Consider the following 137816-nt stretch of genomic DNA (forward strand, 5'->3'; position numbering starts at 1 on the left):
GCCAAGGGGCATGGCATTTCTGGCCCTTGGGCCCAGTATAATAATAATAATAATAATAATAAATAATAATAATAATAATAATAATAATAATAATAATTTATTATCTATACCCCACCCATCTGGCTGGGCTTCCCCAGCCACTCTGGGTGGCTTCCAACAGAATATTAAAATACCATAATGCATCATACATGAAAAACTTCCCTAAACAGGGCTGCCTTCAGATGCCTTCTAAAAGTCTGGTAGTTGTTGTTCTCTTTGACATCTGGTTGGAGGGCGTTCCACAGGGAGGGCGCCACTACCGAGAAGGCCCTCTGCCTGGTTCCCTGTAACTTGGCTTCTCACAGTGAGGGAACCGCCAGAAGGCCCTCGGTGCTGGACCTCAGCGTCCCGGTAGAATGATGAGGGTTGAGAAGCTCCTTCAGGTACACTGGACCAAGGCCATTTAGGGCTTTCAAGGTCAGCACCAACACTTTGACTTGTGCTCGGAAACGGACTGGGAGCCAATGTAGGTCTTTCAAGACCGGTGTTATGTGGTCTCGGCAGCCGCTCCCAGTTATCAGTCTAGCTGCCGCATTCTGGATTAGTTGTAGTTTCTGGGTCATCTTCAAAGGGAGCCCCACACAGAGTGCATTGCAGTAGTCCAAGCGGGAGATAACTAGAGCATGCACCACTCTGTCGAGACGGTCTGCGGGCAAGTAGGGTCTCATCCTGCATACCAGATAGAGCTGGTAGACAGTTGCCCTGGACACAGAATTGACCTGTGCCTCCATGGACAGCTGTGAGTCCAAAATGACTCCTAGGCTGCACATCTGGTTCTTCAGGGGCACAGTTACCCCATTCAGGACCAGGGAGTCCTCCACACCAGCCTGCCTCCTGTCCCCCCAAAACTGTCTATAGAGAAGAGAGAAGCCCCTGCTCTGGAAGAGAGGGCGAATGGCTTCAAGTGACAAGGAAGGCGATTCTGAATAAACTTCAGGAAGAACTTCCTGACAGCAAGAGCTGGAATAGTGGAATTGCAGGGGGTTGAACTTGGTGCTCCTTTGCGGTACCTTGCAACTCTATGATTCTATGAATATAGAAGCTGGCCTTCCCGTCACGTTTGAAAGCATGAGAGTTAAAAGCAAACCAGAGGAACCAGCAGAGTTTTTGCCAGGAACTGAAGCTACCAGCTCAAGCGAACATCTGTTTCCCCTTCAAATGCAGAGCCGCAACAGCGAGCCACGCATGAGTTTTATGAAACCCTGTTAATTTCCTGCTGGCCTGGGGATCTCTCTGTCAGTCTCTGTTTCTGTCTAATCAGATGAAAAGTATTTTCGCAAAATGCCGCAGGAGGGGGGAGGTGCTCAGGGTTTGGCAAACAGTGGGGTGGTGGTTTCATTTTCAGTAACAATTGTTATTCTTATTTTTAACGGCCAGTCTAGTTACGAAGTGTAGCAGTCTGCAGCAGTGTCAAGCAGCACAGCACTAGGCCTGTCTACTCAGACGTAAGCCCAATTGAGTGCGGTGGACCTTACTCCCAGGTAAGTGCGTATAGGATTGCGGCCTGAAGTGCTTTGTAAAGGTAAAGGGACACCTGACCATTAGGTCCAGTCGTGGCCGACTCTGGGGTTGCAGCACTCATCTCACTTTATTGGCCGAGGGAGCCGGCGCACAGTCTGGGCGGCTTCCAACAAAATATTAAAATACAGTAATGCATCAAACATTAAAAGCTTCTTGTTATGTACTGAGTTGAATAGGATCCAAAAGGCAGCAGTCTGACTGGTCCTAGAACAGTAGGATCCAGAATGCAGCAGTCTGATTGGTCCACAGGAACCACCCAATCCAGCTCCAGGTGGAAGTGAATCCGCAACCTGATTGGCCTATAGGTGAATTCAGGAATTAGCCAATCACATGGGGCCCATTGTGTAAATAATGTATATAAAGCAGACATTCTGGGGGAACTTCCATTCCTCCTCACCACTATGAGCTGAATAGAGAGCATGAAATCTACTCTTGACTCCAAGTATATTTCATTTCTCTAAGCAGGGCTGCCTTCAGATGTCTTCTAAAAGTCTGGACTGTGGCGCGTGAGAGGGCACCCTCCGTGCCCCCCTTGGGAGCATGCCAGGCCTGGGCAGTGCAGGCATAAGCTCAACCGCTGCTCCTACGCAGCTCACCCCCAAAATGCTGCCTCTACTTCAGCCTCTTGGCCAACAGGAGGCGCTGCTTGTCTCCTCCCACCCTTGTTCCTGATGTAGCTCTTTATCCTCCCCTAGATCCTGAGGTAGATCTTCCTTCACCTTCTTCCCTGGTGAGGGTGGGGGCACCATTTTGTGGCTTGCCTCAGGCGCCAAAACGTCTTGGGCTGGCCTCACCTCCCTGAGCGCAAAGAAAACAGTGACACCACACAGTGGCAGAAAAAGCTTGGGGGAAAATGCCTTGGAGGTGCACAAGGCAGCGAGGCAGCAAATGCAGACTGCTGGCTAGAGGTGCTCGTCCCATTTCTGCCCCGGCCCATTGGATTTCCCATTATTTAGAGCTTTTATTTATTTCCCCATGCCTCGGCGATCTCGTTGTTTACTTGTAACATTGTGCTGACAGCTTCCTGGTTCCCTAAGGCTTTCTATCTGCTGGCATAAAAGCGGGGGGACAATGCACGCTGCACCTGTGTTACAAGAGGGTCCCTCCTCTCCCCCTCCACGCCTGTCAAAAGGCAGGGATTAGATGCAGAATAATGCAGCCCCTCCACCCAGCGCCTCCCCCTTCCCAAAGCTGTAACTCAGCCTTTGGACGCTACCGGCACCATAAATTTGGACAGAAAGTGCAGCTCAAGCAGTTTGGGAACAAGAGCCGCTGAGTCTGATTGAATTACGGCGACGGAAGGCAGCTGGGATCCCCCCGCAACCAGGTTGTTAGGCGCTCTGGCGTAGGGAATGATTACTGGTGATTTTAATGAGATTGACTTTTAATTTATAACTTGGGGAGGGGGGAGGAGGAGAGACCTGAGAAAGATGGTGCGTGGCCAGAGCGGTTGGGCGAAGGGAAACGGAGCGAGCTCCAAGCGAAGGTCATCTCGAGGCCAGCTTCTGGTGGAGGAAGCGCACCTTTGTCGCTGCAGCAGTCATTCCAGCAGGTTGCTCCAGTGAGCATTGTATGTCCCCAAAAGTCGTACTGGAGGGGCTGGTCAGACCAGGGTGAGGGGTGGGAGCAGTTGGAAGAGTTACCCTGTGAGTTGGGACAGGCAGCTTCAGGATTCAGCTTTGAGATGGAGCGCATAACTGTCACAGTCCAGTTCACAGGCAATCGAAATCCCACCTGGGGATGTTGGGACCGGGGGCAAGATGGCGGGGTGGGAGCAGGAACGGGAGTCCAGAAGCCAGGAGTCGGGAAGCCAAGAGTCTGAGGGTCAAGAAGCAAGGAGTCACAAAGTCAGGGGTCCAAGGATCTAGAAGCAAGAAGTCACGAAGTCAGGGGTCCAAGGATCAAGAAGCAAGGAGTCAAGGAGCCAAACACAGCAAGGCAGGGAACATGTTGCTGTGGCAAAGAGCCGAAGGGAAATGCTGACCTTATATCCCTTCCCAGCTCTTGCCACCAGGTGCTGTGAGTTAGCAATAGACCTCACCTGTGCGGCCACGCCTTGCCTCTCCAGAACAAAGTTAGGAAGGCCCCAGTCCTGCAAAGTCCTATTGGTCACAGGGCCTGGCTCCTGCAGGCACTCCTGACAATAACTCAGGAGGGAGTTACAGATGAGGAGTCTGATCCCCGAAAGATCTCAGCTGCATGTCCCACGGGTGCTCTGCCCTGCCCCGTCTCATGTCACCCAGATGTTCTGCACCCACTCTTGTGCCAGCCTGGATCCCAATCCTGGCACCCCCTCTACAAACACTGGAGCCCACCCCAGCCCATCTTCTCAAGAGGAGACGGCTACTCAGTCTGGTTCAGAGCAGCCTCTGCCACTGCCAAGGTCGCAGAAATGCAAATGCAAGCAGTGTCCTTACAGCAAAGGCAGGGTTGCTCTTAGACTGAGGGACAAGCTCTGCAACTCAGGCTTTTTTTAACCTGTTCCGGCAGCTTGGTCCTTCAGCCTAAATGGCCCAGTTCAGTCTCTCCCATGGAAACAGTGCTGTTGGCAGGGAAGACACCCACCTGCTTTAAAATAATAGTGTAGGGGGCATGTTGCTCTTCAGGAACTATGATGGTGGCTCGATTTGCCACCCCCCCCGGGCTGCAGCTGCTTCTTTGTAACCTTAATGCTGGCAACATTGATGAGAAAAAAACGGGATCTGGAGAAATACATGGCACCGCAAAAGAAACAGAAAGGGTGGGAGAGGGAGAGGCACTCAAAGGATTCCAGTACTATCACACTCCATCATCCTGGCGTCCAATCAACTCAATTTTATGCACCAAAAATACTGACATATTATGATTAGATCATTGAATGCAGCCTCATATTTTATCACTGAGCTTTCAAGATTGGACGTGAAATAGATATTTACCAGCTAGAGGGAAAGCAGATGGAATGATTAAGGGGGGAGCTCAAGAAGTGTGAAGGGATGTTGCAGGCCGTATCCTCAAGTATCCGACAACGAGGACGTGAGAGAGCTTTGCTATCAGCAGGCCACAGCCTCCCAGCCTCCGTTCCTACGGAGAGAGGGGGTTCATTGACACTTGTCTCGCTGCTTTTCCCTGCTCTTTAGTGCTCAATCAGAGCAAACAGCAATTCAAGTTTTCACCGGACTAGCATTTGCTCTCATTTCATACCCTCCAACATTTTTCCAATGAAGATAGGGCTGATCGCCAAAGAATTGATGTTTTTGAATTATGGTGTTGGAGGAGACTCTTGAGAGTCCCATGGACTGCAAGAAGATCAAACCTCTCCATTCTGAAGGAAATCAGCCCTGAGTGGAAGGACAGATCCTGAAGCTGAGGCTCCAAGACTTTGGCCACCTCATGAGAAGAGAAGACTCCCTGGAAAAGACCCTGATGGTGGGAAAAATGGAGGGTACAAGGAGAAGGGGACGAGAGAGGACGAGATGGTTGGACAGTGTTCTCGAAGCTACCAACGTGAGTTTGACCAAACTGCAGGAGGCAGTAGAAGACAGAAGTGCCTGGCGTGTTCTGGTCCAGGGGGTCACGAAGAGTCGGACACGGCCAAACAACAACATCTAATAACAATAACAATAACAATAACAATAACAATAACAATAATTTTACTAGTTATACCCCACCCATCGGACTGAGTTGCCCCTGCCACTCTCGGCAGTTTCCTCCATATATTAAAAACATAACAAAACATTAAAAATTAAAAAAAAACTTCTCTATACAGGGCTGCCTTCAGATGGCTCAGGGGTCAAATAACTCCAAAATTTATCCAATGAAAATAAGGACGTCCTGAGGAGAAGTGGGACATTCTGGGATCAAATCAGAAACTGGGACGGCTGTAAGGTTCTGAGGGTATTTGCCTCAAATCGAGTCTCCCAGAAGTAATCCTTCTTCGTCACTAGAGATCTGTTTCCCACTGGAAGCCAGGCAGGTTGGCTTACATGCTTCAAGGGGGCTGTGCCACCAGCATTTCAGCAGCCGGCTGCAAGGGGCAATCCCAAACTACCCTATGCTCTATAAAGTCTCACCCTCGGAGTCTGCGCTGCAGTCAGAGCAACTTGTCACTAAAGTGGAGACCCCCAGCGGCTGGGTTCTCTCACCACCCCCATTGTCAAACGTATTGCAGTTCATTCCTTCCCACCAGAAGGCAACAGAGCTCAACCTGACGCACGAGACCCTGTGCCTTGCCATTTAGAGAAGAGGAGCATTGCATCATTTGAGCCACAGTACACACTAATAACAGCAAGAGCCATGTCTTCTGCTTTAAGCAGGGAGCAAGGATGCTGCTGAACTCAAGGTCCTTTAAATAGGGCTTATCAGCAGATGGGAGACAATAGGAATTGGGTTTTTAAGTATCAGACAATATTGAGGGGGTGGGATTGTTTGCATTCTGGTCTGCACAGGCATGGAGATTTTCAGAGAAATGGAGGCGGTATTGTGCTGCAAACATTTCTTTATATATTGTGTTTGGGGTTTTTTTTTTTGCTTTGTTTTTTGCATTTTGCCATTTTCTCTTCAGACTAGCTTTCGCAGGTTTCCCTAGGACTGATTTACACATTTATCACTGCCGCATCCATGGTGACTTGTGCAGCCAGATAGGCCGTCATGGAGCTAATAGCGCAGGTAGAATTTCCATATTGCCTCCCTAGAAAGGCTTTTCAATTGAGCTGGTTCATGCATTCAGGGGTGATCTACACATTATGCAGAGTGCAATGGCAAAATGAGATGTGTGTGTGGTGCAGAGAAATCTGGACTCTACCACTTCAGACTACAGATGAGGAGCCATGATTCTGACTGCTCCCTGCACATAGAAAAAAGTAAGGCTGAAATCCAAACCACACTTACCTAGGAGAGCGCTGGATTTAGGGTGCTGTGGGCAATTCCCCTGCACAGGGCGCAGAACCAAGGGGGTGCATAATAATAATAATAATAATAATAATAATACCCACCTATATTTCTACAGGTACCTACTGAGAAGATTCATTAAATAGCAACTGTACTGAAATGAATTATTGTAAAAATAAGAAATATTTAGGGGGGAGCACCAAATATTGCCCTCACTCTGGGCGCCTTACTATCAAGATCTGCCCCTGGCTAGGAGTAAGACCCATTGAATTCAATAGGATGTACCCCAGTAGACATGGTTAGGAGTCCACTGTATTGCACCATGGAGCATTGTTTGGCAAAACCCACTTCCTGGTGTGTTGTTTATTATTTATCCATGACATTCACATCCTATCTTTCCTCCACGAAATTCTAGACAGCCATGGATCTGCCCCATGGCTTCTGCTGTCAAGAACGAGGCAAATAATTCATTCAGCTTCTCTGCAATCTCCTTACCCTCCTTTTCCATCCAAGGGCCCAACTGCCTCCCTAAACTTCTCCTGCCATTAATGTCTTTAAACAAGGTCTGGATGGTCTTAATGCTTTTGGCAATGTGCTGCTCAGATTCTTTTTTAGGACCACTCATTAATGGCGTCACCTCCAGCCAGGAGCAGAATCTTCAGCTAATAGTTCCTATGGAACACTTTGCTCCCAGCTTAACATAACAAAGCTGATACCTAACAGACCTGGCTAGAGCCATTAACTTAGCAGAAGGACTAAATCCCGAGTAATGCCTGCTGCGGGCCAACAAGATGGCCACGACTGGGCGCACCAATGTCCCCTGAAGAACACGCCAAAGCCAAAGCGGCCAGAAGCATCAGAATGAACCTGGAACTCCGCCCCGGGGTTAAGGCACTTCTGCCAAAAAGAAACCCCATTATAATCCTGCAGGAATGCAAGCCAAACCCTCAGATCATCCTTTATCTGCTTTGTCACCCTGATGTGATGGTGGGGGGCTACCCCCCCCGTCCGTGAGCCATGCCAGACGGGCACAAAAGGCACGGCCTGGCGCTGTGCTACTCTACACGCAAAATTAAGATGATCCCAGATCCCAGAAGGAAGAACAGCAAAAGAGGCTTCAGCTCAGGGGTCAGCCTCTTTTCTTTTGGCCTTAGGCCCAACCCCGGCCAGCCGTCCATTGTCCTCCCTGGCCGAGGGCGGGTCAAAGGCCAGCTCAAGCAGGTGGGTGGCACCCGCCCAGATGAGCCTCGCTTGGTGCTGCAAACCCCGCCCACCTGTGGGGAAGGGAGGGCGGATATTCTGCAGAAGCCATTTTTACAATAATAAAAGCACAGTTTTAGAGGGGAGGACCCCCGGGCCCCAAGATGGCATCTAGACAAAATTCCTAAATTTTAAGCTATTCCAAGTTGCAGCAAACAGAGTCGAGTCTCCTCATTCTCCACAATGTGTCAGATGGCTCACAGCTACCAGTCATCAAGCAGACAGAATCAAATGATGCATAAGCATGAATGAAACCATCCAGAAATGTGCTCAGCACGAGGCAGTAAACATGCATGGAGGTTTTTAGCTGGAACACTGCAGACCCCTCTTGTAAGTGCTCTATGTCTGCAGGGGCGTAGGAAGGGGGTGGGGTGGGGTGGGCCGCCCCGGGTTCCATCATGGAGGGGGTGTGTGTGTCAAAAAGGAACCATTACTGCCCTACTAGGGCGGTTCATTAAAAACTTTTATTTTTAAAATGCCTGCTCCAAAGGTCTGATCTTACTACACTTGGGATTATATAGCTATATCTGAAATGTCATGCATATCAGTTAATATCTTGACCCTCCTCCACGAAAATAACTGTTTCCTTGGCCGTTTTCATATGTCGTGAAAGCTGAAATTTCAATTCAGTGGAGCCAAAACACAATCCATCCTGCAGATTCCAGTATCTATCCACAGTCGCCTCCTTGTTATCAGAGGCCCACAATCCACATTCCTTTGTAAGAAAATATGAAATAACGTAAAACTATTTTTGCAGGCAAAAAATGTGTGTGTGTGTGGGGGGGGGGGTGACAAGAAATTTTCTGCACCGGGTGCCATCTGACCTTCCTACACCTCTGCCTGCTAAAACTGTGCGAACAAAGGATGGCACCTACAGACTAAGCCACACAGAAGGATCCACCAACCCTTCTGGCTTTTTAACCTAAGCCCTCCATATGTGTTTCCTACATTTCCGTGACTCAGTATGGTCTGGGATGCAAGGCATGGGCTGCTTTCGGCAGTAGGGGGAGCTAGGATCCTTCCAAAGGAAACCGCATACACACTCCCAAGACCCAAGCCTCAACAAGTCTTTTTATTTTATTTTCCTGTTGCTATAAATGCAGAAAGAGAAAAGAGCACAGGACAAAAAATCTTGAGGAAGAGAGAGAGAGAGAGAGAGTGAACCAGTTGTCAGCGTTCCAAGCCAACTGCAATAAATTACGGGCCCTAGTAATAATAACAATAAAGTATGAATGAAACCAGTGCCAGATTAACAAAGATATTTAATGCTTCCAGTCTCTGATCGATACCGTTGAATTGTGTCTGCTCCAGCTTTTCAAACCTGGTTCTGGTCCCATCCATCACTGCTGGTATGTGTGTGTGTGTGTGTGTGTGTGTGTGTGTGTGTGTGTGTGTCTGCACCCCCCCCCTCCTTCTATTCTTTCCTCCCATCAGTCACAAAGCTTGCACTTGTAAAACACATTTACAACATGAAGGTCTCAGATGGTCTTTCCCAGCCTTCCTTCCAGCCCACGGTGACCCCAGAATTGGCTCTGCTGATGGGATCAACTTAGCTTTCAGTTAACCCCTTCTGGCCTGGTGCCCTATGGTACATTTGCTCAATTATCCATCCTGCTACTCCTGAAAACCAGCAAGAAAAACTATTATTGGGTATAGCCCAAGGACAAAAGTTATGGGAGTTGGAGGGGAAAAAAACAAACAAACCCCAAGGAATCTGGTTGGATTTGACTTCAGCTGGTTCAGAAAGAAAAGCGAGCCTTATTTGCTCAGGCCAGTGGTTTGCACAGCCCCTGTTAATGTTCCTGATGGTAGTTAGTTCCAGATGGAGTCACTTAATAGTCTGTTCCCTATTATTGACCGCCAGCGAGCCGCCAAATACTCATTATGGACGCACATTCCCAGACCACCTTGCTTAATAGCTATTGATATTCCTGCCTCTTCTGTGTGTTCTCAATCATCCTCTGAACTCGGCAATCCTGTTCGCCATCATCACCTCTTGAGATGGCGGCTTCACAGGTCATGTGGACAATGTTCCAGCATTTCTCTCTAGGTCCCTCTGCCTCTGGAGGCTCCCAGAGGTTGACTCTTCCTTGTTGTTTATCTACAGCAGGGGTCAGCACACCTTTTCAGCAGGGGCCGGTCCACTGTCCCTCGGACCTTGTGAGGGACCGGACTGTAATTTGGAAAAATAATAATGAATGAATTCCTATGCCCCACAAATAACCCAGAGATGCATTTTAAATAAAAGCACACATTCTACTCATGTGAAAACTGTTGGGATGCGTCCTGGGAGATGGGGGTTATTCGCAGGCCCCCAGCTGACTCCAGCCCACCGGCCGGCAGCTGGGCGAACTCTGGTCTCCCTTGGAACAGCATCAATCAGCGACTCATAGCTTCAGAAGCCTTCAGAAACTTGAGCACGCTCTAATCAGCAGAGTGAATAACTCTTCACAACGGAAGTGGCGGGCAGAGGCATATGTAAAGCGTATTTACAAGCATTTTATTCAGCATAGTTCATAGACAAAGAAAACATGTCTGCTCTCTTTCGTGTCTAAGCAAAAGGAGGAAGCACAAAGCAAAAGCTATACACAAACAGAAGTTCCCAGCAAGCTGTGCTGGAATGTAAACAGACATGTGACATACAACAGCTCCACACATCTGTTTAGGTGGAACGGAACATCATAATCCTAACAAAAACACGCTGATTCCTGGACTGTCCGTGGACCGGATTTAGAAGGTGATTGGGCCAGATCCAACCCCCGGGCTTTAGTTTGCCTACCCATGATCTCCAGCAGGGATGGGGAGATCCATACGCTGTTAGACTTGAACTCTCATAAGCTGTAGGCAGTGTCGCCCGTGTTCGGGGATGATGGTAGGGTTGCTAGACCTCCAGCTCTGACCTGAGTTAACCCCAATGGGGATGGCATGCTAAAGCACAGAATCTTAATGGGATCAAATTCACAAGGAATACAGGAAAAGCTACATAAGGAGAATAACCTTGTGGGATAACCAACATGCTTAAGTCTAATTAATGCACTAAGGGGTTAATGCCGAAGAGTAAACTGTCCTGCTAGGCTTAGCTAGGTCACTCCTCCCTGCCTGGGGTGGAAGATATTTAAGGTCTTTGTTCACCCTTCAGTTTTCCTGAGAAACTCAGTTCATGGGGATCTCAGAGCTGGTTGCTGAAGCTCAGACCACATGGCTCTAACCACCCTTTCTTGTGTTCCTCTACCAATAATTTAGGAACTTTCAACACTGTAACTAAGCCGAGTGTTACTGCCTGTGTTTTCTGACTGCTGTATGGAAAAGCACATGAACCTGACCTTTGGAGAGTTTGTAAGCAAACCATTTTGAGCTTTCCAAACATGTGATCTTTCTCTATGCTAAGGTAAGACAGGAACTTTGGAAGGAAATCAGTAGGACATATTTTAAAGGTTTCATGGCCTAAATTTCCATGCTTTACTTTGCTGCATGTTTTGTGATTTTAAATATCTGTTTTCTCTCTCCAAAAAGTACTTGGACCTTGGAACCCAGGAATTCTCCTTTTTTAAAACCTATTTTTCCTTGCCAACCAACAAACCTCACATTATAAAAAACCTTTAGGAGCAGCCAGGTTGTGTGAAAAGACTAAGCACAAATGTATTCATAAGTAATAAAATTATTTGGGAACAGGATCTTCTACTATGGATAAATGATTTGTCGAATGCTAGATGGAGTAAAATACCCATTTGAAATCTGTTTCTGCTAGAATAAGAGATAATGCTATAAACATAAAATACTGTTGGTGCCTCTCTCACAACATCCTCCATAGAATTAATCATACGATTTCACCATTGTGTTGGAGCAATTGTGGGGAATGAGATACCTTTTCCCACATGTGGTTGTTATGTCCAGATATTGCTGCATTTGGGGTAGGGTAGTTTTTCAAGAGATTCATAAAATTACTTCCTAATCTTCACTTTTTGATCCTTTGTTGGCATTGCTGCTTATCTTTGATGGACAAAAAATGTGTTATACAATAATCTTGTGGCTTCTCTTGTTGTCTTTTGATTGCTAATATCTAGCAATCTCTTTTAACTAATCTTTTCCAACAATGATGCCATGGAATATGTGTTTTTGGACTCCAACTCCCAGCTGTTTGGACTCCCAGCTGTTTGGACTCCAACTCCAGCTGTTTTTGGACTACAACTCCCATCACCCCTAGCTAACAGGACCAGTGGTCAGGGATGATGGGAATTGTGGTCCCCAAACAGCTGGAGGGCCAAGTTTGGCCATCACCAATGCTTAAACTAAGAGCACTGAGAAAGGGATCTGGCTGGGACAAATGTCAATATACAATTGTAGAATTGGAAGGGACATTGAGGGTCATCTAGCTTAAGCCCCTGGGATGCAGGAAACTTTTACCCGATGTGGGGCTCGAATTCACGGCCCTGAGGTTAAGAGCATCATGCGCTACAGATGGAGCCATCCCATGGCATACTTTTATGAAGAAAAAAATTTGCAATCCTATGACCAGACCCTGCCAAACATGGTTGACCAATCTGGGCTAATACCTGCAACAAGATCAGAGCTGTTTAATGAAATTTATACATAATATTGAACGGGATTGTAAGCAATGATCGTAATTCCTGCTGAAATGTTCTCTATTGTTATTCTTTCTAACCTTTGTATTTTTATATTCCGAAACCAATAAAAAAATTCTGAAGAAAAAGAAAGGAATAAAGCTTTATTTACCATTAACTTCCAGCATGCTCCTACAGAAACACAGAAGGCAAGACAGAAACGTATTTGCAAGTCCAAATGAATTGACTGAAACTCATATTATTGATCTACTAAGATGTCTTTAATTAAGAAACTGCCCTATCGGTTACCAAACACCTTGGAAACATAGCCAGGGGTGTGTGTATTCTGTGCAAAATGTTAAGGGAAATGATCCATAATTTTGAATAAATCATGTAAATCAAGCACATGTTCATGTTATCCATTTTGCATATTGCAGTAGTATCCACTATTTTGCATTATTCCGGTTTTGATAGTCATGAGCAGGAACAGCGAGCTATGCAGAACACTGAAGCATGTCCCCAGAGTCCTGAGGACTAGAAACTTGGTTTTTTAAAAAAATAAATTTGAGGTTTCTGGAGACCGTATTATGTGACTGATACCTCATCCAATGTCTTTTCTGCAGAATCAAGACACACAAAAGGCTTATTGATGCCGCTGCCAAGTTCTGCGTTATCAGCTCTGAGTGTTGTTGTTGTTGTTTAGTCGTTTACTCGTGTCCGCCTCTTCATGACCCCCTGGACCAGAGCACGCCAGGCACTTCTGTCTTCCACTGCCTCCCGCAGTTTGGTCAGACTCATGCTGGTAGCTTCGAGTACACTATCCAACCATCTCGTCCTCTGTCGTCCCCTTCTCCTTGTGCCCTCCATCTTTCCCAACATCAGGGTCTTCTCCAGGGAGTCTTTTCTTCTCATGAGGTGGCCAAAGTATTGGAGCCTCAGCTTCACAATTTGTCCTTCCAGTGAGCACTCAGGGCTGATTTCCTTCAGAATGGAGAGGTTGGATCTTCTTGCAGTCCATGGGACTCTCAAGAGTCTCCTCCAGCACCAAAATTCAAAAGCATTAATCCTTTGGCGATCAGCCTTCTTGATGGTCCAGCTTTCATTTCCATATCAGCTCTGAGTAACTGTTGCTTAATAGTAGCCCCCCCCTTTTTAACACAAAAACAGCAGGATGTTTTGCTTCATGCGCACAGAGCTCATGATCCCAGCCGGCTGCTCTTATCACTGTGGAAATAAGCCAGCGCTCAGGCCGTTTAGCAGAGGAATTCGGGGAACGTGCCCCATCATGCTGTGCGGCTTATTTTTGGAGGCTTGCAAAGTAAATACTGGTAATAAACAGTGATGGGAAAATCGATGGGAACAAACGAAGCACCAGCCGCGCCGCATTTCAGCTTCCTCTGTCTCGTCGTGGCTGCTTTGATTAATAACGAGCAATCTGATAATGAGCAGGACCTCCCAATGGCTCTGGGGGGCCATGGAAGCACGGCTGGCTTCTGCGTCCAAAAAGGAAGGAAGGAAGACAGGCTGGCGAAAAGCTGCCATTAGCTGGAGGGAGGCTGACTTTGAAACGATGGCTCAGTCTCCCAAGGTTATCAGAGATGGAACGACCATGAAGTCAGCTCTGGGGTCAGCGTGGAGCAAGTTAAAGAAATCAGTGTGGAAAAGCCGTACCAACTCCACTACCACAGAAATGGGTCCAAAAGGTTCTCCTTCATCAACCTAGGCTATAAATTCTTCCAGGTCAGGTGAGAGGCATTGCCTGGACGACGGTCCTAGACTGGCCTCACCTGGCTACTTCCTTGCACTCTCCCGTCATCTTGGCTGTGTCTCTTCCTGTTTCCTTTCCACTCATTTTGGTATCATGCTTCCCCTTTGATCCAGGCTAGCAACACATTAGTTTTCAGCCAGGATGGCACTTAGAATATTGAGTCAACAGCCTAGGATGGCCACAAATAAGAGTCCTCTGATTGACGATAAATAATCCTAAGGAGGGAGAGCCTTGGAACGACCCATTTGCAGTTTGCACCTGGGCAGTAGGTGCACTGATCTCCACCTTTTCCACCATGATGAATAGTGTTGGCAGAACTCCAGGGTTGACCTAAATAAATAAATAAATAAATAAATATTATAATTATTTATACCCCACCCATATGGATGGGTTTCCCCAGCCACTCTGGGCGGCTTCCAACAGAATATTAAAATAAAATAGTCTATTAAGCATTAAAAGCTCCCCTAAACAGGGCTGCCTTCAGATGTCTTCTAAAAGTCAGATAGTTGTTTATTTCCTTGACATCTGGTGGGAGGGTGTTCCACAGGGCGGGCGCCACCACCGAGAAGGCCCTCTGCCTGGTTCCCTGTAACTTGGCTTCTTGCAGGGAGGGAACTGCCAGAAGGCCCTCGGCGCTGGACCTCAGTGTCCAGGCAGAACGATGGGGGTTGGAGGCGCTCCTTCAGGTATACAGAACCAATGCCATTTGGGGCTTTAAAGGTCAGTACCAACACTTTGAATTGTGCTCGGAAACGTACTGGGAGCTGAAGTCTCCAGATATGCCTGGCTCCCTCTGGTGTCAGGGAAAGGCCTTGAATCCCCAGTTGGGCATGAGCGCCTTAATTTTTCTGTTTTGTTAAGAAAACCATATGCAGCTTGCAACCTTCAGCCTGGCAGGAGCCAGCTTCAAATTATTGCATAGAATCTTGAGGTGGGGGGAGGCTGCCTTCCTCCCCTCCTGCCTCCCCTCTCCCAATTAACCTCCGTCTCCAGGGCTTAGTGGTGAGAAGGAGTGCAGATGAAGGAAAAAGAACTGGGCTGGGCCATCTGAGATGCTCCTGACCTGAAAAACCTGATGATGAGATTTGTTCAGTGCTTTTTTCCTAAAAAAATGTTTAGGGGTACTCTCATTTTCCTACTCATTGAAATACTGCCCCTCAATGAGGCCAAACTTAGATTCACAAAATGTTTAGGGGCATGCCTACCCCCAGAAAAAAGCACTGGATGTATTGTTATTAAAACCATAATAATAATTCTTAATGTCCCTCTGGCTGCTCAGGTTTGGCTCTGACTTGGCTGAGGATGAGCCTGCTCTGATGGAGAGTGACTTCTTTCTCTCTCCTACCTGTGCACACCTTCCACTGTTTAGAATAATATCAATACAGCTGTTTGTTCGAAGTTGCCAGATGACTTCATGGAGCAGTCACTCTGGGACAGAGAGTTGCACTCAAATGGCTTTTCTATCACTCTGTAGCCTTATTAGAGTTCACTGATTGGGTCTGCGTTGCTCCGGGACAGGAGGAAGGAAGTCAAAATGACACCGAGGTTGGTTCAAAGAAAGAGTCCACAGCAAGTACAAAGAAATGACAGGTTTCATGCAGTTTATATATTCTCCAGGCACCCTCTCCTCCCCTAGGAGCCCAACCATGTCGGCGTACAAACACAGGTTGACATCACATATGTTCCTGCTCTTGTACTCTCAACCATAAAAGGATCTTCCTTCCTGTACTTCTGACCATAAAAGGATATTCCTGTTCCTACTCCTATCTTGGAGCAAGAGGTCACTACTTCCGAGAACATGCTCTGGCGTTAGTCCCAGACTTGGGTCTCTGCGTCATTTGTGGTCAGGACATATGTCTGTGTCTGTTCTACTGGTAAAGACAAGGCCAGTCTTGCCGTCAAACTGATAAGGGAGAGAGCTGTGTTCTTGTTTTGCATTTGCTCAACGGCTAAAGTTTATGCATTTTAGCTAAGGAGAAATGGGGATTTTGGTGCAGTTTAAAAACTGCCTGCACAGTCAGTTTTGGGGTTTGGGAAACCCATTCCTTCAACTCACCATATGGTTTTATAGGGAACTTTCGGTTGGTATTTAGTACTTGTAATTTTGATTAAAGAACAAAAGGAGAATTTCCTGGATGCCAAGATCCAGGTTTGGGGCAAGTACTCTTTGGTGCGAGAGCCCCAACAGAGATTTAAAACCACAAAATATGCATCAATGCATCAAGCAAAGTGTGGAAATGTAGGCTATTAAACCTTTAAAATATCCTCCTTTAAGTTTCTTCAAAGTTCCCATTCCCTCTTAGAATAGAAAGAGACCACACGTTTGGTAAGTTAAACGTGCTTTACTTACAAACTCTTCAAAGGTCAGATTCATGTGCTTTCCCATACAGCAGCAAGAAAAATCAGGCAGTACAATTTAGTTTCAAATGTTGTATAGAAACGCAAAGATGGTTTGCTAAAGCAACACGGTCTAAGCTTGGAGAATCCAGCTCAGACATCCTTACTGGTCAGTTCACATGGTGGAAAGAGAAAGAGCAAAAGGCTTTGGTAACCCTTCCTTCCTCCCAAGGTGAGTGGGTGTGACCTAGCTAAGACTGGTAGGTTAGCTTACTCTATGGTCTTAACCCCTCAATGCATCAATTAGAGTTAAGCATACTGGTTATACGAGGCTGAATCATCTCTCACTTTCATTTTTTAAACTTTTCTGTGTCAACTAATGGTGGATGTAAGCCACCCTGAAAAGGCCGTGTGTGTGATCTGAACATCAGAGGGTTTCTGCAGCAGGAAAAGAGAGATAACCATGACAGGCAAAGTGAACTTAGAAAAGAAGACTTGGCTGTGCCTGTATTCCTAGTTGTTACAAACTGAATTCAGAGTCAGGGTCTTAAAAAGCTCAATCCTGAAGCCAAACCAGGACGCCTCAGGGTTGCTGTGTTTATTCTCTGAAGCTGTTTTAAGAAGTGACATTAAAAGCACTTTTAAGCTCTGGAGTAATAATGTACGGCACTTATAAAATGCTTTCGAGCATTCAGTGCCCTGCACAAACATTGGCGCAGCAATCTTTAAAACAAGCTTGTAAATTAGGTTGGTATTATTGTTCCCGGACTGCAGATGTGGCACTAGGGGGCCGAAAAGCCACTGCCTGAATTCTTGTCCTTACTTGCCAGGGATCTCTCCTCCTTCCAGGGTCCTGCCTATGGTAAACCCCTCTCGCTTTTGTTGGTCAAGAAACTGATGCCAAATTGGAGACACTGGAAGTCGGCGCGAGAAAGCATAATGTAGAAATGGAATCTGTTATCACTGACTGGAATAAACTTGTAGAGTTTTGGAACAATAATTATACTACTAGATGGGTCCTGGGTTGTATTCCCCCCCCTAATGTTGTGAGTCAATAATATGCACATTATGATCATAATATGCATAGCATTACCATTTTTGGAGGGAAAAATAAACCCTCTTATCTCGTTTTCCCAATGACACATCTTGCCTACTGAGCCAGAATGGATGAAGAGTTAAACTATGGAACTCATGCCCACAGGAGACAGTAATAGCCACCAGCCTGGATGGCTTTAAAAGAGGACTTGACAAATTCATTGACGATAAGGCCATCAAGGTCTACTAGCCATGATGGTTCTGCTCTGCCTCCACAATCCGAGACAGCAATGCTTCTGAATACCAGTTGCTGGATGTGCTGGGCCCGGGGGTAACCCGGGTAATGTGATCCAGGTCCGGTCCTGAATCCAAGGGGTCTGTGAGGAGTCAGTCCAACAGGGCCAAGGCAGGACATGAGGCAGAAGACCAGGCAAGGTCAGGCACCAGATCTCTGGCAGGTTCTGGCAAACAGCAACCTGTGGTGTAGTGAGAGCCAGTGTGGTGTAGTGGTTAAGAGTGGTAGTCTTGTAATCTGGTGAACCAGGTTTGATTCCCTGCTCCTCCACATGCAGCTGCTGGGTAACCTGGGGCTAGTCACACTTCTTTGAAGTCTCTCAGCCTCACTCACCTCACAGAGTGCTTGTTGTGGGGGTGGAAGGGAAAGGAGTAGAGTTCTTCTGAATCAAGAGGTGTGGCGTTAATGCAGAAAGTAACCACAGAACATCTGAAGCTGCCTTGCACTGAACCAGCCCTTGGGTTCATCTAGTCCAGTATTGTGTCAGGGACTGGACATCGGAGGAGGAATGGTGGAGACCGCCTTCGCCTCCTCTGGAACTTTCCAGAGAAGAGGAAGACAGAGATAGATTGAGAAGAGTGGTATGCGGGAGGGCATAGCTCAGAGGCAGAGGAGGAGAGAAGCTGGGAAATATCAGGAGAGGAGCAGGAGGAAGAAGAAGAACCAGGGGGAGAGGCAGCTGACAGACTCAGTGTCTTTAGAAAGCGTGCCTGACCCCACTCTCTCCCAGAACCCGACGGGCATTGAAAGTAGGAGAGCAGAGAGCTCAGAGGCAGAAGGCAAAGATCAGCCACCGTAGGAATGATGAATAATGGGAAAAACAGAGGATGTGGGGTTTCACTCGGAGCAATGCCATTACTACAAGAGGCACATTTTCGAAGCCTCTCTCTGTGAATATTGAATAAAAAACTTGGTAAGAACTCTCCTTGTTTATCTAATACTTGACCGCCTACCGTGGGAGGGATCGGATTCCCTGAAGTCTGACATATTGTCCGCTTTGAAAGTCAGCAGTTTACCAAGTTCTGGAATCCAAGCCTTATAAGGAGCGGTTGAGGGAGCTGGATATGTTTAGCCTGGAGGAGACAGAGAGGAGATGATAGCCAGACAGTAAGAGCTGTTCAACAGTGGAGCGGTCTCCCTCAGGAGGTTGTGGAATCTCCTTCTTTAGAGGTTTTTAAGTGGAGGTGGAATGGCCTTCTGTTATGGATGCTTTAGCTGAGATTCCTGCATTGCAAGGGGTTGGATTAGATAACCCTCATTCTAACAACAACAATAACAGCTTATTATTTATACCCCACCCATCTGGCTGGGTTTCCCCAGCCACTCTGGGCAGCTCCCAATCAAATATTAAAAACAAGGCACAGCATTAAACATTAAAAACTTCCCTAAACAGGGCTGCTTTCAGATGTCTTCTAAAAGTCAGATAGTTGTTTATTTTCTTGACATCAGCGTTCCACAGGGCGGGCACCACTACCAAGAAGGCCCTCTGTCTGGTTCCCTGTAACCTCACTTCTTTCAGTGAGGGAACCGCTAGAAGGCCCTTGGTGCTGGACCTCGGTGTCCGGGCAGAATGATGGGGGTGGAGACGCTCCTTCAGGTATACTGTGCCGAGGCCGTTTAGGGCTTCAAAGGTCAGCACAAGGTCAGTAACATACTGGGAGCCAATGTAGGTCTTTCAAGAGAGGTGTTATATGGTCTTGGCAGCAGCAGAATCTACAATTCTGTGATTCTATTATTCTTAAGCAGGTCCTCGTTTTCCACAGCATCACCAGCCCTCTGATCCTTTAGCTGGAGCTATTAGGGACTGATCATGGGATCTTCTCCAAGCCAATCATGTGATCTGCCATGGATCTATCAGCCTTGATTGATGGAGCTACGTTCCTGGGGTACTCTGCAGGGGAAGGCAATTTAAGAAGAATGAAAAATCTGGAGCAACATACAAGCGCCCTAGTCCAGTTTATTAGTGAAGTTGGCCCTTATGAGAAGATGGAAAAGATTATTGTTAGGGGTTTATAGGAGGAAAGCCACATTTATTATCTGATCGTACCCTCATACTTCGTTGGTGCTGTTAAGGTGGGCAATAAAGAAACAGAAACTATAACCTTTTGCTTTGCAAAGCAGGGCTGGAAACGCCCCCATCAGTCCCAGCCCAGCATGATCAACAGTCAGGGATGATGGGAATTGTAGTACATCAGCATCTAAAAGGCACCAGGCTTCGCAACCCTGTTGTAAAAGCTGCATCAGGAACAGTTTTTTTTTTAATGGCGCAGCCTTAAGGCATAACTCATTCTTTGGTTTCAAAGAGCAGTGAGATCGATGTGACACCTACTTCAGAGTCAATAATCACTTAATAGAAGTTGAACGGGACTTGGGTTTTGAAGTAGCTGGCTTCCAAATCTGCAAATCTCCTGTGTTTAACATGTGGAGCATGGGGGGGGGGGGGACAGTGCAAAACCCACATCAATTTCACTCAGTTCTGAGCTATATGAATACCAAAAAGTCAAGATTTGAAACAAGCTTTAAAAAACTCTGTTGATACAAAAGCTGCTGAACATTTTCTCTCAGGATTGCCATCCAATTAAAGGATTTAGTGTCTTGATTAGTTTTTAAGTGTTTGGAGTTTAACAACTGATTGACTAAACTTTCATCCCACAATCAAGCCTATAAAAAGCTGCCTTTGGGTTGGCCTGAACCATAACTTATCTCTGTAGCGAGTCACTACAGCAGTGTCAAATGGATCCAGTAGAGTTTCTTTGTGGACGCTAGACTGTGCTGAGAAATTTCATATTTTTTAAAAAGGAACCAGTTCAAATTCAACTTTTCCAAAGGGGAACTATTTCCTGTCCAAAGCTGTCCTTTTACAGAACAAACCAGTTTAGTTAAAAGTCATTCAGGTGAACTTTTTAGTTCATAAAAAGTTCATCCTTGGCAAAATAATAATAATTCAGCATTCTGAATGTTACAAGCTGTTGTGCTGTGTAAAATGGGCCACACACAGGTAAAAAGATACCTGACAGACAGAATGTCAGAAAATGTATTTCCCTCCTAGAAAAGTATTTCCCTTCTACTTGCTCTCTTTCATTTGTGCCTGGCACACAGTTGCTGAAGGCACCAAGCATCATTTGCTTTGTACCTGTACTCCTCACTGCAAGCTGCTCCTGTTGGCAGACAGGAAATCTCTTCAGCAGGGATGATACAGGAAATGCCTCACATTCCTTCTTGCCAATTGCTTAGCAACTTAAGAGGCCTTAGCAATAGCAGCACCTCAGTCTCTGCCTAATAAGCCTTAAAATCACCCCACACTTTACTTTCTAACTTTCTTTATAGATGTTCAATTGGCTAACTTCCCCCCTCCCCTTTTTAAGAGAAACCCAAGAGTCCAGGGCTGGATCTAGACACATCAAAGAAGTGTTTCAGTTAAACACGTTGTAAACTTTGTGTGAGAAATCGGGTTGGCAAAAACCGAACTCCACAGTGCCACCTGGTGTCACAGTGTTACAACAACACATATGAAGTGCTTTTTCTTAGCCAAAGTAGCTGAGTCCCAGGTCTCCAGAATCCCATGAAAACTCTAGAACAGGCACGTCCAACAGGTAGATCGTGATCTACCAGTAGATCATTGGACGTCTGTGGTAGATCACTGGCTCCCCACAAAGAAGCTGAACAACTTTGGCTCCCCTAAAAAAAGCTCAACCCTGAACCCTGATTAGATCACAGTCTCTTGGGAGCTGGCCATCCCTGCTGTAGAAGATCCACTTAGCATGCAGGACCAGTCCTCTTCAGGCATGCATTATGAAAGTCACATTAAACATCTTGGGAGCAGAGCAGGGCTGAGCATGCTAGCTCAATCCCTTGTCCCCATTGCATTCCAACGCATGCAAGACGATCGTCAGGTTCAGTAAGTCTTCTGTACTTGTGATGAGTTCTAACATGCATAGAGCCCATGAGTGGAGAAGGCTCTCTATTGCCAATAGCTGACCTCCATGAATGGGGCAGAGCAAGCATGCTCATCCACATCACCCCTCCGCCGTATTTTATCTTGAATTTTTATGATTAAATGACTAGTTTATTGCTCTCTGGCCAATCAGGCCTAATGCACACACTCATACTAATGCATGCATCACTAAAGAAAATTAAGCATTAAAACAAGTGCATACAGAGTCCGTTATCGTAAAAAAATCTGTTTGTACACATTCCCTCACTAAAACGGGGCGATAAATTTATTGCAACCTGTGTGATCTTTAGGTGCAATCGATAGCTTTTGCTTCTCCTGTTTTAACAAATGTGGTGGTTCTGTACGTTGCGTCATAGTCTGCAGTCATAAAAAGAAACAAAGTTTTACTTGAAGAGGAGCCATTACCAAGTGCTATTGCTGGGGATCCAGATAACGAGTCCTCAGATCTGAGTATTGGGGACACTCTGTTAAGGCATGTACCATGTCCTCACCCTTAAGGGAGCCTAGATCCACCTCTAAGGCTACTTAATTTTGTATTGTAACCCTTGAAGAAGGCTACTAACAAAGGAATGTGTGGTTAAGGTGGACTGGGAGGTTGCATGGATATATCTACAGTGCTGTGGCATGATGAGATACCGGTATTCAGGTAGGGATCAGGAGGGGACTGAATGGTGGTGGCTCCAGATTTTAGAGGGTCCTTGGAAAAGCCCTGCTCCACAGTCTCCCATATCTCCACATCATTGCTGCCAGGTGTTGCTTCTTCTTCTCTTGGTTGCCACCACTTGTTTTCTTGACAGGCAATGATCAAGCAGGCAGTGGCATCTACTGATCCTTCTTCTGACCACGACTTTTTTTCTGGGCCAGAGTGAGAGGCAAGAGAACAAGCAGAGTTGCAGTGCTGAAGAGGAGCTAATCCAGGGTTCTCTTGGCAGTGGATCCCCTACTGGGGTTCAGGCTCATGGGAGTTGCCCATTCATGCCAATCAGTACCGGCCCTACCGTTGGGCAGAGGTGTAGGACAGAGCTATGCATGCTGTGTGACCTACCTTGCTGTCCTCAGGTTTGCTGCAGGACAATGCCCATCAACAGCATCCCGGTAAAATTCAGCTGCCGCTGTGGTTGGTTTCTGCCTGAAGAACGAGGGAGGCACCATTTTGTCCTTTGCCTCAGGCTGCAAAATATATTGGGCTGGCCTTGATGCTGACCTTGGAATTGGCTTAGGAATGACAGATCCTTTCAAGAGGCAAATTGGCAGGAGTTCTTTGCTTTCTCAGAACACACATGAGCTAGCTCATGAAGTTTTATTGCTTCTATTAAGAACATGAGAAGAGCTAGCTGGATCAGACCAGTGGCCCATTAAGTCCAGCATCTTGTTCTCACAGTCGCCATCCAAATGGGAAACCAGCAAGCATAATAAACTCCCCCCCCCCCCCGGTGTATTATTATTCAGGTTGGTGGTCATCACTGTCTCCTGTGGTTTAACTATGCGTTGCACCACAAAGTTGTCACTCCAAGGGGAATTTTGAGAATATTTGGGTAACTTCATCTCACTTAAAATTTGGTGCAGCCAAGCAAAATTACTCCTGCTTCGTGGGCTATAATAATAATAATAATAATTTATTATTTATACCCCGCCCATCTGGCTGGGCTTCCCTAGCCACTCTGGGCGGCTTCCAAAAAAACATTAAAATACTGTAATACATCAAACATTAAAAGCTTCCCTAGTCTGGTAGTTGTTCTTCTTTTTGACATCTGGTGGGAGGGCGTTCCACAGGGAGGGTGCCACTACCGAGAAGGCCCTCTGCCTGCTTCCCTGTAACTTGGCTTCTTGCAGGGAGGGAACCGCCAGAAGGCCCTCGGTGCTGGACCTCAGTGTCCGGGTAGAATGATGGGGGTGGAGAAGCTCCTTCACTGGACTATATACTGTACTGGGCTACCTTGTCCCAAATGATCTTTAGACCCCAGCAGCTGAAGTCAATGCTTCCACTCCCACAGTTAGCTTCATCTGCTCTCTCTTGAGCTTCCACGGAATGGAATAATAAATTGCGCTGCTTAAGAATCCTAATTTTCCAGCAGCAGCTTGGCCTGGTCTGCTGGGCCGCATGATACAAACATTCTGCATTCCTGCAGCTCCATGATTAGTCTACTCGATGTGTGTAAGGTAGATTGATCATGTGGCCCACGATGGCAACCCAAGGCCATGAATACAGATCAGCAGAATCTGCTCAGAGAAATATCTAAGTCGGCTGTTGATGCATTTACAATCGCTGGGGCTAATCTCCATTTTAACTTGGTAGGAGGGAGAAGAAACAGTCTCACTTTCCTCCTCCCCAAATTATGCTCTCTGCTAAAGCAAATAGAGGAAAGAGAGAGAGGAAAAGAAAGATTGAGGGGCTAGCCTCCAGCCAGCATGCTGGCACCACAGGAAAATCAAATACCGTGATATAAAGTTTGTGGGGAATTCTTACAAGAGACAAATCCCTTATGTGCTGAACTGCACAATCCTGGCTTTATATAATACAAAATCATTTGATTAGCTGGCCAAAGCAGATTGGTAAAGATAAGCTGTCTAATTTGTTTGTTTTTCTCACTGCAGATGCTGAATCCCACCTTGCCAGCACAAAGCATCATTTACTTTTCATATTTATTTTTTGGTGTGTGTGTGTGTGTAAAGGTAAAGGACCCCTGGACAGTAAAGCCCAGTCAAAGGCGACTATGGGATTGTGGCGCTCATCTCACTTTCAGGCCAAGGGAGCCGGCGTTTGTCCACAGAGAGCTTTCCGGGTCATGTGGCCAGCAGGACTTAACCGCTGCTGGCACAATGGGACACAGTGACGGAAACCAGAGCACACGGAAATGCCATTTACCTTCCCGCCACAGCAGTACCTATTTATCTACTTGCACTGAGCTGCGACAGAGCAACGGGAGCTCACCCCATTGTGCAGATTCGAACTGACGACCTTGTGACCATATCATCTATCATCTATCTATCTATCTATCTATCTATCTATCTATCTATCTATCTATCATCTATCTATCTATCTATCTATCTATCTATCTATCTATCTATCATCTATCTATCATCTATCATCTATCTATCTATCTATCATCTATCTATCTATCTATCATCTATCTATCTATCATCTATCTATCTATCATCATCCATCTATCTATCTGTCTGTTTGTCTGTCTGTCTATCTACAGTGGTACCTCTGGTTGTGAACAGGATCCGTGCCGAAGCCCCATTTGCAATATGAGCAGAATGCAACCCGTTTCTGTGGGTCGTGATTTGCCGTGTCTGCGCTTTTGTGTAACATCGTTTTGAGCGTCTGCGCATGCGCGAGCGGCGAAACCCAGAAATAACTCTTTCTGGTACTTCCAGGTTGCTGCGGGACGCAACCTGTAAAGATTTAACCTGAAGCAAACACAACAAGAAGTATGAATCTCTCTCTCTCTCACACACACACTCACACACAATCCTGAATTGTAGAGTTGGAAGGGATTTGAGGATCATCTAGTCCAGCCCCCCGCAATGCAGGAATATGCAGCTGTCCCATACGGGGCTCAAACCTGCAACCTTGGCGTTATCACGCTCTAACTAGCACTACGCTCTAATGAGTTATACATTTATAAATAACCTTCGAGGTTTCCTTCCTCTTCAGTGCAGGTACCAACTTTACCAAAACCACATATGAGTTATTTTGGAGTTCCTTGCATCCTTCCCTCTCAGCTCACAGCCTGTTGCAATCAGCGAAAGGACTAAAAACCGCAGCATTTCCAATGGTGCAATTTATTAAGAGAGAGAGAGAGAGACAGAAAGAACGAAAGAGCCTGTTATTTTTATGTGCTCATAAATGTTTATATAGAAGAAAATATGTCAAGTGACAAGGCAGCTTGCTATGGGCATGTGGAAAAACTCACTGCTTAATTTAAGATTTTTTAAAGTGGGGGAATTGTTCTAGCTGCCAGCTCCAAAGCCCGTGGCAATCTGTATTCTTCAAAGGACTGGACGGGGAGAGTGCACGGTGACTGAACGCGGAGGGCACAATCTGCCAGGCGCAGCTGTGCAACCTTAATTTATTTTAGCCCATTGAGGTGCACAGGCACATAGAAGCACATGGCTGGAGGGCCTGGCGGACCCTTCTGTTTATACTACAGACAGCCAAGGTTTCTAAGGCCAAAGCACTGTGATATCACTTTAAACATTCATGGCTCCCACCAAAGAATCTTGGGAGCTGTCATTTCTTTCGGGTGTTGAGAGTTAGTAGGAGACCCTCTTCTCCTCCCAGAACCACAATTCCCAGACTTTCCTGGGAAGTGGGATTGGCTGTTACACTGCTCTGAGAAATGTAGTTCTTTTAGGGCAGTAGGTGATCTCCCATCAACTCTCAGCATCCTTCACAAACTACAGCTCCCAGAATTCCTTGGGGCACGCCATGACAGTTTAAAGAGGAATCATAGCGCTTACTATGTCAGGTGTGAATGTGACCTAAGGCAAAAGGCATATCTCAGGCATAGGCAAACTCAGCCCGCCAGATGTTTTGGGACTACAACTCCCATCACCCCTAGGACCAGTGGTCAGGGATGATGGGAGTTGTAGTCCCAAAACACCTGGAGGGCCAAATCTGACTGTGCCTGGCATATCTGCACTATGGACTTCAGCTGGTTTAAACAGGAATGCTCCGGCTAAACCACTCGCCGTTTCTCGTCAACGTTTTTGGCAGTGCTGAGAAAGGCCTTTCCCTTTGCAGCAAGCCTGCGACGCTCCTTGGGGATACACCCATCTATTCATTTGCGTTGCCCTGCTCTCTGTGGACCTTGGCGATGTCATCGCACAGTCGCAGCTGATTGGCTATGCCGAGATGTAGCCATCTTGCACTTCGTGATCCCTCACTGGGTGGCACCATGGGGGTGGAATGCTCACGGGGTGGCATCACACATATTATTAATCTCTAGAGGAGGCGGCAGTCATCGTCGGAGCCAGGGGGTGGGCGGGAGAACTCTGCCAAAGCTGCAACAGCCCCTGCTGGGGGGGACCCATGATGCAGAACAGGGTTGGGGGGGAAAAATGTGAATGTTTGTAGAGATGAAGTATGTGAAATATTTCTGCTTTTCCAAGATTGATGACTCTTCTATCTGAAAAATGCAGAGTACCGTGGTACCTCGGGTTAAGAACTTAATTCGTTCTGGAGGTCCGTTCTTAACCTGAAACTGTTTTTAACCTGAGGTACCACTTTAGCTAAGGGGGCCTCCCGCTGCCGCCGCGTGATTTCTGTTCTCATCTTGAAGCAAAGTTCTTAACCAGAGGTACTATTTCTGGGTTAGCGGAGTCTGTAACCTGAAGCATCTGTAACCTGAGGTACCACTGTATTCCATGCAGTAGCAATAAAACAGCCTTTCCCAAACCTGGGCAAACTCTGGTTGTGATGTTGTGATGCCATGGGGGGCAGGAGGGAAGGAGTAGGACGTTAGGGATCTAAGAATTTTAAGTTCTTTGGTGGAAGTTGTGGCAACCTGGCATGAAACTGGTTATGCATTTTGTAGTGAAATATAAGCGCTGAGCAGCCCGAAACCTCTTCTGTGGAATACATTCATTTGTGGTCGGCATGTGGGGTCTCTCCAAAGAGACTATGTCAGTGCAGGGAGGTGGCAAGGGTTGCAGCCAGTTCTTCCTAGAAACTGCGGAAGTCCTCTTAGTGTGTCTCCCATTTTGAGAACTGCAGCAAGCAGCTTTGAACTTCTCTTTGAGATCTCCGTCCTTCAGTCACGGCTGCTCCGGAAGAGGCAAGTGTCAACCCCTCTGAGTGACACAAACCTGGTCAAAATCCTAAAGAGGCATCTGGGATGCCCGTTGCTGTGTGCTCAGAGCCTTTGATTCCTCTCTCATGCTCCACCTTCTGCCAGTTGTCGAGAGTCCCTGCCCCTGCTATGGATGGAACCAGGGCTCTACATCAGAGGTATCTCAGAGCCTCCAACGCAGCTCTTTGAAACGACCAGCTAGTTCCTTGTTGTCCGCACCCCCTGTTGGGCTTCACAACTGATCCTCGTCGATCCAGATGGTCTTCTGCTGTTCTTCCCAAACCTTCTCCTTGATGATCCGTAGGAGGTCCTCAATGCTGCTCCAGGCGTCGGCCTCCAAAGAGGAGTAAAGGCACGGCAAACCCTCCAGTTCTTTTTCATTCTGGCGGCATGTCCGTAATAATTCGTCCTCAACCAATGGGTTTGGGAGCAGCTTCCTGTTTCATGCAAGGAAACCAAAGGGGATATGCATTTAATACGTATGTATGCGCACACAGCCTCTTTTTCCTTCCGTTCAAACAAATCCCCCAACTTCTTTTCGCACTCCTGAGCCAACCCCCTCCCCCACAAAAAAGCAAAATACTAGGAAGCGTATAGGCCTGATTTTTTCATGAATGCACCTGTATGACACTTAAGAGTAGGAAAATATGTCAGTTTTGGTTCCTTTTAGCTTCTCATTTTCCCAAGTTTAAGTTCCGTTCCCCACAGTTTCAATTAAAATAAGAAATCCTCATGAAAATCGCCAGTACTTTCATGTGAATTTTGCACGACACAATTCTGCAATCCAACTTCCCCGAATGCAATGCGGTTTGTATCATGCATTTTTTTTTTTTTACAGTCGGTTTTGGGCACACTTCCCAGAGTTCTCTGTGAAGAAGGATTGACTGTTAAACCACTCTGAGACTTGTAGCTCTGGGAGGGAACTTGTGGGTTATCCAAACAGCTCTCGGCACTTTTATCAAAGTGCTCCCAGAAGCCTCTGGGGGAACCCACGACAGTTTCAAGTGGTAGGATATTGCTTTAAACAGGTGGCGTGAAAGTGGAGCTATGTGCGTTGTGAATGTGGTATTGAATTGCGCCATACCTGAACTTCTTGATATTTTTTTCCGAGACTTTAATAAAGAGAACAATAGGATATATCCTGGCTTTGATTAAATCCTTTGTGCAGCCGATCCCAGCTTCAAGCAGGCAATGTTTGTTCTGTAAACAGGAAGTCAGGAAAAGGACTTTGGTATGCACATCTTGGGGCTTGTAAGCACACAATCTCAAACAGGTCAGGCCAATTGTCCTTCTGATCAAATGGCTTTATGCATCAACCTTCCCTTTGATGTTGTCCAAGGACTTGCCCCTCTTGTCCTTTAGCCTGGATATTTCTGCCTACAACGTTCGCTCTTCCAGCTCTGCTCTCTTAAATGACCCTGTCCATCTTCCTTTGCGTCTCCTTAGGCCTGGTGCCCCCACTACCCTCACGCAGCCACATCTTGCCAAACTCATCTTTACCACAAGGCCGTTGTGGGGACCCAGGAGTGGGGAACCCCCCCAAAGCACAGCTGCTGGAAACCACAGAGGGGAGAGTTGCTCTTGTGCCCAAATCCTGTGTGTTGGTTTCTCACAATAGCTGACTGTTCAGCCACTTCGAGAACGAGATGGACCACTGGACTGATCTAGCAGGCTGTTCTGAAGTTCTCAATCTATGGCTGGTGCCAGTTCTGTGGCTCACCCCAACCCCTGGCCCCAACCCTCCATAAAGCACCATGTAACTTGGATGATGCTGCACCACTAAAGATTTGGGCAGTCCGTCGACAAAACCCATCCTTTCTCTCACCACGGGATAACTTGCTGCAAAGGCCCCCTTTCCAAAAGAGAATTAACTGATCTGAAGGCGGGGATTATGTCAAAATGAAGGTAGCATGTACCAAACGTACCGACATAATTGAACTTTGTTTGCTCAGTTGCAACATGTTCTGTAATTACTTCTCAAAAGAAAGAGAAAAACCCTCCACTACTCTCGTCTGGCTGTTTGTTCCCTGCTGCGTAACAAGCATCCGGCATTTCATGCCATCTGTTTGGGTTTGACATTATAATCTTTGTTCTACACATCATTGTCTCTTTCTGCAGCTCAGACCCTCCTTTTGTGTGTGTGTGTGTGTGTGTGTGTGTGTCTCTTTAACAGGTTCCCATCCTTTCCATATTGGTGCATGAAACATAAAAGTGAATTTGAGGAACTGAAGGGTGCTTGGCTGTGTCAAGGCGGATCACGCAACAAAGGACTGGAAAAAAAAAGTAGAGGGAGAGTGAAAGAGAGAAGGGAGAGCTGATAATGGAAAAAAAGACGAAGAATGGAAAGAGAAAAAATAAATTGTGAAGAAAGGTACATTTCATTATCAAACTAGGAAGAGAGTGACAGAAAGAATAAGAGAAGGATCCCACACCATTCTATGTATCTTCCTATATACATAAAAACGTAAGGCTGTCATCACACAGCCTCCATTGAAGGATTTGTATTGCTGCATCACAGTCCTAGATGTGCAAGAAGTCAGAGCGCAAACCCCACTGGAAGATTTCTAGAGCAACATCAGGGTGAGGTGGAAGAGCAAAAGAGAAGGCAGGTTGCACAACACCAGTGGTGATGGCATGGGGTGGGAGGGGGAGGGAGACCGACTGGCGAAAAGTGGTGGTTTAAAACAGCTGCAGAAGGTTGGGTAAAGCAGGGACGGAGGGAACTGACAGGGAACAACGGCAGAGTTTTGTGTCAAGTACCTTATACAATAGAATATTAAGCACTAGGAGGTTAATGTGGTGGGGTGAAGCTTCTAGTCTAGTATATGTATCTGCAAATAGTGAACTATGAGCATGTATTTATGTGCACAAAAGGGCACCACCAAGGCAAAAGAAAAGAGAAAGTTTGGAGGAAACTCAAGATTGGCAGAAGTACAACATTCTTCCCCTAAGGGGGAGGATCCAACAGGAACTGGGCATGCTTAGTGAGCATGCTCCCCAACTGGGGTGGGAGTGGAATGGAGTATTCTGGAAGGTGGTGTGACTAACTGGCTGGAACGTTGCACAGGAGTGCTATGCTGCAACATTCTGTTGCAGGCCCCAATTATTATTATTATTATTATTATTATTATTATTATTATTATTATTATTATTTCTTACCTGCCCTTCACTTTAAGGTGGGTTACGGCAATTAAAAAATAAAATATGAAAAACAGTTTTAAACAAGAATAGGGTTATCTAGTCTGTGAGATTCTGAAAAGAGAGAGTGCCCAAAATTCTGTGGGAGTTTGAGGTGGTTGGGAAGGGAGCGAGAGAGCACAGGGCCTGATAAATTGTTTCATGGTCTAAGAGTTTATCCTGATTTGTGATTAGCACTGCATGTGGTTTATTTAGTCATATGGCAATGTCTGCTGTCATGCATATTTTCAGTAATTATTCCTCTTTTATGTTTTTTTTTAAACCTGATGCTCTTCTTTGTCTCTGCAGAATAGTCACAACCTGTTCAGCAGCTGAAACTGAGGGATAAAATGATGACAGCTGACTTTTATACAAAAGGGGACAGCTGGTAAGCGTTCTTCCACTCTCACCCCAGTTGGGGAGCAGTCCCACTAAGCGTGCCCAGCATTGCCCTGGAAAAATACATGCCTAAAATTCTCAGTAGCCATTCCACCCAGCTTCCTCAGAGGGAGGATGGAGTAAGGCTTGGAGGAAACATGACCCCCTAACTGGTCTCCTCCCCCTACTTGTGACTCTCTCCCAGTCAACCATGGTTGCATCCTGGGGCAGAGGTGTTGGGGTGTCCAAATGAAAACTCAGAGTAGGCAGGGTACAAAATGCTTCTTCAGCAGCATGAGGACAAGTCTCTGGAGCCCTACACACAAGGGAGGTGCCTGATTCCTCAAGTTCTCTGTATCGTGGCCCCGAGGACAGGCCAGGAAGGGGTGAGATAGCATTCCCAACTATTATAAGCGGCTCCCTTGAAGTCTAAGCAGTGCTGAAGCAACACCTCTACTCTCTGTTGGACAGCTCCTCTGTTAACTCTCCCTCTCCCTCTCCCGGGACACCTATTACAGTGGGGGCTCGCCAATGTGGTGCCCGTGGGCACCATGGTGCCCTTGAGGTCTTTCGCTGGTGCCCCTGAAGTCTCTGAGCCCCCCTCCTTGGTTATGATGTGGTTAATCTCTCCCCTCCTTGAAAAGCATACAGCAGGGGTCAGCAACCTTTTTCTGCTGTGGGCTGGTCCCTTGTCCCTGAGACCATGTGGTGGGCCGGATTATATTTTTTGGGGAAAATGAACCAATTCCTATGTCCTACAAATAACCCAGAGATGCATTTTAAATAAAATGACACATTCTACTCATGTAAAAACATGCTGAATCCCGGACCATCCGTGGGCCGGATTCAGAAAGTGATTGGGCCAGATCCGGCCCACGGACCTTAGGTTGCCTACCCCTGGCATACAGTGTAAAGGAGGAGGTTGGAAGAGTGACTCTCTTTCCCACTTTCTCTTTCAGCTCTGTGTTCTTTCCAGTGCTCAGATGAATTCTATTGGACCTGACCTATGCACAGATCCCTTGGGAAAATGAACTGTGAGTGTGCGCACGCACTTTTTCTTCTTGGGCAGGGGTGATCTGGGGGAGTGAGACGGGATCAGAGTGGTTAGCGCCCATGCCATGCCCCATGTGCTCACAGGCCTAAACAGGTTGGTGACCCTTCTATTAGAGCGTTTGGGAAAGATGAAAACCTCTAGTTGGTGGGAGGGTGGAAAATGTGTGTGTGTGTGTGTGTGTGTGTGTGCAAAAGCCAGTTGGCAGATTCAGAAAACACAGAGAGAACTGGGGCACCTGCACATGTCTTTTTCTAATGTATTTTTTATTAAAGATTTTCTTGATTTACAAAGGCATGTCCAATGTCTCTCTCTCGTATTTTTTCCACATAACACATTTTTTTTAAAAAAACAACAAATTGGTTTCATTTGTTGAGACATTAGGAAGAATAGTGGGATAGAGGTGGAGGGGGGAAAGATGGGTGGGGGTGGGGTCAGGTGGTGATGTTTCTATTTTACTTACTATATGTGGGGTTTGGTGTCAGCGTTGCTTGTACAGCTTCTTTGCTGTTCACTTGTGTTCCTTTGGTGGTGAGAGAGGTTGGGGTTGGCCTAGGGTGTGGCTGTTCATTTGTGGTTGGCTGTGGTGGTCTTTGTTTTCATGTGTGAGTGGGGTGGGTGGGTGTTTTGGATTAGGTCAGCCATATTGATTTGCATGCTGTTGGTGGATTTTTGTCATTGTCTTGTTGGGCTGTGTATGTGATAAAGACCTGCACATTTGTAACCAGAGACGGGTGAAATTGGGGAGGAGGGTGAGGCTTCATGGAGAGAGAAGCTACTCAACTTTCTCCTACTTTGCAGGATTGCTTATATCCCACCCTTAATGCTACACACCCACACACCCACACAACCCTTACAAAGATACCTTAAGTGCTGGGCATGTTTAGCCTGGAGAAGAGGAGGTTAAGGGGTGATATGATAGCCATGTTCAAATATATAAAAGGATGTCACATAGAGGAGGGAGAAAGGTTGTTTTCTGCTGCTCCAGAGAAGCGGACACGGAGCAATGGATCCAAACTACAAGAAAGAAGATTCCACCTAAACATTAGGAAGAACCTCCTGACAGTAAGAGCTGTTTGACAGTGGAATTTGCTGCCAAGGAGTGTGGTGGAGTCTCCTTCTTTGGAGGTCTTTAAGCAGAGGCTTGACAACCATATGTCAGGAGTGCTCTGATGGTGTTTCCTGCTTGGCAGGGGGTTGGACTTGATGGTCCTTGTGGTCTCTTCCAACTCTATGATTCTATGATTCTATGATCCTGTCCTTCCTTTCCCAAAAGAAACAGAACCAATAGCACTGTGCTGGGAATGGCTCACGGTTTGGGAGAGCCCACCACAAGACCTTCAGCATTACAGAAAAGGCATATGCTCTGCATTGCGCAACAATCTAGGCCTGCCTTCTCCGGTGTAGAGTCCCTCCAGCTGTTTTGGATGGTAACTCCTATGCTGATGCTAATGGGAGTTAAAAAACAGCTGGGGAGAACAAAAGAAGAGCCTGCGAGATCAGCCCAGCATCTTGTTCTCACAGTGGCCAACCAGATGCCTATTTGCCCATTATGGGAAACACACAAGCAAGACCCGAACACAAGAGCAACACTCTCCCTTCCCATGGTTTGCAGCAACTGGTATTCAGAAACATCACTGCCTCTGACTATGGAAGCAGAGCAGAGCCGTCATTCCTAGCAGCCATCAATTGCTCTCTCTTCCATTAACCTGCCCAATCCTCTTTGAAAGCCATCCAGACTGGTGACCATCACTGCCTCCTGTGGAAGTGAGTTCCATAGTTCGACTATGCACTGCGTGTTTCCTTCCCTCCACCCATGTTTCATCCCTCCACCCGTCCCTGCTGCACAAGCCATGGGCTCCCCCTTCCATTCCTGGAGCTCTGGGGACCCAGTTCCAGCTCAATCACTTTGTCCATCGCCCCACCAACTCCGTCTTGAGCCAACAGGGTTAGTAGCCATTGACAGCCCTCTCCTCCACGAATTTGTCCAATCCTCTTTTAATGCCACCCAAGTTGGTGGCAGGGAGTTCCAAAGTTTAACTCTGTGCTGCATGGAAAAATACTTTTTAAAATCTCAGTTGAATCTTGCAACATTCAATTTCACAGGATGCCCCCCCCCCCCCCGCAAGGGACATGGACCTTGGCATTAAAAAAAAGGGTTCCTCGCTCCAGGGTCAGGCCAAAGTACATTGGGGAAGGGTGACCCAGCACTACCCCAATTACCTTGGCAGCGACCGCTTCAATATTTGCAGTAAAAATGCATTCATGGGTGTGAGGATTCTTCTCGCGGGAATAGATGATTGTTTCTGTCTTTTGCCTCCTACAGAATTCTTCTTTCGTTATGATATCTGGAAAAGAAGGCAGACGAAGACAAACTTTGTAGTAAGCATGGAAGATCTCCAGTCATGGTTTGGAGGATCCTTGCCATCATCAAACAACGGCGCCTAGCGGACAGACATCACCAAAACCAGGCCACTTTCAGATGCCACCTTGGCAAACAAAGAGCGTTTTGCTTTTGTAAGACCTCAAAACACTTCCCCTACTCCTTGATAAACTGGAGGGAACACTCAGAAGGGGCAGACCCTTGCCACACTTTTTCAGAACTCGTTTTAGTAGGAAAGAGAAGAGAATGATAACAAGGACAGGAATTGTGGTTTGTTTCCCCACAAGAGGAGCCCATTCATAGTAAATTCAGCTTCTTAAAAGCCCTTTCAGGTAGGTTAGGTTGAGTGGCTTTTAAAAGTCATCCAGTTGACTTCACAGCTGAGTCGGGGGGGATGTAGATCAAAGATCCCCACATCTAAGACCACCATTTCATCTGGTTCACCACACAAGCCCTTATGATGAGATGGAGGCTTTGGACATCTAACTTGCCTCATTCCTACGTCTGAAACTTGACTTTAATCCAAACTGAGCCACAGTCAATGCTTGAGAAACCCTAAAGTACTGAGATGAATAGGACACAGCATATAAAAGGTGCAGGATAATGATTTGCTCTTGTTATTATCCTCAGATTTACAACTCCAGGGCTTTAGCTGGCAGAGGACATAGTTGGCTGTGTGTTTATCCACCAGCTAGTTAAATCTGCTGAACCTGAGCATGATCTGTTTCAAGAAAATGCACAGGGACTGCCAGGACAGGAGAATAGCTGGCGTTTGTGTGATTGCCAGCCCACCTTGCAGTGTCAGACACCTTTGAAAGGCCGTATTTTGACAATGTGTGCAATATCTGCAACAGATATAACAAATGGATATGCATGGAAAGGGTCTGACAACCCAAGGATTGTGTTGCTTGTTGGAGCAGACCAAGGAGGTGAATCTAATCCAGAACTCAGCAGCAGCCAAATAAATTCTTCAGACAATGGCTGACTTCTACTATATATTCCCAGCTTCTGTGTGATATCTATGTATCGGACTACAACTCCCATCAGCCCCAGGCAGCACAGCCATGGAGCTGATGGGAGTTGAGGTCCAAAACTCTGGAGGGCACCAGTTGGGTGAAAACTGATCTAGAGGTGTCTTGCTTCTCAATGTGGGGCACCCTCTTTAGCTATAATGGCCGCCCACCGTGAATTTGTCCAATCTTTATTCAAGGCCACAGGTGCCAGTGTGCGTCCCTTAATCATGATTAGGGCATGATCTTATGCACATTTACTTGGAAAGAAATCCCTACTATGTTCAATGTGGAATATGTTGGATTTGTTTGGTTTGAAGCAAGGAAGTTGTGGATCTGTATTGACAGGTTAGGTCAGGCACAGGCAGACTTGGCCCTCCAGATGTTTTAGGACTACAGCTCCCATCACCCCTAGCTAACAGGACCAGTGATCAGGGATGATGGGAGTTGTAGTTCCAAAACATCTGGAGGGCGGAGTTTGCCTATTCTTGGGTTAGGTAGTACAAGGGACTGGGCAGAAGAGGAATGGTGGAGACCACTTCCCCAGCCTGACCCTTCCAGAGAAGAAGACGGTTCAGAATTACAACAGGGGTTTGAGGGAGGTCACAGCTCAGAGGCAGATGAGGGGGAAAGCTGGAAAATAATGGGAGAAGAGGAGGAGCAAGAGGAACCACCAGGAGGGCAACAGCTGATGGACACCATGTCTTTAGAAAGCCTTCCAGACCTCCCCTCTCCCAGAATCTGGAGAGCCTTGAAAGCAGTAGAGCAGAAGGCTCGGAAACAAAGGACCCTCAGCGCCATCCGTAGAAGAGATGACGAATGAGGAAGTGGGAGAGAAAAAGGGAGTGGAGAGTCACTCGGGACAATGTCATTATTCCAAGAGTCTGCATTCCAAGCCCCTCTCTGTAAATATTGAATAAAAAGCAGATGGTAAGGACTTTCCTTGTCTTATCCATTCCTGGCAACCTGCCGTGGGGGTTGTTTCCTCTGTCACCTGACAGGTAGGCATTTAACACACCCAGCAGATGCTCTCCCTGGTGAGATTACCTGGCTTGCATAGATTGAACTCCAGGGCCCCTCCTGAGTTGAGAAGCTTCTGGATGAAGGTCTTGGAGAGCATTGTGGGTGTGAAGAGGACAGGGCGCCGACGGTCACAATGGATGGGTCTCACCGAGCTGTATGGGATCAGGCTGAAGCTCTTGTTGATCTCGCTCACCGAGTCAAACTCTGGGGAGAGAGGGGAGCATTTAAACTCCAGAAACGCAGTCAGGGGACCACTATGAAAAGTCCTAGAGTGGGAAGGGTGGTGTCAGAACACAGAAAAATGCATCCACCAGACAAAAGGCTTGGTGGTGACGGGTGCAACGGAACCTACCAGTCTGGCTAGAAAACAAGTGTGTAATGTGCAAGATGTGCAACAGGGTGTCAGAAGAGGTCAAATAATAGATTTGCACAGTCCCTGCTTGTTAAATATGGTGCAAAAAATCAAAATCTTGCTCAAATTACAGTTTGTTACATTAAAGTGTGTTGGTTATTACCTATATTCTGCACAGTTTCTAAGCATTTAATGAAACCAAAGCAAGACCCCTAAGTTTCAACACCACAGATAAGTGCACCACAGAGCACTTATCACCTTGCTACTGAAAATCTTGAATGTGGGTTCAAGAATAAAACTTCTCCAATGCCCCTGTAGTTTTCTATGCTTTTAGATTTCACTGCCTTGGTATGCTGGAAGCTGGAGAGAAAGAGACATGTCTGCTCTGTGCTGGACCCAAAGTTTGGGCTTTGCTGGAATCCTAATAGGGGAGCAAGATTTGCTGGAGAGTTGATGCTGTGAGCCCCTCTATCCCAGGGTTTCCCAAACTTGAGTGTCCAGCTGTTTTAGGATTACAGTTCCCAGCATCCCTGACCGCTGGTCCTGCCAGCTAGGGATGATGGGAGTTGTACTCCAAAAACAGCTGGAGACCCAAGTTTAGGAAACCCTGCACTATCCTATACTCAGATGGTAAAAGGTAAAGGTAAAGGGACCCCTGACCATTAGGTCCAGCCTTGACCGACTCTGGGGTTGTGGCGCTCATCTCGCTTTATTGGCTGAGGGAGCCAGCATACAGCTTCCGGGTCATGTGGCCAGCATGACTAAGCTGCTTCTGGCGAACCAGAGCAGCACACGGAAACGCCGTTTTCCTTCCCGCCGGAGCGGTGCCTATTTATCTACTTGCACTTTGATGTGCTTTTGAACTGCTAGGTTGGCAGGAGCAGGGACCGAGCAACGGAAGCTCACCCCGTCACAGGGATTCGAACCGCTGACCTGATCGGCAAGTCCTAGGCTCTGTGGTTTAACCCACAGTGCCACCTGCTTCCCTCTTATTCATGTGCAAATAAAACCAAATATTCTAAAGGCTCCACAGTCTCCACTACCCATCATTCCAAGGAAACCAAACCCTGGATTAGCACAGGATCCCCTGGAAACTGGGGCGGGTGCAACACTGTGTTCACTAGCCAGCAGGGATGCAATAAGGATTTCCTGGTTGCCATTGTCCTGACCACCCCAAACCAACTTTGCTCTCCTTAGAGTTCTCTTCCTGCCAAGTTCCCAGGTGCATCATTGAATGCCAGCCCCTCTGCTGCATAACTTGGTACCTTCAAATCTGTCCAGCAGGGCCTTTGTCACCGGGTGCCCCTCTGTCCTGACCCGCGTGTCTTTCGAAGTGACGATGCGGACTCGCTCGTTGCTGTTCATGCGCTTATATTTGTTCTCCGACCTGCTGACAAACTGAGAGCAGAGGAGAGACCCTTGTCAAGGTAAGCTTTGTTGGCATTTCTGTCCCTGACACCAAGGCAGGCCACTTGTTGCTTGTCGAACAACCAGGATGGAAGCACGGAGTGGAAGCACAGAGTCATTGGTTTGGGAGCGCAGTACCCTCTGTTCCCATTTAAAAAGAGGCACCCCCCACCCATAACTCGGCCTCATGAATTTCTCTGGTAGGCAGCAGCGGGGAAACGGGACTTGCAGAAAATGAGCCATAAGCCAAGGGAACTGTGGTGAAAAAGGCAGGCTTTGGTCCTGAATGGGGTAACTGTGCCTCTAAAGGACCAGGTGTGCAGCCTGGGAGTCATTTTGGACTCACAGCTGTCCATGGAGGTGCAGGTCAATTCTGTGTCCAGGGCAGCTGTCTACCAGCTCCATCTGGCACACAGGATGAGACCCTACCTGCCCGTGGACTGTTTCACCAGAGTGGTGCATGCTCTGGTTATCTCCCACATGGACTACTGCAATGCGCTCCATGTGGGGCTACCTTTGAAGGTGACCCAGAAACTACAACTAATCCTGAATGTGGCAGCTAGACTGGTGACTGGGAGTGGCCTCTGGGACAATATAACACCGGTCCTGAGAGATCTGCATCGGCTCCCAGTATGTTTCTGAGCACAATTCAGAGTGTTGGTGCTGACCTTTAAAGCCCTAAACGGCCACGGTCCAGTATACCTCAAGGAGCGTCTCCACCCCCATCGTTCTGCCTGGACACTGAGGTCCAGTGCCGAGGGTCTTCTGGCAGTTCCCTCCCTGTGAGAAGCGAGGTTACAGGGAACCAGGCACAGGGCCTTTTCGGTAGTGGTGCCTGCCCTGTGGAACATCCTCCCACCAGATGTCAAATAAATAAGCAATTAAAAGGTAAAGGTAAAGGTACCCCTGCCCGTACGGGCCAGTCTTGCCAGACTCTGGGGTTGTGCGCCCATCTCACTCAAGAGGCCAGGGGCCAGCGCTGTCCGTAGACACTTCCGGGTCACGTGGCCAGCGTGACATCGCTGCTCTGGCGAGCCAGAGCCGCACACGGAAACGCCGTTTACCTTCCCGCTGGTAAGCGGTCCCTATTTATCTACTTGCACCCGGAGGTGCTTTCGAACTGCTAGGTTGGCAGGCGCTGGGACCGAGCAGCGGGAGCGCACCCCGCCACAGGGATTCGAACCGCCGACCTTTCGATCGGCAAGTCCTAGGCACTGAGGCTTTACTCTACTTTAAAAAGACATCTGAAGGCAGCCCTGTTTAGGGAAGTTTTTAATGTTTAATGCTGTATCGTGTTTTTAATATTCGATTGGGAGGCGCCCAGAGTGGCTGGGGAAACCCAGCCAGATGGGCGGGGTATAAATAATAAATTATTATTATTATTATTATTATTATTATTATTATTATTATTATTATTATTATTATTTTCATTTGCCAGCTAAAAACATATTTGGCACAAAAGGGATTTTTGGAGAGTTACTTTTCTACCTGTAAGATTTGACCCAAAAGGAAACTGGCCCGAGAGAGGCGAGGGCTGGCTTTGGGGTCACTTGGTGGCATAACCTCTTCTGGCTGCAGTGTATTCTGGTAGAAAAGAAAAACATTGGAGAAAGAATCATCAAGCCTGTTCAATGCACCTTTGTTGGCAGTTCTGGGCCCTAGAATCGTAGAACTGTAGAGTTGGAAGGGACCCTGAGGCTCATCTAGGCCAACCCCCTGCAGTGCAGGTCAAGTGTGGGGAACTTGTGGCCATCAGGGTATTGCTGGACCCCAAACCCCATCAGTCCAAGCCAGCATAGCTAAGGACCAGGAATTGTGAGAGGTGCAGTCGAGCAACAGATCTCCTCAGTTTTCGATACCATTGACCGTAGTACCCAGTGCTTTTTTATGGGGGGACATGGGGGTACGCATACCCCTAAACATTTTGTGAATCTAAGTTTGGCCTCATTGGGGGGCAGTATTTCTATATGAGTAGGAAAATGAGAGTACCCCTAAACATTTTTTCTTTGGGTGGGGAAAGCACTGATAGTACCGTTCTGAATTGAACGCTGCAGATTGGAGACCCTGTTCTAGAGTGGTCTTCCCCTCCCTCCCTCCCAGGGTTCAAAACTTCTGTCAACATGATGAGATCCCCTTGATCTGAAGAATTTCCAGGATGGCAACTGCTGACTGGCTGGATGTTCAGGAGTGGTGGGAGGCAGCAGCCGGGGAACCCCCCTAGGGAACCCCCCGAGGAAGAAGACTCTGAGCCAGGGGACTGGTGGTTGGGTGATGATGAGCGGTCAGGAGGAGAAGGAGCAGATTGTGAGGAGGACGTGTCAGCAGCAGGAGAGGGAACAGGGTTTAGTGAACCGGAAGAGGCTGTGGCAGAGGGCAGCTCAGACTCTAAAGCTGAAGTGGATGTGGAATCGGCTACTCACCCGAGGGGTTCGGAGTGTACCGTACGAACTGTCAATCTCATCCTTGTTACCTCTATTCATCAGGCGCTGAAGTTTCACTAGGAGGAGCTGCTGCGCTCTGCAAACCATTGAGATTATTGTCACTAACATATAGGGATTGAGGAGGGATTCGGCCGGTCTGCTTTTTGCAGTGGGCTTACCCAAATTGACAGTCTGGAACTCGTTGGCAGGTTGGAAAGCAACTCCTGATGGTATTACGTGCTTTCCCAGATTTCACAATGCCGTTTTGCTGAGCAGAAAGTGTGTGTGAAAACATGTTCTTTTACTGTTAAAATGTGTACAAAATGCGAATTTTGCAAAAAGGTGCATTGAAAATTATGCATGCATAAAATAACGCATGCAAGTTAAATGCAAACTTTTCATGCATTATTTCAAAAAATCCATGAAAAGGAGGATGGAATGGACAAAACAGGGCAAAAATGAAACAGGATGGTCAATTCTTACTAATAGATATATTTTTGTGTTCACTTTCACATAATATATAGACTGTACTCATTAACTGGCAGGATAACCGCATTGTAAAATTTAGAGAAGTGCATAAATTTTAAGGGGTAACTAAGTATCTGTTTGTGTATTGCTTTGGAAAGCATGAATTAGGTAGGTTTTGCATTAAAATGCGAACCAAGCCAAATGTTTATCCCATCCCTAGCTCCTTGTTTAGGGCATTTTCAAATGCAAACACACAGAGTTGCCTCATTCCAAGTCACATTCCATTGGCCACTCTGACTGGCAGCAGAGACTTGAGTGATCACAGGTTGCACAATGGACCTTGTGCAAGAAAACAATGCGATCTACGACTCCGGCCTCTCAGAAGATTTTTATTGCTCGCAGGCAAAGCCTTTTGCAAAACTCAAACGAGCTCGAAGATATATTAAGCAAACCGCAATTGCAAATACAAATACCGAAAACACCATGTCTATAAAACACAGTAAATAAAAGCCAGAATCGAGGATAAAAAGCAGGCAATGAAAGCAGAGGTATTTTTTTTAAAATGCGTGCACGCACAGAGGCAAAGGAATCAATAATAAAAATCACCCTTAAATCAGGGCATCACCATGACAATGCATAGCTGTCTCTGGAAGCAATTTTGCAGGAATCTTCGAAGCAGCTACTGCAAAAACAGCTCCCTTAACCCACTGCACCATCGGGGCAGCCAAGCCATTTTCACTGTGTTGCTTCCACTTGCTCTAGAGTTGACAGCCCTCTTATCAGCACCTGGCTTCCTATGACCCACCAGCTTTGGAACTTGCCCCAAGCCCTTCACTTCACTTCTCCCAGTGCCCCAGAGTGACACCATGTTGGGTGTTCCAGAGCATTGTGGGAAATCAAATTGCCCCATTCCCAGCCCCCTTTGGCATGCAGTGTGCACCGACAGGTAAGACAGGGTGGGGCCCATCAACATCAGACGGGGGCTGTCCCAGCAACCACTCAATGCAGAACTCAAAGTTGTAGCTTCTGTGGAAATGCTTGTTTAGAAAGAAGAAGAAGAGTAGCAGTAGTAGTAGTAGCAGGGGCGCCGACTTATAAAAAATATTGGGGGGGCGGGGGCCCATACCGACTTATAAAAAATATTGGGGGGGCCCAAGACCTCCAAACCGCTGCTGCTGGGGGAACGAAAGGGGCGAGCCCCGGGCTGCCCCGACCTTAAGTGAACCTGTGAGGGCCCACCCTTTGCAGCAGCCGATTGGCTGCCGCCGTGGGCGGCGAATATTAATGAGCTAGGGGGAATCCCCGCTTCTTGCGGGGCTGACGCCAGCCCCGCGAGATTGTTGATGGGTCGAGAGCCCGCAACCCCACCCCCTCTCTAGATCGGGAGTGGCTTTGTTTTAACTCATTACTGAATGTATTTTAAAAGGTAACTATCGTCAAACAAGGAAAATAAAAAATACCAACATAATTTTGTGATTTTACAAAGCATAATATAACTAATAATTTTCTTAAATTATTGGGGGGGCAGAGCCCCCCAAATGAATTTTTGAGGGGGCTCGGGCCCCCTCAGGCCCCATGGAGTCGGCGCCTATGAGTAGTAGTAGTAGTAGTTTGGATTTGATATCCCGCTTTATCACCACCCTAAGGAGTCTCAAAGTGGCTAACAATCTTCTTTCCCTTCCTCCCCCACAGCAAACACTCTGTGAGGTGAGTGGGGCTGAGAGACTTCAGAGAAGTGTGACTGGCCCAAGGTCTCCCAGCAGCTGTGGAGGAGCAGGGAAGTGAACCTAGTTCACCAGATTACAAGTCCACTGCTCCTAACCACTACACCACACTGGCTCACACAGCCAGAATGCAGTTAAAAGGCCCAGCAGATGCTACACAAGCAAATATATTGATCCAGCAACGACACGCCCCTTGCAACCCTTGCAACGAATGGGGTTGGCACAACTTGGCATGGCAAGCAGTTCTGGTCCTTAGACTGGCAAAGCCACCTGAGAGTTCTCCAGGAAGGCAGGATCTGCTCCGTCTGTGTTGGCATCTCTGCAAGCCAGATGGTGGAGAGGTTGTTACCATGGACAGACATAGCAGGGCAACAACATCCCCTGGATTGGTGGGACTGGATGTGGTTTTTGAAAACTCAAGGTGGAGTTGGTGGGGCAATGGACAAAGTGATTGAGCAGGAACCGGGCCCCTAGAGCTCCAGGAATGGGAGGGGAGCCCATGGCTTGTGCAGCAGGGAGGGATGAAACAGGGGTGGAGGGAAGAGAACACACAGTGCATAGTTGAACTATGGAACTCACTTCCACAGGAGGCAACGATGGTCACCAGCCTGGATGGCTTTCAAAGAGGATTGGGCAGATTTAATGGAGGAGAAAGCGATTGATGGCTGCTGGGAATGACAGCTCTGCTCTGCTTTCACGGCCAGTTGCTGGAAGCCACAGGAAGGGGGAGTGTTATTGTGTTTGAATCCTGCTTGTGTCAGGGCCGTGCTGAGGAGGGCTGCACTGAGGAGGAATGGTGGGAGCCTCCCCAACCCCTGCTCCTGAATCTTCCCAGGAGCAGGAGGACAGTATAGATTTGGAACAGCGGTTTGCAGAGGGACATAGTTCAGAAGGCAGAAGCTGGGAAATACTGGATGGGGGACAGCTAGGAGAAGAGACACTGGAAGGGAGAGGGCTAACAGATTCACAGTCTCTAGACAGCCTTCCTCCACCGCCCTCCCCAAAGTCGAGAAGGGCTCAGAAAGTGGTAGAACAGAAAGCACAGGGAGTACAAACTCAGATTACGAGACGCAGAAGTGACATAGATTGATAGGGACCAAAGGGGGTGGAATCCTTAATTGGGAGACCTCCATGACTATGAGATGTGTTCTTTGTTCTCTTGCCGTGATTATTAAAGTTTCTAACTGGTAAGATGACTCCTTTTCCTTTGTTCTGCTTATCTACTGCCACGGGGGAGGAAGCTGATTCCCCGAAGCCTGACACTTGTGGGTTTCCCACAGCATCTATCTAGTTGACCATGGTGAGAAGAGGATGCTGGATGAGCCCTTGGCCTGATCCAGCAGCCTATTCTTATTTTCTTATGAGAGGGAACCCTCTCCAGCATCCCTTTCCTCAGGCTCTCCCAGTCCAGGCAGATGCCTTTCCAGCCCACAAGATCCTGGGGTCATCTATCTGCCCCTCCTCTTCTCTGCCCCAGATCAACCAGCCCCCCACCAGAGGACACTTTGCCCACATCCCTACCTCAAACCCAGAGCTGGGCCCGAGTGCGAAAATCAGGATTTGTGCTCACCTGCTATAATTGGGGATGGTCCCCGATTCTAAATCCTTGTCCGTGAAGGGGTCAACTCTGGCACAAAGCCACTCGCACTTGCCATAATACATGGTGTCCAGGACGTGCAGGATCTCGTCACATTTCACAGACAGGGAGCAGCAGTCCAGCTGGCTGGTGATGCTCAGGTTGAGGCGGATGTAGAAGGAGTCTCCGGAAGTGACCAGGCCTTCCTCGATTTCGGACACCAGCTTCCGGTAACCTGCAGCAAGAAAGATCTGGGCTCAGCTGACCATGCGGGCCCAGCGGGGAGTTGCCAGTTGGGTTCAGCCTAGTCAAATGGCTCGGCTACACCTGATGCTGACTGTCTCGCTTGCAAGCAAGGCTGGCCCAAGACATTTTGCCGCCTGAAGCAAATCAGAAAATGGAGCAGTAAAGGCTACTTATGTTTGTGACCAAGGCTGCTGGGATTTTATTGGCCCAGAGATGGAAAGATGATAAAGTCCTGACCAGAGAAGAATGGCAGATTAAGTTGATGGATTATGCCGAAACGGCAAAAATGACCGGAAGAATAACACTTGTAGTTTAACGGTGAATTTTGGATTTAATGGAGCCGTAAAAGATTTGGATTATTAAAAAAGGTGCAGGAGGAAATGACTGACAATAGGACCCAGAAAGGGGAGGAGGGAAGTCCAGGAGATTCCTTGGAATCTTGTTTTTATGTTGTATGTTGGATATGTGATTGTAAAACTGTAATTTGAAAAACTATATGCAAATTAGAAAATGGCTCCCCCGAGAATCTCAGCCAGCAGCACATGGGCTCATTCCCATATGGGATGAACTCAAACTCTGTCCTGTAACTCCAAGCTTAAGCCTGCCTTCAGGGAACCAACTGTGAACTGAATGTGAGTAAACTTCTTATTATTTTTAAAGAAGGGGAAATTACCAGGAATAACCCAATCTGGACAAAGCCAGATTGGATTGCTTAAGTAAAGAGATTCAAACGAACCTACCAACTAGCTTCCTGCTATATACTGGGGAACGTACTCTGCTACTGACTCACAAGTGTGAGTCAGGAAGAATAATATTTAATCAATATATCCTCTCGTAGTATCCACAACATTCCCATAGAGATTAAACCTGCAACCTTGGCGTTATCAGCGCCATGTTCTAACCAACTGAGCTACTCTGGCCCTTCATTTGCCTGCCCTGCCTCTTCCTCCTCTTCTTTTTTGACCCCTCCTGTGCCCCCCTCCAGCTCTGAAGCTTCCTCTGCTTGCCTCCTGGCTGGCACAGTTCCTCACCACCCCCTGGCCCCTTCTTCCCAGTCAGACTCCAGCCCCGCTTCCCCCGGCGCACACTCGCAAGCATCCTGCTCGTCCCGGACAGTGGAGCAGCTCTCTAGTGTCTCAGGCAAACAAATATCTTAACCCCCCGCCACCTGACGCCCGGAGATGAGGGAACTGAACCCGAGACCTGCTGCATGCAAAACAGTCACTCCACAAATGAGCTCCGGGCTTGTTCATTAGGCGGCCCACTTTGAACCTAGCAGCTAGAAGGCACAGAGAAATCTTTCCAGCTGGCAGGCAGCATTTATATAAAGGGAACCTCTCATAAAGAACAGGTACTGTGACCCCGTTTTCTGGCAGCTATTCATGTGAGTGCTGTCAGTGGAAGGAAAAAATAAAACAAAACGGAAGGTTTACATCTTTGAAAGTGCGCTGTGATTTCTTCTTTGTGCGCACGTGCATGGTGTAAAGTGCAGCTCAATCATTTCATAATTAACTCTAATTGGCACCTCGCACAATCTGATTCTTGCTTTTTGCTCCTGCCAAGTCTAGCATTCATTTTTATGTTTGAAAACATGAAAGGAGAGGAGTGGGAGAGTTTGGGAGGGGAGGAGAGAGAAAGAGGGAGGATACTTTCCTGGGGAGAAATTCCACTTTTTGAATTCCCCTGACCCCCTGCACTGGCAGAGGCCAAGTACATCTTCCGCGGAGTTTAAAAAATTGATTTTCGAGCTATTTTAAAGCGTTTTCTGCAATATGCCCACTGCTGCGATGTTCCGATTCTTTGGGTGACAGCTGTGTGGTATTTCTGTAACTCTTCAAAATATCTTGTTTAAATGGCAGTGGGTCAAAAGGGGAAAAGAAGAAAAGAGGATGGTTGTGATCACACAAATTGTGGTGTCTGTGCGTATAAGCCACCCATTGAAGTCCCGGCCCAAATGATTGTTGGCTCAGTGGGGTCACAGCATAGAATCCAGACTCAGGTGCTTTTGCATATGAACATCAAGGAGCTCAAGACCCATGGATGTGGGATGTAATCCATTGGAGCAGTCAAATACAACATTCCTTGTTTCCCTAGAGTGGACACAGGCAGGGGGATGTTCCACTGGTCTGGAGCGTCCTCCCCCTGCATGTGACCAGAGAGATGGGCGTGGCCCTGGCTGACTCCATAGAAGAGCCAAGTCACGCAGCCATCTTTCTCTTGATGGCATTTTCTTCTCTTGATGCTGTTCGCTTAATGCATTTTGCTGTCTGCTGGCTCTTAGCCAGCAGCACACGGGCTCAATCCCCATAAGGGATGAACTCACATTATGTTCTGTAACTACAGTGGTACCTCTACTTATGGACGTGATCTGTTCCGGGGTGCCGTTTGCACCCCGACAAGTCCATAAGTAGAGTGCCGCTTCTGCATATGAGTGTGATGCAATAGAGTGCTCCTGCACATGTGAGAAGCGCACAGAACGCTTCTGCGTGTGCGTTATCTGCACCACGATCTAACCAATGAGTGTATCATGTGCTGCAGCAGCAAAAACAGCCCATGCTATTCTAGGCTGCATCAACAGAAGTATAATGCCCAGATCGAGGGAAGTCATAGCACCGCTCTATTCTATGTATTTATATCTCAAACAAAATGAAAAACAAAGCTTGACTCAATTGGGAGCAAAGTGAAGGAAGGATTGAGGGGGGTGAAATGAGCCCTGGAACAGCTGGAGAAGACGCCAGCCTCGCAAAGCCTGGTCTGTCACCCTGTCTGTTGTTTTAGCGATCACCAGCTTGGCCAAAGGCAGCCGGCAAAGCAAACCCTTCAAAAACCTTGAGCTCTCCAAAAACCAAATTTAGATTTTCACTGGCACCGTGAGAACAAAGAGACTCCTAATTTGGTTTCTCAAAACCCTCAGCCACAAATCCTTGCTCTCAGGGCAAAGACATAAAATATATTTGTCTCCATTAACACACCCGCTTTGCCAGCATTTACTGTCAATTGAGGGAACTGGCAGGGGTGGATGAAAGAACTGTAGACCATCCCAGTTGCTGGGGATTTTTCCTTGACTGCCTATTGTACTGGCCCTGTATGCTGTCTATAAATATACTCACTTGTCTGAAAGTTTGCATTGAGCAACATGACATCTCTTACCTTCGTGGTTTGATTTGCAGTGCAGCACAACTGGCCCACTACATCTCTGAATCGTCCAATGAACTTCTTCCTTTGTGCAGGTATCTAAGGGAGCGCTTGTGTTTTCCCCTTTGATGCACCCTTCCACCTGGAAAAATGTGAACAGCATTATTCGCTCCTCGGAGGCAATTATTTCACCTATTAAATTATGTAGCCAACATCAATTTGGAACACGCAGCCTGTCTTATTCAGCAGTTGCCATGATAATCATTTCTCTCTCTCTGCCTCCTCTGCTGCCTGCAACCCCATGATTATAAAATAGCAGCAATTGCTAGATGGATGGATAACTCCGTTTGGACATCCGTGACTCTTCTATAAATGCAGCTGGAGGGCTGTGAGGGACGCCCACCTTCAAGGAAATGAGACAAGTCCTATGCTCCCATTTTTGCTCCTGGCAAGGATTCCGGAGAGTTAAAATAAAGTACAGCACATAGTTAAACTATGGAACTCCTTCCCACAGGATACAGTGCTGGCAACCAACTTGGATGGCTTTAAAAGACTGGACAAATTCATGGAGAAGACGGCTATTGATGGCTATCCTCTGCCTCTTCTTCCAAGCGTGGATTGAATATTATGTAGCACCCATAACAATGCCAGTTCTAGAACGGGTAAGTGATGGACTATGCCGAATCAGCAAAGCTAACAGCTAAAATAAGAGAACCTAATGATGATTGATTTGTGGGAAAATTGAAGCTCTTTTTGGACTATCTAAAGAAATATTACAGTATGCTGAATTTGCAAGCAGGATTTGAACGATGAGCAACAGAAGGAAATAGAGATTATTGTACTACTGTCATGGTACAAGAGAGAGAAGATAGGATGCAGCAAGAGGAAAAAATAAAAAAGCACCGCGGAAAATGAGATGGGAAGATGACAAAACAAAAGAAAAATCTACGTGCAGTGGTACCTCAGTTTACGAACTTAATCCGTTCCTGAAGTCCGTTCTTAAACCAAATCTGTTCTTAAACCGAGGCTCGTTTTCCCTAATGAGGCCTCCCGCCACTAGTGCCCTTCCACAGTTCGGATTCCATTTGTAGACCGAGATAAAGTTCGCAAACCGGAACACTACTTCCGGTTTTGCGGAGTTCGTAAACCGAATAGCTCGTAAACAGGACTGTTCTTAAACTGAGGTACTACTGCGTTGGAATGTGTATGTGAAATTTTTGAAAATTTAATAAAATATAACTTTTTTTAACAACCACAATGCCAGTTCTGCAGATCAAAATGGTTGAGTGGGCATATATGGGGGGAAAGCCAAACTTGCGGGTATACTGGCCCCAAGTTATTAGGGGCTTTGGCAAGTCGGCAACCTGTGCAGGTGTTTGGGGACAGGTGTGATGTGCTGATGGGGTCTCAGTCCTGTTCAGCAATTCACGCTGCAGGAATCTGCACTCTCAGCAGGTAAAAGCCCACAGAGAGCGCACAGAGCACATTGCAGTAACCCAGTGCGCTATGGACATCTAATGATTTCAAGCAATTAGTACAGCATAATTAGTAATTAGGGACACGGGTGGCGCTGTGGTCTAAACCACTGAACCTAGGGCTTGCTGATCAGAAGGTTGCGGTTTGAATCCCCGCGACGGGGTGAGCTCCTGTTACTCGGTCCCTGCTCCTGCCCACCTAGCGGGAAGGTAAACAGCGTTTCCATGCGCTGCTCTGGTTCGCCAGAAGCGGCTTAGTCATGCTGGCCACATGACTCGGAAGTTGTATGCCGGCTCCCTTGGCCAATAAAGTGAGATGAGTGCCGCAACCCCAGAGTCGGCCACGACTAGACCTAACGATCAGGGGCCCCTTTACCTTTACCTAATTAGTAATTAGAACTAGCATAACCAAGTCCAGTTGAAAGAAAGGGTCCAGAAAGACCCTTCTCTGCTCAACACCCTGGAGCATTAGGAGGGAAGAACGCTGGACTAGACGGACAAACAAGGAAGTTCTCTGATGTCAGTCAGGAAGAAAATAGACAGGAGGCAGAGGTCAGGTGTTCAAGCCTGTTCCCTGATGCCAAACCCTCACCAGAAGCAGCTGTAGCCCCTCGCGAAGGCCGGCTTTCTCCGCCGGGGAATCCAGCTTGACAGAGTTGACGAAGTTTCCTTTGACGTTGCCCCCCAGCAGAGTAATCTCCGAGCTCAGGCTGTCTCCGTTCAACATGAATTGCTGGACGGCATGGTAGGTGGTGTGCAGGCGTCCGACAGATGTCACCGAGGGGCGGAAGGGCCTAAGGAAGGAATGGCAACACAGGCAACACTCTCCTTGACTTCTCCCTAGTCACCTGGGATTTCAAAGTGGGGACATGGCACCCGTGACAGAGGGGCAAGGGGCAAGGAGGTGATGGCTGGTTTCGTTTGCAGTGAAATCAGGTTAAAGCCAGGCGTGGGGGTCCAAAATGAAAGGCCCTGAGCTAGTAGGGGGCAGGCTCCCCCCCATACATACATGCAAACACAAGCTCACACATGCAACTGCAGTCAGACGGTCCCCAAAAGAAATGTCACATAAGGAAAAAGGGATGGAGAAGGAGAAGGAAAAATGCAAGCTTAGGCACCAGTTCTTAAAAGTTGCAGTTTTTATTAGAACCAGCTGGAATTGAAATAGTTCACAGAACCTAATACATTTTAACTGTTTTTAATTCTGAAATTTAAATCATTGCAACCCACCCTGGGAACTGCTGGCGAAAGGCAGGTGCTATATATATATTTTAACTTTTCAACACAAGAACGCGGAAAGTCATCAGAGAGATGCTTGTACCACAATGGTAGGTACAATTCTGCATAGGGATATTAAATAGAATAATATAATTATTATAAAAAGACCATATGTCTTTTTCTGGTGCAGGTCTTGTAGGAGTCATGTAGGTCATCATTTGAAACGTAAGACAAAGTCCCACAAAATTACATAAAATTGTTCTACTGCTCTTTGCCTTTCATCGCACAAATCTTGTGGGTTATCTTTTCAGCAATTGCGAGGTTCCATAATTCTTATGCCACAATTCAAGAAACAGACCATTTAAGTTCTTCCATTTCTGTGCAATAGGAAGTCTGGCAGCCACTAGAAACCAAATTAATATTTTCTTCGAGGAGAATTGTTTTAGAGTAGCGTCCCATATATTTAATAGTGCAAGTTGTGGCAACGCCTGAATTCCAGGTTTAAACATTTGCGATATTTCTGCAAACGTTTCTGTCCATAAATGCTCATTCATACTCCCTCTTCAATGCACACTGAGCGGGATCAGCAGAGCCATCCAGAAATGCAGATCTGGGGTGGTATTATGAAGGATCAGAAAGGTATTGCCTATCTGAATGCTTCCTTGCAGAACAAAAATGTAACACCCTCCCTGCATAAAAGAATTCTCCCTGCATTGAGAGATCTAGCATGACAGGGAGAAGGCGAGGCTGAACCCTGCAAGTTAGGCTGTACAGCTGGCTTTATCCATGGAGGACGTTTCGTCACTCAGGGCTCATCCACACTCCTACTCATCCTGTGCAAGCACAGGTCTGATTGGTTTTCCTCTTGTTTATAGTTTGTGTTATCTATCATCTATCTATCTATCATCTATCTATCTATCTATCTATCTATCTATCTATCTATCTATCATCTATCTATCTATGAATCTATCATCTATCTATCTATCTATCTATCTATCTATCTATCTATCTATCATCTATCTCTATCTATCATCTATCTATCTATCTATCTATCTATCTATCTATCTATCTATCTATCTCTATCTATCTATCTATCTATCTATCTATCTATCTATCATCTATCTATCTATCTATCTATCTATCTATCTATCTATCTATCTATCATCTATCATCTATCTATCTATCATTTTTTTTGACAAAGTAATAATAATAAATAAATAAGAATAAAAATGTGACCCCACCACCGAGACCATTTCAGCCTCCCAAAATTTCAACACCTCTTGCGATCGTTTGACCCCCTTTCCATTTTTAACAGCGCAAATTCTAGAAACATGTTAATTTATCATTACTAGCTATATCCCACACCTCTTTATACCATTCTTCCATTTTATATTCTGCTTGCCCCTTCCACTTCCTAGCTATAATAACTTGTGGAGCTGCCAATAAATGTGTGAGTGAGGCCTTCCTAGTCCGCAAACCTTCCACCCCATCGTAAATTGATAATAATGCTGCCTCTGGACTTTTGGTCAGCTTTAACCCAGTGTGGTTTTCCTCTTGAGCCACGCTTGCTAGATATGGGACTGAGCAGTTCCCCCCTTTCCTCACTTTCCCAGGGAAAACCCACTCTTAAGCTCTAAATCAGAGCAAACATCAATCTGGAAACCCCCTGAATTGCTACTTGCTCCAATTGAGCGCTAAAGAGCAGTTTTCCCCCAGGGGAAAGAAGTGAGACACGAAGAAATGTGGATAAGCCTTTCGTTTTGCTGATTGCATGAACTGGTGCAGAAATCCTACATTCTCCCAAGTACCTCTCCAGAGAGAATTTCCTGAAGATGGAGTTGACTTGCTCAAGATCCAGCCCCTCAGAGTGGTGGGAAGACGAAGAGGAAGGCAGCGAGGAAGGTCCGTGAGAATGCCTGTCCTGGAAGTCATCTGGAAAAGGAGGTGCAGGAAAAAGAAAGGGAAGGGGGGGAAATCATGTCCCGATAGCAAGCACCAAAGCAAAATAAAACCATGGATGCCAACACAAGCATCTTTCCAAGCTCCTCTTGATTTTGCCCTCCCCTGCCATTTTGCCCTCACGTATGTATAGGTGAGAGCCTGTCGCTCCCTGGCAGAGCTACTTTGGGGGCAGAACGTCCCACTTTCAGTCTCCAGCTGAAGGCTTAAAATGGGTTTCAACTCTAGGTGGACCTGGTTGGCCACTGTAGGAGCAGAAAGCTCTATGCCTTTGCGTGAATTGGTTTTATGTGTGTAGATCAGTGCACACTGACCCACGCACAGTCTTTGCAGTAAGGCTCTGTTCCGATGGCATGAGTGGTCATGATGACTGGTAGATCATTATCTGCTGCAGCCTTCATCTGCCTTCACACCCGTTGTAATATACTGCTTGTTATCTTCTGCCTGTTCTGTTGTTGGGTCATTCTTTGTCTAGCTCCTTCCCTTTGATCTTACTGCCTTGGGTGATCCCGCTGGGAGTACAAGACTCCCAACAGCTTCACTCACAAGGGTCATAGGGAAGTGCAAGCCCACTCATCACGACGAGGTGATGATCCAGCGAGTGAGAACCGACAACTGGGAAACACTGGCCTGCGAGCGCTCCAATTGGAGAACAGCCTTTACCAAAAGTGTCATGGGCTTTGAAGATGCTCAAACTCAGGGTGAAAGGGAGAAACATGCTAAGAGGAAGGCACACTTGGCAAACCCTCACCATGATCAACTCCCACCCAGAAACTTATGTCCCCACAATCTACAAAGGAGGGAAGCAGCTAGTCAGAGTTGAAAAGGGGCAGAATGATCTCTTCATTCTTAAAACGCCTCTGGAGGGTGAGGGGAAGGTTGAGAGAGCACAAGCCCTGCGTGCTACAGTTCCCACTCATGTTTCATGTGCATGTGTTTGGCACAGGAAGACAGCTCATAGTTCTCTTGAAGAAATCCAGGTGTTATCAGAGTACACCAAAGGCTGTAAAATCAGGGAATGTGGAAAGACCCTACGTTGTAAGGCTTGCGAAAAGGCAAAGGTAAAAGGGTGCAGTTATCCCAGGGTGGAGAGGGTAACCACAAAACCTTTTGAGCTTGTTCACATAGATCTGTTGGGTCCCATGGAGGAACCAAGTCTGGGAGGGGCCAGGTTTCTGCTAACGCTGCAGGATGACCATACCCAGAACTCCTGGACTCATGCTCTCAAATCCAAGGAAGGGTTGAGGAGGTGGAACTAAGGTTCTCCACCAAAGTGCAAGCAGTAACTAGTGACAGAGGTGCAAAGTTTACAGGGTCTGCTTTGCAGAAGTTCTTTCACCAGAAAGGGATACGTCACAAGGTGACTTCTCAAGAGAGGGGGGTGGCAGAGCTCAGAAGTGAGGCTCTGGTCAAAGCTGCACAGGTGTTGCTGTCAGACTCTGGGTTACCTCCAAGTTTTTGGATGGAGGCAATTAAGAGTGTGAATTTCACCTGGAATCGGACCTACAATTCAGTGGTAGGTGACACACCTTTTTTCAAGTTGCACGGCAGGAAACCCCAGATTCACTTTCTGCGTTCTTTTGGGGCAGCCGCATCTGTGCCGGTGCCTAAGGCTTTGCAAAGGCCAGGTGGACCCAAGTTCCAGAAAATGATCTTCTGTGGGTATGAGCCGGTTTCTAAAGCATGGAGGTTTGCGTACCCAGCAGGTGATCAGAGTAAGCTGCTGATCAGTAAACACGCTGAATTCTATGAGCAGCATGAAAGGTAAAAGACTCCTGCCAGGCGTGATGTTCTCTCAGAATGTCTTTCTGATTCAGAGCAGGAAGGTTCTGAGGAGGAGGAAGGAGAGCCAGGGGCTGAGTCTGTTGATGAAGACCAGGTCACTGACCAGGGTCAAGAAAAGGATGGGGCATCTCCACAAGTTGTAAAAAGAGAGCCCAAGAGTGAGCCTAGGTCTCCAGTTAGCGTGATGCAAAGAATTCGAAGACGCTTTAAGTCAGAGGGGGAATCCCGTGATGCAGAGGACACACCTACTGGCCGCAGTGAGTCAGAGGAAACACCTGAGTTTGTGCCCAGGCGGTCCAGTCGCACAACAAAGGGCATTCCACCTGAGAGGTATCAGGCCACAGGGGTGTGGGCTGGTTTCACACAATGCGAATCTGAGAGTTGTGAGGATGTTCCACAGGTGCCTGACAGAAACGCCAGGAAAAGGCGCAAGGCATTGGGGAAGGGTTTGATCTCACAGAGGTCTGTAAAGGTACATCCACAGGTCTCGTCAGAATGCAAGGCAAGAGGGGGTGTAGAGATTCAGAACTTACAGGGTTAAGATGTTCTGAGTGACGCCTCACATTCTGACGTCAGTTTTGGAAGGAGGGAGGAGTTCTACTCACTGTTCTCTTTGTCTCTGAGAGAGAAGGGTGGCCATGAATGCTAGCAGCCCAGGAGAATCTGAGAAATGCTGAGCTGTAAATATTCTGCTGTAATAAAAGGCTAATAAATGGACACACAAGTGCCTGATGTGTTTGCCTGGATCTAAGCAACAAGCAACAGTTTTTCCCCGCTGTGTTTTTACTCTGCAAGGCGTGACGGAGATACGCAGATCGGCGCAGCTTGAGAGAAACGTGCCGGACCGCTGTAAGCTGCACCTAATTGGGGTCGTAAACCAATTAGTCACGCTTAATTATTGAACAACATGCTAAGAGGAAGGCACACTTGGCAAACCCTCACCATGATCAACTCCCACCCAGAAACTTATGTCCCCACTGTGGAAGGACATGTGGATCCAGAATTGGCCTCCACAGTCACTTACAGACTCACTGTTAAGTGATCACCAAAGAAGAAGAGGAGGAGGAGGAGGAAGAAGAAGAAGAAGAAGAAGAGGAGGAGGAGGAGGAGGAGGAGGAGGAGGAGAAAGGCAGGTCTTTTGGTAAGAAGCTCTTGTTATACTCTTAGTTTGTAGAGATGGAAGAAAAAGCTGCATGGGAAGCCAACTTGGAATGCCCTGGAAGCCATTGCAGCTCCCATCACTCCTGACCACTTGGTCACAAACTGCTCCCCACCAGCTACTATAACTGGGGCCTCTGATTTTTGAGGCAAGAGCCTTCTGCAAGTCCTTACCTTCCAACTCCAAAGCGTCGCAGCCAAAACTGTCATTGTCATCTTCAGTCAGGCTGGAAGTGAGGAAGAAAGATTATTCAGCTCTACCTTTGCTGACTTTCTACACATTTCAGGACTCAGCTAGCAGAAGGAAATGTGCAGTGGAGAGGAATCTAGCTTTGCTAACTGCTGGAAGCGGCCGATGAAAGGGCAGGAAGATGCCAAGGTTTAAGAAGTTGTTGTAATCATCATCATTCTCATCATCAGTATTATTGTTATTATTATGAATGTATTTGTATCCTGCCCTTCTCCCAAGCCTGGATTCATTGCAGCTTCCAACATTTAAAAACATCATTAGACAATATAAAGTCATAAAAATAAACAAGTTAAAAGCAGTAATTGAAATACATCTGGACACATTTAAAACTGGCAATTAAAGTATTGTTTGCCCTGACAGAGGGAAGCCAACAATATGGGCACAGCCCTCCCCCCACAAATCTCTGTCTGTCTGTCTGTCTGTCTGTCATGTCACCACCAACCATGCCTTTGATGATGCTGGAACTGAGAGGTGAGATCTTAGCACCCAGGCAGATGTGATCTTTCCGCTAGCCCAGGTTAACATCTGGAGGATCAGGAGGACATCTGCGGGATGTTTTCAAGGAAGGAATCACTGGCACGGGGTGGGGGAAAGTCAGGCGGTTTCCTATGGGAGGAGGACTCTGGTTTCCTCCAGAAACCTTGAACTAGTTCGGCTGGCTCTTGTAGATTCAGTTCTTCCCTTTGAAACATTGTGGGAGACTGCTGCACACACAGAGAAGGTCTACCCTCATATCCAGGCGCTCTCTGCTTGTCTGTGGTTTCCTTTATTCCACGACGCAGGCAAAATGTCACCGGTTCACCGGTGGCAACGCTCCCATCTCAGGGAAGAATTTTCAGGGACCTCAGAAGCAGAGGCAAAAGAGAGTTGCCCCGTTCACCTTGTCAGATGCAATCTGAAGCGTTCTGACAATTTCATGCAAGCTTCCTCCCACCCCCGGGTGTGTATGTGTGCGTCTTTCACTAACTCAGCACCTAGAAGCAGTATCAAAAGACAGCCGTGGTCTCAGAGAGGTAGGAGAATGACGTCCTCCGCTGACCGGCACCTGCTCCCAGCTCACTGAGGACCACGCTGGACATGATGAGCAGTTATGCGTATCATTCCCCCAACGATTTAAAAGAAAAGGATGCCTCTGGGGGCTGGAACTGAAAGTGGAAGAGCAGTCAGCAGCGATATCCAAACGCTTTCCACAGGGGCTGCTTTTCCTCTTAAAATTTCACCCCAAGCGGGTGTTTTCCTCCCCAGGGAAACAAAAATGCTGACTTGTCGCTGTGAGAGGAAAAGCAACCGGGTGCGTGAAGAGTTGAGTGCTTGTGGCCACAAACTAGCAACCGCTATTCCCCTCCCTCTGATAACCAACATGATCAAGGGGATGGAGCAAAAAGGTTTTGGTGTTCTGGACTTTTGAGTTCGGACAAAAGGTGAGCGAGGGGTGACGTGATAGAAGCTTATAAAACGATGAAGCGGAAAGAGGAAAGTTTTTAACCTCTTTCCCTCATAATGCTAGAACTATTGGACGTCCGAAGAAGCTTAAATCTCAGGAGGCTCAGGACAGATAAAAGGAATCGCTCCTTCATGAAGCACATCGTTAATCTATGGAACTCACTTCCACAGGAGGCCGAGACGGACACCAAGCTTTAAAAGAGGATTGGGCAAATTAACCCTCAGTTGCAAAGCAAAAGATTGAGAGGGGCTGGGGAACACCTTGGCAGGCATGTCGGATGGTGCCCCTGGGCACTGTGTTGGAAAGCCCAGCCTAACAGGCACGGCAGCCCTTACCTGTGTGGGGTGTCTTCTTTGCAACGCCGGAGGATGGAGTCGTTTCCTGGGGGCTCTGGGGTTGTGGACATGACACTGGGGTTGCGGTTCCGTAGCGTTTGCTACATCCCAAAAGGCAAAAGCAGAACATCAGCAGGGCAAGCCTATGAATGCCTGCTCAGAGACAAGCCTCAGTGAGTTTGAGGGTATTTACTGGCAGGCTTTTTTTCTCTCCTCCTTCCTCCAACCTTCCGCCATGCGCCATTTTCTCCCAGTTGTCTGGGACGGACTCCCTTTTTGCATCCCGTAACTTGCCGAATTCTAATAGATTTCAAGTTTTAAAGCAGTGCTCGGATTAGCTCCGTCAGCTGTAGGTCCGAATTCGTTGTTGGTTTTGGAAGCTAACTGCTTTCATAAGAAGTCTGAGGCTTCACAGTGTGGGTTTAAAGTTGCTCCCCCTTCGTGCCTGCAGCTCAATCCCGTCCCTGAGTCTATTATTAAGACCTAGGGAGCAAGAGAGCACTTCTGGGCACCGCTGGGTGCCAGTGCCCCTCAGGATCTCTTCCCAAGGATCCGAGGTCCCCGTAGCCTTCGCGAAACCTCTCAAATAGCCCCCACACCACTCGAGACCCCCCGAAGGGTTATCTCGCACTTCTTATCATGTCTGCAGTTCCGCCGGAAGCAGCTCAGTTCAGTTCTGAGGTGTTAAGTTGTCTCTATATATTTGGTGTACTGCATATTCTCAAACCGCCAAAGCATAGAGATCAACATTGTGCTATTTCCCATTGACCGCTCATGGACTTTCATTACTAGCATCCTCATTCAGAACAGATTCTGAACAACAACAACAACAACAACAACAACAACTACTTATACCCCGCCCACCTGGCTGGGCCTCCCCAGCCACTCTGGGCAGCTTCGATATTAAAAACACAATAAAAGATCAGACAATAAAAACTTCCCTAAACAGGGCTGCCTTCAGATGTCTTCTAAAAGTCAGTTGTTCCTTGACATCTGATGGGAGGACATTCCACAGGGCGGGCGTCACCACCAAGAAGGCTCTCTGCCTGGTTCCCTGTAACCTCACTTCTCGCAGTGAGGAAACCACCAGAAGGCTCTCAGAGCTGGACCTCAGTGTCCAGGCAGAGTGATGGAGTTGGAGACGCTCCTTCAAGTATATTATTATTATTATTATTATTATTATTATTATTATTATTATTATTATTTGCCACAGCAACTCAAAGTGACTTGCAATATTTTAAGCACACAACAAACATGTACCTTCATTAAAACCAGCATTAAGAACCCCCCCCCCCGCTCCAGATTAAAACATACCAACCAAGCAAGAAGGCTGGCCAACCAGCCTTGTTAAAAATGAACGTTTCTGCTAGGCACCTAACGGTATATAATGATGGCACCAGGCGAGCTTCCTGGGGAGAGCATTCCACAAGCAGGGAGCCACCACAAAAAGGCCTGTTTTCATGTTGCCACGCTTCCAGATCTCTCGTGGAGGAGGCACATGAAAAAGGGCGTCTGGTGACCATCACAGGATCTGGGTTGGTTCATAGGAGAAGAAGTGGTCCTTAAAGAATTGGAGTCTTGAGAAGACTCAAAATCAGCTCTTGAACCCAGTACAGTGGTACCTTGGTTTACAAACTTAATCCGTTCCAGAAGTCCATTCTTAAACCAAAGAAGAAGAAGAAGAAGAAGAAGAAGAAGAAGAAGAAGAAGAAGGGGAGTTTGGATCTGATATCCCGCTTTATCACTACCCTGAGGAGTCTCAAAGCGGCTAACATTCTCCTTTTCCTTCCTCCCCCACAACAAACACTCTGTGAGGTGAGTGGGGCTGAAAGACTTCAACGAAGTGTGACTGTCCCATGGTCACCCAGCAGCTGCATGTGGAGGAGCGGGGAATCGAACCCAGCTCACCAGATTACGAGTCTACCGCTCTTAACCACTACACCACACTGGCTCTCTAGCGTTCTTAAATCAAGGTGTGCTTTCCCATAGCAGCGGGGGACTCAATTTACAAATGGAACACACTCAACAGGAAGCGGAACATGTTCTGCTTCCAAGGCAAAGTTCACAAACCAAAACACCTACTTCTGGGTTTGCTGCGTTCTTAATCCAAGGTCTTCATAAACTGAGCTGTTCTTAAACCAAGGTACCACTGTACTATCCTTCACCAGATGTACTCCAGCACAGCCAGTGGTTGGAGATGGCAGGAGCTGAAGCTGGGAGGGGACCAGGCTGGGCATCTGAACCCAGGAAGTATAATTCATGTTTTGCTACTCCAGCTATAGAGGGAAGACATCCTTTTCATTTACTGGGGCAGCATTTCCTATAAACCACCAGCAAGACACCTTTATTCTCTGACCAATTCCCTCCGCCACTAACTGCCAACCTGCTGTGCCGCTGATCGCATTGTGCCTAATGGGATGTCTGCCTTGAGAGACAACGGGAAGACATCTGCACACATTCCTGACCCAGCTTTGACTTACAAACATGAAGGGCGTTAGGAACTGCGAGGAATCCAAAATGTTTCGCTAAGAATAAAGCATAAAAAGCAATTGCAATGCAGTGAGGTAAGGATCACCGCTTCTCTCCCCCCACTGCTAAGTTTTAAAACCGAGCGACGACACAGCGAGAGCCTGGTGAAATAGCTTTAAATAAACATAACCCAGCGGCGGGATGCATTTTAAGAGGAAAGGTTAATAACGTTCTAATATAGAGAATATGTTAAAAGGATTAAGGTTGCTGGCTGGCGAGGCCTCCCTGTTTCGTAGGGGCTGGAATCGTCGCCGGCACAGAAAGGAACATTATAGGGGGAAGGTCACGGAAGAAAGGCCCCCGCAAGCTCCTTACGATTTTGCCAACTTCGCAGCTGCCCACCGAGTTGCTGATGGAAATGGGATTAGAGGAATTGGTGTCCGCGTGGCTGCTGCTGCTGGCCTCACCCTTGTCTTCATCGTGTCCTCGAACTGCTGGGCTCACAAATGACAAAAGCGGAGGAAGTCAGGGAGGATGAGAGAGACGCGAGATATTGGCATTAAGGCCCGCTTCGGTGGAAATAATTCTGTGCAAACAAGATTTCTATCACATGCGATTATTGCTCTCGTTTGGTTCACGGCGGCAGCCCCAACCCCTCGCGGTGCTGCCGTTATTATTTTTCTCTGTTCCGTGGTGCAAAAAATCTCTCTCGCTTCCTGAACTTTTCCCACCACTTTCCTCTCTGTTCCAAAACTTCAGGGCTGGAGGGATGAGTCAGTCTTCTGCAGTCTTCTGCAGCCTGGTGTCCACCAGTGGTCACTGGACTCCAACTCCCATCAGCCCCGGCAGGGGTGGCCAATGGCCAGGGAAGATGGAGAATGTAGGACAGCAACATTTGGAGGGTCCCAGGTTTGGAAGGCTGCTCTAAGTAGAAACATATGCACCTCTTTGGGCGCAGATGTTTCACTCGTGCAGATCCATTTCTAAAAGTGCTCCTTCTCCCACCAATATGAATTCAACAACTCCCCCCCCCCCCAGGACAAATGTTCACTTAAAAGTAAAGGTAAAGGACCCCTGACAGTTAAGCCCAGTCGCAAACAACTCTGGGGTTGCGGCACTCATCTTGCCTTACTGGCCAAGAGAGCTGGCATTTGTCCGCAGACAGTTATTCTGGGTCACGTGGCCAGCATGACTAAGCCGCTTCTGACGAAACCAGAGCATAGCACAGAAACGCCGTTTACCTTCCCGCCGGAGTGGTACCTATTTATCTACTTGCACTTTGATGTGCTTTTGAACTGCTAGGTTGGCAGGAGCTGGGACCGAGCAACGGGAGCTCACCCCGTCACAGGGATTCGAACTGCGGACCTTCTGATCAGCAAGTCCTAGGCTCTGTGGTTTAGACCACAGTGCCACCCAACTCCCGCTAATGTTTGCTTCATCACACCCTAATACAGTGGTGGCCCGCAAGACGGACGCCTCGCAAGACGGAAAACCTGCTAGACGAAAGGGTTTTCTGTTTTGGAGGCGCTTCGCAAAACAAATTTCCCTATGGGCTTGCTTCGCAAGCGAAAATGTCTTGCGAGTTCCTGCGGGTTTTTTCCCCTTTCCCCCCTTTTCCTAAGCCTCTAAGCCGCTTATCAGCTGATCCGCTGATAAGCCGCTTAACAGCTGATCGCTAAAAGCCGCTAAACCGCTAATAGCGCTAATCCGCTAAGCTGTCAATGGGCTTGCTTCACAAGACGAAAAAACCGCTATACGAAGAGCCTCACGGAACGGATTAATTTCATCTTGCGAGGCACCACTGTACTGCATATACAGGTGGACAGCCATCTGTCTCAAAAGCTACACTAATTCGTCTTATCCAAGTGTTTGTTTAAGGGCGGGGGTCTCATGGGGGTTCTCCTCTGGGAAGATCTCCTCTGCTTCTGGGTCTCTGCACTGTGGGCCGGGCTCGACACCTGCCTTGCTTCTGTGTAGGAATGTTTCAGCTCCAGAGTGACAGAAAGCAGACCTGAGTCAATTGCCGGTCTGTTTTAAATGATTCTCAAAAAGTGTTTGCTATCAGGGAGGGATATATATAAACACAGACATATATATACACATTGCAGCTCTTATCTTTTGGGAGCGAGTTTCGTGCTTGCCTGGCTGGAAACGTTAGTTAGAACAAGGGAAACAGCTTGAGCATTAACAGGGAAGACGGACGAGGCAGGGAAGTTCTTTCTCTGACCTTGATAATCCGATGCTCGGCTCAAACCGACGGGGGATTTCGTTCTTGGCAGCTGGAAAAGGACAAAAATGAAACTGAACTCAGGACACAAGCTAGGATTCCTCATAAAAAGAAACACCTTCCAGGCTTTCCCAATGCCAAAGGGCAATTCTATGATTTGGGGAGAAACAGAAACGGGCAGAGAAGCATAAGCATAGCTCCTGTGCTTTGTGAAACTAACTAAGATTGCGTTCACGTGAATGTAAGAGAACAATATTACATCAGTTCCACAAACGAAGGGTTTATAAAAATTATGAGCATGGTGGGAAAGGGGAGAGAGAATGGCTGTCAGAAGGAAGCTCACACATAGTTATCTCATGGAGAACATGACCACGGGTGGAGGTCGTTGGCTTGCAAATGGATATAACAAATTCATGAAGGACTGACCCATGGGCTATGGGCAGCAGTCAGAGATGAGTCAGACTCTGGGAGCCATGAGACGGATCAGTGGTCAGAAGCATTGATCAAGGTTGGGCCAAAGAACAACTAATAATGGATGTCTCGAAAAGAGGATTGGACAAATTCATGGAGAGGAAGCCTATAGATGACTTCTAGCCTGATGGCTACAATCTGCCTCCACGCTCAAAGGCAGTGATGCATCCGAATACCAGTTGCTGGAAATTTCAGGAGGGGAGAGTGCTCTTGTGCTCATGTTCTGCTCCCTGGTTTCCCACAGACACCTGGTTGGCCACTGTGAGAACAGGATCCTGGACTAGATGGGCCATTGGCCTGAGTCACTAGGGCTCTCCTTAGGTTCTTAATTTCAGGAACATGCAACGCTCAGGATGATCTCTTTGCTCATGCAAGGCTCAACTGGAGCAGGACTCCCTCTTTTATACCTTCCTGCCCAGAAGGATCCAGTGGCAAGCCTGCATCATCAGGATCAGTCCAGAAGAATGAGAAGGCTCCTGCCTGCTGTTTTGTGGTTCACCGCTTGGGGCAGCCACATGCAGACCCACCAGTTCCTAACAGCCTATGAATGGATTTAAGCCACAATAAGTAAACAGGGAAGTTCAAAGGCATTAAACCTGTGATTACTGTTGCCAAGAAACAATGGACAATGGTCTGGAGATGGACTTTACATTTTCTTGTTAAGTAGTTTGGAACAAGTGTTTGGAAAGGCAATGCACAAATCTATTAATACGACTGCAATGTGCTCTACGTGGGGTTGCCTTTGAAGGTGACCTGGAAACTACAACAAATTCAGAATACGGCAGCTAGACTGGTGACTGGGAGCAGCTGCCGAGACCACATAACACCAGTCCTGATTGGCTCCCAGTACATTTCTGAGCACAATTCAAAGTGTTGGTGATGACCTTAAAAGCCCTAAATGGCCACAGTCCAGGATACATGAAGGAGCATCTCCACCCCCATCGTTCTGCCCGGACACTGAGGTCCAGCTCTGAGGGCCTTCTGGCGGTTCCCTCACTGCAAGAAGTAAGGTTACAGGGAACCAGGCAAAGAGCCTTCTCAGTAGTGGCGCCCTCCCTGTAGAACACCCTCCCATCAGATGTCAAGGAAATAAACAACTATCTGACTTTTAGAAGACATTTGAAGGCAGCCCTGTTTGGGGAAGTTGTTAATGTTTTATGTTTTATCATGTTTTAATATTCTGTTGGGAGCTGCCCAGAGTGGCTGGGGAAACCCAGCCGGATGGGCTGGGTATAAATAATAAATTATTAGTTGTTGGCATCCGTCTGTCTCAAGAGAAAATGGAGTGCAAACTAAATGCCTTAAACCATGACATCCAAGCCACAGCCCCTTTGAAAACCTCTTGGGTAGGATGTGTGCTAATGAGATCATCAAGGCATGGGGTGGGTGGGTAGAGAACTCCAAACTGGAGTAGGCTAGCAGATTATGGTAAATCAGGGAGTCAGCAAACTTTTTCAGCAGGGGGCCGGTCCACTGTCCCTCAGACCTTGTGGGGGGCCAGACTATATTTTTTTGTTTTGGGGGGGGGGAATGAACAAATTCCTATGCCCCATAAATAACCCAGAGATGCATTTTAAATAAAAGCACACATTCTACTCATGTAAAAACACGCTGATTGCTGGACCGTCTGCAGGCCAGATTGAGAAGGTGATTGGGTCAGATCCGGCCACTGGGTCTCAGTTTGCTTACCCATGTGGTAAATCCTGGCAATGTTTTAAATGGAACCCTAAATCTAAAAAAAGCCCTGTCCCCCCCCCCCATTGTGGCTAAATTTGTCTTAGTGAAACTTTTTGCAGTTTCCCACAGTGGCAGAAGATTCAGTCAATCAAGCAGAATCGAGGACTTCAAGCACGTTTCCCTGTACACTTGAATGAGTAAAAAAGACAAGGTTTAATTTAACTCTGAATTAGGTAGCTAATTTTCCTCTGGATCTTGGCTGTCTTCTCCCTATTATTCTTCCCACCCAATGGGAACTTTTCCATCAGCCTTCTGCTGTCTATCAGCTTTTCCATTTGCGCTGGAGCTTAAAGGATCACTCCAATTTTCCAGCCTTTCTTTCTTCTTTTTTGCTATTGCAACTATCAAGAAGCCAGAGAAACACTGTATTCCACAGAATGCAACAGAGGAATGGATTGCCTACTCCCAAAATATGGTTCTCCACAGAGTTGGCCCAACTGCACCATACTGACAGCTGTTTGTAGGTTTGACCCAGGTATGCTCATTGCAATAAGAGGTGCTGCAGCTCACCTTGAATGCCTCCCTTGTTCTCTTATAATGGCAATGGTGCCCACCTGAGAAGTGCTGGAACTAAGTTCTGGTGAGTTCCAGCTGAAAAAAGCCCTGGGTCCTCTATCTGCACTTCCTGTATTCTCCATCCAAAAGGCAGGATATTATCAATAACATGGCATCCATGCTTGCCTACCCGATATTAGAATTCCTGCTCCATGATTGCAGTCATGGGATTTTTGTCTATCACATGCCGGTGTATGTTTTGACTCCACAGAGTGGGAAGTAATTGCGACTGGATGTTTGTGTGACTGTGTTCCATGAAGTGGGACTATTGTCCTTTGTTCTTTCTCTTTGCTGTCTGATGCTAGAGAGAGAGGGAGCCATGTTGCAGTGCTCCGTGTGTGTTTATATGTAAATAAAGTAGATTAGCCAAAATGCTGAGTTACTGAGGTCTGTTATGCATGATGCGCAAACTCTGCGGATCCCTAAGTGTGCCGGTGTCGGTTGGCATCAGTCGCTGTGATGTTCGGGCTGAAGAAAGCTTATGAAGCTCCCAAATGATTGACCAGGAGGGAGAGAACATGCCAGTCGGGCATGTGTCTCTACCAGGGTCCTATTCGAGGGTAGGCTGAGCTCCTGACACCCTCAAGATGATTCCCTGCAGAAAATGCCCCAGTATCGCCTTCCCCAAGCTGGCGCTCTCCAGATGTTTTGGAGTACCACCAGTTTCAACCAGCCAGCTGGGGCTGTTGGGAATTGTTGTTTGAAACCTTTGCAGAGTACTAAGTTGACCAAGGGCATCTTAGAGGTCTTAAATCATGACCTTGGGCCTCTGAGAATTTTGCCTTGTGTTGGAACATACCTGGATTCCCTTCAGGTTCATCCTTCGGATTCGAGGCTGATTGGGCAGGAAGAACTTGCTGTCGTCTGGAGACTCCTCAGAGGTTGAGGAATCGTCTGCCTCCTGGCCGTTGATCCTGGGGCTGGGAGCTCGAGAAATCACAGTGAGGGGCAGATTCCTTGGTAAGCTCTGGAAGCAAACGGAAGGAAGACTTTAGTGATCGGAGAGCTCAATGTGGCTCCCTAATTAGAACTGCAGTCCTAACCTCACATACCTGGGAGGAAGCTTCTTTGAATTCAGTAGGACTCAATTCTGTGTAGACATGGTAGAGTTGCCACCAAGAGACGATTAGGAGAAGCTTCCTAATGGTAACAGCTGTGGAAGTGGTGGTCCCAGCAGGCAATGGGATTTAGGCAGAGGCTGGCCACCATCTGGGATGTGGTGGTTGCATCCTGCATCTGCAGCGTCTTGTACTGAGCAGGGAGTTGGAATAATCAACCTCCAAGGTCCCTTCGGGCTCTAGGATTCTAGCATTCGAATACTGCACTTCAAAATAATTCACCCAGTGCACTGGTGGGGAGCCTGTGGCCCTCCAGATGTTATTCTACTCCAGCTCCCACCAGCCCCAGATAGTAGAGTCCAAAGGGACCCTGAGTGTCATCTAGTCCAACCTTCTGCAATGAAGGAATCTCATCTAAATCTTCCCTGGTCATCCACCCTCTGCCATTCAAAACCTTCAAGGAAGGAGAGTTCCAAATACAGTGGTACCTCGCAAGACGAATGCCTCGCAAGACGAAAGAGTTTTTCGTCTTTTGAGTTGCTTCGCAAGACGAATTTCCCTATGGGCTTGCTTCGCAAGACGAAAACGTCTTGCAAGTTTGTTTCCATTTTCTTAAAACCGTTAATACCCAGGGTGCATACTGGGGGTGCAGTTGCGACTTGACTTCGAGGAGCAACTCATAGCACGCGGGGTGGTAGCCTTTTTTGAGGTTTTTGAAGACTTTGGTGATTTTTGAAGCTTTTCCAAAATCTGTGCTTCGCAAGACGAAAAATTCGCAAGACGAAAAAACTCGCAGAACGAATTAATTTCGTCTTGCGAGGTACCACTGTATATGGACCATGGGCTAATGTCCCAGAGCTGACAAGTTCTAGGATTGCTTCAAGATGTTCCCAGAGCCCTCTCCTAGTCCTGCCCATTTTTCGTCAGTGCCACCCTGCTTGGAGGATATTCTTGACCTGGGACCCAGGGAAGGATTCCTGAGGGTTGCAGGTGCATGGATGCTGCATTCGCACGTTAGGATTCTCATTGCACACTTAAACAAATATTGGCTGTAAACATACCCCCCCCAAAAAAAATTTCAATGTGTGATGTGACACAGAGCAAGAACCTCCACTGGCTCTACCTGATCAAAGAAGTTGTCCTTAGAGAGACGCCTAAGTTTGCACTCCATGTTAAAGATGCAGGCTTCCTTCCGGACCACCTCGATTCGGAGCTCATCGTTCTTTTCCTCAAGCTCCCGGATCTGCTTCCGGTACTTATCCTTCTCAATCAGACACTGGGAATACTGGGCTTGCGCCTCATCCCGCGAATGGAATGCCTTTGAAAGCAAAGAGAGTTGGATGAATTTGTTCTTGCACAGATCCCTTCATATGACGTGAAATTTATTACGGTCAGAGACCAGCTTGAGAAACACAAATGGAACTACAATCCCAATAGCAAAACATTTAAAACAATATACAACAATGGATTTTAAGTTTAAAAGTGTGAAAGGCATATAAATGCATAAAAACGTTAAGATAGACAACCTAGCGTGGAGACATGGATCTTTTGGCTTGCAACCAGGTGGCGGAATAAAAAGCCATAAAATATGAACTGTTTGTTCTTCTTGACCCTGAGGCCACTGGGCGAGGAGAGGATACTTCCACGCTTGACAGGGAGACATCGTTCCACAAAATGTTTTGCCTCCCTCTTCCCCAAAACGGGAGCTGCAAACATTCCTGTAAGAACTCTCTGCTCGGCTCCCACTCCGATTCCTTCCCTGACTTCTCTCCCTCCCTCCCCAACTCTTGTGGTTCCAAGTACCTGGTCTCTCTCCTTCTCCACTTCTTCCAGCTGAATCATCACCGTGTTCATCCGATGCTTGTACATTTCGCAGTCCTTCCCCAGAGTGGAGCATTTCAACTCCAGTTCTTGTTTCTCCTCGAGGTACTACAAAGGAATCAATCAATAAGCACAGGGCACCAAGGCGATCGATGAAGGGCTAGCCTGCTCCAAAGCGGGGAACCCCTGCTGATCTATCTCCGCATGTCAGGGCGCCAGGTAGCAGCGAGGCAAGAGGGTTTGGGGGGTACTGAGTCCCATGGCCTTGGTATTTCTCTGAAATCTGTTTGCAAGGCCTCGTTGCAGACAGTGCCTCCATTAGAAGAGTTGGTCAAGCAGTACCATAATAATGTTGTTGTTGCTGTTGATGGGGTAGGCTGCATAACTGGGGCATCCTTTGCACAGTGTGTAAAATGAGTATCATATTGCTGGATAACCAACAAGATAAAATGTTATATGCTGCTCGTGGAATAATTAAGCATCTTTTAAAGATGGGACATGGATGGCGCTGTGGGTTAAACCACAGAGCTTAGGACATGCTGATCAGAAGGTCAGGGGTTCAAATCCCCGTGACGGGGTGAGCTCCCATTGTTCAGTTCCAGCTCCTGCCAACCTAGCAGTTTGAAAGCACGTCAAAGTGCAAGTAGATAAATAGGTACCGCTCCGGCGGGAAGGTAAACGGCATTTCTGTGTGCTGCTCTGGTTCTCCAGAAGCGGCTTAGTCATGCTGGCCACATGACCCGGAAGCTGTACGCCGGCTCCCTCGGCCAATAAAGCGAGATGAGCGCCGCAACCGCAGAGTTGGCCACGACTGGACCTAATGGTCAGGGGTCCCTTTACCTTTACTAAAGATGGCAGACAAATAGCCCTATGGTGTTATGTTCAGGGGCTTAGTGAGGACAGAAAGCCAGCCTGTCGATCCTTTGCCTGCAGCCTAACACAGTAAAACACATTATTTCATGAACAGTGTTAGTGAGGAGGAAGAGGGGACCACGTGTGACAGAACACAGCAGCTGGCTTTGTGCAAAAGAGTTGCCAAGCAAGGGCAATGATAATTCTTTTCAGCTCTCCCACAGTTCTGGTTTTGATGCGAATGGAAATCTTGCCCTGGCTCTAAGAATGCCATTGGGCACTTTGCTGGATGCGCCACACCTCCTACGCCAAACCGCTAGATCTAGATTAAGCTTCCTGCTTCTGTTCTTAGAGCCTCTTGCTTTCCCCCTCACCTTATCTCGGAGGTCCTCCGCATGGCGGGTCTCTTCCTGAAGGTTAAAGATCTTGTTGACCAACTCCTGGCGATCCTCCAGGGCCTCTTTGCGGTCGTGTTCTAGAATATCCAAAATGGCTTTGTCTGAATCCGGCAAGCTGGGTTTCCCAGCCTGAAAGACATTTGTGCAAAAGGCGTAGATAGAGGCCAGTGGTGGGTGGAAGGAACAGGGAAAGGAAAGAAGAGACACGGATCACAGGGAGAGAAAACGAAAGGTGGATCTTTCCTTAGATTGTAGGCATCTTCAGGAAAACAAACAAAGAAACCCCGTGCCAATCTCACAGGGCAAAGTAAATATTGCTTTTCCGTGCTATATTTTATAACATAGCCTTTGATATATTTTAGCCTGCATCCTATCTGGAGGGCATCTAGAAACATGCACTGCCATGATCACAGTCCTTTTAGCACGGATCCCAGTGGGTTCTGCCAAAGCTCTCCCAGCCCCCTTTAATGGATGTGCATGACACAAGCGGTGCGAATGCGCCATCCTAAGCACTCCTGCATTCTCCAACCCTCCACCCCCTTTCCCAGGGGGTATCTGTGCACATGCAATCCCAGTGAGAGATACACATCATGCTCTATGTTCGGAAAGCATAAGCTCCACTCAGCCCAGGTACCTGTCCCTGCCAGCGAAAGCCACTGTCACATCTTTGCCTCTGGGAGGAATGGGTTTTTAAAAAGCTTGCTGAGAGCATGCACCCATGCGCTCCTTTTCTTCAGATTTCAACACGCTCTTCAGGCTAGAAGTAAAATCTCAGCGTGGCAGGCAGAGGAGCAGCTGCTGCTGCTGCGAGATTAAACCTGCTATTAAGCATTATGAGATTTTTGCTCTTTTAAGAAGAAAATTTTACAGGCTGTTTACCAACACATCCATCTTCAGACGCCAGGACAGGTGATTGCAGGGTGCATATAATCACAGAGGAGGTGTAGAAAAGCCTGCAGGAGTCTATAATTGAAGAGACACAGGCAGGTGCATTCTCCGAGTTCAGATCCTTGCTCCATCTAGCTCAGTATGGCCTGCACTGACTGGCAGAAACTCTCCAGGGTTTCAGGCAGCAGGTCTCTCCCAGCCCTACCTGAGGGGTTGCAGTTGGGACCTTTTGGGGTCACAGCAGATTTCTCTCCCACTGGACTATGGCTCTAAAGCGTTAGGCTACGTCCGGTGGTCACCGTTAGTGTGATAAACAGAAACGGGCAGAAAGCTCTTTCTTTCTTTCTTTCTTTCTTTCTTTCTTTCTTTCTTTCTTTCTTTCTTTCTTTCTTTCTCTCCCCCATCTTTATTAATAATCTTGCAATACATTACATATATATAGAACATCTCATAAAATAAATTAAAATTTCAATCATATACATAAAAAAGAGAAAAACAAAAACATATACTTATCTTTTCTTACATATTTATAAACCTTAAGCTTCGGCTGTATTCAGCTGTATTTATGCTGCTTTTTATGCGATTATTAACAAAGAGCGTTAACCAAAATTATTAACAAAAAATATCATAAAAGCTTTGGGCTTCCTGTCAATTCCCGTCGTATGATTTTATTCTGATATTCTGATAGTGAATGTACCTGCCACCATTTCTCTGTTCTTTATATATTCTCCAATAGATTCTTACAGCAATTTGTACCATCAGTCTTATTTGTCATATATTTCTTTATCCAAGGTCAATCAATAAACAGACGGCCAGAAAGCTCTGACTTTTCGAACATTCCGCCAAACAGGGTTTTGGGAGGGGGCAAAAGATGGGTTCAGTTACTCGCTGCTTCACCTTTCTGGGCTGCCGCCACCCATGTTTTGCAGTGACAGCAGCTCCCCTCTGTGTGGCTTTACCAAACGTAGGCTAGCATCACCCGTAAGGGGCTTCTGGAGGACAAACTGTGTCCAACCCACAGAAGGACATGCACCATTTCCCCCCCCCCAATAATGCTCCTCGGAACAATGATACGACGATGCGTCATCGCTCACACGGTCAGATTTGGTTAGCTACTCTAAGGGTATTTATGCAGAAGGTTGCGGGATGTGCATTCATTTATTAGATTGATTTAAAATGGCCACCGGGCAGGAGGGCTACATTATTTCTATCCTGGAGGCAGTATGCGGATAAGCCCTCAAATGTGTCCTTTGTCCATTAGGTTTTAAAACTGGATTGTTAAAAATACAGTGAACGCTCAGGTTGTGAACGTGAACCATGTGGGATGCATGTTCGCAACCTGCAGCGTTCGCAACCCACATCTGTGCATCTGGGTTGTGATTCAGCGCTTCTGCGCATGCGCAAAGTGCAATTTAGAGCTCCTGCGCATGGATGACTGCTGAAACCTGGAAATAACCCGTTCCAGTACTTCCGGGTTTCGGCGGGTGCGTAACCTGAAAAACCGGAACCTGAAGCGGCTGTAACCTGAGGTAATGACTGTATAAGTTTTTATGGACGTGCATGAATAAGTTCAATATAATGGAATCAAGAGGGGGAGGGGAGGGAAGTCAACCAAAAAAACCATGGTTTTTGATTTTGTATTGTTCTTGCTATTAATTGGAAAATTAATAAAATGTCAACAAACAAAAAAGGTATCCTTTGTCCCACAGAGCAGGGTTTGAAAGCACAAGCAGAGAGGTTCTTAAATTGTGCAGAGCCATTTGAGAAGAAGTTGCTGGATCAGGCCAGTGACCCATCTAGTGCAGCATCCTGCTCTCACCGTGGCCCAATGAGATGCCCATTAAGGGAAACCTGCAAGCAGGATTTGAGGACAAGAGCAACTCTCCACTCCTTCAGTTTCCAGCAACTGGGATTCATAAGCATCGCTGCCTCTGACTGGGGGCAGAGCATAGAAATCATGGCTAGTAGCCATCAATAGCCCTCTCCTCCACGTTTCTGGAAAATTACACTGTGAACAGTCCCTGAAGTCATCCTCCCTGCTGCCGACTAGAACAAATGTTCACTTCGCGACTCTTCCCCCCTCTCCCTTCAGGTGTCCAAAAATAATCCCATAAACTAGGAGTTGAAAGGTACAGATACGTGACAAGCAAAGAATAAAAAGCGTTCGCTTTTTTAAAGTCCCTGACACAGCCATCCACTGCTCTGCTATGAGATCTCAGATCCAAACCCCACAGAACTCTTCATCCTACGCACTTCTTTTTCCCCAAAATTAAGTCCCGCTGAGTTCAAGGGGGACGTGCATATCTCTGTGTAGTTGTTTCTCTACTGCACTCCTGGGTGAGCCAATCTGTCTGGCTCCAATTAATTACAACTTTATTTCTTCACTGCTTTGTTTCCAGCTTGTGATTAAGCTCAAGTTAGTCATGCTGATTAACTGATTAACGCTCTCACTCTTCCAAATTATTAGTTGCAAGGCATCTCCCGGGAAGATGGCAGAAGGGAATATGGGGAGGGTCGTCTCAGATGGAAGGTGGAATGCGCCGAAAGTGAATGAGCCAGAGGGTTGCTGGGTTACCCGAGAGGCAAGCTATGCACATGCTTAGGGCACGAGCAAAGCAGCTACACTGAAGAAGAACATTTAAAAAGAAAAAAAGAATCTGACATTTGATATTTCAAAAAAAAAAAAAAAGCATTGATGTCATCACGGGAAAAATCAGAACCTTGTTAAAGAGTTTCTTACACTCCAACAAAAATTCTTTTCCCATTTTGCTCTTCTCTGCTTATTACTCGCTTATCCCCACCCAAAGCCAGGGGAATCATACTAATGTAGATTGAAATAATGTGAACAAATTGAATCCGGCAATGTGTTGCAGGAAATATATGTTTTGCTTAATTTTTTAATTTTTTAAATTTTATTTTACGGTTTAATAAATAATAACGAGAACAATTTTATTCTTTGTACCCCGCCCATCTGGCTGGGTTGTCCCAGCCACTTTGGGTGGCTTCCAACACCTATAAAAACACAAGAAAAGGTCAAACAACTTCCCAGTACAGGGCTGCCTTCAGGTGTCTTCTAAAAGTTGTGTAGTTCTTTACCTCCTTGGCATCTAACAGGGGTGGAGGGGTGTTCCACGGGATGGGTGCCACTGCCAAGAAGGCCCTCTGCCTGGTTCCCTGTGGCTTCACCTTTCACGGTGAGGGAACCGCCAGCAGACCCTCAGAGGTGGAGCTCAGTGTCTGGGCTGAACCACGCCTTGGGCTGGTTAAACAATCTATTGCTTTTTAAATGTGTTTGTGGAAGGGGGCTGTTGGCTGTTGCTGTTGTTATGATAGGTCTTTTGTGTTTTCATTATGTATTTTTATTATGTAAACCACCCTGTGATCTTCAGATGAAGGGCGTTATATAAATTTAATAAAAATAACCAGCCAGAAATTAATCCTTTCTCACCTGAATTATGGACTGTAACTCCTGGATCTTGGTCTTCAACATCTCATTTTCTCGCTCCAGTTCCAGAACTTGTTCCCTCTTTGGCCGGTTTTCAATGTCATTCTTGAGCTTCAGGGACTGGTTTCTCTCGAGCTTACATTCCTCTTCCACTTTGTTCAGCCAGTGCTTCAGCTGGTCAATCTACCAGTGTAGAGCGAATGTGTGTGATAGAGAGGGAAATAAGCAAAGAAACATCAAATAAACGCTTGTCCCCTAAAACTAGACTCCACACTGATGAATGGTGTGCACAGCCTATGTTTCAAAAGGCGGAACATTGTGACTGATGAGAAGCCCTGCCTAAAGACATCAGATTCATTCAGCTTTTGGACTTTGGGTTTATTAAAACCCCGAATGTGTCTTCGTTTTATACCATTTTAACTGTTGTCGTTTCCCCCAAAAGAATCCTGGGAACTATAGTTTTGTGAGAGTGCTAGTAGTTCTCAGTTGGAGATCACCATGTTTTCTAACAGAACTAGTGTTCCCGTGGGTCCTTTGGGAGAGAATGTGTCAGGGCCGGACTGAGGAGGAACGGTGGGGGCTGTGCCCCTTCTCCTGAACCTTCCTGAGAACAAGAAGACAGTATAGATTTAGAACAGTGGTTTGAAGAAGGACATAGTTCAGAGAATGTAGAGGGGGAAAGCTGGGAAATATTGGAAGAGGAAGCAGAAACACTGGGGGAAAGACAGCTGAGAGACCCAGCGTCTTTGGAGAGCATTTGGGGGGGGGCCTCCCCCAGGACTAGACGTGCAGTGAGAGTAGCCAAACAGAAATCTCAGAGACAGAAAGCCCAGGGATGATGTAGGATAAGAGAGATGGGGGGAGGGACTTTACTTGGAGCAACGCCATTATTAGGGAAGCCTGCATTCCTTTGTCATTCTCTGTGAATTATTGAATATATTGCTTGGTAAGAGCATTTATAATTTCTCTGATTCTGGGCTGCCACCATGGGAGGGATCTGGTTCCCTGAAGCCTGATGGAATGATTCATAAACCAGTATAAGGGCAGATTTGGTTGGACTCCAGTTCCCATCATCGCTGGCTATGCTGGATGGGGCTGATGGGAGTTGGAGCCCAACATCTGGAGGGCTGTAGGTTCTCCATTTCTGTCTTTGACAAATGGGCAAAGAAGATATTTGCAGTCAGATGTGGAGTCAAAACAGCCCCTCTTCTCTTTCCGAAATCCCTCTCTCACCTCGAGCTGGAGGTCCCGGCTTCTCATCACCGCCATGTTCTTCTCTTCGCTCAGCTGGGCATACCTCATTGCCAGGTTGTAGTTTTCGTCCTTCACCTTGACGAGCTCGTCGTTGTAGTTGTTCCTTTCCTCTTTCATCTTGTTGTACCTCTCCTGGAAGGTCAGCAGCTCCTTCAGGTTGAGCTTCAGCTGCTTCCGCTCATCCTCCATCTGGCGGGATTTGGCCAGGAGCTCGCAGCGCTGAGCATCCTTGGTCTTGACCTGCTGCTGCAGCTTAATGATCTCGTTCATCAGGAAATGGGTGAGGCCTTCGTGACCCTCTTCTACTGAAATGGAAAGGAGACGGACACAGGGTACCAGGGCTACGTGGCTTGACAGGGTTACATTGCAGAAAGTGAGTAGCAGAGCATGGATCGAGGTGATGAAGAGAGAACCAGAGTCCTCTGGTCCAAACAAAACAGAAGAATCTAAGAGGAGCCTGCTGGATCAGGCCAGTGACCCACCTAGTCTAACATCCTGTACTCACAGTGGCCATCCAGATGCCTATGGGAAACCCACAAACAGGATCCGAGCACAAGAGGTTTCCAGCAACTGGTATTCAGAAGCATTACTGCCTGCGACCCTGGAGGCAGAACATTGCCACCATGGTTAGCAGCTATTGGTAGCCCTCGCCTGCATGAATTTGTCTAGTCCTCTTCTAAAGCCATCCAAGTTGGTGGTCATCACCTTAATCTCCCAACACTCAGATAACCTTAGATTTATTTGGAGAATCAAACCCCATGACCCCAGACTGGGGGGTGCAGGATGCTTGGTGAGAGGAAGGACCCTTGGATTGATTCAGAAAGGCAGGGTTAGATGTCACTGGACTCCAACTCCTATCAGCCCTAGCCAGCCTGGCCAATGGTCAAGGGTGATGGGAGTTGTAGTTGAGAAACATCTGGAGGGACCACCAACCACACAGCTTCCCCACCTGATTGTCCTGCTGCTCTGATCCTCCTCCCCACTTTGCCAGTCTTGGCCCCATTGGTGCTCTGCATAAGAACCGGGAAAGCTCATGCAGACCTTTTTATTCATGATTTTCCTTGCAATGATTCTGCTTCCCCCACTGAGCCCTGGTAAGGCTGGATCTAACTTACCAACAATGGTAGAAAATCGCCGTGTCGGCTCCTTCCCTGTCACCAGTTTGTACAGTTCTGGGTAGTAAAATTCTAGGCTTTCTAGGAAAACCACATAGCCCCTCTCTCCTTTCGTGTGGAGGATGTCCAGCAGCCGACCTAGAGGGAGACCAAGACAGGACATCTGGATGAGAAGAGGGAGGAGAACTCTCGTTTCATTAACTTTCCAATATAATTTGAAGAGGGTGTACAAAAGTGGCACAGAAAGTTTGAAATGGCTATATCTAAAGCACCTTTCCTAGGTCTCTTAGAGGTCTCCCAGGTCTCCCTGTATCTCCTTCTATATCTAAAGCACCTTTCCTAGGTCTCTTAGAGGTCTCTTAGAGGTCTCCCTGTATCTCCTTCTATATATCTAAAGCACCTTTCCTAGGTCTTTTAGAGGTCTCTTAGAAGTCTCCTAGGTCTCCCTGTGTCTCCTTCTATAGCTAAAGCACCTTTCCTAGGGCTGCTATATGTCTGGATTTCAAAGACGAAATTGGCGTTCAAAAGGCAGTGCTTGTCCTGGATCTTAGGCAAGTCAATTGAAAAATTGTGGGGGTTTTTTTTGTGTCTTTGTAAAAAATAGCTCAACAGCTCTGGGATTTGTCCAGAAAAAGCTCAACAGCTTTTGGTGTGTCCTGGTTTAGGAATATGGCAAACCTTTCCCCAACATGCAATTTAAAGTTCCCAAAAACACTAAATGTCTCTCCCAATGTACCCAGGGTCAGCTTTTCACTTGCTGTAACCCTACCAGGAACCCTGAATTTGGTACAAATGTTCTGACAGAAGACTGGTGCCATTGTAACGTCCGAATCAGTGTAGCTGTGGGCACCTGGCTGTACCTGCTCGGTTGATTTTGGAGAGCAGCATTGGCGAGTTGAGCACTTCATCCTCATCTTGTTCATCAATGACTTTACACTGGCGCAAGTAAGGGGTCAGCTTGGCTGGGTTGATGTAGCGGGTCAACATGTGGCGATTGCACTCAACATTCTCCCAGAGGGCATCCACTTCATCCTTCAGGGTGTCCATACTGAGATCATCCATTTCTGATTCTATTCCCTAGAAAACGATGGTGAGAAGAAGAGGATGGACAGGTCAACGAAGAGAATACCGTATTTTTCGCTCTATAAGACGCACCAGACCATAAGACGCACCTAGTTTTGGGAGGAGGGAAACAAGAAAAAAAATATTCTGAATCTCAGAAGCCAGAACAACAAGAGGGATCGCTGCGCAGCGAAAGCAGCGATCCCTCTTGCTGTTCTGGCTTCTGGGATAGCTGCACAGCCTGCATTCGCTCCATAAGACTCACACACATTTCCCCTTACTTTTTAGGAGGGAAAAAGTGAGTCTTATAGAGCAAAAAATACGGTAATTAGGGAAGTTCTGTACCCTGTTGGTAAAAAGCATCAACAGAAGGTGCACATGAATTTTATCAGGAAAGGTTACTCTGCTTCTATATGAACTAGGGCTGGTGATTTATCTCAGCCTCACCAGCAAGCACGAGGGCGCATCTTGGCAGGTGTTGCCACATTTTCATCCCAAAAGCCCTCCAAAAATATCCACCATTGCTAGGGTTGCCAGGTCAGGAGCGTCCCAGGACCTGAGATTTCAGGGACCAAACCTGACAGGGGAAGCCCCTGGTGATTTCTCCTCTGCACTCCCTCCCATCACTTAGCCTTGGAGATGGAGGTTAATTGGGAGAGAGGAGGCTGGAGTAGGATTTTAATACTGTTGATGATTCTAGTAAGTTTTTGACAAGCCTGGAAATTTTGATGGATTTTGATATTTTAAAATTGTTTTTAATATTTTTTCTACTGTACCAGGAGTAAGGGTCTATATTTCAGGGGGCAGGTGGGCTGGGGTTTTTTTAGATAGATGTTCTGTCTGTCGGATGTTTTGTATAAAAACACACTTGTCATTTGTCAAACAATAATGACCAATAACACCCCCCCCAAGGCATAGATAATTGATAGCCTTGCCTGAACATCTTACACAACACAGACAAGTGGTGAGAGGTGAAGCGAAGAAAGATTGGTTTGAGGAAACATGTTTTTAATTTTAATTTTAATTTTCCTTTATTGATAAGGATCCAGAATTGCTGGGCCCTCTGCTGCTGTAACATTTCTGGTTTTACATTCATGCGACTAAACTGATTGTTGTGTGTTATTATTTCTACAGCTATTCTTAATCAAGTTGGATCCCTTGTAGTGCAAGTTTCCCTCCTTCCTTCCTTCCTTCCTTCCTTCCTTCCTTCCTTGGGTGAAAGGAAGCTGTCTTCACTTCAAGCAAGGCTGCAAGAAGATATTCAAAAGGCTCCTAACACATTTCAATTTTAGCACATTTGCTCTCTGACAATATTCTATATTCTATAGCCTCTGATTTGAGTGCCACTTAAGGTACACGCGACACCTTGCGAAAACTACTCGAGTGTCATGGAAACGTCTCAGCGTTGGTCGCAAACCGCAGGTGTGAAGTCATCAATGTGGCCTGACTCAAAATGAGAGGGGGGGTATGTCATATGCATGTCTTAAAAGAAGATAACCAGAACAGCAAAGGGTTTGCTTGCTTTAGGGCATTTCACACACACACACACACACACAAACACCATGCTTAGCATATAACAGGAGCTTTTATTTGTGGATCAGCCTTGTCTAATTCAGCTATTGCAGGCATGTCCAACAGGTAAATCGTGATTTTCTGGCAGATCACCGGACATCTGTGGTAGATCACTGGCTCCCCCTCAAAGACGCTCAACATCTTAGGCTCCCCTAAAAAAAGCTCAACCACTATGACCTGAACCCCCCAAAAAGTGTGTGTGTGGGGGTAGATCACTGCCAGTTTTTAACTCTGTGAGTAGATCACAGACTCTTGGGAGTTGGTCACTCCTGATCTATTGCATGCCTATGATTTCAAAGTTCTCCACTGCAGGGATGAGAAAGAGTGGAGCAATTTTGCCCCCAGTGCATCTCTCATAGGGACTAACTTCCTTGCAGATCACGCCAAATGCACATGTGCTTCTGCTTGAACAAATCGGCTTGCAGCTAGAACTCTGGTTTCTTTTTTCCAGGAGCAAACAGCAACTGCACTCCATGGAGTGTGTGTCTGTGTGTTGAAGGAGAGGGAGAGCACTCTATACACCAGGCAGCCACATAGTGCAGGTTAGGCCTAATACTTCACTTCAAGAAATATGAAGATGCCCTCCCATCAGATGTCAAAGAAAGAAACAACTATCTGACGTTTAGAAGATATCTGAAGGCAGCCCTGTTTAGGGAAGTTTTCAATGACTGGTGTTTTAATGTATTTCTAATCTTTTGTAGCTGCCCAGAGTGGCTGGGGAAACCCAGACAGATGGGTGGGGTAACAACAACAACAACAACAACAACAACAACAATGGCATGCATCAAGAGACCCAAAGAATAGTTGGGGTCTCCCAGTTTAAAGGCAGAGGAAAACCACAGCTTCTAAGGGCACTCATTGTGAATGAAGGAATCTGTGAGAGGGCTGCAGTCCAGCTGTTTCACTGCTTAAAAATGAAGGGTTCCTTGTTGGAGGTTGCACATAGTGGGGTAGGAGAGGTCAAAATAATGCCAATATGTTTCACCTCTGGCAACCAATGTGCCCCTTTGGATTTGTATAGCAGATGAGTCTGGAAAGCTGGGGACACAAATTTTCGCGGCCCTCTCGCAGCTATGGTGGCTCATTTGCCAGAAGCGATGTTATTTTGCGTTATCTCTAGAAGGGTATACTTGATTCCAATCAAACGGAGCCTCCTGGAGCACAATATACATCAATGAACAATATACGTTGGGATGCCGCACCATACCAGGGTGGAGAACAATAGGTCAAGCAGGGCTGTGCGTGAGAGAAAAGTGTGTCTGAGTTTTGGACGCCACTGGAAGATGGAGACACAGAGATGTGTCTTGCTATGTGCTGGACCCAAGTCTGTGAGTTGGGGGCTTCCCTGGAAACCAAATGGAGAAGTAAGATCTCTCTTTAAAAATATATATATATACTTTCCAGATATATACATTTCACTGATTTTACAGTCATTTTGACATTTTAAAACTTGACTTCCTTCCCCCTCTTTCTGAGGTTCCTTAAATTTATTTTTAATATCTTCTGCAAATCCAAAGTAACTTAATCTGCTCATTTATTCATCTACTTTAAATATATACTCCTATAAAACTGCAAGTTATTACAATAATCCTGCCAATGTTCTTATTCACTTACAGTTTGTTTGTAAATATTCCGTAAACCCTTTCCATTCTTTTATAAAAAGTTTGTTATCTTGATTTCTTATTTTTCCGGTAAGTTTCGCAATTTCTGCATATTCCATAGATTTTTGTATGCATTCCTCCTTTGCTGGGACTTCTTCTTTCCATGTTTGGGCAAGTAACATTCTTGCCGCTGTAGTCGCATACATGAATAAATTTATATACAATTTAGGTAGTTCTATCCCTATAATTCCCAAGAGAAAGGCTTCTGGGTTTGTTTGTTTTTACAAATGTTATTTTAAACATCCTTTTCATTTCATTGTATATCATTTCCTAATAAGCTTTAACCTTACTACAAGACCACCACATACAATAAAAAGAACCTTCTTTTTATTGCCAAAACAAACAAGATGAATTTTAACAGGGAGAAATGTAAAGTATTGCACTTGGGCAAAAAAATGAGAGGCACAAATACAAGATGGGTGACACCTGGCTTGAGAGCAGTACATGTGAAAAGGATCTAGGAGTCTTGGTTGACCACAAACTTGACATGAGCCAACAGTGTGACGCGGCAGCTAAAAAAGCCAATGCAATTCTGGGCTGCATCAATAGGAATATAGCATCTAGATCAAGGGAAGTAATAGTGCCACTGTATTCTGCTCTGGTCAGACCTCACCTGGAGTACTGTGTCCAGTTCTGGGCACCACAGTTCAAGAAGGACACTGACAAACTGGAACGTGTCCAGAGGAGGGCAACCAAAATGGTCAAAGGGCTGGAAACGATGCCTTATGAGGAACGGCTAAGGGAGCTGGGCATGTTTAGCCTGGAGAAGAGGAGGTTAAGGGGTGATATGATAGCCATGTTCAAATATATAAAAGGATGTCACATAGAGGAGGGAGAAAGGTTCTTTTCTGCTGCTTCAGAGAAGCGGACACGGAGCAATGGTTCCAAACTACAAGAAAAAAGATTCTACCTAAACATTAGGAAGAACTTCCTGACAGTAAGAGCTGTTTGACAGTGGAATTTGCTGCCCAGGAGTGTGGTGGAGTCTCCTTCTTTGGAGGTCTTTAAGCAGAGGCTTGACAACCATATGTCAGGAGTGCTCTGATGGTGTTTCCTGCTTGGCAGGGGGTTGGACTCGATGGCCCTTGTGGTCTCTTCCAACTCTAGGATTCTATGATTCTATGATTCTTTCTCTTGGGGTGTGAATGCTTTGAGCACCTCCATCCTAAGCTGAGGTTGTGTAGGTGTGTAAATGAAACCATTTATTCAGACTCCATTGTCTCTATTGACCTTCATTCCAAGGAACCAAGCTCTGGGAAAGCATAGCAACCCCTGGAATCTCTTGGTGCTCAGAGATTGGGGTGTGGGCTGTGGGAATGTTCAGGGATGCAGGAGAGCATATGTTGTTTGATTATAGCCTTTCCAACTTGTGTTAACAAGTTCACAATTTAGCAGAGTAACATTCCCCTTTTTAAACTCACAGCGGATGCGTTTGCTCAGGCTCACTAAAGCCTCTATAATAGCTGTTCTGGTATTTCCCCCTTATTCCCTCATAAAAGATAAGACACAACACAGTCTTCTATAAAAGTACAGTGGTACCTCGCGTTAAGAACTTAATTCATTCTGGAGGTCTGTTCTTAACCTGAAACTGTTCTTAACCTGAAGCACCACTTTAGCTAATGGGGCCTCCTGCTGCTGCTGCTGCACCACCACTGTATGATTTCTGTTCTCATCCTGAAGCAAAGTTCTTAACTCGAGGTAATATTTCTGGTAGCGGAGTCTGTAACCTGAGGTATATGTAACCCAAAGTGTATGTAACCCAAGGAACCACTGTATAAAAAGAGTTTACTCACATTCTGTTCACAATCGGATGCCAGAAGGCAGACTTAGCTTAGAAAAGTAACATACACCTGGAAACTACCTCATAAGGAGACAGTCCCTCTGTCCAGCATCTTTGGCTAAGCAGATGTTGCTTCTTTGATGCATGTAGTAAAAAAGAGAGAGATGGCTGCCCTGCCCTGTGCTTTTGGCATTACCTGCACAGGTGAGGCCACACCCACCTCTAGTCACATGCAGAGGAAGTCTGTCCCAGCCCAGAAGGAAACAGGAAGTTTACCTGCTGGCTGGATAAACATTCCTCCCCATGTGTAAACATGTTCACTCTAGGAATGTGGTACTTGACTGCTGTTGTGTTTTACATGCCACATGGGCAACAATACAATAGGTAAAGGTAAAGGTAAAGGACCCTTGAACGGTTAAGTCCAGTCAAAGGCAGCTATGGGGTTGCGGCGCTCATCTCGCTTTCAGGCCAAGGGAGCCGGTGTTTGTCCACAGACAGCTTTCTGGGTCACGTGGCCAGCAGGACTAAACCGCTTCTGGTGCAACGGAACACCATGATGGAAACCAGAGCTCACAAAAACACTATTTACCTTCCTGCCACAGCGCTATCTATTTATCTACTTGCACTGGTGTGCTTTTGAACTGCTAGGTTGGCAGGAGCTGGAGCAGAGCAACAGGAGCTCATTCTGTTGCAGGGATTCGAATCGCCAACCTTCTGATTGGCAAGCCCAAGAGGCTCAGTGGTTTAGACCACATTTACTTATGCAACTGAAACTTTGCGTGGGTGGTGGAAATAAATAAATGGAGAATTGGGGAGTGGGAATGACGGTTGGAAGGTGTCATCCAAGATCTGGCGAGATCTCGTGAAGGCCACATGAGATCTCATAAACCTTTAAAGAGCCCAGTAGGCAAAGCAGAGGGCTTAAAACTCTTTCTGTGGCAGCAAAACCTAGCAAGGTAAGAGTTTTTGAGCCCCCCACCTTGCTTCTTGTGGGAGCCACCCACAACCTTCCACAGACCTTCCATGACCTGTCCAGTAAGGCAGAGATGGTCAAACGCATGTGAGCAGGGCGGTTGCAGAGGTCTTACTGGCTTTGCACAAGTGCAGAGCCAGTGCCAGATTTACATATAAGCTAAACAAGCTATAGCTTAGGGCCCCACTCTCTTGGGGCCCCCAAAAAAAATTAAAGGAAAAAAAACATAGTTCCAAAATATAAGATAAAAAAACAAATAAAATAAAACCTACATACAGCAACAGTGTTTTGTGTTGTGCAGGCTCCTATGATGTAAGTCAAGATCTATACAGGAACATCTCCAATTTAGCTTTCTGGTTGTTCTGTAAGCCTGCTAGCCTGCTCCCTAAAATATCACTGGTTTGCTCCTTTCTATATATAGGGTGCCTACATTCTGCATGGACTTGTTGCATGGCAAGATGTGCAAATGGCTTGAGATACCTATAGGTCCATAAATTACCATATAGCATATAGTCAACACAAAAAAAGTGGCAATTTGTTGTTGACAAAGGACAGCTGGACATAGAAAGGGCCCCATTACCTTCAATAGCTTAAAGGGTAAAGGGACCCCTGACCATTAGGTCCAGTCGCAGACGACTCTGGGGTTGTGGCGCTCATCTCGCTTTATTGGCCGAGGGAGCCGGCGTACAGCTTCTGGGTCATGTGGCCAGCATGACTAAGCCGCTTCTGGTGAACCAGAGCAGCGCACGAAAATGCCGTTTACCTTCCTGCCAGAGCGGTACCTATTTATCTACTTGCACTTTGATGTGCTTTTGAACTGCTAGGTTGGCAGGAGCAGGGACTGAGCAACGGGATCTCACCCCGCCGCAGGGATTCGAACCGCTGACCTTCTGATCAGCAAGCCCTAGGTTCTGTGGGTTTAACCCAAAGTACCACCTGCGTCCCTTCAATAGCTTAGGGCCCCATCAAACCTAAATCCGGCCCTGTGCAGACCCTTGGAGCGTAACCCCCGTGTCACTTTGGGGCCTGCTGTATTTAAAAAACAGAAAATGGGGTGGAAAAGCTACAGTGCAATTGCACCATTGCCTCTCCCACAGGCAGCTCAAGGGCAGCAAAATTAAAAAGGAGAGGGCTGTGGGTCACAGCGAAAACACAACATAAAGGCACATATGTGGCCACACAGAGTACTACATGGCGGGTTCACGGCCGTGATTTAACAACCAGAAAGCTAAATTGGAGATGTTCCTGTATAGATCTTGGCATGGAATTTAATTCTATTGACTCCACACCTAATAAATATGAATGCTTTATATCATTAACTGGGAGAATTGCCCAAACACATATACCTAAGAGATGCCGGTGAGAATTTGCTCTCGGCCTTATTAAAGAGAACAGCAAAAGTATTTCATATCTCTCTGTAAATTATTTGGAGTTATAGAGCGAAGTTCCGCCTCCACAGGAAACCACCCCAATGTGGCAAAATGCTAATGAAGCAGACTGATGAAGACAGGAAAAGGGCAGGAAATGATACCACAAGCTAATTTAATACTTTTTTAGTTGTTTTGTGTTGGTTTTTTTTTTAATAAAAAAAGAGGGTTTGGGCAGTGATCCGAAACCTTCAATTCTATGCAATGCCACCAGCAAACAGGTTTGCTGCAGCACCCATCAACTTAACCATCCCACTAAGAGCTTGCTTGCACCCACGCTGGAATAATTATCCACGTCTAACAACCGCATAGCTTTCCTCAGTTGTAAGCCTTGTTAAACAAAGCAGGAAGTAGCTCCGCAGCTGCAGTAGGAGCAGCCCTGGCAGATCAGATCAAAGATCAAAACTCCATCTAATCCAACATCTTGTTTCACAGGAGAGGTATGAAGGCAATGGTCTTAACTTGCTCGCTCCCAGTGCCAGGTATTTACAGATAAGCTGCCTCTGCCTCTGGAGGTTCCATTTAGGGCTTGTCTTGTGCCTAGAAAGCAGGGGTCCAAACGGCTTTCTGTTTGTGCCGTTCATGGGTCTGAACAGTTTTGCCTTTGCCCTTCCGCTCTCTCTGGGAAAACCTGATCTTTAGTGCTAAATCGGAACAAACAGCAATCCACGGAAAACCCAATTGCCACTTGTTTCAATTCAGTGCTAAACCGTGTATTTGGTAAATCAACGCAGCTACCAAACGTATCCTGGCTCCTGCTGTTTCCTAGTCTTAGGGCAGACCTCTTGCAAGGTTTCCCTCATGCAGGAGCCTTTCCAAACCCAGAGGATACAGCACAGTGCAGAGCATGCGCTCTGTCAAGCAGATATGGCTCCTTCTATGAGCCTTCCTTCTGCTTAACGATGTTTTGCATTGCAGCTGCAGGGCAGAAATCCCCCAGGGAAGAACTCCTGTGCAAAACACATGGAATTGTACCGGAGCTGCACATGAGCAGTGCCGTATTTACGTATAAGCTAAGCAAGTTCTAGCTCAGGGCCCCACTCTCTTGGGGGCCCCAAAAAAATTTAAAGGAAAAAACCTGGATGTACATTTCCAAAATGTAAAATAAAAAACAAATAAAATAAAACCTACATACAGCAACAGTGTTTTTGTTGTGTAGGCTCCTATGAGGTAAGTCATGGGCCCCGCCTGCTAGCCTGCTCCCTAAAATATCACTTTCTATATATAGGGTGCCTACATTCTGAAAGGACTGGTTGTATTTTAGTTCAACAATTACTTTGATAAAATACATATTTTGTTATGTGCAAATGGCTTTAGATACTTATGAGGTCCATAAATTACCATATAGCATATATTCAACACACAAAAACAGTGACAATTTGTTGATGGCAAAGGACAGCTGGACATATCAAGGGCCCCATTACCTTCAGTAACTTAGGGCTGCATCAAACCTAAATCCGGCCCTGCACATGAGTTCCTGTAATGTTATTGCACAACTTCTGAGTATTTCCATCAGGTGTGCCCAGAAACAACTGGTACCGCATGTCCCCCGTCTCTCCAAAATCAATGATTCATTTTTTAAAAAAATAAGAAAGACGTGTACATCACCATTTTAGAAAGAAAAGAATAAGAATGTTGTCTTATATTCCTGGTTCACCCATTCATGTCCCTAATGAGACTAGATAGATTTGTAGCCTCTGGATTTAGCAAAGATTGACTTACTTCAAAGTAAATGCATTTTCGATCAGGATGTTAGTTACGCTTTTCAAGCTAAACAATAATGTAAGTACACTTTCAGTTTCTAATCTATTTTTAAACAGCGTCAGACTTTGATTGGAGTTTGGGTGTAGCTTCTTCCGCACTCTGGTGCTACTACATCAAACACAGTTCCTTCTGCACTTCAGTGCTGCTGCACTGAATGACAAGACAGAAGGGGAAATGTTGCTAAATAGCAGACTACAGTTGTACCTTGGTTTTGGAACAGCTTAGTTCCCGAACGTTTTGGTTCCCGAATGCCGCAAACCCGGAAATGACTGTTCTGGTTTGCAAAATATTTTTGGAAGCCGAACGTCTGACAGGGATTCCACGGCTTCCGATTGGCTGCAGGAGCTTGCTGCAGCCAATCAGAAGCTGCGCTTTGGTTTTCGAACAACTTGGAAGTTGAACGGACTTCCGGAATGGATTCCGTTCGACTTCCAAGGTACGACTGTACTAGGTTTGAGCTTTCTCTATGTCTCTAGAACTGCCTCACCAGATATATGGCATGGCACAAACTCTACAGCTAGCTATCTTGGCAGCCAAGTTGTACATTCAGTACAGCTGCACTGGAGTGCAGAAGGAGCCACATTTAAAATTCAGAAGAAAAACAGAAGGCTCCTGAATATTGGTGAATCAGAATAGTGGATGCAAACATAATAAAGTTTAGGAATTGGTGCATTAGTTGAGTTTGCAGATAGCTCCGGCAGCATATGGAACAGTGGCAGCGCTGACCCTCGCTGACAACTTGATAAGTATCTGAAAAATGGAGGTGGTGGCAAACACGGCCTTTGCCAATGTGGACATCTGCTTCCACATTTAACATGTGACACAAGTGTGAACGCACCTACCAAAATTTGCCAGCCTTGCATCGCTTGTGGTTTTTGCAGAGAGACATTTTTTAAAAACAAAACATTCAAAAACGGTAGCACTTTTAACAGCAATGGAACAAGAGGAGAAAAGCAGAGGGGGATGATTGACAGTGCAACAGAAAGAGACAAAGGACCAGCTCCCGTATGCACTGATTCCATAGCGTAGCTATGTGCAGCATGAAGAAGTCCTTCTTTTTATCTATCCTGACTCTTCCGACATTCACCTTCATTGTCTGCAAGTTCTAGCGTTATGAGCGAGGGAGAAACTTTTCTCTATCTGATTTCCACATGCTTTGCATACTTTTGCAAACTTCTATCATGTTGCCTCTGAGTTCCCTTTTCTCTAAACTATAAAGTCCCAAATGCTTCAGCCTTTCCTCCATCCCCTTGATCTGAATCTTTGCCGACACTGCAATATCCATTTCGAGGCGAGGCCACTGGAAATGCACCCAGTATTCCAAATGTGGTCACACCGTCACTTGCTTTAGAATAAAATCTCCCTATCTTCATGTGGAACATTGGAAGGTATGGACTAGGCCCCAACTTTATTGCTGGAAATCTTACCACTCCCAAATGGAAGTCATCCACATCATTTATTTGCACGATGCCTTTCCACAACAAATTGTGCTCTAGGAACACGGACTGCACATGCACCACATCCCATACGGGATGCTGCTTGCGCATATCGGCCGTACGAGATACCGCTCATGGACGGCACATGAGAGCGGCAGCCCGTACGGACGCTGCGCAAGTGGTGCCCTTACAGACAGCGGGCGTCCTTGGCCACTCTACAGCTGGGGGGAGGCAGGGGCCATCTTGTCACCCCTCCCAGAGTTGCACCTGGGGTGGTCTGCCCCCTCTGCCCCCTCCCTACGCCATTGGCTCTAGGCGGCTCACAAAATGGGGGAAGAACATTACATAATTACAAAATATAACAAAATCTAAATAATCAACAAGGAAAGCATCTCATTAAGAAATACAGTCGTACAATACCTTGGTTCTCCAAGGGCTTAGTTGCCGAACAAATCGGCTCCCAAATGCCACAAGTGTTCCGAACATTTTGGGGAAGCCAAATGTCCGACATGGCTTCCGATTGAGTGCAGGAAGCTCCTGCAGCCAATCGGAAGCCACACCTTGGTTTTCGAACAGTTTCAGGAGTTGAACTGACTCCCAGAACGGAGTAAGTTTGAGAACCAAGGTACCACTGTACTCCACAAAACTATATAATTCCCTCCTAATTCATAATAAGAACCATAGCTGTCAACTTTCCCCTTTTCTTGCGAGGAATCCTATTCGAAAAAAAGGGAAACGTTGACAGCTATTATAAGAACATCAGAAGATCCTGCAGGATCAGGCCCATCTTGTCCAGCATCCTGTTCTCACAGCAGCCAAGCAGATGCCCCAGGGCTAAACCAGCAAGGAGGATCTGAACACAAGAGCAATTCTCCCTCCTGTGGCTTCCAGCAGTTTCAGAAACATACTGCAGCAAACACATGATATGTGGAGTGGCCTTGGCTTTAGGGGTGAACCTGAGTTCAACAGAGTAACATCTAGCAATTTGCACTGTATGGTCAATGGAGGTGGGTGTGCATGGGCTCAACACCAGTTCACACATGCACAATCTTGAGAGCATCAGCAAGCAGTGTCCGCTCACATGCACACAGGGTTCTTCAAGGGGGGACCTGGACCCAGAGGTGTCTGCAATTGGTCTGTGGGCAACGTTTCCCCCAACTGCTGCTGGCTGGACAGCTGTGGCCCCTTTTTGCGTACCGATGACCTGGCCACTGTCCTCCACGCTCTGGTGACCTGCAGCCTGGATTATGGCAATGCGCGAGGCTGTCCTGGAAGATGACACGGAAAGTTCCACTGCTTAGATCTGTTTAAGATTTAATATGACTCCTGCTTTAAAACAGCTGTGTTGGTTGCCAGTTCAAGCTGTTGGTTTCTAAAGCCCTAAATGTCTGTTTTCACTGCTCTCTGAACCTTGGATGGGGCTGGGATCATAGAATCATAGAGTTGGAAGAGACCACAAGGGCCACCGAGTCCAACCCCCTGCCAAGCAGGAAACACCATCAGAGCACTCCTGACATATGGTTGTCAAGCCTCTGCTTAAAGACCTCCAAAGAAGGAGACTCCACCACACTCCTTGGCAGCAAATTCCACTGTCGAATAGCTCTTACTGTCAGGAAGTTCTTCCTAATGTTTAGGTGGAATCTTCTTTCTTGTAGTTTGGATCCATTGCTCCGTGTCCGCTTCTCTGGAGCAGCAGAAAAGAACCTTTTTCCCTCCTCTATGTGACATCCTTTTATATATTTGAACATGGCTATCATATCACCCCTTAACCTCCTCTTCTCCAGGCTAAACATGCCCAGCTCCCTTAGCCGTTCCTCATAAGGCATCGTTTCCAGGATGCAGCCCCTAAGCCAGGGGTCAGAAAACCTTTTCAGCAGGGGGGCGGTCCAATGTCCCTCAGACCTTGTGGGGGGCCGGACATTTAAAAAAAAATTAAAATAACTTTTATTTTTAAAAACCATAAGCTTTTTTATTAGGAACTGTAGGTACCGATATCCCGAAGGACCAGAAAAGACTTATGTATGCAGCAACAGATCTTACTCGCCTAGAGATGGAAAGAAGACAAAGTGAAGACCAGAGAGGAATGGCAAACCAAGCTGATGGACAAAACAAAAAAAATTCCTTCCAGTAGCACCTTAAAGACCAACTGAGTTAGTTCTTGGTATGAGCTTTCGTATGATGGACTATGCTAAAAAGCTGATGGACTATGCTAAAATGGCAAAACTGACCGGAAAGCTCAGGAACCAAGAGGACAAAAGCTTTAAGAAAGAATGGGGGGAAAATATAACTTATTTAGGAGACCACTGTGAGCAGATGGAAACATTAGCAGCATTTCAATAATACTTGTAATGTAACAATTATTAGGGACAATACGGACAGATACAAAATATGGAATATGAAATAATGTGCAGTTGACAATAAGACCCATGAAGGGGATGGGAGGAAGTCTAGAGCTTCAGAGAAATTTATAAATGTGGATATCTATTTGGTGTTGTTCTAACTTTACGCTTGTAAAACCAAATAAAAATTATTTTAAAAAGAAAAAGAAAGAAAGAGTGCTGTGAAACAGGGCTGTATTCCAGCCCCAACTCTGGCATCTTTGTCTCCCTGGTGGTCTCATATGCCTTCAGCTTGACTGAAGGCAGCGCATGCTTTGATTTGAGGATTGACAGGGGTCCATTCAACCTGGCACGCCTTCACGCCAAGACAAAAGTATGGCAGATCCTTATCCGAGAGATGTTGCTTGCAGATGAGGTAGCCTTGAAAGCGCACTCCAAGGAAGATCTACAGAGGCTCATCCTGGGTCAGGAAGCTGCTCAAACTCCTCAAGTCATTACTGGCAATGCTTGAGGTGGTAGACAATTTTGTCCACCTGGGTTCCACCATAACCGGCAACCTCTCCATCGATGCTGAGCTGTACAAGTGGATTTGCAAGGCACCTACGGCAATGGCTCTCCTCTCCAAAAGGGGCTGGGAGGATGTGACGCTAATGACCCAAACCATGATGAAGGTCTACCAGGCTTGTGTATTGAGCGCACTGCTTTAAGGTAGGGAGTCATGGGCAACTCAATGACTTCCGCGTGCGCTGCGTCAGAGAGATTTTGGGTATCACATGGAAGGAGAGAGCCTCAAACAAAGATGTGCTCTCCCACGTCCACATTCCCAGCATGTTCGCACTCCTGTCTCAGCGACGTCTACACTGGCTTGGTCATGTCTGCAGAATGGAGGATGGCAGCATCCCCAAGAATGTGCTCTAGGGGGAATTGGCTTCCGGCACCAGGCCAGTTGGCAGACCAACTCTGTGTTACAAAGATGTCTGCAGACATGGTGTGAATGAAGGCTGGGAGCACCAGCCCTGCCATGCAGACGACTACATGCCTGGAGACAACTACAATCAGGCTGTGCATCCATAGCAGTGACCAGAGGAATAATAATAATAATAATAATAATAATAATAATAATAATAATAATAATAATTATTAATATCCCACCCATCTGGATGGGTTCCCATAGCCCAGGCATAGGCAAACTCGGCCCTACAGCTGTTTTGGGACTACAGCTCCCAACATCCCTAGCTAACAGAACCAATGGTCAGGGATGATGGGAATTGTAGTCTCAAAACATCTGGAGGGCTGAGTTTGCCTATGCCTGCCCTAGCCACTCTGGGTGGCTCCCAACACAATTAAAAGCAGAATAAAATATCAAACATTAAAAACTTCCCTAAACAGGGCTGCCTTCAGATGTCTTCTAAAAGTCATATAGTTGTTTGTTTCCTTGACATTGGATGGGGGGGGGGCGTTCCACAGGGCAGGCACCACCATCGAGAAGGCCCTCTGCCTGGTTCCCTGTAACTTGGCTTCTCACAGTGAGGGAACCGCCAGAAGGCCATTTGAGCTGGACCTCAGTGTCTGGGCTGAACGATGGGGGTGGAGATGCTCCTTCAGGTATACTGGGCCGAGGCCGTTTAGGGCTTTGAAGGTCAACACCAAATCTTTGAATTGTGCTTGGAAACGTACTGGGAGGAATGATCGCTGGGAGGATCATGGAGAGAAGAAACACTGTGGTGCATCTGCCCCAGCTGCAACTAAACATGTCTCTCCCATGTCGGTCTCTACAGCCACAGCAGGTGCTGCAACCTTCCAATGGTTTGACTTCACCCGCAAAGATACACAGTTCCCAATGGATGCCAACCGTGAGCAAAAGTGGGCAGAGTGTTGGATGTGATGCGCACCTGTGCGCAGTTTCCTCTGTGCAGTGAGCTGCATTCCAGCCACATAGAAGCCAGAGATTTTTGCACATGCATCTCTCCATCCTACATCTGTTCAAGGAAGATGCGCTAACAAAGTCCAAGGGCAAATGCCAGCCGGGCAAAAGCCCTTCAGTGTGGCATGGAGAGGTGGGGCCAGGGGGAGGTTCCCAAGGAATGGACATATATATTTGTGCACAGGTCCAGGGAGGGTAGACTTTGATGCCGCTTTGAGGCACATTCCTGCCCCCCGAGATTCATCCTGCTTGGAACAAGTAGCTTTGAGCATCCAAATGTAAAAGGATGGGGAGAAACAGAAAGAATCGGGAATCAGACTCTGTGTGGGGTGGGCCAAGGGAGGAGGAATCAAGAAAAAACACAAACACAAAAAAACGAGGGTGGAAATAAAAAGAGAACGAGGGTCCTGAGATGGATCTTGGCGTCCTCAGGATTAGTGTTAGCTCAGAGCATGCAAATCAAAGTAATGGCACAATAATTTTAATAATTTACCACAGGAATTTAGTGCATCTATTTAAAGGGATTTCAGAAGTCGCGAGAAAGGAGATGAAAGCTTGGCATTTAATAAAGGCTTTAATCTACACACCCTCCGTGTTGTTACGCATAATGATGAGGGGGGGGGAAGAGGACAATGGTTATGGAGGCAACAGAAGGCAAACGCTTTCAAGGAGCTGGACTTTTTTTGCTGTTTTGAACACTGCATTGGCCTCCAGGACATCCTCTGTTGCCATTTCCCCAGCCCTCTTGCTGAAAAGATGGTCAAACAAAAGCAAGCAGCTGCAGCCCTTGGTTTCTTTCCCTGTCCTGACTTTGGGCCAAATGTCAGGATGGTCAGGTTCATCTTTGGGGCTGATTGGTGCCTGACCTTGGTTTTGTGGGAGGGCAGCACAGAAAGCAGGATGGATCTATCTGGGGCCTGTGTAGTTTTCAAGAGTTTCTTCCAAAGTCCACCCCATCCCCATTTCTGCATCAGAGAATTTCAATTTAAAAAAAATAAATCACACAGAATTTTACATTTTTGGCACACAATTGCATCCTGAAATTTGCAAAAAACGATTGCAACTTTTGAGCTGAGGATTGTTCTTCAAAATTAAGAGGTGTGCAAACTGAAGGGTGACTGTGGCACCATACATTTAAAGCATGTTTAAGATGTGTTGCTTCCCACCCAAAGAATCCTGAGAACTGTAGTTTGTGGTGTTGGGAATTGTAGTTCTGTGGGAATAAACAACAGTTCCAACAATTCTTTGGAGGAGAGCCATCTGCTTTAAATGTACTCTAAATGCATGTTGCATACACAGGAAGTGCAAATCAGGGGGTCACTTTGCAGACCAAATTAAATCCTCAAGTGACACTATAATGTGCAGGTACAGTGAGGGACACGGGTGGCACTGTGGGTTAAACCACAGAGCCTAGGACTTGCTGATCAGAAGGTTGGCAGTTTGAATCTCCGCGATGGGGTGAGCTCCCGTCGCTCGGTCCCTGCTCCTGCCCACCTAGCAGTTTGAAAGCACGTCAAAGTGCAAGTAGATAAATAGGTACCGCTCTGGCAGGAAGGTAAACGGCGATTCCGTGCGCTGCTCTGGTTCACCAGAAGCGGCTTAGTCATGCTGGCCACATGACCTGGAAGCTGTACGCCGGCTCCCTCGGCCTATAGAGCGAGATGAGCGCCGCAACCCCAGAGTTGGTCACGACTGGACGTAATGGTCAGGGGTCCCTTTACCTTTACTTTTTACAGTGGTACCTCTGGTTACGAACTTAATTCGTTCCAGAGGTCCGTTCTTAACCTGAAACTGTTCTTAACCTTAGGGACCACTTTAGCTAACGGGGCCTCCCGCTGCCGCCGCCATGCAATTTCTGTTTTCACCCTGGGGCAAAGTTCTTTAACCCGAGGTACTACTTCCAGGTTAGCGGAGTCTGTAACCCGAAGTGTTTGTAACCGGAGGTGTTTGTAACCCGAGGTACCACAGTACTATATTGGGTTGGACTGAATGTGTGTGTGTGTGCATGGATTTTTCTTGGATGGGGGCGGTTAGAGAGCAGGATAATGCCCGCTGGCTCCATGTCCTGTGTACATTCAGCAACATTGTGGAAAGAACCTTAAAAAAGCACAATTGTGCATACAGAGTATAAACTTCATACACCCAGAGGGTCCTTTTTTTTGGTTATTCCCAACTTCCCCAAGTGGTTTACTTTTTTAAAAAAAATGGGGGGAAATTATCATGAAAATTCTTCAGCATTTTAGTGCAAATTTCTCCAAATGCACACTTTTTTGGGATCACTAGTCCACACATTTTTAAAAGCAATTTCTCCTGATATAATGCATTCTTGCTGAAGTATTCATATATATATATATATATATATATATATATATATATATATATATATGCACACCTCCCACTAATATATGCATTTTTGTAAACATCCTTGGGTTGGAGAACTGCACAGCAAATTTCGGATGAGTGCAAATTTTGAGGGACAGCGGTGCTTCAGTTTCTATATTGTTTTGAGAAGCGAATTTGCTAAATTCGGCTTGAACTGAGAACTGGCTCAAATTTCCTCCCACATCCCTCCTCCTCTGCGGAGGACATTGCATGGATGGGGCACCATCAGGGGAGAGGCACTCCCTCCATGTTCACCACCCACCTAACTTCAGGGAACAGAGGAGGTCCCTCAAAGGGTGCCCATCGATTTTGGGCAGTGGCCCAAAATAAGTCAGCGAGTGCGTCACCAGACATTCCTGTAGATGCTGAACACCTGTAGGTCCTGCAGAGACCAGGATGGGAAGCTGGGTGTTCTCTCATCACTCTTGACCATTGGCCATGCTGGGGTGCTGAGGCTGCTGGGAATTGGAGTCCGACAGCGTCTGGAAGGGCAGCGAGAAGAGGCAGCCAGACTCCTTCTCTAAAGTTTCAGAGATTCTGCAGAAACCCACATAGGAGCTGAGTCAATTTAAGCACCTACCTTAGAACCTTGCAGGAAGACACCTCATTGCCGGAGAGCAGTCCAAGAGAAAGGCTTCGCTTTTGGAGCTTTTCAAACCAGCTCAGCGGCAGAACCGCTCTTGTTTTGTCCCACCATCTTGGCCTCCTTTCTCTTGCTCTGCTTGCACCCCTGAAAGCGTCGCTGCTGTGGAACGGTGCAACGTGCTTCCGGAACCAGCCACCCACCCATTGCTGGCCTTTGCAAACCTGGTGCCTATTTTTAGCATGGGGGGGGGGGTCTGGGGCCAGCCTTGCCTCCCCCTTCTTCTCTGTTCAGAGGCAGAGAGAAGTTTGCAGCAATGCAGCGTGGTTCCTCTTACAAGGGGAAAACCAGAAAGGAAGTTTTATCTGGGAGCCAGAAAGTGTCCTCACCACCTAGAGAGGGGGTTTAATGGGGGGGGGGAGCAGCACCTGGAAGATTGACCCCCAACTGCACACTCCCTCCCCCGATATTTGTCTGAGGGGTGCGATGGGGGAGCAATTTGATTCAGTTTGCATTTTAAAGGCAAAACTATCTGTTTCAAAACTACTAAAGCAACACACAAACTGAAGCACGGCCATCATTTGAAATCCACAGTTCTCTGAATGGTGCAATGAAGTTTGCCAAGAGCTGTCTACAAAAATACAGAGATTAGGGGAAATCGTACACACCTTCATGAAAGTAGCATAAAAAATTGCATCTGTTTAGGGAAAGCTGCATTGCAAAAATGTGTATCTTAGTCAAAACTGCATGCAAAAATGTGTTTATTAGGAGAAAGTTACATGAAAACACTTGTTCGCCAGGATTTTTTTCCCATGGTAAATTGCTGCAGAAATGTGGATAATTTTAGGTTTGGAAAAAATGAGAACCTGAGAGAATAGAAATTGACAAAATCACCCATCCCCACTGAGACAGCAAGAAAGCAAAGTACTGCTGTCTAAATGTTCAGGAATTGGTGCTTGATCATTTGGAGTGCCCTTCATGAAACTCATAAGCTTTGCCTCCATTTTAGCCATTTTCACAGAATCATAGAATCGTAGAATTGTAGTTAGGGACAAAGAAGAACCATCCTATTCTCCATAATGAGAAATTGCAAGCATAGATTCAGTGTGATCATGAAACAAACTACCCCTGAAACTGTGCAAAAATAATCCAAATTCTGTGCTAAGCAGAGGTGTTGTAGTTCAGGATTGTGGGGGGTGGAGGGATTGAAGACCCAATTCTATTTCTGCAGCAGGGTCTCTGTCTCCAGGATCCCTGAACTGGCCAATCAGACTGTAAGGAGAGCCTTTTAGCCACTGAGAAGGTGTGACTGGAGCCCGACACTGAGGATGGGCTCCTAGGATCACTCTGGAGAAGTCACAAAGGAAGAACGTCAAGGAGTTGTACTATATAGAATCATAGAATGGTAAAGTCCAACCCCTTGCAATGCAGGAATCTCAGCTGAAGCATTCCATGTCCGAGCAAGGGGAGTCCACAATATGTTCCGAAGCTAAGCATTTAGAAACACAAAGTGCTTCAGTTTGAAGAGAACGGTGTGCAGGTTCTCTTACATGCAATGGAACTTCAAGGAAAAGACAACCTAAGTTACTCTGGGATAAGATATTGGAGCACACCAAAATCATTTGCCCATGGAAATGCAAAGAAAACAGTAGAAAGGGAACACAAAGACATCTGTACCAATCACTGCAATGCACCCCATATGATGATTATTGTATAATCTTAGGGGGATGTGTGGCTGTGAAGGGACTCTGCGCTTCTGAATTTACCACTATGCTACTGGTGCTACGGAAAGCTCAGTTCCTACAAATTAAGCCGACGTCCACATTTTCCTCTTATTTTGCATAATTGATTCTGCCTTTGTATACGGCTGCCATGGACTGGCTGGATGCAGAGAGTGGGGGGGGGGACCATCTGGGGAACCCCAAAAGGAACCCCCAGGGGAAGAAGGCTCAGAGTCAGGGGATTGGTGGTGGGATGACGATGAGTGATCAGAGATAGGAGGCAGGGAGGAGGAGGTGTCGGAAGCTGTGTCCAGGGCAGCTGTCTGGCAGCTCCATCTGGTACACAGGATGAGACCCTATCTGCCCATGGACTGTCTCGCCAGAGTGGTGCATGCTCTAGTTATCTCCTGCTTGGACTACTGCAATGCGCTCAACGTGGGGCTACCTTTGAAGGTGACCTGGAAACTGCAACTAATCCAAAAAGTGGCAGCTAGGCTGGTGACTGGGAGTGACTGCTGAGACCATATAACACCAGTCCTGAAAGACCTACAGTGGCTCCCAGTGCATTTCCGAGCACAATTCAAAGTGTTGGTGCTGACCTTCAAAGCCCTAAACGGCCTCAACCCAGTATACCTGAAGGAGCATCTCCACCTCCATCATTCAGCCCAGACACTGAGGTCCGAGGGCCTTCTGGCGGCTCCCTCACTGTGAGAAGTGAGGTTACAGATTACCAGGCAGAGGGTCTTCTCAGTAGTGGCACCTGACCTGTGCAACACCCTCCCGTCATGTCATGGAAATAAACAACTCTATGACTTTCAGAAGACATCTGAAGGCAGCCCTGTTAGGGAAGTTTTTAATGTCTGATGTTTTATCGTGTTTTTAATATTTTGTTGGGAGCCTAGCCAGATGGGCGGGGTATAAGTAATAATTTATTATTATTATTATTATTATTATTATTATTATTATTATTATTATTGTTGTTGTTGTTGTTGTTGTTATTATTATCTGAAGAGGCAACAGGGTTGAGTGAGCTGGAAGAGGCTGGGGCAGAGAGCAGTCCAGATTCAGAGGCAGAAGCAGAAGCGAAGAAGCAGAATGGAGACACTGCTGCTGTGACTAGCTCTCCTCCCAGAACCAACAGACACATGAAAAGAGCAGAAGAGAGATTGGCTGTGCACAGACAAAGTCTCAGATTGCTTGGAAAGAAACCCTGGAGAGGAGGGGACTGTGAGAAGACCTTGAGTCCTCGCAGCTGCCTCCTTGGGGCAAGAGCTACTGAAAGGAGTTGGTAGGATCACTAGGCCTGCGCTATTTTGGTTTCTTTGAATGAAGAAGTAACTTCACTGATACCAGTGGGATTTTTTTATTGCTGACTCCAAATACTGACAATGGTTTTGCATAATTATTTTGGCTTTGCTAATCAGGAGGAAGAGTACACAATGAAGGAGGATACCGAGGTGCTGCCTACAACCTCCAGAAATCTTATCCATCTTCTGAGATTACAGCAGATATCACCCACACACTTGTTTGCATATTGTTGCAATCATGAGGTCTAGAAATCTGCCCTTTCCCTGCAAACAGTGAAAGATTCTCAACAGGCTGAATGTCCTGTCCAGTATCAAGTTCTGTAGGGGTTTTTTTTGGTGCTATCTTAGAATAGCAATATACGCCTACCCCTAAAAGCCCTCCGTAGAAGCGGCTGATATTGATCTCTTGAGCCACACAGGGTGTTGAGGAAAGCACGCACACAACACAATGCTTTTGTGTTTTTGTTTTTGGCTGAAAAATTAACACAGCCCAGAAATGAGGTGGGATTTCCGACAAGCCTTTCCGTCTGTCATTTCTCATTCTGTTTATCTTCCTCATGGAAGCCTTTAAGTTTCCAGCTTTGCACACCCTTAATTGCTGAGTCAGCTGCCACAGCTCAGAGTCGTAAAAATCTATTTTCAAAGGGTCCAATGGTTTTATTTTCCAATCATAAATATGGAATTTAATTAGCAGCTTGCTGCTAATGAAGTCATTGTGGAAGAGAAGATGGGCAGAGGCACTGAAACTTCAAGCATAAAACGCAAACAAGAAGTGTCATGTGGACACACTTCTGCAGTAACTGGGTTAACACTTTGGGGTCCTTCTACTTTTCAGTAAAGGCTTCTTTCATTACAATCTTTCATCACATGCACTCTAATTCCTCTGCTTGTGACCAGGGCCAGATATAGGTTTGATGAGGCCCTCAGTTCCTGAAGGTAATGGGTCTCTTTCTATGTCCAGCTGTCCTTTGTCAACAACAAATTGTCACTTTCTTGTGTTGAATACATGCTCTATGGTAATTTATGGACCTAATAGGTATCTAAAGCCATTTGCACATAACAAAATATGTATTTTATCAAAGTAATTGTTGAACTGAAATATAATTGAGAAGAAGTATTTGTTGTTTAGTCGTGTCCGACTCTTCGTGACCCCATGGACCAGAGCACGCCAGGCACTCCTGTCTTCCACAAGAAGTAGTATATTAATAGTGAAATACACACTGCAGGTTCTTTTATTTTATTTTATTCTTATATTTTGAAAATGTACATCTAGGGTTTTTTTCCCTTTAATTTTTTTGGGGCCCCCAAGCGAGTGGGGCCCCAAGCTCTAGCTTGTTTGGCTTATATGTAAATCCGGCACTGCCTGTGATCAGTAACAAGGTGAGCATTGTCAGTAGGAGACACGCCAGTGTGGGACAGTGTGGTACAGTGGTTAGGGTATCCGAGGGCAATCTGGGTGAGGTGAGCAAGACTTTATGCTGGCCATCAGGCAATGGCTTTCCCCACCTGCCTTGGCTGACCATCCAATCTGAGGAGCCTTCATAAGGCAACTGTTTCTAGAGGAAGAACTGTGAAGGGAGAGAGACTCTGTTTGCCACTGTGTGTATGTGTGTGTGTGTGTGTGGGAGTTGCTTTCACCTGTGCTGCCCCACCTTCAGAAGAGAGCTGCTGCCACGGACATTATGTGCATGTGCATTTTAATGAGCTGAACAGAGTGAAAGATTATGAGTCATGGGGATGTGGGGAGTGTGCATGAATTCAACAGTGCTTAGTTTAATTTTTGGCTGCTGTTTTGTTGATGTTGTTAATATTGTTTTATAGATTATGAATGCCGTAGTGCTTTGTTAATGCGATAATGTGGCTTTTGTTGTAATTGTGCTGTTTGGCTTTCTTTCTTTCTTTCTTTTAGTTGTTTTGTTAATGGCGTTTTTAGATTGTAATTGTTTTACTGACGATTTTTTAATTAGTCCATATGTTTTATGCCATAGTTGTGAATTACTAGGGGCATGGTGCTGATAACGCCAAGGTTGCAGGTTCGATCTCTGCCTGGGACAGCTGCATGACCCTCGGGGCCGCTTCCAATTCTACAATTCTATGATGTTATTGTTATTTATTTTTGTAAGCCGCCTTGCAATTCATTTGAATGCAAAGCACATAGAAATGTGCTGGATTTAACCTTTAAAGCCCTATGCAGCCTTGGACCCACGTACCTACGGGACCGCCTCTCCTGGTATGTCCCACGGAGGACCTTACCGTCTTCAAACAAAAACATATTGGAGATCCTGGGCCACAGGGAGGTCAGACTGGCCTCAACCAGAGCCAGGGCTTTTTCGGCCGTGGTCCTGGTCTGGTGGAACACTTTGTCACAAGAGACTATGGCCCTGCAGGACTTGACATCTTTCCGCAGGGCCTGCAAGACAGAGCTGTTCCACCAGGCCTTTGGCCAAGGCACAGTCTGACCCCCTCCTTCAGTAATCCTCATAGTACTCTAGCCCAATGGTTGCCATTAATTTGATTTGAATTGATTATAGAATGAATTGATTATAGAATGCTGTGTTACTTTTATTGTTGTTAGCCGCTCTGAGCCTGGCTTCGGCTGGGGAGGGCGGGATATAATTTTTTATTATTATTATGATTATTAGATATAATAAATCAAGTCCGCCCTCAACCATGAAGCATTTCTATCCCATCTTTTTATTCAAGGAGTGCAATGTGGCATGCACGGTTCTCCTCCTCCTCACTGAATACACACAACAACCCTGTGAGGTAGGTTAGGCTGAAAGGCAGTGACTGAACCTCAGGGTCACCCAGTAAGAGCTTCGTGGCCAAGCGGGGGATTTGAACCCTGGTCTGACACTCTAACAACCACACCATGCTGGCCAACCCAAGCCTATCTGTGGTGTCGCAGTGCCAGTTTGATACCAGGGATATCTGGGCTCAAATTCCTACTCGGCCGTGACGCTCACTAGGTGAACTTGGAGCAGGGTTCTTGTGAAGATGAAATCAGAGGTGGACCTTATAAGGCATTATGGACTCTTTGGAGGAAAGGTACGATAAAAATGGCAAGCATAAATAAATTGATCTGCTTTCAGGAAACACAGAAGTCTTCGTCCCGGATAAAAAGGCAGCCTTGTTAAAGCAGACAAAATGGAAAAGCCATGAAAGGTGAAGATGACCAGCATTTCAGATGGATTTTAAAGGGCCCAAATTATCTGGGGCCTGGAAGAGCAACTGTCCTAGGAGGAGAAGTTATTGTGTTTGGGACTTTGGGTGGGGAGAGAAAGCAGGTGGGCCCTTAGTTGCTTGTTTGGCATCCGTCTGTCACGAGAGGCAATGGAGTGCACCTCTGGGGGCAAAGTCAGACCTCTGCGCTAGTAGCACCTAAGTGACCTCCCCGGGGTGGAATCCTGAGCAGTATGTATTGAGGACTTGGGGTGGCTGAACAGCAGTTCTGGCGAATTTCTTTTTCTTTTCTTTCTTTCTTTCTTTCTTTCTTTCTTTCTTTCTTTCTTTCTTTCTTTTTTTACCAGCCAATTGATTTATTGTTTGAAGGCCTTTATATACTCAACTGTGAACTTTTTAAAACGAGGGTGCATAAAATTTGAAGCAAAAAATAAAAGCATGCAAAGATATGAACAACGAAAATTCCTCATAAAATGCCTGCGGAAACATGCAAGTGTTTGTGCCTGAAGCTGACAGAGGGCTCCTTCTTGGCCTGGGGAAACTCTTCAAAAATGGCATCCTTTTTACGCCATCTGAAATGGTCCAGTCCACTCTGCGGCCGCCTCCTTCTGCAGGCCCCAGAGGAGGCGGAAGGGAAGCAAAGAGCCACAACCCCCCTGCCTTCACCTGTTGGATGGCCTAGCAGCAATTCCAACTGCCGCGCCTTCCACATCTGGGCCCAGATGTGTCTCCATTGCAGAGCATGCCTCTAAGGCAGTGGTGGCCAAACTTGGCCCCCCAGCTGCCTTCGGACCACAACTCCCACCATTCCTAGTTAACAGGACCAGTGGTCAGGGATGATGGGAATTGCAGTCCCAAAACAGCCGAAGGGACAAGTCTGGCCACCACTGCTCTAAGGGGACGCCTAGTTCTGGCGAATTCCTGTTGCAATGTTCCCAGCTGCTCTCCTGGGGCTCTGATGAAGTACAAGCACTCCCCACCCGTCACTCAAGAGGAAACTGGAGGAAGCACAGTGAATGTGGCGAGGTGCTCCTCCATATCTTATCACGTGTCCTTCAAGCTTTGCAGCTGCACCAGGGCTCCTCTGTCCAATCCCACTGCTGGGATCTGGTTGGCTGTGTGGCATTAATGGGACTGGATGAAGTTATCAGCAGGACTGTGGTTAATAACAATAACAATGCAAAAATCAGGGAGTAAAGGAGCCGATTCCATTGGATTCCATTGCATATGACTCATATGCATACGTCACTGGCCAACTGCTCATACTGAACCTCTGCACAGGCTGATATCTGGATTTTAATTTTCTAATCGGGGGGGGGGACACCCTGCTTTTCTAGCTGGGGAGGATCTGTTAGCACTTAAAGGTAAAGGTAAAGGTACCCCTGACCATTAGGTCCAGTTGCGGACGACTCTGGGGTTGCGTGCTCATCTCGCTCTATAAGCTGAGGGAGCTGGCATTTGTCCACATGTGGCCAGCATGACTAAGCCACTTCTGGTGAACCAGAGCAGCACAAGGAAACACCCTTTACCTTCCCGCCGGAGCGGTACCTATTTATCTACTTGCACTTTGACATGCTTTCGGACTGCTAGGTGGGCAGGAGCAGGGACAGAGCAACGGGAGCTCACCCCGTCGTGGGGAATTGAACCGCCAATCTTCTGATCAGCAAGTCCTAGGCTCTGTGGTTTAACCCACAGGGCCACCCACGACCCTTCTGATAGCCCTTACTGCAAAGAAATTATTGCATAATTTCAGGTTGTTTTAAAAGCCCTGATGTATTCCCTACAATTTATTTTGTATCCCTGTTCAGGCTGAGTTGCACCCCAACCTCTGTGGCCTCTGCCCACCCACCTGGGTGACTGAACAAGAGGCAGAAGTGTCCCTCTCGGCCTCCCTGGCATTCTTTAGCATGCAGCTCTATCCCTGCCAATATCTCCCCGCTGTTTGCCCGCAGAGAATAGCCTAGTTGCTTTAATACCTAGTTATTTTGCTTTCTTCCGGACATTTGGATTTTGATTCCCTTGTTTTATGCAACCGCCACTGGGTTTCTCTAACTGAGATGGCTTAATTCAGATTCCTCTCCTACCGCAGCAAGGCTGGCAGAAATAATGGATAACTCAGTACAGTATGTGGACAGAAAGATAGAACAGATGACTGCCTAATGTGGGGCAATGATGGCTGAAAACTCACAGGAAAGTGATACTTGAAGTCTATGGAAGGAGGGCTAGGCCAGAAAACCATTACAACAACAACTACTATTGCTACTATTACTGCTACTACTGTTATTACTATTACCCACTCGGTAAAAAAGGTAAAGGTAAAGGACCCCTGGACAGTTAAGTTCAGTCAAAGGTGACTATGGGGTTGGGACGCTCATCTCGCTTTCAGGCTGAGGGAGCCGGAATTTGTCCACAGACAGCTTTCCAGGTCATGTGGCCAGCAGGACTAAACCACTTCTGGTGCAACTGAATACCATGACGGAAACCAGAGTGCACGGAAATGCTGTTTACCTTCCTGCTGCAGCGGTACCTATTTATCTACTTGCACTGGTGTGCTTTTGAACTGCTAGGTTGGCAGAAGCTGGGACAGAGCAACAGGAGCTCACACCATCATGGGGATTCAAACTGCCGACCTTCTGATTCCCAGAGGTTTAGTCCACAGTGCCATCTGCACCCTTCACCCACTCTAGAGAGGGGATTAGCAACTGCTGTATTACCCACTGCTGTAAAGGGAAGTGAGGGGCAGGTGTTCTCGTCCCCCTGGGACAGGAGCCCATCTAGGAGAAGGATAACTCTGATCCTAAACCTTCGCTGCCTCATGGAACATCTTTGGGAGAAGAAAAGGCTCAGGAGTAATTCTGGCCAATCCTGCAGCCCAGCTGGTGCCAAACATCATGCTCTGCTTTCCTTTGGACCCCATCAGTGAGGCTGAGAGGAGCATCTAATCATCTGGGCAGCCCAGGACCTCCATCCACACTGTCCAGGCTTCCACCCGAGGGAGGTCACTTGGCAAGACATGGCAAATGGGTCAGACCCAGAGCAAGGCATGTCTCTGCAGCTGCCAGCATCGTCCAAACCCACAGATACAACTCTTTCATACACAGCTCTCACTTGGCCCATGCTCTCCATCCTCAGAGGATGTGGTGTCCTGTAAGTGTGGTGGGAAAAGGCCCCGTGCATTTGTCTCCATGGCAACAGAGCAGCCTCTTTGGATATGGTAACTAGCAGAACCCACCTGGCCAGTCAAAGCCATGCATAGAATCATAGAATCGTTGTCATCTAGTGCAACCCCATTCCCTTAACAAAGGAACTGGTTTGGCTGGCTCAGCAGCCTCTTCTACTAGATTCTAAGCAGGCCTGGAAGGGACCCTCAGGTATCATCCAAACTGACCCCTCTAAAACACATAACAGTATTTTGTGAGTGAAGCATTGTTTCCCCAAACTTCAGTTTAATTTAAGATCACGGGAGCCTAGGGGTTCATTCTGCCTTACAAACAAATATTTAACCATCTTTTTTCATATGTTAATGCCTCATGGAGAAAAGGTTACAAAATATGAAGCAGAAGGAAACAAAACCCGCTCATTTACAGTACAAGAACCAGAGGATGCTTCAAAGTTTCCACGTAAGCTCTTCACACTTCCCCTATTTGGGAAGTGGCAAGCCTCGAGTCGGAGAAACACTTTGTAAACCGACACATTCACAGCGGCGTCCGAAAATGAGAATGGGTGACAGGCAGGCCATTGACGTGAACACTTTTTGAGAGAGAGAGAGAGAGAGCGAGAGAGAGAGCGCAGGGGAGATATCCAGGCTGCAAAATGGGGCAGATTAAGATCATCATCTGGAAAGGCAAAGGGAAAAGTCTGCTGCAATCGTCTGAATTTCCCCTCTAAGTGAGCCTCAGCAAATTCAGTGGGGCTTAACCTGAGAAAGAGCCTCTCCAGATGTCCTTTTCATTGTTCATCTGTTAACTTTTCATTTTTTTGCTCAGGGTAGTAATAAACAAACCCCCTTTCAATATTATTTGCACCTGCAAAAAGCTTTGGGGTGGCCCTACTGCTTGGTTTCCAATCAGTAAATGTCCTAGTGTTGTTGTTTTTGTTGAGCTATAGAGCAAGCACTCCCCTCCAGGTGACAGTGACGTGGGAGCAAAAAGATGTGAGGATGGTCCAGTATGAATCCGCCATGAATGCACTCTTATTGTGTCAACGGAGCATTGCAAAAGGCATCCACCCCCTCCTGCTTTCCATAGACTCATAGGATTGTCGATTCGGGAGGGCTCCCCAAAGGAAATCTAGTCTAACCAAAAAATCCCAGCAGATGGCCACGCAACCTCTAACCAGCTAAGTAAATGCCAACCAATCCAGCGGCAACAGCAAGGAAGCCAGCTCTCCTAGTGCCAGAGTCCCACGGGGCCCCAGGCGACCTTCTGCCCCATCACCTGTTGTTGTTTTTAAAGCATAAAAGATGTAATCTCCGTGCTAAACCTCCACTCGTTTCCACCGAAACGGCACTAACAGGAAGTACGTGGGAGTGGCTGCACCACCAAGAAGCGAGCCACAAGATCAGGCTGCCCTAGGACGGAATCATCTATCTATTTATTAAATTTGCCCAAGGCAACCCAAAGCAAATTGCAACCAAACTGGAACGCCACGAAAAGGCCTACTGACATCAAATGGGTACCTTTGCTTTGCTTTTTCCGGCACCTGCTAAAAACATTCTTTTGTTTAGACAAGCCTACCCAAATATCTGGAATGCTGGTGTGTTTGGACTTTGTTGCGTGTTGCGTGAGTGGTGCATGCTCTAGTTATCTCCCGCTTGGACTACTGCAACGTGCTCTACGTGGGGCTCCCTTTGAAGGTGACCCGGAAACTGCAATTAATCCAGAATGCAGCAGCTAGACTGGTGACTGGGAGCGGCCGCCGGGACCACATAACACCGGTTCTGAGAGATCTGCATTGGCTCCCAGTACGTTTCCGAGCACGATTCAAAGTGTAGGTGCTGACCTTTAAAGCCCTAAACGGCCTCGGTCCTGTATACCTGAAGGAGCGTCTCCACCCCCATCGTTCAGCCCGGACACAGATCCAGCACAGAGGGCCTTCTGGCGGTCCCCTCATTGCGAGAAGTAAGGTTACAGGGAAGCAGGCAGAGGGCCTTCTCGGTAGTGGTGCCCACCCTGTGGAACACCCTCCCTTCAGATGTGAAGGAAATAAGTAGCTATCCTATTTTTAAAAGACATCTGAAGGCAGCCCTGTTCAGGGAAGTTTTTAATATTTAATGCTGTATTGTTTTTAATACTTGATTGGGAGCCGCCCAGAGTGGCTGGAGAAACTCAGCCAGATGGGCAGGGTATAAATAATAAATTATTATTATTATTATTATTGATATTTTTGACAGTCTAAATTGCTTGATTTTATTGTTTTATTCCTTTCGTAAACCACTTTGAGGTTTTTCCCTTTTTTAACAATCAAGCGGAATACAGTGGTACCTCTGGTTACGAACGCTTCAGGTTATGAGCTCCGCTAACCCAGAAGTAGCTGCTCCCGGTTGCGAACTTTGCCCCAGGATGCGAATGGAAATTGCGCATCGGAGGCGTGCACGCAGCGGGAGACCCCATTTGTGAAAGTGTGCCACAGGATAAGAACAGTTTCAGCTTCAGAACGGACCTCCGGAATGAATTAAGTTCATAACCAGAGGTACCACTGTATACATTTTATGAACTAAGTAAATAAAAAATTGAAACCTATGCGTTCTGAATATTTTCATTTGCAGGGAGGGGAAGCTGCAAAGCAGACATGGATTGCAAGAGATGCTGTGTGCGCAACCTTAAAGTTTTGAGGGTGCACATTTCCTAGAAAACACCCCAATGCTCACTAAGGGACCTGGCTGGATGGGCCCTTAACCATCTTCACCTGTTTGCTTTGAAATGCAACATCTTTTCCTTGCCAAACAACAGAGGCTGCTTTGTGTAGCTGGAGAGCATCCCTGAAAGGGCTTCAGGGATGAGGAGGCAAAGTCTCTGCCGGCACAATGGCTGCGTCTGCTTCCTGAGGCCAGCCCTTTGTGAGAACAACAGTTTACAAAAGCCGCTTCTTCCTAATCTTTAGACAATGCTGTGTGTATATTTAACCTTTGCAACAAAAGCATGTCAAACATTTAGGGCCAGGGCGGGTGTGTGTCTCCAGACGCTTTACTCTGGAGTAGTTCCAGCAAAGTTGGCAGGCTGCTTTCAGAGGAATTGGCTGGAGGATTATAGCCTTGGACTGACATTTTCCATAATCTTCTGGTGATAGTTGATACGCTCCTCTTCCGCTGCGTGGCAGGCAGCAAAGGGACCTGATTAGAATGGGTTGTGCATATTTTCTTTCTGCTGAGTCTATTGCACCTCGCCTGCAACCTTTTACAGCAGCATGGAACTTAAATGTAAGGTTGCCAACTGTCCTACCTTGAGCCCTCAGTGCTGGGGTGTGGGAAACTTCCAGGGGCCACCTATAGATTTCTGCAATGCGTTATACATAGTGCTGCCTCTGAGGATGGTTCGGAAACTTCAGCTGGTGCAGAATTCAGCAGCCTGGTTGCTCACTGGGGCAAGGTGTTTTGAGCATATAACACCAATTCTGGCCCGACTGCATTGGTTGCTGGTTAGTTCCTGAGTCCAATTCAAAGTGCTGGTTTTGACCTAGTAAAGGTAAAGGGACCCCTGACTATTAGGTCCAGTTGTGACCGACTCTGGGGTTGCGGCGCTCATCTTGCTTTATTGGCCGAGGGAGCCAGCGTACAGCTTCCGGGTCATGTGGCCAGCATGACTAAGCCACTTCTGGCAAAATAGAGCAGCGCACAGAAATGCCGTTTACCTTCCCGCCGGAGCGGTACCTATTCATCTACTTGCACTTTGACGTGCTTTCAAACTGCTAGGTTGGCAGGAGCTGGGACTGAGCAACGGGAGCTCACCCCGTCGCGGGGATTCAAACCGCCGACCTTCTGATCGGCAAATCCTAAGCTCTGTGGTTTAACCCACAGTGCCACTCACGTCCCTTTTGTAGGTTTTGACCTACAAAGCATTAAACAGCTCAGGAGAGCATTACCTCAAGGACCACCTCTCCCTATAGGAACTGACCCAGACCCTGCAATCATCATCTGCAGCCCTTCTTTGAGCGCCTCCCCCAGGAGCGGTCTGGAGAGTGGCAAGCTAGGAAGCGGCCTTTTCTGTGGTGGCTCCCCGTTTGTGGAATGCTCTCCCAGGAATGCTCACTTGGTGCCGTCATTACATATCTTTAGGCGCCAGGTGAAAAGGTTTCTCTTCAACCAGGTGTCCAGCTGATTAGCATTCTATGGCCTTTGAAATGTGTCTGTGGGAAGGGGGTTATTATTGGTTTGTTTTTGTTCTGATTTTTACCACGTATTTTGTGCTTTTTATGAGCCTAGGACTTGCCAATCAGAAGGTCGGCGGTTCGAATCCCCGCGAAGGGGTGAGCTCCCATTGCTCGGTCCCTGCTCCTGCCAACCTAGCAGTTTGAAAGCACATCAAAGTGCAAGTAGATAAATAGGTACCACTCTGGCAAGAAGGTAAATGGCATTTCCGGGCGCTGCTCTGGTTTGCCAGAAGCGGCTTAGTCATGCTGGCCACATGACCCGGAAGCTGTACGCCGGCTCCCTCGGCCAATAAAGCGAGATGAGCGTGCAACCCCAGAGTTGGCCACGACTGGACCTAATGGTCAGGGGTCCCTTTACCTTTTTATATTGTAACTTTATGTTGTGAACCACCCTGACAGCAGCAGCAGCAGCAGCAGCAGAAGAAGAAGAAGAAGAAGAAGAAGAAGAAGGGCTAGAGGCAACACTTGGCTGAGCAATGAAGGTGACTCTTGTCTTTGTACCAGATGTTGCTGGACATCTGTCAGGAGCTGCATGCTAACTGTGGGCGGGGCCAAAGCCAGAAGTGGGTGGGGCCAGAGTCCCAAGTGGTGGAGCTACTCCCATTCATTCTCTGTTTCCCCCCTCTTCCTCTGCTGCAGAGACGCAGTGCTCCTTCCAGCGGTTTGTATAGATTATTTTACGAGGGCAGTTGAAATTTCTCCACAGGGCTGTCTGTAGCCCTAGGGACACAGGTTGCTGACCCTGCTCTAGTGAAAAGGGGCAAAACCCCGAGCAACTTTTGCAGGGAATCAAAGAGGAGAGAAAGAAGTGGAGAGACATGCTCCCCCCCTTTTTACAACTCATTGGCTTTGTGCTACAGGTTCCAATTACGCACCTCTGAGAGCAACCCATTGTAACTCAAAAAGCCCACAAAGATATTGGAAAACAGAAAGGCTAGTCTCAAAAAACTGTTCACCTCCATTACAACTATTGACCCAAGCTGGAGGGGGTGGGGAGCAGCCTCTAAGCAGTGGGAACGTTCGCACAGGCAAGTAACTCTTAGGCGTTTCCACACACAAACATGTATCTATGCCTGTGAGCATTCCATCAGCAGAACTGAAAATAAACTACCGAACTTAAAAAATAATAATGAAAGGAGCAGTGGAGAGAAGGCAGTTTAATAAACCCAAGTCTTCGCAACAGAGGTCAATGCCAAAGTTCCCTACGACTAATAAAACAGCAAAAGGCTGGGAGCTATACAACTTGTTTACATGGTCTGGGGACGCAGAGTTGCTGTCCATCTGTTATCCTGATGGAACATCCTGTTATGGGCTTTGAGGCAGCAGAAAGTGAAGTGAAGGGGAGGCTTTGCGAAGGAGCCTGACCATCAAAACCAGTGAGATTCATTATACTGGTCTCAAGGATATCAAGAAATATCTAAACTAAGTCAATCACCTGTTGAGGCTTTCCCACAGCTGAAGACACAGACACAACATGGGAGCTCCTCACTCTAAAGAGCTTTTGACGTGGATGTTAGCTGCAGCCTGGATTTTGGTAGCTCAGCAATGGGAAATCATGAAATTGCCTAAAGGGGAACAGCAATTGGTGCACCCGCTACCCCAGGAGTCAGGGTGTATAGGACTCAAGGCCACCCAAGTCCTTTGGGGACCCGAGGCATGAAATCCCACAATCACCTCTCCTGTTCTCCGGCAGTAAAAATGCAACAATAAATTCAACACCTAAGAATTTGCTTTTGACATGGGTGTTGGCTGCAGCTAGGATTTCAATAGCCCAGAATGGGAAAAGGGTGAAATATTGGCATTTCTCTGTGTGGTATAAGAACTTATGGACTTTGGCTATTGTGTGTGGGGGGAATCACACATAAACTGTGTGTCTCCAGAGGGAAGGAGGGTCCAGAATGCATTTATATGTCATCTGGTGGGACATTATTATGCTTCGGATTTAGATGCTCAACATTCACCATCCACACCAGCTCGGGAAATATGGGTGTCTTGATTTACAATGGTGTGTCCCAATTTATTCACTCCTGTCTCAGCAACATCTATGCAGAATGACCACTGGGAGGGCGAGCGCAGAGAGAAGAAATGCCATGATGCATCTGCAGCAGCACAACTGGATGCCTTCATCTGCCCCAGCTGCAACAAAACATGTCTCTCCCATATCTGCTACTACAGTCACAGCAGGCTCTGCAACCTTCCTCTGTGAATGCACACTCCTTCATTGTCTCCCGAGACAGATGAATGCTCATCAATTTCTTTCTCTTACTATTTATTGTTTTCTTGCTTTGTATATAGTGTGATGTAACACCCTGCTACTGCACTATTGCGCTGTTAAAACATCGTAATAATCCAGCAGAATTCAAGCATGGCATGTTGAGGAATTTGGTAACAGAGACTGGAACTGCCCCTAGGGAGTCTGCTCAGCAGGCAAAAGCAGCCTTTCCCAACCTGGTGCCCTGCAGATATTTCGGGAGCACAGCTCCCATTAGCCCCAATCGGCACCATCACCCCTGCTGTACACTCACATGGTTCCCCTTGGCTGCAGTTAAGAACAGGGCAGAAATCCCATTCCGATCTACTGGATCGCACAACAAGCGAATCTCCACCGAAATTTCCACTTCTCCATTTTTATTTTTTGCAACATGCTTCTCCATCCACGGCTGTCCTTACGCGGGGATGCAAGAGGTGCGGGGCACCTGGGCGCCAAATTCTGGTGGGCACTAAGTTCTTAACTATCTACCTGTTATGAAATAATAAATAATTTTGATCAAGCTAGAAAAACAAAATACATATATACCTAGGTATTACCGAAATGTATACCTACTGTTTCACTAAAGGACTTTCGACTTTGTGCGCTCATTTACCAAAGATGCGCCATGCCAGGGCGGCACGTCATTCACAATGGCACACGAAATTAACTCTTACATCAAAATATTATGTTACTTATTGTATTGAGCTGCTATACGGCAGAGGGGTCAGTGGCACCTTTGACACCTTTGGGGCAGCTAAAGTAAAATTGGGGGCGCTGGGTGGATCTTTGCACCCAGCGGCGCATATGCTAAAGACGTCACTGTCTCCAGCCAATCAATGTGTGCAAAAATCTGCATGTTTGGGTGAGGCATGCATAAAGATGTAAAAAATACCATACCAAAATGCATTCTATTCGGGGGAATTCCTTGCAAAAAATGCACATATTGAGAGAAATTTGCAGTATGATGCTGATGAATTTTTATGAGGACTTTAAAGAAAGGTAAGAAAGGAAATCACAAACTGATATTTGAATGTGGAGAAAGGGAGAATGTGAAACTGAGAGAAGCCAAAATCAACAGATTCCTCAAACTGACAGATTTGGTGGGTGGTTTTAGAGACTTATTTATAGTGACTTATTTATTTATTTAATTTCATTTATTGCCCCCCCCCTTTTCTCCGAGGAGCCCAAGTTGGCGTACATGGTTATTCCTAATTTAATCCCCACAGCAGCCCTGCAATGTACCATAGGTTAGCAGTAACATCTAGACCATGGGAGCGTTTCAGCCCTGTTCTTGAGTTTGTTTAAAATCTAAAACAGCTTATCTTGTATTAATTTCTTTGAATTTGTACCATTTAGGTTTTTAAAACCTTTTTGTAACGGCATTACTAGAATTTTGACAGCTGAGTTCTCAACTCTTTATTACTGTGCTTGGCTTTCTTTAAGTTGGGCTGTGTCTAAAACTTGCCATTGAGGTTTTCAAACCTTTTTTGTAAAGTCAGTATTAGAAACTGTGCCTTTGAGTCCTCAATCCTTTATTACTGCGCTTTGCTTCACCTAGGTCGAGCTAGGATTATAATACTTCAGAATTTTTGAGAGTTTTACCCTTTTTAAAAAAATTTGGTCATTTAAGGTTTATGATTCCTCTATTTCCTTCTGAGGAAACTGAATAGTTCAGTGAAATGAGGTTTGTAGCCAGCATCCTGTTAAGGCTTTGTTCACTTTTAGGTTTTTCTAATTTTTTCCTTAAACTTTTTGATTTTTATTATTTAGTTTATTTCCATAAGAAAAAATTTCTAGTTGATTACTTCTCGTTTCAGGGATTTTCACGATATTTCATTCGTTTTCTGCAATGTAGGTTAGACTGAGAGAGAGGACGTTGACTGACTTCCCAACCACCCAGTGAGCTTCAGGCCCGAGTGTGGGATTCGAACTCTGGACTCTCCCTGGTCCAAGCCCGGCACTCTAACCATTAAGTGCAAACTCTGTCTGACTAACTGTCTTGCCTGTGAGGGCTCAGCCCCAGAACCTGTTTCCAAGCCCAGGGTGCAGCTTGGAAACACATGAAACAACTGCAGAGAGGAGAGTGCCTCTGAGCATGTGCAGGGACTCTCTGTACACAAATGCATCCCAAGGCTTCACAGACTAACTAGCAAGGCTATGTCTCCCCCCCACTCTTCCCCACAGGCTGGCCAGCACCGTCCTTTTCCTCTTTTGCCTGCGATCAAGGGAAGCGAAAGGGAGCGGAAGCACGTGGGCGAAACATCGTCGCTGGGGAGGAAGCAGCAGTGAGAGTTCTGCTAGCAAAATAATCACGGCGGGGCCTGCAGTTAAGAGCGCGGCAAACTGTGGGAAGGAGAGAAGAGTGTGTGGGAGGCCAGAAGAAAGAAACAGAGAAGAGGAAGAAGACGAGATTGTGAATGAGTAACATGCAAAGGGACTATTTATAGGGCAAAGTCTGTGTCACACATCCTTTCCCGAAAGGGAAGCACAGCGAGGGAGGGAAAATGCCCCCCCACCAGCTGTGTGTCTGAGGATCAAAACATCCTTTCCCCAGTTCACCTTGCCCCAGCCGTGATCTCATTTATTTCTATTAATTTAATAAAAGTGTATGCAGCTTTTCAAGAACACCTCTTCCCAAGCCACATGCAAGGGAAAGTGCATAGCTCAGGGGGTTAGAGCATATTCTGGATGGTGGCTAATGGATTGAGGTTGAATCCTGACAAGACAGAAGTAGTGTTTTGGGGGGACAGAGGGCGGGCAGGTGTGGAGGACTCCCTGGTCCTGAATGGGGTAACTGTGCCCCTGAAGGACCAGGTGTGCATCCTGGGAGTCATTTTGGACTCACAGCTGTCCATGGAGCCACAGGTCAAATCTGTATCCAGGGCAGCTGTCTACCAACTCCACCTGGTACGCAGGCTGAGACCCTACCTGCCCTTGGACTGTCTTGCCAGAGTGGTGCATGCTCTAGTTATCCCCACTTGGACTACTGCAATGCACTCTACGTGGGGCTACCTTTGAAGGTGACCCAGAAACTACAACTAATCCAGAATGAGGCAGCTAGACTGGTGACTGGGGACGGCTGCTGAGACCACATAACACCGGTCTTGAAAGACCTACATTGGCTCCCAGTACGTTTCTGAGCACAATTCAAAGTGTTGGTGCTGACCTTTAAAGCCCTAAACGGCCTTGGCCCAGTAGACCTGAAGGATCATCTCTACTCCCATCATTCTGCCTGGACACTGAGGTCCAGTGCCGAGGGCCTTCTGGAGGTTCCCTCACTGCGAGAAGCAAAGCTACAGGGAAGCAGGCAGAGGGCCTTCTCGGTAGTGGCACCCACCCTGTGGAATGCCCTCCCATCAGATGTCAAAGAGATAAACAACTACCTAACATTTAGAAGACATCTGAGAACAGCTTACAGCATGGGGGTGATCCTACATAGCTCAGTTGGTTAGAGTGTGGTGCTCATAATGCCAAGGTTGCAGGTCCAATCCCTGCATGGGACAGCTGCATATTCCTGCATTTCTGGGGGTTGGGCTAGATGATCCTCAAGGTCCCTTCCTACTCTACACTTCTATAATTCTATGATCTATGATCCTACTTGCAGGATGCTGGAATGCAAAGTCAGCCAGAAGGTAGATCTACAATAGTACAGTGGTACCTCGGGTTACAGACACTTCAGATTACATATGCTTCAGGTTACATATGCTTCAGGTAATAGACTCCGCTAACCCAGAAATAGTACCTTGGGTTAAGAACTTTGCTTCAGGATGAGAAATCGTGCTCCGGCAGTGTGGCGGCAGCAGGAGGCCCCATTAGCTAAAGTGGTGCTTCAGGTTAAGAACAGTTTCAGGTTAAGAACGGACCTCCGGGACGAATTAAGTTCTTAACCCGAGGCACCACTGTATATGACTCATAAGTGTTTGCCAATGGCAACAGTGGCAACAAAACTCTTTCCTCCCCAAGTCCCAAATAAGGTTCCTGAAACAAAGGGCTTTCCCAGACTGATGTTGTTTTCAGGGTGGGAGTCCTACAGACACAGACAAAGTCAGGTTGCACAATTATAATTGATTGGGAGGTCTTGCAAAACAAACCCGCTTCCCTAAAAGATCAGACTTTTTTTGGAGTAAGGAAATTGACAGGGAGGTGCACTGGTAAGTGTGAGATAACTGTGCTCATTAAATAGCTGGAGCTGCCTACGCTTTCTGAAGACAGAATGGTACATATACAGGCCATGTGGAAGTGCCCCAAGAATGCTGGGGGGGGGGGAGTGGATCTCAGTTCTGTAATCTCAGTCCTGATTCTGAAATTGGTGCTAGGAACTCAGATAGGGATATGTTGGGAACTACCTCCTTCACTTGAGCTGCCGTATCTGCCATCACCAACTGCCCTGCACCCACCCAGCCCTGGCAATGGTTGATGGACTTTAGGATTCTAGCAAAATATAGGTCCCGCAAGCCTGAAGCCTGTGCACCCCATTCTGAACAGCAACCATTTAGGCCCGGTCTGCATGCACAGGTGCAAAAGCAGAGTCGGTGGAATGAATTGCATCTCTGCAGACTGTGGGTGGGGAATGTCATTTCTGAATGCTACATAAAACAAAAACAAAAAACTCACTGTAAAGAGAAAACATCAGCTTCTACTTCTGCCTTTTCCTGCTGCTAATTTTCTACTTGCAGGCTCCCTGCTGTTTTTGTACTATAGCAAATAATTTTCAACAGCCTGATTTCCCACTTGCAGTCTCAGGTGGTACAGTCCATGCTGCCACCTCCATTAATTCTAACCTTGGGCTCTCTGTTGCCCAAGTGGACCAGACCCAGGGTGCTGCATGCCGAAGGTGTCATGGGCTTTGAAGACACTCGAACTCAGGACGCAAGGGAGAAACATGCTAAGAGGAAGGCACGCTTGGCAAATCCACACCGCGATCAACTCCTGCCCGGAAACCTATGTCCCCACTGTGGAAGGACGTGTGGATCCAGAACTGGTATCCACAGTCACTTATGGACTCACTGTTAAGACCATGTTTATGGAAGACAATCTTACTCGGCTGCTAGGGATAACCAAAGAAAGGTTTTCAAAGAGTGCACCAGGGAACAGGATCAGTGAGAAACTCAGGAATGGTGGCAGAGCTTCCCTGAAAGGAAACTTGCCCACCACTCCTGATTTTCTCTGTGCAACATGCAGCAATGGCTGCGTTGTAGGAAGTGTGCTGCTTTTGTGGTGGGGATCGTGACGATCAAGAGGCACCCTGCAGCTGTGGTGGACAGACCTCAAGCTTGCGGTGGGATCATTTTCCTTCCTTTTTACAAGAACTCTCATGGTCTACCAGACAAGAGTCAGATACAAAATGCTGGCTCAGTGTCAGGTACTAGAATGAGCCACGCAATGGACTAGTCTCAGGGCCGGATTGAGGTTTGATGAGGCCCTAAGCTACTGAAGGTAATGGGGCCCTTTATATGTCCAGCTGTCTTTTGTCAACAACAAATTGTTCCTGGTTTTGTGTGTTGAATATGGTATTTTATGGACCTAATAGGTATCCAAAGCCATTTGCACATAACAAAATATGTATTTTATCTCATATTTTGGAAATGTACATCCAGTTGTTTTTTTCCTTTACATTTTTTGGGCGCCCCCCCCCCAAAAGAGTGGGGCCCTAAGCTATTGCTTGTCTAACATATGTAAATCCGGCACCGGCTGGTCTGCATCTACCAGAACAGATCAACATCTGAATTCTTAAATTATCAGGGTTGCTAACCTCAAAGCAGCCAGCGGAGTTGAGCAAAGATCTTGACAAAGACAACCAGGTAATGCTCCTATTTTACAGGGGGCTGAAAAACAGGCAATTATTTGTCTTTGTGCAATATTATTCAATTTTGTTAACATGTTTAGAATCAGAAAGGCTTGCCGATCTACCGCAGATCGCCCAGTGATCTACCCGCTAGACGCCAAATCTGCTTTCTGCCAGCTTCTGCCTTGGAACATGCTCAAGAATGAACCGCAACATTCAGGAATCTCTTGAAAGAGAAAGGTCTCTGGCCCAGCCTGAAAGGGAAAGCCATATGATAGGAAGCAATTCAAACTCTCCAGGCTCGTATGCATACAGTGGCGTAGCGTGGGGGGTGCAGAGGGGGCCGGCCGCACCGGGCGCAACACCTGGGGGTTAGGGTTAGGGGGCGCAAATCCACGGATTAGGGGGTGCAAATTACTTGCCTTGCCCCGGGTGCTGACAACCCACGCTACGCCACTGTATGCATACAATGTACAGAGGCCACTTGTCAGAACTGCCTCTCTCCCACCTCCTTTTGCTCCTTCTCTTCCTCTTCCTTGCAGTTGCTGTTCCTTTGGAAGCATCTGGAGTGGCAAGATAGCCTTGCTTGCTTTCCGCCAGGTTGCCGAAGTGCCAAAGGAAGAGGTTAATGTGTGCCATGTCTCAGGTCCCCCGTGCCTGTGCTCAGGGCCAACACTCAACACTCAAGAATGCACCAAGTGCCCCTGAGCAGACACAGAGGAAATTTCCCCTTGCAAAGGAACAAATGCAGAGTCATAGATTGTCAGAGCTGGAAGGGACCCTGGCAGCCCAGCCCTTTTGCTCAATGCAGGATCTTGCAATAACAGCAAACCAGGCAGATGACCCGGTCTAGCCTCTGCTGAAATGCCTCCAGCCAAGGAGAGCAGGATGTCTCTGGAGGCTGGCTGCTCCCACTGCCCAGGATCTCTTAGCAGCAGGAAGCCTCTCCTTACCTTTAGCCCAAATCTTCCATTTCCATTCTTTGGCCCTCGGAAGCAACAGATAACACGCTTGGCCTGTCCTGCGTGACAAGCCTATCACCCAGATATTTAAAGATCACTGTCGTGATAGACACACCACACATTTGAAGCACATGGCTTCCCACAAATAATCCTGTTTGTGAGGGTGCTGTGAGTGGTAAACTACAGTTCCTGTGGTCTTTGGGGGGGCGGGAATCATGTCTCCCCTGATTCTTCTCTTCTCTGGGCTTGAACACAGTCAGCTCTTTCAACCGCTCCTTATAGGACTGGTGCACATCAAAAATTAGGGTTCCAAATGATGCTCTGGTATTTCCACACTAGCTCAGTGGCTGCATCCATACTGTGGAATACTTCACCCCATAAAGTATCCACCCCTACCCCACCCTTTGGCTTTCTTTCTCCAGCCAGAAAAGGCATCTTTAATTATGGCAGCACCATACATGGTGCTGGAGGAGACTCTGGAGAGTCCCATGGACTGCAAGAAGATCCAACCTCTCCATTCTGAAGGAAATCAGCCCTGAGTGCTCACTGGAAGGACAGATCCTGAAGCTGAGGCTCCAAGACTTTGGCCACCTCATGAGAAGAGAAGACTCCCTGGAAAAGACCCTGATGTTGGGAAAGATGGAGGGCACAAGGAGAAGGGGACGACAGAGGACAAGATGGTGGGACAGTGTTCTCGAAGCTACCAGCATGAGTTTGACCAAGCTGCGGGAGGCAGTGGAAGACAGGAGTGCCTGGCATGCTCTGGTCCAGGGGGTCACGAAGAGTCAGATACAACTAAACGACTAAACAACAACAATTATGGCAGACTTTTGCCTGCTACGACTTACATACGCAGACATTTTTTTCTGTGATCTAGGCCAGTGGTTTTCAACCTGTCTGCTGTGGCATCCTGGGGTGCCTTGAATGATGGTTAGGGGTGTTGCAGGCAACACTGGCCTCTGTCCCTCTTTCCCTCCCTCCCTCCTCTGGTGCCCTTTCATATCTCAGCTTCCCAAAGGCTTGCACAGCTGTTTGTTGCAGCTGCCCTGGCTACAAGCTTCCCAGGAGAATGGTGCCTCTGGGGCTGGCCAGGGGGTGCTTCCCAGGCCTCTGTGGGGCAGTGTGAAGAGGCACCTCTCTTTGGGGTGGGGAGGCAGCTCAGAGCCAGGGGCAGCAGCTGTGGCTGCCCAGAGGACTCCCAAGGCGGAGGCAGAGTCGGCTGAGGGACCACTCCACAAGGGAGGGTGTTTGAAAAGGGGTGAGGGGCCGCCAGCTCTGCAGGCAAGGGGTGACATAACCGGGCTCCTGAGCCTAGCAGAGGTGCCACAGAAAGAATGCAGTTGGTCAAAAGAGCTGTGGACCCAAAAAGGTTGAAAACCTCTGATCTAGGCCATTGCTGATTTTTAACAAATTAATTTTTAAGGTCATTGTTACATGTGTTTTAATATTTTTAATTGTCTTGCAATTTTAAATTGTTGTAAGCCACTCCATGTGGTGCAGGGGCACAAGAAGAGTGGAACAGAAATGTTATGTATAAATGAATGAATGAATGAATTAAAAAACCCCTCGTATAGATGAATTGAGTCATGCATGTACAAGTCCCGTTGAGTCTGACTCATGAAGACTATTTCAGTTTAGGGGAGAGTTGCTGTCGCACCGATGATGGTGATGGTAGACAGATGAATTGTCATCGATCTGCCTCTTTTATGAAGGATAACAGGGCAGATCCCTGCCCCAAAGACCTTACAATCAGGGGAGACAAGGAAGGAAAGGAAGGAAAATGGGAGGAGGATGTAAACCATCCAGAGATTTTGTTACATTAAGTGATCATTTTGAAAAATAGATAAACAATAAGCTCTTGCGCCAGCTTTTATAATGGAGGGGACCCTACTTTCAGTTAGGTATAGATATGCTTAGTTACATCAGAGAATGGGGACTTGCGGTGCAAGGCTAATCATGCCTATTCAGAAGTAAATCCTATTAAATCCAGTGGGGCTGATTCCCAGGAAAATGGAGTTAGGATTCCTGCCTAAACTCTGGGATACCACCACCTCCTCTTCTGTAGTAAGTGAGAAGATCTTTCCCACTGTGCCCATGTGAAGGCCAAGTTCTCCAGCTGATGGAGGCAATTTCAGTGACTTCCAGGTGATTTCTGGGTTTGGGGAGGGGAAGAGGAAGAGGAAATCTATTGGTTGCAGTCAAAGTTCAAATTGGGAGTAATAACTAGGACTGTGGGTGTTTCTCCACCGCTTTGATCTGCAGAACCAGCCCTCTTACTGGCGCCACATAATATTCCTTCCACATTGGTAATAAATCAATCTTTAATGTAGCAACGGCCCTTTGGAACTCTCTGCCTATTGACTGTATCATTTTTGGCACCTGCTAAAAACACCTGCTCTTTGTTTAGATGAGCCTGTCCAGCCAGGTAGCATGCTGACATGTGCTTTTTATCACTGACTTAGAATTTTTAATAGTTGTTTTTAACTGCTTTTGCACATAATTTTATTGCTTTCTTCTTTTTGTAAACCACTTTGAGGTTTTTTTTTTAAAATAATCAAGCGATGTATAAATTTTATGAGATAAATGAAATAGACCAATAACTCTCCGCCACTGCCTCCTTCCTGAACGGCACTGCTGGGCTTACTCCGGAGTAGGCAAGTCACGGTGCCCAGGACTGAGCAAGCGAGAGTGGCCAAAGATTATTTTGCCCATCCTTAACCACGTGCGCCAGGAAGAGAGTCGATGATCGGTCCCATAAAGATCGCGTTGGAACCGAGTTTCCCAGCCAGTTTTTACTTCGGTATTGAAAGAGAAACAAAACTTGAAGCAGAATCGGAAACGAAGCGGATCTTACCGGCTCTGGTGTCTTTTGTCAATTTTCTTCGCGAGCCGGGCTGCCTGCCCAGAGGGCGATCCAGGAGCGCATCCTTGGCGCTTGTTGCTGCTCGGATCCGACGCGAGGCAGTTGCTGGCAGAGGAGAGGAGTCAGCCGCGCTGAGGACGCCCGGCGGAGGGGCGCGGATGAGGCATCGCGGAGAAAGGCCGGGAGGCGGGGTAAAAGGGAAGGGGGGGGGGAGAGAGAGGCAGGAAGCCGAGTTGCAGAAAAACTTTAAAAGAGAAGTGCGCGCACAGGCGCGCGCAATCACCTTGACAAATTGAGAAGAGCGCTGCAGTCCGCGACAGCGCGCTTGGCACGCGGGAAGCGTTGCAACCAGGGCGCGCAAAGCAGGAGCGAAAGCGCTTGGGGGTGGGTGGGGTCGCATTTTGCAAGTGGGCACCCTGGGGTACCGCCCCCCAATCTTTCTAAGCTTCCTCTATAGTTGACAGGGAGAGGCTGGTTGCTTCTGTGAAGCTCATTGATTTTATAAAATTTATACACCGCTTGGCTGCAAAAAAGAGGAAACCTAAAAGCGGTTTACAAAAGATAAAAAGGTGAAATCAATTTTTTTTTAAATCAACAGTTTTTTTTAAATAAAACTTTTTATTTGATTTTCAAAAGGAATAAAAAGAGAACAAAAAAAATAAATAAAAAGAGACAACAAAAGAAGAAACATACAACTAAAATACAGTTCAAAATTCAAATAACGAGATTACTCTAAATCTCTTGACTTCCCCCCATCACCTCCATGGGTCCTTCTAATTCTATTTTCAACTGCATATCAAACTTCTCCAGTTTTTCATCGTCCTGAGGTGGTCTATACAGTGGTACCTCGGGTTACAGACTCCGTTAACCCAGAAATAGTATCTCGGGTTAAGAACTTTGCTTCAGGATGAGAACAGAAATCACGCAGTGGTGGTGGTGGGAGGCCCCATTAGCTAAAGTGATACCTCAGGTTAAGAACGGACCTCCACAAGGAATTAAGTTCTTAACCCGAGGTACCACTGTATAATCAATTACATGACAAGTGTATTTAAAATCCTGCTACTGTTTTAACATGTTTACAATGATTTTGTATGTACATTATAAACATCCCCCCCCCTTTTAAATTTCTTGTCTTCTTGATTCCTTAGCTTCCCTGTTAATTTTTCCATTTCAGCATAGTCCATTAATTTGGTTTGCCATTCTTCTCTGGTCGGGGCTGTCTTGCCCTTCCACCTCTGGGCTAGTAACATCTGGGTGGCCGTTGTAGCATACATAAAAAAATTCCTCTGATCTTTTGGAATTTCGGTACCTATAATTCCTCATAGAAAAGCTTCTGTTTTTTAAAAAATAAAGGTTATTTTAAACATTTTTTTCCCCATTTCATTATATATCATTTCCCATATTTTGTTAGTTACATTGCAGTTCCACCACACATGATAAAAGGTACCACTGCCCCCAACAGTTGAGGCAGAGTTGAGCCATTGGTACCCTTCTCCTCCATGAATTTGTCTAATTTTTAAAAGACATTTAGGTGGGTTCTTGCCTCCTGTGGGAGCAAGTTGCATTGTTTAACTATGTGCTTCATGAAGAAGCCCTTTCTTTGATCTGCCGTGAACCTTCTACTTTCCCCATGCCATGCATAATCTTATAAACCTCTAGCATGTCTCCTTTAACCCGTCTTTCCTCTAAACCAAGAAGTCCCAAACGTGGCAACCTTTCCTCATAAGTGAGCGGCTCCTTTCCCTTGATCAGTTGGGTTGCCCTTGGCTGAACTCTTTCCAGCTCCACAATATCCTTTTGCAAGTTTGCGTGCTGGAGAGGGGCCCTCAAGGCAGTCCAATAATCAGTCCAAAAGGGATTCCAACTGTACTGAAAAGACATTGTTGAATATTTATAGGATAGTAGAAAAAAGAAAGAAAGGAGAACATCAGGAAGAACTTTCTGAGAGTTCAGCAGTGGAACAGTCTCCCATGAGAGGTGGTGGGTTCTCCTTCCTTGGAGGGTTTTAAGTAGAGCTTGGATGTCATGGACTTGAGATTCCTGTGTTGCAGGGGGTTGTTTGTTTTGTTTATTACATGTATATACCACCCTTCTCTTCTAAGGATCTCAAGGTGGTGTACATGGTTCACCACATTTTATTCCATCCTCACAACAACCCTGTGAAGTAGGTTAAGCTAAGAGATTATGACTGGCCCAAGGTCACCCAGTGAGCTTCATGGCTGAGTGGAGATTCAGATCCTGCTCTCCCGGGTCCCACTCTGACCATTATGCCACACTGGCTATGGGCCCGAGATACCTTGCTTCAAATCTCCTGGCTGCAAAGCCCATGGGCAAGTCACAATCTCTCAGCCTATCCTACTTTCGTAGGATAGAGGCACCAGCTATTGAAATAGACTTAGTCATGGTTGAGAAGATGTCCCCATAGATGTGTTCTTGAGCCATAAGAAAGCTTAGCAATAGCCATTTCAAAAAGCTAGGACTGTATAATAAAATGTGAACCAGCCATCAAACACAGGAGCTTAAAAGAGCCTTGATGTTAGCACTCACTCGGGTCTGCTGACTTCTGTTTCAGTGTATATGAAGAAGTGTGCATGCACATGAAAGCTCATACCAATAACAAACTTAGTTGGTCTCTAAGGTGCTACTGGAAGGAATTTTTTTATTTTGTTTTAAGTCCTCAGGTTACCTTCCGACTCTGCAGTTCTATGATTGCATGATTCACTCTGAACCTCAACCTTCTCCCCCTCTCAACCAGCAGGAGTGGTTTCCTGCTGACAGACATTACCTTAATTTAAATAAGAAATGCAATATATCCCATCTTAGTGGGAAAGACAGTGACCAGGTGAGCTGCGTGTTTGCTCAATCTTTGTGACTGTTGATGGGCAACTTCAAGAACCCTGCAGGTTTTCCTCTTCCTCCTCCTCCATCTTTAAACTGGACTGAGGCCAGCCAACATTTCAAAGAGAGGCTCACCCTCTGTAAAAGCAGGACACCCAGGGCTGCTCCACATGGCAGTTTATCTTGTACTCCATGCTGCTCATCAAAACAGTGTCTCATATTCCCATTTAACCCAGATTTATTGTTTCCCTGGAAAATTTGATAGGTAACAAAATCCCTGCAGAAATGGTAAGATATAGGAGATCCAGGATGGTGTTTTGATGAGGATGGCATTGTGTGGATAGATGCTGCACAAAAATCATATGTATGGGACAGTCTGCCCCAAATTGTATGTATGAGTCTCACTTCATCACACAAAGGTCTAATCACCAGCTTAATGACTGCAGCAAGACTAAAGGTAAAGGTAAAAGGACCCCTGACCATTAGGTCCAGTTGCGGACGACTCTGGGGTTGCAGCGCTCATCTCGCTTTATTGGCCAAGGGAGCCGGCTTACAGCTTCTGGGTCATGTGGCCAGCATGACTAAGCCACTTCTGGCGAACCAGAGCAGCGCACGGAAATGCCGTTCACCTTCCCACCAGAGTGGTACCTATTTATCTACTTGCACTTTGAGGTGCTTTCGAACTGCTGGGTTGGCAGAAGCAGGGACTGAGCAATGGGAGCTCACCCCGTTGCGGGGATTCGAACTGCCAACCTTCTGATCGGCAAGCCCTAGGCTCTGTGGTTTATCCCACAGTGCCACCTGTGTCTAATCATCGTCCAAATATTGGAAAATGTTGAATACAGAGATGTTTGGGAACTGGCTACCACAACTTTAATGTTGATGGGAAAACTAACAACTCATGTTTATGAAAAATGGACAGACCTTTTTTATTCAGATTGGTACAAATTTATTTCCTACGTGGCAACAAAGGAACATGCATATAGGCTACCAATATGGGGATTGATGGTATGACACTTGGGTTTGAGAAAGTGATTTGATTTATTAACCCAATTACTTTAAGTTTTTCTCTATGTGTATTTCGAGGTGGGGAGCAGATTTATTACTGTTCATAGAATTGTAGAGAGGGAAGGGACACCAGGTTCTCCTAGTCCACCCGCTGCAAAACAGGAATCTCTGACAGATGACTCTCCAGTCTCTGTTTGGAAACCTCCAATCAAGGAAAGTCTGCCATCTTCCAAGAAAGTCGATTCCTCTGTCAAACAGCTCTTACCACCAGAAAGTTCTTCCTCATGTTTAGTTGGAATCTCCTTTCTTGTCATTTGAATCCATTGGTTCAGGTCTTGTACCTCCAAAGCAGGAGAAAGCAAGCTTGCTCCATCTTCTATGTAGCAGCCCTTCAGATGGCTATTCTATAACAGCAGTCATGAAATTAAAAGACGCCTGCTTCTTGGGAGAAAAGTGATGACAAACCTAGACAGCATCTTAAAAAGCAGAGAAATCACCTTGCTAACAAAGGTCCATATAGTTAAAGCTATGGTTTTCCCAGTAGTGATGTATGGAAGTGAGAGCTGGACCAGAAAGAAGGCTGATCGCCGAAGAATTGGTGCTTTTGAATTATGGTGCTGGAGGAGACTCTTGAGAGTCCCATGGACTGCAAGAAGCTCAAACCTATCCATTCTGAAGGAAATCAGCCCTGAGTGCTCACTGGAAGGACAGATCCTGAAGCTGGGGCTCCAATACTTTGGCCACCTCAGGAGAAGAGAAGACTCCCTGGAAAGACCCTGATGTTGGGAAAGATGGAGGGCACAAGGAGAAGGGGACGACAGAGGATGAGATGGCTGGACAGTGTTCTCGAAGCTACCAACACAAGTTTGAGCAAACTGCGGGAGGCAGGGGAAGACAGGAGTGCCTGGCGTGCTCTGGTCCATGGGGTCACGAAGAGTCGGACATGACTAAACGACTAAACAACAACATTCTATCACCTCTCAGTCTTCTCTTTTCCAGGATAAACATACCCAGCTCCTTCAACTGTTCCTCCTAAAGCTTGGTTTCCAGATGTGGTTTCTTGTTGTATTTGTTAATTCTCATCTTCCTTTGCTGTGCCAACACTGGAAAAGAGGGGGGGGGGACCCAGCAAGCTGTGAGCAGCATAAGGTCTGCAGTGAACTGCCAGGGCTGCCCTAAATCAATGCGGAAGGAGGCTGGGTCGCAGCAGACTCCCTCACAGTGATCCCATTTTGGAGAGTCTGATCGCTCTGGGAGGTGCATTCATTTCAGCTCCCAATCTGTTGACTTTTAGACTTCCCTCTCTCTCCTCCCTAGAGAGCAATTCCACAGCAACCCATGCAAGGAGTGCCCCCCTCCCCTCAAAACTATGGCTGTTTATCAGCATAACAGCCCAGGAAGTCCCTCCAGAGGAGGAATGCATTTCGCAACCTATTGATCTGAGAATAGATCGCTTGCATCCCTCCTGAATGCTGCAGCGCTGAACTCTCCTCTGCGGGCCCAACATCTCCACTGCTCGGAGTGTTTTAGAGCTCAGGAACGCCATCCGTAAACGGTGTCCTCATGTTTTATATATGCAGTGATTCCTCAGAGATCATTAGCGTTAATTATGATAGTAGTCCACGCTCCATTATTTCTCCCCTCTGAGGACTGATTTCCCCATCCAGGGCTGTTATTCTATTCGGCTGCCCACCTGTGGATTAGTGGCTTCCAGAACAGCTGCCATCCCCAGGCTCCCTCGTCAGAGAAGTCCCTCTTCTGTCAAACAGGGAGACACAAGGGGGGTGGGGTTTGTGAGAGAGATTCAAACAGCATTTCCAGGAGCCCAAAGCGCATTTCAGAGACCTTTGCACAGATTTCTATACTGGGAAGGCTGTCAGCACAAAATCTTCTTTTCCGTCTCTTGTGACATCATTCTGTCTGAGTCACTGGAACCCAAGTGCAAAATAAGCCAGACCATTAGGCACTCAATGGGCTGGTTGTAATATTTGATCCATCCTCTGCAACAAACTAGGTTTAAACACCTCTTTGACAGCTCCTTCAAAACATTACTGCCTTTTTGTTTTTGTTTAGTTGTGCAGAGATTTTTGGATGAAACAAATTATCTACATCTAGGGTGCTCAACCCTCAAGATAGCCCCCTTGGCACCTGCCAAGAGGTCTGCTCCTCCCAATGTATATTTATTAATTGAGTTGCTTTTTATTGTTTGGTTGTGGGAGTGTTGCCTGTTTTGGGTGGATGTTCCCTGCTCTTTCTTTAATGTGTTTTATTTAATAATAATAATGATAATGATAATACAGTCATACCTTGGATCTCAAATGCCTTGGCTCCCAAACAAATCAGCTCCCGAACAATCGAAACCCAGAAGTGAGTGTTCTAGTTTTCGAACGACTTTTGGAAGCCGAACGTCCGATGGGGCTTCCGCGGCTTCCGATTGGCTGCAGGAGCCTCCTGAAGCCAATCCAAAGCAGCGCTTTGGTTTTCGAACGTTTTGGAAGTCGAAATGACTTCCAGAATGGATTCTGTTCGACTTCCAGGGTACAACTGTAATACCCTACCCATCTGACTGGGTTGCCACAGGAACTCTGGGTGGCTTCTGAGCAATAGTGGGTCCAACGGTCAAGGAGGCAGTTTCTGCACTTGGTGAAGAGGGAAGTGAGGGGCAGATGGGAAGGGAGCCCATCTAGGAGAAGGAAAACTCTGATCCTAAACCTCCACTTCCTTGCAGGACAAATTTGGGAGAAGTAAAGACTCAGGAGTAAACCCTACACAAATCTGGAGTGGATTCCCTAAGGCAGTTGGATGGCGCCTTGTAGGCCTCCTTCTGGCATCTCCTGCAGCCCAGCTCTACCTTCCTTGGGACCCCATCAGCGAGACCGAGAGAGGGGTCTTGTATGTCTGGGCAGCCCAGGACCTCCAGGCTTGCACCCTGGGGTAGTCACTTTGGTGCTGCTAATGCAGCGGTTTGACTTCACCCCAGAGGCACAAGACAGATGGATGCCCACAGCCTCATATTGCCCCTCAGTCCAGGCAGCTTATCAGGAGTGGTTACAATTATGTGTGAAGCCCACCCATGTAGTGAACCAAATATTAAGTTGGCAGCTAAATTTTTCGCCTCACACCATCCACCCAAACTGACTATTGGACGCTCCTGGACAAGAAGACTATAAGAGGACTTCCTATTCTCTTCCCAAAGCTATGATTCAGAGTTCCTTGAGAAGAGTGATTGATGGGAGTTTTTAAAATGTGAAACATTGAAGGCAGAAATTCAGACAATTCCAACAGGAAAGAAAAGTGGGAGCGTGGCCCCAAAAGACGTGCGTCCGAATCTTCCTCCACGTCATGTTGGAAGGTAAATAAATGCATGGTGTCAATGTGGCCTGAGTTACTTCCCTGTAACTTTTCATTGTGGCATTTTAAAATCCATTTTCCCCCAGAACTTTTACAAGAAATGCATTCCGACTTGGCAAGCTCTTTCGCAAAGACCCCATTTTACAGCGGGTGAAAACGATGCCTGCGTAGAGCCAAGCAATTTCTGTCTCCGGGGTCTCCCAAGACATCTGTTGCACAGAAGGAAAGAGAAATCCTGGTTCCCAGGTTTGGACCAAGGCACTTCCCACCTGCTCCCCAAACTCTACTCACTGCCCTGAGAGCGTCTGAGTGAAGCTGCAAAGTGCTCCAGCATCCATCAAGCACCACGGCTATTCTGTCAAAGAAACCCACAAGTACCAAGAGCAAGGCAGGGAACCGTTCTTTTCTTTTCCCATCTCTTTCCTCCCGCGCCAAAGTTAACATTTGAAGCCAATACCTCGGCACTATCTTTTTAAAGGTCAACGTTTCTTCTTCTTTTATTAGCAATTAGCTAATTTTTAAATGGAAACAAATTGAGAGGTGGAAAAAAAATACCTGCACAGATATATCTTCGTAACGGATATATCTCCTCATTGAAGTTGAGCAAGAAAGGTCAGGAGGAAGGGAATCTTTTTTTTTAAAAAGAGCTGTACACAGTGGGATAGGCAATGGCGCAGCAAGAATAATCATAATCACCACTGTCATGATTAACATATGGCAATGTATTTATAGTGAGATCTAAACAATAATTTGAGAGAGAGAGAGAGAAGAGCAGTGCAGGCAGCAGCAGCGATGTGTAGAAAGGGGCAAGCTCCAAGAATGCGGTACTATCTCTGCTTAAGGCGCTGGGCGCTTCTGTCAGGGGTACCTGGTGCCTCTTGGAACTGGTTGGGTGGACAGCAAGGAGCCGAACAGTAGGGGGTGCTAGAGCCAAGGAGAGACACACAAGGCCTTTGTGCACCTTGGCTTAACACGAATATGTACCCCTTGTGTTTCCCTTTCCCCTTGTGTTTCCTTTAATTCCTCCTCATTCATACAACATTTGTTGGGTTGTGAATAGATGCTTGGAGAGGATATATTTATTGGCTATTATCCCTCCTTCCTAATGTTTGTGAGGTCAGCAGAGTGCCATACCTTTGCAGGAGGGATGTGGGTGGCGTTGTGGTCTAAACCACAGAGCCTAGGGCTTGCTGGTCAGAAGGTTGGTGGTTCGAATCCACACAACAGCGTGAGCTCCCATTCCTCTGTCCCATCTGCTGCCAAGCTAGCAGTTTGAAAGCACGTCAAAGTGCAAGTAGATAAATAGGTACCGCAGTGTCTGGAGAGTAAATGGCGTTTCCATGCACTCTGGTTTCCATCATGGTGTTCCGTTGCACCAGAAGTGGTTTAGTCATGCTGGCCGCATGACCCAGAAAGCTGTCTGTGGACCAACGCCAGCTCCCTCAGTCTGAAAGTGAGATGAGGGCTGCAACCCCATAGTCGCCTTTGACTGGACTTAACCATCCAGGGGTCCTTTACCTTTTTATCTTTACATTTATGCCTTTGCAGTTTCAAAGGTGCTTTGATAAGCTAGTTTTTTCTATTTTTAGTTAAGTATTTATTTATTTCTTTACTTGATGGCTACAGCCAGGTATACCACCCTTCATCCGTAGATCTCAGGGCGGTTCACAACATAAAATCACAACATGAAAAATGCAAGATACATAAAAATAAGAACAAAAACAAACCAATAACCGCCCTCCCACAACACACTTAATTGGATGTCTATCAGCCAAAAGTCTGGTTAAAAGAGGAACATTTTTGCCTGATGCCTAAAGGTGCACAAGGAAGGTGCCAGGCGAACCTCCCTGGGGAGAACATTCCACAAATGGGGAGCCACTGCAGAAAAGGCCTGGTTACATGTTGCCACCCTCCATATATCTTGTGAGGGAGGCACATGAAGGAGGGCCTCATGATCTCAGGGTCTGGGTAGGTTCATATGGAGAGAGGAGGTCCCTGACAAGACAGGAGTACTGTTTTTTGGGGACAGGGGGTGGGCGGGTGTGGAGGACTCCCTGGTCCTTAATGGGGTAACTGTGCCCCTGAAGGACCAGGTGCGCAGCCTGGGAGCCATTTTGGACTCACAGATGTCCATGGAGACACAGGTCAATTCTGTGTCCAGGGCAGCTGTCTACCAGCTCCATCTGGTACGCAGGCTGAGACCCTATCTGCTTGTGGACTGTCTCACCAGAGTGGTGCATGCTCTAGCTATCTCCTGCTTGGACTACTGCAATGTGCTTTACGTGGGGTACCTTTGAAGTTGACCCGGAAACTGCAATTAATCCAGAATGAGGCAACTAGACTGGTGACTGGGAGCAGCTGCTGAGACCACATAACATCGGTCTTGAAAGATCTACATTGGCTCCCAGTACGTTTCCGAGCACAATTGAAAGTGTTGGTGTTGACCTTTAAAGCCCTAAACGGCCTTGGTCCTGTATACCTGAAGGATCGTCTCCACCCCCATCGGCCAACCCAGACACTGAGGTCCAGTGCCGAGGGACTTCTGGCGGTTCCCTCACTGCAAGAAGCCAAGTGACAGGGAATCAGGCAAAGGGCCTTCTCAGTAGTGGCTCCTGCCCTGTGGAATGCCCTCCCATCTGATGTCAAAGAGATAAACAACTACCAGACTTTTAGAAGACATCTGAAGGCAACCCTGTTTAGGGAAGCTTTTAATGTTTAACAGACCACTGTATTTTAATACTTTGTTGGATGCCGCCCAGAGTGGCTGAGGAAACCCAGCCAGATGTGCGGGGTATAAATAAATAATTATTATTATTGCAGTCTTGAGCCATTTAAGGCTTTATAGGTCAAAACCAGCAGTTTCAATTGGGCTTGTAAACTCACCACCTCTGTCCCCACTGGAGCACCTGGTCGGCCATTGCTGTTTATTGCATGGTATTCCAACTTGTGCTGGTTGGGGTGATGGGAGTCACAGTGCAAAACATCTGGAACACGCCTGGGTGGCCAAGGCAGACTACCTGTTCATTTCTGCACAGTGCTGCCCCTCTGTTGTTCGGTAGGACGGAGGGTGCCCAGATTCCTGGGTTTGGACTGGGAGTGCCAGCTCTATCTCTCTTCACCACAAATTTCTTAAAGCTCCAGGAACCATCACTGGACATAATTCACCTGGAGCAGAATTTGATTTGGAGCCAGCTTTCCAGACCAGAAAAGGTGTGAATTTTATTTTTCTATAGACACTGTCACTAGCAACACGCAGTCACAAAAATGGAACTGTGAAAGCAAAAATATGCTGAGCTTCAAAGCAGCTATTGCAGAATGGATGGACTTCATCCAATGCCTAATAAAAGGAAAGTTGATCGAGAGGTTGATGGGAACTTTGAAATGCCACTTCCGACATGTGTGGTCGGCCAGGAGCATCACAGACCCTGAGATTTCTGGGCCCAAACCTGAGATCTAGGAGTGTCCCCTGGTGATGCAATGGAAGTGGTCTTTGGAGAAGGAGGTTAATTGGGAGGGGGAGCAGAGGAGAGCAGATCCACCAGGGTCTCCATGTTATAATTTGCAACCAGCTGCTGCTGGGCTATAGCTTGCAAGCTGCATGCAAAGCCTCCTCCTCCTTCTCCTCCACTCTCACCCACCTGGATATTCAAATCATTGGAATGGGTCAAACCTGGAAACTTCATGTCAGTCCTAGGGGTCTGGCAAACCTGCTTCTGTCCTTCCCTCTGTTATTGAATCTTGGTTTATTTAGAAGAGTGGGAGGTACTGCCTCCTGGGAGATGGTGGGATTACACAGGGGTACACTAAGAGGCAAGGGGGTGGCAGGGGGCACTGGCGGTGTAAATGACTATGTGAAAAGTTGGTATTCGCTGGATCCAGTTCATCAGTTTTGTTGGATTAATTAAACAGAATAGCTGTAATTGGATTTTGAATAAACGTACAATTAATCGTTACTGTTTTGAATTTCATTGTGCCGTTCTCTTCCTTCATGGGTTGTGCAAACTGCTATTCTGAATAATGCTTTTAGGGGTATAGGGCACTGGGGATGAATTTATGAGGGGTCTGATATCTCCCCTTCAAGGCTGGTTTATGGGAATGGGTTTGAACCTCAGAAACAATGAGCCTACAGACAGTTGTCTCCCCCGTTAAGGCTTCAAGGCCAGTGCCACAAGGTAATTGGGTGGAAGAGGTGTTCGAACGCCCATGGTCTAAGTTCCCATAAAAGCTGGGCTGATAGTAGGTCAGCATCTATTTGGGCTTTTGACAGCTTCTTGTTCCTTTGCACAACGTACTGAGATTTAAGTGTAAGTGTTTTTGTTAACTAGCTGGATAAGTTAGTGTTTGTTGTTGTCTTACCTTCCGAGCTATATTAATCTCTGTACAGTGGTACTTCGGGTTAAGAACTTAATTCATTCTGGAGGTCCGTTCTTAACCTGAAACTGTTCTTAACCTGAAGCACCACTTTAGCTAATGGGGCCTCCTGCTGCCGCTGCACCGCCGGAGCATGATTTCTGTTCTCATCCTGAAGCAAAGTTGTTAACCCAAGGTATTATTTCTGGGTTAGTGGAGTCTGTAACCTGAAGCATCTGTAATCTGAGGTACCACTGTAATTATTTGGAGTTTTTCCTCTCTTGTAGAGTTTTGTTTTAGTAAACGTTACAGGTAGGTAGCCGTGTTGGTCTGCTGTAGTCGAAACAAAATAAAAAAAATCCTTCCAGTAGCACCTTAGAGACCAACTAAGTTTGTTATTGGTATGAGCTGAAGAAGTGTGCATGCACACGAAAGCTCATACCAATAACAAACTTAGTTGGTCTCTAAGATGCCACTGGAAGGAATTTTTTAATTTTTTTTTAGTAAAGACTGTGTATGATTTCATGAAATTTGGTCTGGTCTGAGTTCCTGAACCCTTTAATTTTGACCACACTTTTTGGAACAAAGGTCATCCATCACAGGGGCACTTGAAAAAGTCCAGGAGTCACTGATTTAGAACATTGTGCCTGGAGCCAAGTTGCTGTCTTCCAGCCTTAGCTGGAAAATGGGAGTAACAGGACAAGGGTAGCCAGGTGTAGCTCCTCTGCCTTTAATGGCTGGGTAGGAAAATGGATTTTATTTGGTGTGACTCGTCAGGGAAGGAACAATTAAGCATGCAAGAGCCCTGCTCTTTCTGTATGTAGCTGCCCTCAATAGGACACACTGATATTCTGGATCTGCAGAAATTCAATGTCCATTTAGTCCCCCCCCCCAATTTTTTTAATTTTTTTAAATTGTGGATTTTAGTTTTGGCTGAAAAAACTCTGTTGGAGATTTCCTAGCTCTGGGGAAAGGGAATGGCTCTTAATCCATTGTGCAGATGTGACCACCCTCTCAATGATTCGTGAAGCTAAGTGCAGTAAAGGTCATATAACATATTCCTGAAAGTTAACTTGCTATATAGAGTGAAGGGCTCTGGAAGGACACTAGAAGCTGCAGGCCAGGCTTTCACCCATCAACTTCTAAAGCTTCTTCAAATAAAGTCCTAGAATTTAAGTGAGCTAGGAGGAAAGTGATGTTGGGAGATCACCGTCATAATGTTAGTATATTTGATTGCTTGACGATTTTCTGATGATAAATTATTTGACTTTCATTGGCACTATTTGCTCTCTCTACATTCTGGCGTTCCCATTCTTTTTCAGGAACAAAAGTAAACATCATTTTGGAGAGAGTCTCAGGTTGCTTATAAATAGTGCTCATATTTCACTGATAATTACAGTTATGTGGGATTCAACCTGGATGCAGAATTATACGGCTGCTATTTATTAACCCATAAATGTCAAACCTAGTGTTGAATTTTTTCAAATGGCCCTCTTTGGAACAAAAGCAAAGAGGGTGAGAAATCTACGCATGCCAGTCTGGTGCCATGAAATTAAATGATGCTTTATATGAATAGTGCCATTATACCGCCAGATTCCATTAATCTTTAGCTACTTTGCAAAATTGCAAGCCGATTCTTACAGATCTCGGCTCCAAATGCCTTTGGAGTGGGAAGCAATAGCTAACAGGCACTAGGACCTTGTGGGAGCTTGGATTCCTTGTCAGGACCAGGACCTACATGTGGAGGGCAAAAGGTAAAGATTAAGACAGCAAATAGTCAGGACCTGGGACCTCTCATTGTGGGGATGAGTTCAAGCTGAAGCCAGTGGCCTCTGTGTCTTGGTCTGTTTCATTCAGAGTATACCACGTGAACCAGGGCTTCTGTGTGAATGGGGTTTCTCAGGTCACCTGTGCAACTTATCAATGGTGCTTGGGCAGTTCTCAAGAAACAGCCATGCAAAAAGCTAGTTGACCAATAAGTTACAAACCCAAGAGACCCTCTTTCTGCCCTGGGCTACTGAGCCAAGCAGGGCTGGATTGCCCAATAGGTAGGCTAAGCATGTACAGAGGGCACCAGAAAAGCAGGGGCATAAAAAAGAGAGAGGGTTTTTAAAAAATGACTTTTGATTATTATTTTTTAAGCATTTAAATAGCCACCATGGGGAAAATCATAACTTTTTAAGGCTTCCTTACCTATCCTAGCCAAACATACTCTACCCAATCTCCCCCCATTATTCTGCTCTCTTTATTATCTCTCCCCCTCCGAGACAGGGGTTGTCCTACTAATGCAGATCAAAACAATGCAAGGAAATCGGATCCTCTCATGTATTGCAACAAATTTGAGCTTTTAAAATTTTTATTTCACAGTTTAGTATTGTTTTGATTTTGAATTGCATATGGAAGGAGACGCCGTGGCGTTTTTGGTGCTCAGGGCCTCCCAAGGTCTTGATTCAGCCCTGGAGCCAAACACTGGGCTTACATTCACAACACAGCGGTATTGAACCTCTCTAACCCAACATCCTGAAAAGAGATGAGGCCACAGCTGCCATTCCCTGCTGCTTCTGAGAAAAACATGATGTGTGGGGTATTTAAAGTGCAGTCAAGCCAACAATTCATGTTTTGCTAGAGAGGCGCATGATAGGAGGTGAAGCTCACAGAGTTTCCCTGTAAGTTTGCTAGAGAGAACTCTGAAAGAGACACTCCCATTGTGCCCTGATCAGGAGAGGGAGTAGCTGTATATTCTCTTACCTGTGAAATAAAAAATTTAAGGTCTTATATATATAATAAATGTTCACGTACATAAATATATTAACCACAAATCTGAAGTGGCACAGGAAAACAGCCATGAAGCCATTTTGACTCCCACACTGACCAAATGATTTCTCTGCAAGGTCAAGGAAAATGGAAAAGCCTCCCCATTGTCTTTTCATTCACAAATCCTGTCTTAAGGGTATCTCTGTGTATGAATGGGGTGCGCCTGTGACCTGGCTCAGGAACTAAGTATTTATCATTACAAAAGACAGGCCAGACTCCCTGGGGTATCCAATCAAGTAAGCATTAACAGGTAACCTGCCAGACAGGAGGTAAACAACACACTCAGATTTCTGTTGTAGACTGCCCTGTCTGTGATGTAGGTATGATGTGTCTGGGGGTGGTGGTCTTGAGCTACACCCCTTCTGGCAGGTATATATGAAGTTTCGAGGGGGTGGGCTTGGACTCCAGGGCTGGCAATTTAAAATGTCTATATAAGGGCAGGCACACCTTGGTTCGGGGTCCTCCTCCTGCGTGTGAAGGGGGCACCCTGTTGCAACAGTTCAGTAAAGATCAGGCTTACTAGCTGCTTTGCTTCTCAATGTTCTCTGGTTGGCCTCTGTTATTTTGTCTGACTGATGGAGAACCTGCAAAGGACTCTATAAGGGCTCTTGTGCCCCCCATAAGGGAATAAGGGCAGATTTCCATTGATTACACCTGCAAGGGGACAACCTCTTCATTTTTCCACCTCTTCTGCTTTGCCAGCAATGTGAGAACATCTGCTAAGTCTGAGCTCCTTGCTCAGGCTACATTTTAGCTAGACTTCAGGTTGTCTTTGTAACTGAATTACCATTTTAAGCCTGCCTGAACAAAGCTCCTGTATCTGTTCCTCTTCTGCAAGTGTTCTGAGTAAATGTTACTTTTACCTTTTACAAGACTCTTTGTGTGATTATTATTTAAAGGGGCAGAAACAGGGGAAATAGCAGGAAAAGCCAGTCTGCCTCAAAGCATCCTAGATTACTTAGGCTAAAACCCGCCTATCTGAGCTTCCATTTAAGCTCAAAGGGATTGCAAAGAGAATTTACAAACGTGAGGGGAAAAAGGATAAATATATCATCTCCTTGCATGTATTCACATCCCAACTGTGATAGGAATTTTGAGGTCTTAGATATATGTTAAATGTTCATAAGTGGACCAATCAAGCACGTACATAGATCAGCACGGGAAGACCGACCTGAAACCATTTTGATTCCCAAACTGAGCAAATGTTTTCTCTGCAAAGTCAAAGGAAAATGGAAAAGCCTCCCCACTGTCTTTTCCTTCACAAATCCTGTCTTAAGAATAGGGTGTGAGGCTGTGACCTGGCTCAGGAACTAAGTATTTATCATTACAAAAGACTGGCCAGGCTCCCCAGGCAATCCAATCAAGTGACCATTAAACAGGTAACCTGGCAGACAGGTTGTAAACAAACCACTCATATTTCTGCTGTAAACACCCCTTTCTGTGATATAGGTATGATGTGTCTGGAGGGGTGGTCTTGAGCTCCAGGGCAGGGAATTTAAAATGTCTATATAAGGCCTTGCGCTCCATTGTTCTGGGTTCCTCCTCCCTCCTGCATGTGGTGAGTGAGGACCCTGTTGCAACAGATCAATAAAGATCAAGCTTACTAGCTGCTTTGCTCCTCAATATTCTCTGCTGGCCTCTGTTATTTTCTCCTACCAATAGGGAACCTACGTAAGAACTCTATATGGGCTCTTGGATACCCCATAAGGGGAAAAGGGCAGATTTTTTGTTTACAACACAACACAAGCCACCCTGGCTTGACCTGGAAAGATGCCAGCCTGCCACTATTTGCGGAGTTGCCAGGAGGAAGAGCTCTGGGCCCGCAAAGAGCAGCCGCTGTGAAATAAGAGGCTGTCATTCTGCTGTCGTTGTGTGATATATATTTTTTATTGTGGGGCCAGTGCCTTTGCTTCCTTTCCACAGAAGGCTACGATACACCAGCCCGAGATCAGAGGAGGACAGTTGTGCAGAAGTGCAAGCAGGGGAAAGGCAAGTTTGTGAGAGCAACTGTGTTAGCAAGGGAAAGAGAGTGAGAAGGAAGATGGGGGAGCTGGGAGTCTCTGAGGCTTCCTCCTTCCCAAACCTAGTCTGAAGTGACAGCTGTGCCCGCTGGCAAAGGGGGCAAGTGCTTGTAGGGGCGGCAACCTGGGATCCCACTCCCCTCCGTGTTTCCCCCCCCTTTCAGTTCTTTTCTCTCCCCTCTTTTTGTGCTGAGTTGAAAAGTGTCATTTCTCATTTGGCTTTTACCGTTGCCAGAGCTGATTACAGCTTGCCCTATATAGTGACTTGTTGGTGCCCTGCAGAAAGCAGTTGGCATCTGAAAAGACAATAATTGTGTGGTTTATCGGCCCATTACATAGCTCTGTGCTGGGAAACAAAAGGAAGGCTGCAGGCTCTGCTTTTTAATGCTTTGCTCAGTGATAGCCGAATGAATCAGTGTCTACCCTGGGCATCTCCTTTTTGGTTTGGATAAATGATATTTGGTTTTTTTCTTCTTCTATGGAAGCAAAAATGCCAATAGGAAAGCAGGTGTCCTGGTACCTTAAGAGCCAGGGTGGTGCAGAGGTTAGAGCATGAGTAGGCAAACTAAGGCCCGGGGGCCAGATGCGGCCCAATCGCCTTCTCAATCCGGCCCACGGACGGTCCGGGAATCATTGTGTTTTAATATGAGTAGAATATGTGCTGCCAACAAAGGTCTGTATAGTCAAAGCTATGGTTTTCCCAGTAGTGATGTATGGCAGTGAAAGCTGGACCATAAAGAAGGCTGATCGCTGAAGAATTGATGCTTTTGAATTATGGTGCCGGAGGAGACTCCTGAGATGTTCGGTTTCCGAAAACCAGAACACTCACTTCCAGATTTCTATCATTCTGGAGCCAATTTGTTTGGGAGCCAAGGCGTTTGGGAACCAAGGTACGACTGTATACAAAATGAATTAATAATAATGATAATTAAATACTTAGCCATGATGAGACCCCTTGCACACAGTGGAGCTTACTTCCGAGGGAATAGGAAAGCTCTAAAGCATCCTTTTTGGGGAGGTCTGGGGACCAGAACTGAACGCAGTACCAGTCGCATATATCTGCCCTGCCTGTTGCAGGCACAGTCGCCTGAAAGCCACCTGCATGGTCAAAACAGAGCCTTTTCTGTGGTGGCCCCACAATTTAGAGAATGCCCTTCTATGGACGCCTGTGCCTGGGCTTATGTGTTAATTGTTAATAGGTGCTTTTAGTATGCACTGTTGTTATTTGCTCCAAAGCCTGAGGCACAATGTCAGATAGCAAATAGGCACAATTATTGCCATATTCCTGGGGTGATGTAAATTTAATGCAAATGTCTCCCTCTCTGCCGAAATAAATGGACTCAGCTGGCAATTTTACGTTTGGGAGCTTCGCTTCCAGAGAGGTGTGCCTG

General features: G+C 46.7%; 1 protein-coding gene across 2 annotated transcripts; it reads right to left on the reverse strand.

The window, feature by feature from the left end:
- Positions 1 to 25408: 25408 nt before the first annotated feature.
- Positions 25409 to 120208, reverse strand: CARD11 (caspase recruitment domain family member 11). 2 transcript variants are annotated; one of them, XM_083711333.1, is made up of 24 exons: positions 120035 to 120208; positions 76561 to 76777; positions 75701 to 75838; positions 74565 to 74887; positions 73335 to 73514; positions 68975 to 69127; positions 67731 to 67856; positions 67051 to 67245; positions 65669 to 65836; positions 62107 to 62158; positions 60255 to 60373; positions 57411 to 57511; positions 55556 to 55608; positions 52288 to 52411; positions 49854 to 50055; positions 47802 to 47928; positions 44400 to 44640; positions 40638 to 40734; positions 39706 to 39801; positions 38076 to 38208; positions 36483 to 36662; positions 34266 to 34390; positions 28521 to 28636; positions 25409 to 27873 (listed from the first exon to the last, which is right to left on the reverse strand). In XM_083711333.1, exons 2-24 carry the CDS (start codon positions 76760 to 76762, stop codon positions 27669 to 27671), a joined length of 3456 nt encoding a protein of 1151 aa, XP_083567459.1. In that variant the 5' UTR covers positions 76763 to 76777; positions 120035 to 120208; the 3' UTR covers positions 25409 to 27668. The 2 variants fall into 2 exon arrangements, with proteins under 2 accessions (XP_083567459.1, XP_083567458.1); XM_083711332.1 differs by having other exon boundaries at positions 74565 to 74890.
- Between the last annotated feature and the right edge of the window lie 17608 nt (positions 120209 to 137816).

This window comes from Podarcis gaigeae, assembly GCF_964106915.1.
Source record: "Podarcis gaigeae genome assembly, chromosome: 14".
Classification (NCBI taxonomy): Eukaryota; Metazoa; Chordata; class Lepidosauria; order Squamata; family Lacertidae; genus Podarcis; species Podarcis gaigeae.

What these genes read in the sequence shown, in the direction of transcription:
- CARD11 (XM_083711332.1), bottom strand. Translation starts at nt 76,762, where the DNA reads ATGGATGATCTCAGTATGGACACCCTGAAGGATGAAGTGGATGCCCTC. An exon ending in GCGATTTTCTACCATTGTTG is followed by an intron (nt 74,891 to 75,700) that starts GTAAGTTAGATC and finishes TTTCCATTTCAG; the next exon opens with TAGAAGAGGGTCACGAAGGC. An exon ending in CCGAGCATCGGATTATCAAG is followed by an intron (nt 60,374 to 62,106) that starts GTCAGAGAAAGA and finishes TTGTGAGCCCAG; the next exon opens with CAGTTCGAGGACACGATGAA.